At 37.4% G+C, this 144,179-nt stretch overlaps 9 protein-coding genes across 13 annotated transcripts; 5 read left to right on the top strand and 4 right to left on the bottom strand.

The window, feature by feature from the left end:
* The first annotated feature begins 1,175 nt into the window (after positions 1-1,175).
* On the top strand, positions 1,176-7,142 carry LOC116176838 (E3 ubiquitin-protein ligase RNF216-like). The gene is made up of 6 exons (XM_031495648.1): positions 1,176-1,596; positions 1,651-2,275; positions 2,326-2,615; positions 6,541-6,690; positions 6,740-6,959; positions 7,006-7,142. The coding sequence occupies exons 1-6, from the start codon at positions 1,193-1,195 to the stop codon at positions 7,057-7,059; spliced, it is 1,743 nt and encodes a 580-aa protein (XP_031351508.1). The 5' UTR covers positions 1,176-1,192; the 3' UTR covers positions 7,060-7,142.
* A 37,678-nt stretch (positions 7,143-44,820) lies between these two features.
* LOC116176835 (echinoderm microtubule-associated protein-like 2) lies at positions 44,821-73,562 on the top strand. Of its 4 annotated transcripts, none has more exons than XM_031495637.1 (14): positions 44,822-45,415; positions 52,697-52,952; positions 53,004-53,285; positions 53,358-53,426; positions 70,003-70,308; positions 70,356-70,428; positions 70,480-70,686; positions 70,736-71,131; positions 71,181-71,438; positions 71,489-71,743; positions 72,476-72,514; positions 72,577-72,664; positions 72,715-72,941; positions 72,988-73,562. In XM_031495637.1, exons 1-14 carry the CDS (start codon positions 45,265-45,267, stop codon positions 73,111-73,113), a joined length of 2,733 nt encoding a protein of 910 aa, XP_031351497.1. In that variant the 5' UTR covers positions 44,822-45,264; the 3' UTR covers positions 73,114-73,562. The 4 variants fall into 4 exon arrangements, with proteins under 4 accessions (XP_031351499.1, XP_031351497.1, XP_031351498.1 ...); XM_031495640.1 differs by lacking the exon at positions 44,822-45,415 and adding an exon at positions 52,245-52,311; XM_031495639.1 differs by lacking the exon at positions 53,358-53,426 and having other exon boundaries at positions 44,821-45,415.
* A 2,666-nt stretch (positions 73,563-76,228) lies between these two features.
* LOC116176840 (probable protein phosphatase 2C T23F11.1) lies at positions 76,229-77,960 on the bottom strand. Its single transcript, XM_031495650.1, has 2 exons — positions 77,824-77,960; positions 76,229-77,642 (listed from the first exon to the last, which is right to left on the bottom strand). Exon 2 carries the CDS (start codon positions 77,630-77,632, stop codon positions 76,658-76,660), a length of 975 nt encoding a protein of 324 aa, XP_031351510.1. The 5' UTR covers positions 77,633-77,642; positions 77,824-77,960; the 3' UTR covers positions 76,229-76,657.
* Position 77,961: 1 nt separating this feature from the next.
* Positions 77,962-78,788, top strand: LOC116176846 (protein lin-52 homolog). 2 transcript variants are annotated; one of them, XM_031495657.1, is made up of 3 exons: positions 77,962-78,088; positions 78,309-78,398; positions 78,453-78,788. In XM_031495657.1, the coding sequence occupies exons 1-3, from the start codon at positions 78,055-78,057 to the stop codon at positions 78,695-78,697; spliced, it is 369 nt and encodes a 122-aa protein (XP_031351517.1). In that variant the 5' UTR covers positions 77,962-78,054; the 3' UTR covers positions 78,698-78,788. The 2 variants fall into 2 exon arrangements, with proteins under 2 accessions (XP_031351517.1, XP_031351516.1); XM_031495656.1 differs by having other exon boundaries at positions 78,447-78,788.
* A 7,488-nt stretch (positions 78,789-86,276) lies between these two features.
* On the bottom strand, positions 86,277-87,066 carry LOC116176844 (cuticle protein 65-like). The gene is made up of 2 exons (XM_031495653.1): positions 86,940-87,066; positions 86,277-86,884 (listed from the first exon to the last, which is right to left on the bottom strand). The coding sequence occupies exons 1-2, from the start codon at positions 86,949-86,951 to the stop codon at positions 86,420-86,422; spliced, it is 477 nt and encodes a 158-aa protein (XP_031351513.1). The 5' UTR covers positions 86,952-87,066; the 3' UTR covers positions 86,277-86,419.
* Positions 87,067-92,249: 5,183 nt separating this feature from the next.
* Positions 92,250-93,129, top strand: LOC116176843. The gene is made up of 3 exons (XM_031495652.1): positions 92,250-92,484; positions 92,532-92,907; positions 92,958-93,129. The coding sequence occupies exons 1-3, from the start codon at positions 92,393-92,395 to the stop codon at positions 93,084-93,086; spliced, it is 597 nt and encodes a 198-aa protein (XP_031351512.1). The 5' UTR covers positions 92,250-92,392; the 3' UTR covers positions 93,087-93,129.
* Positions 93,077-93,693, bottom strand: LOC116176845. The gene has a single exon (XM_031495655.1). The coding sequence runs from the start codon at positions 93,585-93,587 to the stop codon at positions 93,120-93,122; it is 468 nt and encodes a 155-aa protein (XP_031351515.1). The 5' UTR covers positions 93,588-93,693; the 3' UTR covers positions 93,077-93,119.
* A 22,867-nt stretch (positions 93,694-116,560) lies between these two features.
* Positions 116,561-117,240, bottom strand: LOC116176103. The gene is made up of 2 exons (XM_031494576.1): positions 117,109-117,240; positions 116,561-117,016 (listed from the first exon to the last, which is right to left on the bottom strand). Exons 1-2 carry the CDS (start codon positions 117,238-117,240, stop codon positions 116,561-116,563), a joined length of 588 nt encoding a protein of 195 aa, XP_031350436.1.
* A 4,667-nt stretch (positions 117,241-121,907) lies between these two features.
* Positions 121,908-122,636, top strand: LOC116176847. The gene is made up of 3 exons (XM_031495658.1): positions 121,908-122,027; positions 122,085-122,181; positions 122,237-122,636. The coding sequence occupies exons 1-3, from the start codon at positions 121,953-121,955 to the stop codon at positions 122,425-122,427; spliced, it is 363 nt and encodes a 120-aa protein (XP_031351518.1). The 5' UTR covers positions 121,908-121,952; the 3' UTR covers positions 122,428-122,636.
* Positions 122,637-144,179: the final 21,543 nt, after the last annotated feature.

Below are 144,179 nucleotides of genomic sequence, written 5' to 3'. Positions count from 1 at the left end.
GCGAGTTAAATATTTAAAACTTTACAAGCGCTTATTGGGTCTGATTTTAATACGGCGATGTCTGTGAATATGAATGTAAATAAAGGGAAACTATTAAATCGGACCATCATTTACTGCGCACGAAGATATTCGCACCTTCTCAAGAAGCCACGTCCTCAGAAGTCTGTAGTCGGTCCGTGCATTCCGAATCAGATCCAAGCCGGGGGCGGAACAGAAACGGTCACAAAAGCGCATTTAGAACTCTTGGTGCACAAACGCTAGAGGTATTTATGAACGTTTTGGTTTAATTCCGTCGTCGTACTGCCGCTGCAGTTATGTGGTATTTAAATACGAAACCAGCTACAACCATTTTGCTCAATCGGTATGCAACTGTTTATGGACGCCATTTGCTTCTAAAGTTTAAAGACTTGCTTCTGGAAATTCTTAATAACGTATTGCAGTCCGATTCAATTTATTATACCGGGTGTTTATAAAAATACTAACTATTTTAACGCCTTACGGACATTCTATATGTACATTGAGTTTATTTCAGGTATAAATAAAGTTCAATATTTCCTATCAATGCAAAGTAGGTATATTTTTTCAAATGAATGTGATTTGATCAGTTACTTTACAGGATTGGTTCGCCTCAGCCCCATTTACTAATACATTATTCTATTGCAGCAAAGATAAACTTGAAAGAAAATAAGAACCGTTTCGAATTTTAATAAATACTTTATTTATCCTTTAGCACTTTTCCTTAAGGGCTCAGAAAAGCCTGATAGCTAGCCGGAGCATACGTGTTTATTTAGAAAACTACATAACAAGAACCACGCCCAATTTAATTGAGTTATAAAAAAATTAACCAGACAGAATGAGGACATACTATAAACGTGACCGATTTGAAATCAATTGCCAACTATGGTTGCGTGCAATCGTTCTTACCGCTCACAAAACGGTTTCACCATACCATTTTGATTCTACCTAGTAGTTTTCTGATTGGATGGTTTGTGTAGTCCAAAACCAGTTGCGCACGTGTGAATTCATTACCTACATCAAGATCATACTACATCACCTTTGCCTACAAGAAATAATCGAAGGCGCCTAGGACGAGGTTTCCATGGAGTTGTGCGGTTATTGTTATTTGGCTTCATGTTTGACTTCAAAATTCTAATAATAAAAAAATCTAATAATAAATTCTAAGTCGTAGGAGATGGCCGAAGAACACATTTTAGATCAGTTCCAACAAGAAAATAATGCAGAAGAGGAAGTAGACAATAGATTGGTTCAGCCACTCATGGAAATATTTCCTGAAGCATGTCCACAATTCTTACGGCAAATTTGTAAAGGAAAGCGCCACTCCCCTGACGTACTGAATAGTTTAATGGGAGAAGTCCTGGATGTGGATTACCCCAAGCGAAGAAAAACTGAAAGCGCACCGTACCGTCTGAATGCCTCTGAACAACTGGAGCTAATGAAAAGCATACTTGTGGACGCCGATCCGGAATATTTACAAATGCATTCTGATCGTCTCATCGATAATCCGGACGACCTTAAAGCGTTTGTGTCTCAAGCGATCGAAACACGAAACTATCCAACGTTGAAAAAATATTTGAGGTACCTAAACGTGTATCTTATTCAGTGCACTTAGTCTAACGTATTTGTTTGTAGGAAGAAACAACTATCCGCCCAACAAAACCAGTACACAAGTGAATTCAGTGTTGCCAAATTTCTAGAAGTAATACCCGATCCTTTTCAGTATTTTGCTGATTCAAAGCGGAAAGTTGGTGAATTAGATTATCGCAGTCACAATTACGCTATGTATTACCTACGAAACAAATTTGCAATGGTACAATTGCGATCAATCCGCGAATGCTTTATTAAAAATAAAGAAGGGCTTTTGGCAACTTGTAAGGAATTGGAAAATTACCCTCCTTCCAAAAGAATGGCATCAAAGCGAGGAAAAGTGGCGATGCCTTCCATAATTCAAAATATACCTCTTCTTCAAGAAATTGCCTTCTATGACCATCAGGAGGAAATAACGCAATTTTTAAGTCAAAGAAAGTTACAAGAAGAGATGGAGCGTAAACAAGCCAAAGCCGCCGGATTATTGCAGACGTGTGCTTGTTGCTATGACGATGAAATCATGCCCAATGATATCGCTTCTTGTGAAGCCGGTTGTATGTTTTGTAAATATTGTGTACGGAAAAGTGCGGAGATCGCGTTTGGAGATGGTAAATTGGACTTTCCCTGCCTTGGCGATTGCGAGTCCCATTTTACTTTACCAGTTTTACAGGTATAAACGTAAAAACTGGAGTCGATTTCCAATTAACCATTTTTTCATAGGATGTAATCAACCCAAAAATGTTTTCCGTCATTGCTTCAAAAAAACAAGTCGAGGAAGTAAAAGCGGCTGGAATTGAAGATTTGGAAACTTGTCCCTTCTGTGATTTTGCGGCTATCCCTGCTCGTGATGATAAATTGTTTAGGTGTCTAAATCCTCAGTGTATGAAAGAGTCGTGTCGAATGTGTAAGGAACCTTCGCATGTGCCTTTGCGTTGCGATGAAGTTGAGAAGGATGAGGACGTTAAAGATCGAACATATATAGAAAATAAAATGACTGAAGGACTGCTGAGGTAGCTATGTTTGTTTCCCCATTTTCTTGTCTATTTAATACAGGCCATTTGTGCTCAAACGGGCGTTTAGCGGGAAAGTTGTGGGGTAGTTTTGATTTCTTTGATTCTATATGTTTTTTGGAGTGCTGAATCCGAATCTGAGGTTTGCTAACAAAATTTCATGGCGCAACATTGAAAAAAATACAAAAAACTTGAAAAACATATTATTTTTGGCAGTTTTGTGACTACAACTTGAAAACTTTTCGAAAATAATCTTCCTATTCAAAATGAAAGTACATAAAATTTCCTACAGATTCCATTATTTAGTTTTTTTCCTTGATGAACCGTTCGGGCTCAAGCGCCAGTTGAAAATTGGCGTATTTCGGCTGTATCCGCAAATACTCATCTTTTATTATTATTCTGTGCAAATATAAATCCGTACTTTTCATTGTCTACCGGTCTCCTTAAAAGATTTTAGCACTGTTCCGTCTGGTATAAAATAAAACTCTCCCACTCCTTCACAGATGAGCCAAGGCCCATTACGTCACCGGGTACCTGCGTTTGCAGTCTCGAGGTCCTCCTCCCATACACATACATATACACACTAAGTTACACAGATGGACGGACGGACAGTTCAAAATCATGAACTCGCTTTTTGTCGCTCGTTAACATGTAAACAGAAAAGAAATAAATCGGGTTCAGTTGTTAACAGACAAATTAAAGCTGGGGTAACTCCTCTCCGAGGACTACGTGATGCTTCAGAACACCGGGGCTAGAGGGATTCCCCCCGCAACCTCCCCAAATTTTGAAAAAAAGAAAACATAGTTTCTTTTCCGTTATTTTGTGTATTTCAAAGAAAAACTATCTGGAAATTCGGAAAGTAGACCAAATTTGCGACAAAATGATATTTTGACGCAGGGCGAAAGAGTAGGGCGTTCGCGCTTTGGTGCCGCACGCACGTCAGAACTATAACGCAGACTGTCTCATCCTTAATACAGCAATTGAAATGGCATCAATTCATCCATTGGTGATTATTGTCGGCGAAAATATAGATTTCGATTAACTGTACTTGCTCAATCCGCCAATATTTACTTCATGAAGCCCGACAAAGGTAAAGTTTCACAACAGATCTACTCACCTTTTGGTCTTGAAGAAGACACAGTGGCTACAAATATACTATTTTACACGCTTTCAGCGGCTGTGACTCTACGTCTGTGATTTTTGCCCACGGTCTAGCTTTCCTAGTCCGAGTCCGAAAACACGGAAGATTTGTCAGATTAGTCGTTTCTAAACTTCCTTTTTGGTCTTCCTTCGAACATGCATCAAACAATCTACTTTAAAAACGGGACTTTGAAACAAATTAAATCTTTTTCGCGAATGAACCTAATTTTCAGCAGTGACATAGATAAACCTAGGCCATTAGCTACAGTTAAACGGTAAAGAGTAATTTAAACTTTTTTTTAAATAAATTAATTTAACTTTAGTAATAAAAGTCTATATTTTTTAAGTATATGTGGATGTGTTCTTAATTCTGAACTTTTCTGAAAATATAGGTGGTGAAAAGTTGGAGGTTGAGGGTTCACTTCCAGATACTGAAAAATAAGAGAGATTAAAGGAGAGAGGGGGTTAAAACGAATGGTAAAGTGGGTGGTAAAGCGGGTGGAGCGAGAACGAACATGAACGCCGTGGGTTGTTAAGCGAAGTGTGCTTGAATCGCCAATGAGCAAGCATCTTAGACCATACAGTACATGGACTGCTAATTGTAACGAAAATATGGTCAAGGACATCACCTGGGTATGTGACTTTCAGGGTAAACGAGTCTGTCCGAAGTTTTCCGATGAGACACGATTTGAGACTGTCAACCTATAAATTAACAAACGTCAATTAATGGATCGCCTAGATATCCCAAAAAAAGCAAACATACTTATTTGTGGACGTATAGCAAATAATGAAGAGTATTTAAAGCTTCCCGTACTACGCGGTTACTATAAATCTGCTCTTTACGCGATCCGAGTGGTGTTCATACGACTTTAGTTTACCCTGAGATTCACATACCCTCGACTAAAGTGCCCTCTATCCGTGACCACCCATTTTGTATTGAAAGCATAGGGCGAATAGCAGTCCATGTACTATCTATATGGTCTAAGGCAAGCATACTTCAACGCACGCCAGCGCCCCCTACGTGCGTAGTACGTAAACATGTTTTAAGACGTTTTTGGTTGCATACTATATTATATTTCAAATTTGTAGGTATTTCATTCGTGAAACCACAAAAAAAAACGATTTCTTAACATAATTTTTTCTTATTTTCAAGATTTGGTTGGGTTGCGGAGGGAATTTTTGGTGGGAAGTTACAAATTTGGATTCAGCAACCCAAAAAACATATTTCTAGAACTACCATTCATTTTGCAAGCTAAGGGCCTCGTATGTTCTTTATTGCCTGGACTATTTTGCCATTTGAATTTTTTGAATTTTAATAATGACCACAGCGCCACTTTCCCACATTCAACAATAATTATCCAAACATGTTATGGTAGGGTCTTGTGATTTCTTTATCTGGTTCGGAAGAGAGTGGGAATAGTTTTAGATAGCGCAGATATAAGTATTTATATTATAAATAATATAATAATATGATATACTGTTTTGCATTAGAAATTAACTTTTCATGCAATTCTGGACTACAATAAACACCTTGAACGAATCACCCTTACATATAAAATTCAAATAATAGGTAAATGCAAGGAATTCACTTATTGACAACCCTTAATATTAATTTAGGGTTTTAGTGCGAAAAAACTATGTTTTGTGGAGACAGCCGAAATACGCCAATTTTCAACTGTCGCTTGAGCCCGAACGGTTCATCGAGGAGAAAAACTAAATAGTGGAATTTTTGTTTGCAAACCTCAGATTCGGATTCAGCACTCCAAAAAACATATAGAATCAAAGAAATCAAAACTACCCCACAACTTTCTTAGTAAAAAGGCAATTTAACTGGATTAATTGTACAAAAAAATGAAAACGCGTCATTATAAACGTGGGACTTGCCATATTACCTATTACCTACTTTTCCGCAGTCATATGTTATGATCCGTTGTTGTAGTTGTTATACCTACGGCTTAACTTAAAGTTTAATGGGACAAATTCCGTACATTCTCGTAGGCGTATTACTTTCTTAAGGCCGCTTGACATGGAGCAATACAACGCACAAAAACTTTCAGAACAAGTCAAATAATTGAAAAAAATATGTAACAAAGTTACTAATCTCAAATAAAAATTCAGTTTTGATTTCATTGCTTGAAGAAACATGAAAATTACAAAAATAAATAAGATTAATAAAAAAAAAGTAATCGATGCATCCCTCAGCATCATAGTTGGCGCCGATGTATTTTACTAGCGCGTTCGCACCTCCAGATGCAGTATGGTCCATACAATATAGGATGATAACACAAAAACAACTAGATTTACTGTGGAGACCGAGTTCCGTCTCACCACCGACTAACAAAACTAAACACCTGATTGGTCGACGCAATTACACCACTAGCGACCCACTTGCGCATGCGCGATTCTCCATTTTTCAATATGTGTACAGAATTTGGTCCCAACCGGTTCAGCCGTTTGACCGGAAATCAGAGTACAAACAGATCGACATCATCAAGATTTTGTTTGATTCGGATTCCTGGTGCTACAAAACGTGTATTTCCGTAAAAAAAGTAGACAGTCATTTTTTTACTCCAATGCAATACCTCCCTTGCTAACTTGCGGGTGGCACAAATTGTCCACAAATTATTTGCGCCGGCGCATTGCAACTGTTTTATTTATTAGATATTCATTATTCAAAAAAATTGTAATCAGAGATATTTCAAATTAAAGTAAGATTGATAAAAGGTTACCTACCGTCAACTAGTCAACTGATTTTTGCACCCTGTATCATGGAATACATTTTCAGAACCTGCTACAAATGCGATATGAAGTTCATCAAAGAGGAAGGATGTAATATGATGAAATGCCGTTGCGGAGCTCTCATGTGCTATGTTTGTAATCAACCTGTCAAAAATTACAACCATTTTAACGGCCCCGACGGTAGTAATACAAATCTGTAAGTGCTTAATATACGAGAATTTATTCTCCTTAAAATTCTCTTGTAGCTGCCCTCTATTTAGCGACATCATTCAACTTCACAAAGATGCGGTCTTAAAAAGTGCCGAAGAAGCTAAGAGAGATCTAGGAATTAGCGAAGCTAAAAGATTAAAGATAGATCCCACCGCGGATATCGAACAGCACTATAAGACTGACACTGAAACTGTTGTTCCAGCAGCTCCCGTTAATCCCTTTTTAGCAATGAATCGTGAAGATCGCCTTGCACAGGTAATTCTCATTGTGCTATATTACATTTGAGTAATTTTTGCTTTAGGAGAGAGCGTTGCAAAGGTTTGAACACAACCGCCGTCGTCGTCGCCGACACTAATTTTCAGATTACCTTTATTATCAGTTAATACTGTGTAGTGTGTATATTATGTCTATTTTAAGTTGAACCAAATTTTATTATGAGAGTTATTTTATTGGCGATGCGAAAAAGTTTTTTTGTCTTTTACAGGAAAACAAGAAGCAGTTAATTAGCAAATTCTAGAAAAGGTTCTAGAAAATGTAAAAGTTATCCGATAGGTATTCTGGCACGACTAGAGCGTTGTGCGTGGGTGCACCATCTTGTTGAAACCCACAGTTGCAAACTTTTGTTTTTCGTGTTATACGTTATATACTCTTTGGTTTGACATATGTCGAAACGCGGCGTTCTATTGAAAATCTCTTAATGGTGTCCTGTAGAGCTCATAAAGTGGCAATGAGAAAGTGTTTACAATTTTTTTTGTATCTGTTCAAATAACAGCAGAAAAAAATGAAAACCAAATCGGCAAATTTTGGGTTTTCTGGCCTACTTCGGAAGTAATAGGAATTTTCTCATTTTCTTTAAAGCATGATAAGAACTGTCTATAATTGCGCAACATTTCCCGAATTTGACCATCGTTGTATCTTCTATGGTGTCGGAGATCTCCATGATAGACATCCTTATCTTCGACATAGTGTATATCCACACCCGTTCCTCTTTCCGTTAGGGTTCCGTCTATAAACCACACGAACCCCTTAGGTTTGAGGAACGGGCGATCTGAATTCAGCCACTGCTCCCTGGCCGGACAATAGTGACTTGATAACTCTTTGGCCTTAGTAGAACAGCCCGGATCCCTTGCTGCAAGCAGGCGATCGGATTTGAATGTTTCTTCCCAGATCTGCCCGTGACCAAGGCTGCTTCGTCCCAATTGTTTAACCGTCTTCCAAGCCTCGTCTCAACAGCTAAGTGTAAAGGCTCCATGGCCAAAGTTGCCGTGGTTTTCATTGCTCCAGTGACTCCCAAACGTGGCAGGTCACCACACATGTGCACCGTACAGTATTATTGACCTTATCATTACAGTGACCAGTCCAGGGGTCAAGCCCCACGTACAACCAAAAGCCCTTCTACATGCTCACAGACTGCATGCAGTGAGCTTTTTGATTATTAGCTCAATGTGCCCTTCCTAAGTCTCGCGGGAGTCTATGACGACCCCCATATATTTCACTGACCTAGGTCAGACTGACTGACCTAGTTGACGTCTTCGAAGAGTAAACCCAATGCCCATCAAGGTCCGCTCTCTTTATAATCGTAAATAGAACAACATCGGTCTTTTCCGAGAAGAGGCCTTGGCTACTGCACCACTTATCCACCTGGTCAAGAACCCCCTGCATGAACTCTTTCATGGTGTTTGAAAACTTTCCAGTTATGACGATCGCGAGAACAACGCTCCCTGCGGACATCCTCTAGTAAACGAGGAGGTCATCTCCGTCGTCGATTGAGGATATAATGACTCTGCTCCAGAGCATGGCCCGGATCTATCTTACGATTGACCCATCAATACCAAACCCTTGAGCAGTCTCACTAATGGAATCGAACGTGGTGTTGTTAAACGCACCCTGCCTCGATGTGTAGAAACACTCCTTACAATCCGAGACGCTTGGTCTCTGACGTTGGGATGCCTTCCCGAGCTAGCGGCCCAGACACAGCCTTACGATTTGGCGCAGAGCCCGCTTGACCGGAGGTTTTACCTTTGAGCCTGTGCTTTCTGTGCGTGCGTTGTGTGTTATCCCACCCCTTTTGGGAGTATATTATTATCGTCCATACTATTCCCAGGAATAGTGCGGAAATACGGTCTCACCTGGACAGAGCCGTTTACCCAGGGTTTGGCCGCCAGACCTTTCTCAAAGGAAAGGGATCACCACTCGGAGGTCGCCCAGGATCCGAGGGGCACCATTATCGACACTGCACCCCAGTGCCACACAGTCCTCGGAATGGTCGCTAACGCCTTGACTTGGAGGTTGGTCCGCTGCGATGACGTTCGTCGCTACCAGTCTGGGTTTTGAGTATGGTGTGTATAATCAATGGTTTTAGTCCCGACGAGCTATTTATAATCATCACTATCCACACCGAAACACGAGTCACTTTACGATCATTCAGGGCGTCGATTCCCGAAGATGTGCTTCGTTCACATCGATGTGAACGTGATTGTGACTGCATTCTCGAACCTACCGCGTCGAGCGATAAGTTGATCGAACGCAACGACTGGTCTAGACCACTCGTTGCGTGAAAGTCATGCGCAGTTGCAGCTACAGGACGGAACTTGCACCTGTTTTGCTAAAGGTTATTCAGTGCCCTAACCTATACATTCACACATTTTCTGTGAAATAAAACATGGAATTGTTCGAGGATTTTGTGGTTATTAATAACAGTATCCATAATGCAAAAACAAAACAAAATACAAAACTGACAAATGACAGTTCAATTCTTGTCTGTGATTGGTTAGCTCATAAAGTTTGTCCACGATTCGGGAATGCAGCTAAACTTGAACTTATCCCTATGGTATACGATCATGACGTCATAGCAGCCGGTCCCATCACATGCACATCACGGAGCATATCGACTAACTTCAGGAATCGATGCCCCAGGTGTCTGCGTTGTGGGCGTTCCCCACAGAGTTGTATATAAGTAATACAACTCTGTGGCGTTCCCCTACCTGACACCCGGTGCCGCATCAAGCGGAGTGGCTCCTCCGTACGGGAACGTAAATGGTCACCATTCACCAATATGCCCGAATGAAACGAATGTCAACTTATTTCTATCACTGATCAATACACTAATAATAAAATATGTTGCAATACAACAAATATCGTGTGATGTCTCACCGAACTCTAGGCCCGAAGACGGTCCTGACCACAAATCACGTGGTCCTGACAAAAAGTTGAATGTCTATTTTGGCGACTCACACGCCATCTATGCCACAAGACAACAAGTTCATCGAAGAAACACACCTACCGAAACGTGACAATGAAGTTTATCAGCTGATTTAAAGCAGTTATAACATTACTAAAATACAAAAGAAAAGGATACAAAAAATGTGTTTCCTTCGAATTAACAATACCGATGAGAGACCTTCACATTTATTAGCGATTAGTATACATCTAGTGTAAAGTGTTAGTGCAATCTAACTTGTTTTAAACAGATACAGCATTTATAAGTAAGTACTTGCCTCTTCTAACCTTACTTTTTGTGTATTTACCTACTTAGATGAAAATATTTTCATTCAAATTTATGATATTGCTGTTTATTTTTAACTACAGATACATTATTGCACAACTCGACGCTTTAAAATAAAATTCGACGCGTGACAAATACAAGAGGACAGGAATTATTAATCATAAATTGAAACTAGATAAAAACCTCATTTCTCGACGAGTTTCTCGATTATTATTCATACATACATGAGACGATTTGGTTGTAAATACAAAATACTTGGTTACATGTGTGAAATAATAACGAAAATGATTCAGCCATAGTAAAATAGTCAAAGAGGTATAGACTACAGTGACTTTATAAGGACAGTGGCGACAACTTATCATAATCCGCCATATTGGAGCTAAAAAATTGATTGTAAGATCAATATACCTTGTCATGTCAAATTGTGAGCGTAGAATAATAAATGTCAGTTTCATTTAAGTAAAGATTCTTGTTCAAAACGAACGGCGCAGAAATGATCGTTTAAAGCTTTGCAGAACAACCTATGGGAAAACAAATGCCTCCCAAATTCAAAAAGGTATGGGTATATGGAAAACGGTATAATAAGTATGAAATATGGTGCAATATCCAAAATGTACATATAAATAATCATTAAATTGTGTTTGACATTTCAGTGTCTTCTGTCACTTCTTGTCCCCTGTCGCGTGTTGCTCCTTCCGGACTTAAAAGTATTTCTTTAGTCTCTTAAATGGAAGACAAAACACGTTGATCTAGTCCACGGAGTACAAGAGATCAATATTCCATGTGCTCCAGCAAACATGAAACCAATTCAAACGTATTTACGATCACAATTGAATTTGCTGCTAAATTTCGGATAAGCTGCTTCTCTAACCAGTTTTCTATCTAAACTCATTAGGTATTTAGGGCTTCTGAAAAAAATTTTACATCAATTACCAGTCGTAAGGTTAGGCACAGTTTTACATCTAAAAACACTAAGCGAATTACATACCTTATAATATCGTAATAAATCCAAACTATATGCGTCTTTAAAAATCGAGTTTATATAAAACTGGAGACGGAAAACGTAAAATAAAGCAAATACAAGAAGCAAAGTGTAAACTAGTAACATGAAGCCGTGACAATTACAGGTGACACTGTCAAAACAGTATAATTAATAATTATAGCACGGAGTGCACCGCGTCGTTTTGAAGGTTTTCTATTGGCCAGTTTGGAATTTAGCTCCAATATGGCGACCGGAACCAACGACCAATCAAAAACGAGATACCCTGTTGTCGCCACTGTCTCTATAAAGTCACTGTAGTATAGACAAGGTATAGAGTTCTTTTAATTTTAACAATGCAAATATGCATTCTTGTTTGTTAAGCAAGGCTGGTTATTGAACTAAAATTGTTTTTGATATACATTTCTGGAGACATATTTGAATATCGGTCTGTTTTCTATTCTGAATGGAAACAATAGCATTTTGTCTGAGGCATAAACTGTATGTAACATTGTAGCTATGTATTTCATATGAGGTGTCCCAAATCAAGGATTGCATGGGCCACTTTATATAGTTTTAGTAATTTATAGCATTTGAATGAATGTATTACTATTTTTGCAATTCTTTTTTTAGTGGGTTTTATAAAGACTGCAAAAAGAGTTATTTTTTGTGGCTTGTACAGGTTGCCCCAAATTCGAATGACCATTGAGATCTTGGAAACCATAAGAGATACCAGGTCACTTAAATGAAGGCATAGTTGCGTATTTTGGGGCTGAAAGTGAATTCTGAATATTTTACAAAAGATACATGCATCACACTTGCTCCATGCTTAAACGCCACCACCCTAAAATTGACAATATGGTATAATTTACACAAAAAACACACGCACATATTTATTTGTGAAATGTCAGAATCTGGTCTGCATGTGAAAACTTAGAGGAAAACTTGACTATGCAACTAATTAATAATAAATAGCAAACGAGTTCCTGGGTATGGCTATATAGTAGGAGAGCTGGTAGACATTTTTGGGTAGGTATTTGAGGCTCACTGAAAACTTTTCCAATACTTCTCCAATAATACCCAAATACAGAATTGCAGATCTGGCTGAGGAGTGGCTGGGCTAACCCTATTGATTAATTGATGAAGTATTGGACAAGTTTTCAGCGTGCCTCAAATACCTACCCAAATCCACCAGCTCTCGGTCTAATAGCTCGGTATTGCGTATTATATGGCTAAAGCTATGTTCATTTTGAATCGCATGTAATTCGGTTAACACTTAACGGAGATGTCAAAAGGGCCTTCCTTATTTTTTGGCATACATTGCCAGTTCACGAACTTTTTATAATAAAAAAAAATACAACATTATTATTATTTTAAATGAGTGAGGGAGTGGTTCGCACGCAATCGGTGGGCTTTAAAATTAAACGGTAAGCTTAGTTAAATCCAAAAATGAAATGTTATTAATTACAAACCAAAAAATGTACATTCACAATTAAATATAACTATCTATACAGTGAGTTTTTTTTAAATGCGAACATAGGAGTTTGCATGCAATGTAATTTCCCTATGTTCGATTTTAAAAAAAAACATCAATCTATGAGGTGTGCGCGGTTCACATTTCCAAATCGCGCAACTTGTGTGACTATGAACAACAACTCTAATAGTCTTTATGATGAAGAGCACTCGGTAAGATTTTTTTAAAGAAGCCATGTGAGGCCATAGCAACTTTAGGATACATTTTTCTTAAACTTACGACAACTTGACCTCACAGGCCACGCACTGACACCACAACTCATTGTGAACCAACCTTCAATTATTTGTAGGTCATGTGCACCTGGTATTCTACTAATTTGATCTATTCAATACATAAATGGTGAAAATAAGAAAATAAATAACGAAAACAACTACAATAAATGTTCGAAGTGTCCTCCTTGATATTCTAAGCTGCCACCTAACCGATTTCGAAATTAAATTGTACGTCGGTATTTTTTAAAATGTGACAGCTGTCAATTGTATCTACTACTCATTTGAACTACTCAATAGATTGATGTGTTTTTTTAAAAATCGAACATACGGAAATTACGTTGCATGCAAACTCCTATGTTCGGATTTAAAAAAAATTCACTGTATATACAAGTCAATTCCAACTCAAACGGAAACTGAAGGCACGGGACGGTGGACTCGGGCGCCACCAAGGGAATACGGCCTTGCCTTTGGACAAGAATTTAGAACGGTTGCGAAACGATGGCCACAGATAACACGCCAGAGAAACGGTCTCCAGATCTCTTGCGGGCAGCGGCGGTAGGCTTCTGGCGAATGACCTAAAAACATTACGGCATAAGGCCACCAATTTTTTTTTAAGAGGAACGGAAGCACACATTCGGCTGTTTACATCTAAAAAATTAAAACTTCTTTATTTAATTGTGCGTCCTGCAATAAACATAAAAATTTAGAATTTAGAAGTGCACTTCTAATGCGACCACTGCCGACCTGTTCGGATAACTTTTTGCTGTAATACACCTAATTTAGCAACGGCATTCATTTACGGGGTCTCCGATTTTTCATCAATTTTACCGTCAACACTTTGGGTAAACAAATCAGAGCAACCAACCTTTTAGATAATTGTACGAATTCTGGAGATATCAGTGTTATTCTCGCTGTTTTATTTTAGTGTTCATTAGTGCCGTTTTCTTTAAGCGCGTTGAAAACTCTGATTCTTGTCAGTAAAATAGTAAGGAAACACCGAGGGAAACACCCTTACAGAATCGGTCAGTGCAGTCGAACTGGATTGCTCTGGCAAGTTCGAAGGCAAAACTCGAGGTGTCTGGCAAACTTCTCTTCTGGAGATGTGATTGGTGAAAAGACCTGATTTCTATTGGTAGAACAGATTTTAAGCCATAGTTGGGCGTATTTTGTTAGACGGATTGTGTCTTTAATAAAACTCATTTTCGTACTTATAGTCCACTCGTTATATTTATTTGGATTACAGCTACGTTCACTAAATTGTATAACGAGAGCATTTATTTGCGTTTTTTTTCCATTGAATTATGCGGAAGAAAAAGAGTCAAGGTTTTGAGAACATTCCACCAAACAAATATTACTCATGTTCAGTTCAAGTTTTTATTTTGTCGATTGTAATAGCAGCGAACATCCGTAATCTTCTCCCACGTTTGTCAATGAATTGTTTTTCTAAATTGTGTTTGTCGTCTGGTTGTCTGGCTTTGGTTTTGAATTACACGCTGGAAATCAGTCATGTTAAGTTACTTCTGCAACTTTGAAAATTAAGCACGGCTTAGTAAAAATAAGCTGCAAAAATCAAAAGTTTTACCATTGGAGCGGGTTAAAAAACGAAGTGTCGTTTTGTTCAGTATTCTGTGTAAATGTGCTAATTTCACAAAAATACAGCTTGTTATAAACAATTACTCCATAGGATACTTGTGTATTCCACTGTTAGAGTGCGAAAAGTTGGTAAATGTGCAGTATCTATTCAATCCAAAGACCTATTTCGCTATTGTAACTAAAAGTGTTTGTAAGCGAATTCCTTTGGAAACTTTACCTCGTATTTCTGCAGTTTAATAAAGAAAACTAGTTGTCACTCCTGACTTGGCTTTCCGACTACATTTAATATAATCATTGCATTTATTTTCAATCCAACGCAAAAAACGTATAAGACCTTTTCGTTCGTTTCCTTCTCATCAAGGCACATCTTTTTTTTTAATTAACATTTTTCACTCTGATGCTTACTTTTCGAGAAAAATCCAAATTTCGAAAAAATAAAACTTTTCAATTCAAAACTCAAAAACTAAGAAACCCACATAAAACCTGTAATGAACTTTTTTGTAGAGTTGTTTAAGCCACTTTGACCAGTGGACGCGAAACAAATTTTTGTTCAAGCCGTTATGGCTCTTAAACTTTTGACACCCTCAACAAACATGAAGATGGCTACGAATCAAAACCAAAACAGGACGTTTTCGATTCCCCATATCACCCTATAGGCACTCCAAATTTCGTCCAAATCGGTTCAGGCGTTTTTTTATTTTTCGTGTTCACAAAAAATTATTTTGCTGGACGTGAACAGTGAACAAGAAAAATTTTGTAGTAAACTTTTAGATCAAAGAAAAGGGCTAACCAACGGCATTGGAGTAATCTTTTAATAATACAGTTTTCTTGGAATTTCCCGTAAAAAAATTCACAGATTTCGCAATCCATCGGAGACATTGGAAATGACAACCTGTAAAGCCATATGTAAAACACAAATAACCCTTATTCACACGGGATTACGTAAACTTTCTGAATAATAAGCGTCGTAACATGCTTGTAATACTATCACGGGCGATGTGTGAGAATTTTAGATTCGACTAATTAACAAATCCAAGTACCGTATCGCCAGTATCCGCGACTTTTCCTGAATCTACCGATTGCAGTCGAGTACGGTACAATAATCGCTTGATGCGACACCACTGTCTTCTTTTCTGCTTGACGAAACTGGTAACTTCATACCCATACAAAACATAAGCATTTCCAATGCTAAAAAACGAAAGGAAATTCTCAATCGCTTTAAAATGTAACCCAGTAGTGGGGCTTTACAGTAGGTACAGAAAGTACCACAATCATCCGCCATTTTTGGGCAAATTTGCTGCCAACTTAAAAAAATTGACAAATAAAATCTGAATAGCTGTAATTTTTTATAACCTAACTTCATAGTACTGTCATGTTTTATAAAAATATCATTGAACTATATACTATAGAGTGTTCAATGAAAAATATATACAGATATCTCCAAACAGGTGGAACAATCTCTAACATTAAAGTTACTAGAATCTGGTAACTTCCGCCATTTTTGGGCAAAAATCATGCGTTCTCTCTCTAACACACGAGCGCAATGGATTGCGGTACTTTCTATATTTAGTGACTTTATAGAGGCAGTGGCGACAATCAAGGTTGTTTTATTAAATAAATAACCTTGGGTGACAATAGAGTGTCTAATTTTTGATTGGGCGTTGAGATCGGCCGCCATTTTGCGTCAAATTTCACGTGTTTCCGGTAATAGATATGCTCACGCGCATTCCCGCGCTTCTATAAACGTCACTGGTTGACAAATTTGAAGTACAGGTGCCATAATATTCCTACAAGATGACAGCCTGACATTAGCGACTTCTGAAGTCAAATGCCAGAGGCAGACGATGAAAAATTTGTGTTTCGATGGCCGTGAATTCAGTACCTAATTGGATTTCCGCGTGCAATTAGCATTGGAGGACAAAGGCATCGAAAAATAGCTGAAAACGAATGTGACGGAACGTAATATGTGTGACAATGTGGCAGCAATTGAGGATATTTTTGTGAAACGCGATACCATATTCGACTCGCAGTGCAATAGCCCATCGAACAATTTCCATGAGTTGGATTCAGCGAAGAGATTATGTTGACGAGACAGAGTAAGACGTTCAATTGAAAGGATGGTTTTCAGAAAGCAGTTGATGGAATCTGGACCATCCACTCAGGCGGAGCTGCGGAAGTGTTTTCAATTAGACTTATTCAATGGTAGCGAAAATCATAATTATAAGTACGTCTTTTGCTTGGATTGGAGAGAAATGTTGTTTTATTTAATAAGTGTAATAATCTGGTTCTTCTTGATAATACTGTCTTTTCATTTCCTTCACCTGCAAAGATATACAAAATTTTACATTGAATAAATGTTCTTAATTCTGATATTCAGTCCAATTGTTATAAATTTTCATCTAAAAGGGAAAGATGTTCTCATAATACTTATAGGGTTTTGTTTCTTACTAGAAACAACCAAATTTATATTCATATTTACAGTTTTTATATCGCTAATTGTACTAATAAAACGTTTAGAAAATAGTCGTTCACAATGTGTAACGCAACCACTGCGCGCAGCGCCGGTAATTTGACTGCTCCCTAATATAATATTGCGGTGTACGCCACACATGCCTACGTGTATTGTGTGTTGCCACCTTTTTGACGCAAAATGGCGGCCGAACTCCTATTGCCGCCACTGTCTCTATAAAGTCACTGTACCTACCTCTACCCATCTCTCACAAAAATTCGCCACGGCCCCTGGTAACGGCTGATTACGGGCGATGCCGTTCCAGTTACAGAGTATATAGTTCAATGGGGTCAAGTAAGCAGGTACCAAGATTCTAAGAAAGGGTGAAATACACAGGATGTGATTCATCTTTGGTACAATAAAGTCCTTTTGTTAAAAGCAAGATGGAAAATTACATGGTCTTGTAGGCAAATTTAATTAAAACAAAATATGTGAAAATTACGAATCGTACCTAACTCATTTATCGCACATATGTAGATTCTAAACTGAAGAGCTTTGATTTGATTAGTGTAATCCCGCTTCTGCAAGATAGGTAACCCGCCCCTGGATTACTACCTGCATTAAAAAACACAAAATAACAACAAACATTTTATGGAGTGACGCATTCACGACCGCTATTCAAGACAAGATGCCAAACGTAACCCACATTCGTGCTTTCTCGGGACCGGGCATTAGGCCGCCAGACATTAGGACGCAGACATTCGGACGCGGACATTTGGTCGCAGACATTGGGACGCGGACATTAAGACGCAGACATTGGGCGCGGACATTAGGACGCAGACATTGGGACGCAGACACTGGGACGTAGACATTGGGATGCGGGCATTAGGACCCAGGTACGTAGTTTCATCCCTTGGTGCACTTAAAATAAAGCATGGAGCCATCAAATTCGCGTTCTCCCCCTCCCCCCCTCGACTCCCTTCTTTTTCGCGTTTCAGGAGGGGTCCGCGTTAGTGTCGCGAAGGGAGGGGAAGGCGCGGAGCGACGCGCGCGACGTTGCGATTCCGGACTCGGGAGGGACCGATCCTTCATCTGAGACCGCTGTAAAGTAACCTGCATGATGTTTGCGTCCTAATGTCCGCATCCAAATGTCCGCGTCCCAATGTCTGCGTCCTAAAGTCTTGCGGCCCATTGCCATAGCGCCGTGCTTTCTAGATCACGAACCATCAACGGTTCTAGATGGCGTGTTACCGCCTAGAATTTGCATGGTTGCCAACTCTCAAAAATGTATGTGTATCGTCGTAAGTTGAATATACAGGGTGGAACCTCTCAGACGTATGTTAGTTATGTGTATTGTTGGCTGCCTTTATCAATATGGAAGCGAAACACGTTATGTGGAGTGCACATTTTGGTCATATGGTCATTACGAATAAAGAGTTCAACAATCATTGTAATTATATCTTATGACATACCGTGTGTCCCAGGGAGAATGGGGTTAATGTATTTTTTCGCGAAGGATCCACGAAGCCTTTGATATATATTTGAAGTTATTGCGCTTGCCTGGTACTGGAAAGAGAGTAGTAAGGTGCATGGTGCACACTAATTTCAAAGGCCTCGTGGAGCCTTTGCGAAGTTGAAAGATATGATGCTGAACACACTGATGTGTGACCTGTGGGCTGTGGGATGATCAAAAAGTGTTTTCAATTAGACTTACTCAATGGTAGCGAAAATCATAATTATACGTCTTTTGCTTAGACCAATTAGTTTGTAATAAATTGATTGAGAGGAATTTTGTGTTTTATTTAAACACGTGTAATAATCCGTTCTTGATATTACTGTCTTTTCATTTCCTTCACCTGCAAAGATATTCAAAACTTTATATTGAATAAATGTTCTTAATTCTGATATTCAGTCCAATTGTTATCAATTTTCATCTAAAAAGGAAAGATGTTCTCATAATACTTGTAGGGATTTGTTTCTTACTAGAAACAACCAAATTCATATTCATATTTACAGTTTTTATATCGCTAATTGTACTAATAAAACGTTTAGAAAATAGTCGTTCACAATATGTGTAACGCAACCACCGCGGGGCCGATAATTTGACTGCTCCCTATATGATATTGCGGTGTACGCCACACATGCCTACGTGTATTGTGTGTTGCCACCTTTTTGACGCAAAATGGCGGCCGAACTCCTATTGTCGCCACTGTCTCTATAAAGTCACTGTAGGTGCGTGTAAAGTCACTAAATATAGAAAGTACCGCAAGCCATTGGGCTCGTGAAGAGAACGCATGATTTTTGCCCAAAAATGGCGGAAGTTAGAATGTTAGGGATTGTTCCACCTGTTTGGAGATATCTGTATATATTTTTATAAAACATGACAGTACTGTGAAGTTAAGTTATAAAAAATTACAGCTATTCAGATTTTATTTGTCAATTTTTTTAAGTTGGCAGCAAATTTACCCAAAAATGGCGGATGATTGCGGCCTGCGTTATAGTGACTTTAGGTGCGTGTAAAGTCACTAGATATAGAAAGTACCGCAATCATCCGCCATTTTTGGGCAAATTTGCTGTCAACTTAAAAAAATTGACAAATAAAATCTGAATAGCTGTAATTTTTTATAACCTAACTTCATACTACTGTCATATTTTATAAAAATATATACAGATATCCCCAAACAGGTGGAACAATCCCTAACATTAAAGTTACTAGAATCTGGTAACTTCCGCCATTTTTGGGCAAAAATCATGCGTTCTCTCCCTAACACACGAGCCCAATGGATTGCGGTACTTTCTATATTTAGTGACTTTAAGTGCGTGCTGCCATCTATAGAGACGTAAAAGGTACAGTGACTTTTACTGGAATATAGCTTTTGGCAGGTTATACAAAATTTATCGAAATAGACCCTCCCTTCACCTTCCAGCCGCCCTCCGATCTCGAAAGTAAGTGGGGGAGTGCCGGTATAGTTTGTAAAAACCAATTCCTTTCGATGAGGCCTTCCATTAGAATACCACGAAGTGTTGAATGTGTGTTTACCCCCTCCCTCCCCCTTCTTCAGAAGGTTCACTTTGTCCTAAAAGTAGTTCAATACCAAGTGCGTCCGGACGGATGGACGGAGGAAACGCAATCAAGCCCCTTTTTTTATAATTTAAAAAAAATACGCTAAAAATTCCGTAAGAGAAACAGGTATCTTGTTTCAAATGTTGACTACACCTTTTCAATAAACTTGTAGTCCTTGATTGTTCCACTTGGTCTATTGTAATCTATATATAACATAATATGCAAAACTAGCAAGGTTTATAAGAAATGTGCATTGTTGGTGGCCTAACCATTTGCAATAAAATTGAAGTGGAAATTGACTAATGGTGCTATCTCATCGCTGAAATCTTGTCACTATGTGGAGGAAAAGCAGACCAATCGTAATTCATTTTCATTAAGGATTAAAACATGTCTTGAACGTCACACTTCATAAACAGAATTAACTTTGTGAAAGGGCCCAAGTTTATGGAAAGGCCTTTAGTCAAAATACCGGACAACTTCGTGCATCTCCCCAAGCATGCCAAATTTCGGCATCATATGCATATCTTCACGGATGTTGTACCCATTTGCACTGACGATTGAAGTCCGGTTGCAGGTACTTCCCAAAGGACAGCTAGTAGGATGGGAATTGCCTCACTAATGTTTGTAAACTTTAAATAGTTCCTCTTACATCACCTTTTGACATACATAACGCATTAATTCACCATACATTCTTACGTATATCTATTGTGGAACAGTTTAACTTCTATATCAGTTTAACTTCCCACAATCTCGTGATTAGATAGAGTGTGTATAAAATGGAGTTTAGATATGACTGATTAACGATGTAGAAAAGACAAAATGATTGTTCATTAACCTGAAAGTGATACCTATAGGTGAAAAGCAAAAATATTTACTTCGTTTATTATTATTGTTAGTTAATTATGTATACAGTGCCGTATTTAAACTAGTCAGTTACCTTGAGCCTTGGAGATCATCCGCGAAAAAATGTTCAACAAACAAGTGTCGTTCGTCAAGGATTCCAAATACAAACCCCTATTAAGGGGTGACAGCAAACGGAAGGAGGTAATCAGTATTATTCTTAATGTACCTACAACGTCAATTAGTTGCAATTGAACTATCGATTACGTAAACATTTGTATCGTAGTAATGTTGCCTTGAATATCCGTGGAAAAATCCTATTGTAGAATAACCCATAGCTGCGGTGGTTTGAACTAACGCAAAACCGCAGACATGATGGATCTCCATCCACTTGATCGATAACGCCATTTACGTTCAGATAAAACTTATCTATATAATGAAAATTGAAAGGTTATATTATAAAAATTCAGAAATGTCGTGACTTTTCAGAAAATATGCAACAGCGTCGTTTCAATTTTATATAGATAAGTGTCTATTGTAGGATTCGTAAACAAAGCTTTGATCGCTCGTTTCAAAAGTATCAGTGTAGACTGTAGAGATTAGCAAAATAAATGCTCGTCGTCAATATGTTTATTTTAAAAATGTGCCTCGCCGTGCTGTGAAGATGTCTCTCAGGATTAACAGTAATCAAAGTGGTTCGCGCTCGCCGTCGCCTCGTCCCAGAAGTCCGGACCGGTTACCGTTGATTTTTGGACCTCCACGAAATTATGGGTCGTTTTTACCGTATTATCAGTACGTGAAAGCTACGGCACGTGCGTCACAGGTAAAATAGATTAACTTCTTCCGATTTGGAGCGCCGGAATTGGTGCATTAGTCATATCTTTGATCGTCTGACGTATCACTCGATGGGCCAATACTTCGTCATAAACACATTTCCTAATCTTCCTTGAACTCGTTACTTCCGATTTATGATGTTCTGGTAAATACGCACGAGATTGGCCCATTGCTTTATGCAAAATTTTCAGGTGATCAACCCGTGACAATCAATGAGAATCAATTTTTTTAAAATTAAGATGATTGAATCTGAATTGGAGCAACATTGTAGTTTAGTATGTAGGTGATAAATAATGATAATAAAACCTATAAAATGCTACTTGTTAACAGTAATCGTACTGCGGCTAATTAGTAGGGTCATAGAATAATTGGGAAGGCATACGAAATACGAATTTAGTGAATTTATTGTAAACCTAAACTCAACTAAGGTCCTTCAGGTTCAAAAAATCATGAGTAAATTGTAATTTTTCTGCTTCTATCCTGAAAAATTTGACGCCCGTTCTAGAAATCAACGGCAGTGGCGCCGTCAGGGGATGGGCCGTAATGTTGTTCGTACTCCTCTTGACCCACCCTTTTAAAAAAGTTCAACGCTCCCATGCATTAAGAATTGTGCTGTGAATGCGGGCCGCGGATCGTTTCACTTTTTATCCATATCTCCAAATATTAATTTAAATTCACTTTATTTTGTTAATAATGGGCGACCAAAAAAGGATTGACGTCGAGTCGCCCTTGGAAGTTCAAGTTAAATATGAATTCGCATGTAAACAAAAATTCCAAAGGTGACTCGACAGCAACTATTTTTTGATCGGATAGTATACAAGGTGAGTTTTTTTATTAGTATGGGGTTCACCTAAACGGTTAAGAGATACAGAGTAGCGTAAATGAGCAACGAATTGCGCTTCCAGAGTTTATTGTAGTAGGTGCACAAAGAAGTTCACCCTGTATATTCACCATTCATGAATATGTTGGGATAAAGTTGTAATAATTTATATACAAAAGGCAATTACCCTTGTTAACATTTTTATTGAATATGACGATTACGAATATTACAGCACATTACATTTCTTTACCATGGCATCGCAACTATTTTTTTACAAATACTAAAGACAGTTTTACACTACTCCTTAAGCTAAAACCTAGTTTACACGTTAAACATGTTTTAACGCTATTTTAATAAGGCGCTTTCTTTCGGTGATCCAAACGCGTTTGGATTGTCAAATCACGTTCTTTCGAAGTGTGATCTTATAATCATGATTGCTAAAATCGAGAACAAACTGAACATAAAAGTTTTATGATCACGAATTCCTAACCTATAAATGCAAGGATATTTTTGCTCAAATGTTAGGTTAGTCCATATTTATAACTGAAGAGGAGCATAATCGCGCAAGTACTTCCACTTGAATTTAAATTATTTTCATAATCCAAACAAAAAATACGTAATTCGAATGCAAATGTGTACTACGTAAACTTAACCATACTTTGATTTAAATTCGCGCGTTCTTTCGTAAAACGTGATCCTACGGATCACGATTTTGAAATCATGATTGCAAAGTAGCCGAAAGAAAGCGCCTATAGTTACCAAAAGTAAGATGGGCAACAGTACCTACGCATTTAATTTCCGCATCCGTTATCACTTACCTGCTGTAAGTAGGATGTATTACATTTATCTAAATTAATGAAATATACTAAATAAACAAATGTGTTTACTTGATGAGTTGACAACATTGCGTATACTCCTATCGGTCTGGTATCGGCACGTTGTCTTGGGGCGATGTTATAATAATAATGAATATTATAGTGTGGGTAGTTTTGCACTGTTTAATTCATTTCAAAGACAAACACAAGTATAAATTGTGCACAGGGTTTGTGCAGATAAAGCGCATTTTTTTAAACCGAAATAGCTTTTGTTTTGACATCACCAATGAATATATTTCTTGCAGACGTTTCAATCGCCCTTTGTGAGTACCCTCTTCTGACAATCCGTTCTTGAGGTATAGGGGAATATACCCGATCATGATAATAGGTCGAGGAGAAGGGCTATGGATGGTAGAAATACTTCCTTTCGTTGAGACCTTTCATTAGAGTACCATGAAGGATAAAACTAGTTCCACTCCCCCCCTCCTCCTCCACCTCGTACTTTGATAAGAGGACAAAAAGAAGGGCAGTAGTTGGTAGAAAACGGTTCCTTTCGTTGAGACCTTTCATTAGAGTACCATGAAGACTAAAACTAGTTCCACTTTACCACCACCACCACCATTTAATAAACGCTCGTCTGACCCTGCACTGAACACAGTGTGATTTTTATATTTAAAATTGCACACCCTGTTTAAACAATCTTTGTTGTTTAAAGGAGTGTCGTTTCGCAATAAAATTTTTTGACAATCTAATGCTGAATAATTGAACAAAAAACTTTTGAGTTGTACTTGTAACGGGTTAATTACATGTACAAAGCTCAACATTTTGGCTCTTTATCTCCTCTTAAAATTTAATGCTCTGGTTTGATTGAACTCCAATAATTACTCCAATGAAACAAAATAACCCAAACCGCTTTGTTTGGACTCGATTCTTATCAATAAATTCAATACAAAATCTATTTTTTGCAAATAATTCTCATAGGCCGATTCCTTTAGGAATATTAAAATTACTTCGAACAAAATTTCTTAGTGCAAATTCCTAAAAATAATCGACCACTACTGATTACTTATAGTAATTGATGCGAATGAGATTCCTTTCATGCTACAAAATTGATATTATATCTTCTTGGAAAATGCTGCTCCCTTTAGAAGTATGGAAATAGACCGCTTCAATGGTACAGTTGCCTCCGTGATGAATGCAAAACCAAAATGTCCCTACGTATTGCGAATCCGAGCAAACCGGCTTCAATTTCGTGAAACTAATACTCAAGATCGTAGCTATACAAAGGAACAAAGTACCAATACTCCGCTGTTTTTTGTTACGGGTAAATGTATGTCTGCGAATTCCCAGTTGTATACAAAATTTTATACATCGCGCAAGGCACTGTCGAATGCAGTCACTCAACTTTAAATAACTTGCTTTTAAGTTTTAACCAGCCGTTACGGTTAGCGATCTGAACTTTTTGTTTGTTACTCTACTGCTCTTCGATAATTTTCTTTACCAAAAAGTTGCTTTTCAGACACGTGAACCAATAAAAATCTTGGCACACTGTAACGGGAGGCCCCTACGGGTTAATTTTTAAATTTCTTTAGTTCAGTTATAGTACGAATATGTAAAATTGCCTATGTATCGCTTTATACGAATAGTGGACGCGAGTCGGTTACAAGCAGGCTTGTTTTGAATGTGTGGGTTAGAAGACAGTGAACCGTCCAGCTTCGTTGGTTCCCTTTTGCATAACCGATCGACGAGAAATAGATAAGAATGAGGGCATTCGATTGGCCGACAACGGATGCTCGTCGCGAACTGTGCATTTGTTCCGTTTTAAGCTCGCGCGGAATAAAAGACAAAAGGGAAGTTCCGTTCGAAATTTTTTAATCGCGGAAGGGACTAAGTGGGAAAAAATATGTTGGCGAAAAAACGAAAACTGTCGGTGAGCCCAAATTCGAGAAGATTGTGATTAATCGATTTCCGGAAATGAAATTGAAATGAAGTTCGTGACGGATTATAAAATACAGTTAAAGTGGAATTGTATGGGTCAGTGTTAGCGCGCACGCAATTGCAATTGTGAAATAAACATCGTCAAAAGGAATATTAACGTCGTTAAGCTGCGAACGCATAGTTTCGTGGAAAAACCAATTAACCGGACGTTCGATTCATAAGATGTTATAGTAAAAAGTTGCATGTCATAAACTGGCTTCGTCAAATACACATACACGGAAAAATCGGTTTTGAAAATTGTCTCATACATTTATTCAACTACAAACACACGTGTCTGGTGAATAAATCATAGTTAAAATGGCGTTTCGATTGATGAAAAACTGAAAGCGAAAAATTAACCGTTTCGACCTTGAATTCGTTTGTACCCTTTGAAATGACGTAAGTAGAAAGCCAGATTGAATGCAGTCGGGATAAATAAAAAAGTTCATTTCCCGATTATTTCTAACAACTTTTGTTGTAATCGTACGTGGAGTCAGCTACATTTCCCCCAGAGATTAAATTTTATCATTGCCCAGCTGTAACACACAGCTGAAACACCTTATTTAAGGTAACGTAATTTTTTTTTATTTGTATAAAAAATGATCGGTTCTTTTTGCATTAAATTTCTTATTAAAGTATCACTCGTGATATTTTCCGAAAGAAATTGATAGGTTGCATGGAACGAAGTTGTATCGTATTTAATGATCATTATTTGAACACATCTAAAGGAATTTTGGATTTCATTCTTTTGGAAATTGTACATTCATTGTAAATGAGTTCCGTTTTTTTTTTGCTTAGCTATAAGGTGTATTTTTGTATGAAAGTTGTCATTTTTCTTATTGTTATTGAAGCAAACGTGGTCACCGTATAGTTTGCATTTCGTGTACATAACCAATCTTTTAAACAAGCCAGAATGCAAGAGAAAGTCCATTGTTTTTGTTTCTTTTAAAATAAAAGGTGTTCCCATAAGAAAGCAAGCGTCCAATTTGGACCATCCTGTACCATGTCGGCATTTCTTTTGAAAGTATTACTCGCTTGTGATTGTATGGAATATTCAGCATTATGCGATTGCTGAGTACGATTTGAGAATTTATCTGGTGATTACTAACTAGTCTGGGATAGTATATTTTTTAGCGCATTTTTTTAGAATTAAAAAAAATTTGTTTGTTAATAAATTGTATCTCTAATTGTATTCTAATTAAAGGTCTCAGCGAAAGGAACCGTTTTCTACCAACTACTGTCCTTCTTTCTGTCCTCTTATCAAAGTACGGGATGAAGGGGAGGAACTAGTTTTATCCATCATGGTACTCTAATGAAAGGTCTCAACGAAAGCAATAATTTCTACCAGCCATAGCCCCTCTCGACCTCTTATCGTGATCGGGTATATTCCCTTATACCTCAAGAACGGATTGTCGGAAGAGGGTACTCACAAAGGGCGATTGAGACGTCTGCAAGGAAAATATCCATTGGTGATGTCAAAGCAGAAGCTATTTCGGTTTAAAAAAATGCGCTTTATCTGCACAAGAGTTGTGCACAATTTATACTTGTTTATGACGTCGAGACTTACACCAAGGAAGGAATTTTTGTGCGCCACTTACGAAAAAATGTATAGCAAAAAAACATGGAATTTGGTCAGTTTGGACCGGATAACCCCAAATTTTGATTGGGGTTTAATTTAATTGAGGAAACAGTTAAATGCTATGATATAGACAAAGAAAATTGACTCAGTCGGTAGCCATGGTTATTATTTGGGGTCATTATTTATGAGATAAAAAGGTTTTCTTCCTAAAAGGTGAGTAACTTCAGCGCATTTTCAATGCCTCGATCAGTACTTCCCAAAAGGCCATAGGTATGTGCGCTATATTTTTCTTTACTAGAAGCATCTATACGGTTCAAAGAAATGTGACCATAGATATTCCTTATTTACGGTGCATTGCGCAATCTAAGCATGCGCTCATCTGATTTTAGAATATGCGATAAGCTTGCCTTTGCTAGAAACATCTGTGGTTGAAACTTTAAAAAAATTAAATAAGAAGCACAGCCTGCGCATGCGAATCACGGACACCCCTGCGCACACCTGATTTTTACTATATGCGATTATTACGTTTACTAGAAGCATCTGTGATTAAAATTTCAACAAAATATATTAGTAAATAAGAAAGTTATTATTGAACAGCCTGCGCATGTGCAAATCAATCGTCAAGATTTTTCTTGGCTGAGGTACCAGAGTATAAGCTACCGAAAGCAAAAAGAACGAACTAAATAGTGATAGCGAGACAACATCTATCGGTTCCGAAACTATGCTTGAGTGAATTTTTTCCCCCAAAGAGTTGAAAGTGCAATCGTAGTCCTCCTGGTTCACCACCACATATCATCAACGTAGAGAGGTTGAAAGCAGTCTTTTCCAATAACACACTAGGACTATCTTTAACGCAGTTTCTCTTGTTAGTTGGGCTACAAGGGATAGTCTCATAAAAATCTCCCGTCAGTCGTCCAACAGATGGCTATCTTCATGGAGACGATCTATACGCTTTTACCAGTGATAAGAACACGAAAAGTGGACTTGTTTAGCCAGACCAGGAAATACATCGAAACTCTGATCTAACACCTGCGTATATTCTTAGGATATAAGACGAGTGTTATACCAAATTACTTTACCAATAGCATCTTTTTTGTTTTTAAAGATTCTCTTCTTCAATGACAGCTTTCCAATTCCACTACTTACAGCCTCTGGGAACAACCGAGGTTTCTTCCTTTGATTTTTAGCGTAACACGACGAAGTTGCGGTAACGCTTATATGCTTAATGTTCTGTCGTCTGTCTGTCTGTCTCTCTGTCGTCTGTCTGTCTGTTCCTTCAAGATCTCGGCTCCTGGCTCCTCTTTCGATATCTTTTGTACTGTGTCATTTTCTCTTGGGTTTTTGCATAGCTTCGTATGCAGTTTCTGTTCAGTACCCAGCATTTCATTTATTATCGGTTTTGGGCCACCAGAGGGTGCTGTGCGTGCACTAAGCGTGAAGCCATCAATGAATACACCGCATTCATTCAAGCAGCCGTGTGGGAGTAAAAGAAGTTGAAATCAAAGTTAGCACAATAGCTCCCCGTCAGTATGTAAATAATCGAGTTCGAAAAAGCCGCGCAAATATTCCGTACGGAAGTGTACGTGAAGCATTTTAATAGTTACTTACATAAAAGTCAGGAAAATAACACGAGGAAATACTGAAGTACGAGGCCCCTTTGGAGTCGAGAACTTCAATTTCCGAGTCATGTAATGTCATTTTACTGAGAGCTTTGTATTAAATTTTACCTGAAATCTAGAGCTAAAACTTTTGATTAAGTCAATCTGTCAGTGATGACAGGAGTGATTATATACATTCAGCAATGTGACAGGCGCGGTCGGTAAAGTGACAGTTGTGGCCGGTACAGGGTGGCAATTTGAAAACTTACCACCCCCATGTCTTAGTAAATAAACGAGATATTTAAAAAAATCAAAATCCGTTTCGGTAATTCGGAGGGGGAATCACAGTGACATAGATGCGCCCCAGCCACCCCAACTTTTAAATCTGAAATAGTGACCCCCCCCCCCCCCCCCATGTGTGATACGCCTTTGGAAAGCTCTGAAAAAATGCTTTCCGACCATACCAAATAGCATTACATTTAGGTTAGTAATTATCGTCTTTAACGCAGAAGATAAATTAACCGGGCGTTTCGCGAACCTGTTCAGAAAGGATTATCATGAAAATTTGGTAAAAACTCTTTCGCTCGCTCTTTCGGTAAAACCAGCGTGTGGAAAATTTCGTATCTAGAACTATAGAAAAATTAAAAAGTGGACTTTTCCTGTAAATTTCAATCGTTTAAAAATTTCCTTTGCGACAGCTAAATTTTCAAGAAACAAATTAAATCAGCGAAAGTTTGGCCTTGCAGTGAGCTATCAATATAATATATTGTGAAAGCGGAAAGATTGTTGAAAGCAGTAGGTACACGTAGCAAAAAATCCAAGACAACTTCAGCAGTATTCCTTCCGGAGATGCAGGTTTCATTCTATATTGTCCAGTCGAGAAAGGTCGCATTGTTTTGTACCATAGCGAAACCATTGATTACCGAAAACGCTATAATTAAGGTAACGTAATCCTTTGATTTGTATTCCAAATAACCATCGGTTCCCTTTAATAGATGTTATTGAAAGTAATTAGAAAAATGCTTAATTAATGCAGCAAAATTGTATCGCATAAAGTGTTTGAACCCGTTAAGCAGGATATTTGGTTTTTCTTTTGAAATTGGATTGTGAGAAGGACCAAAGAAGCCACAAGCGATGTAGATAAAATTTGTTACAAATTCACCGACAGTAGAGCTCGGTCTAGGTCGACTCTATACTTTCAGCCATTATGAGGAATTTTTGTCCTTTTTTAGACCACCGTGGTGCAATATCAAAAGCCCTTATTCTACAACAAAGTCATGAGAGGTTGCAGGTGTAGAATAATTACCGTCAATTTAAGACTGGGGAGGTTTTTGTGGGTATTATAATAATTTATTCAAAAACTACGTACAGATTTAAATTTACTTATGATACAGTGGCGTAACTACATAATTTGAGCCCCCTCGTTTCTTGTAATGATCCACCGCAGAACTGATAAGGTGAGAAAAGGTTTAGGTCGTAGCAGTTTAGATTTCAGGGTGTAACGTATAGAATTCTATTTGATGTGATGAGCAAGTAACATGATTTTCAAACAGGTCAAATTTACTTTTTTGCCATATATTCAATGCGTTTTGACTGTTTTCTCAACAAAATCGGGCCATAGATCAAAATCAAAGACACAGTACACCGTGCAAAATTGGAAAATGTGATTTTTAGGAATATCTGCTTTTGAAAAGTTTTGTTTTTGAATAAAATACGATTCTACTGCCAATCCAAAGGAGTCACGAGTTAATTTCAGTATTCCCGATTTGGGAAACAAATAATAACAAAGAGCTGTATTCCTCTCTATAAAATTGAGAAAGAAATAACCTAAACCAGGTTGCCAGAGTTCTTGTTGAGTTGCTTTGAACCCGGAAGTAAGTTATTAATATTTTTATTAGGACCGATTTCTTTGAATAAGTGATTTACGCGTTAGCAAATGATGTATTATTATTTATGATAGCACCGCAATTAAGTCATGATGTAAATAGAATAGAACATATAATTACTTTGATCGCCGAATGAACCAATTTAAAGATACACAATAAGTTTGAGAGGTCAATTAATCTTCGAAACATCTCGGAAAATGAAATGGAAGTAAACAAGACGATGTGATTGACCCTTGACGGAAACACAGAAGGGAAACTTTTCCATCCTTTTTCCCGAAGTAAACAGTTTAGCGAAGCTCTAGAATTTTAGATACGCGAGACACGAATCTGCATTGATTTCCATGGAACTTCACCGTTAAGGTGAATTCGTCTTTGAAAATACTTTCGTTCAGTTTGACAACCTGACTTTCCCACCCCCGTTGTTTTATTTTAATATCTTAGAAACCACATTGAGAAAAATGGGTAGACTACGTTTCGGCGGCTTTGTTAAAACTCGGTCCATTGCAGGGTAAGTCTCCTTTTTAAAAGTCTCTCTAATCTGAAAGTGTTGAAGGGATGTCAAGAAGAATTAAGTATAATCCGATATGGGAAACGGAATTTGAGTGGCTCAAACCCAGTCAAATGTCGGATTTTTATGCACTATGCATTCTATGCAAGCAGTATTTCAAGGTAGAGCATTATGGCAGATCTGAAGTTGTGAAACATTCAAAGTCACAAAAGCACGTGGAGTATAAAAGGCACCGCCGAGTTGGTAGTTCGCAATTGCCGCCTGCACGCAACTTCGCCGCAACAGATGCAAAGCCCTATTCAAAGTTAAGTAAAGAAGAGGAAGTAATTAATGGCGAAATAATTTGGTCATTAAAAACAATTGATTGTAATTATTCGTTTAACGATCCCTGTGGTGATTGCTGTCCCATTTTTAAATTAATGTTTCCTGATTCGACTATCGCTAAGAATATGGACTTGGAGAAGACGAAAGTAAAATATCTGACCCAGTTTGGTGTTATTCCTCATATTGAAAAAATTATCAAAGCCGACCTTGTTGGATCGCCATATTCACTAGTTATTGATGAATGTCGTGTAATGCAAGGAAAAATCCAGTACGACTGCTACGTTCACTACTGGTCCAGCGTGGAGGACAAACTAATTTCCGCAACATACTGCGGGTCAATTCTGATGCAAAATTTCAGATCGGACCACTTGAAGGCTCACATTTTTGATTTGCTCAAGAAGTGGAATTTAGATATTTCCCTCCTGATGCAGGTGTTGTTTACGAGTCCGAACCCCAACACAAAATTCCTTAGGATGCTAGTTAAGGAGGTGGAGGAGTGCTATTTCACTTCCTTGTTAGACCTCAATCTCTACACTGCCCATCCCATTTACACAGCGCTGAAGAAGGGACTTTGCTGCATCTGTTTCACTTACGAAGAGTTTTTAAGCGATCTAATTTATTTTCTTCAGTTGCACCGTAACCGAAAATCGGACGATAAAATTATGTCAATTATCGCCGAAAGCTGTAGCAAATTTTTTACGGGCTTCACCCCGTCTAGATGGCTACTTCTAAAACCGGCCCTTACGAAAATAATAGAGCAATACAAACATCTGAAAGATCACTTTCTACTGTTTTTACCAAAGCAAGAGAACTTTAAGAGGGAAGTTGAATGTACCAATAAGTATAAGTACATCGTTCGCACGCTAAAAGATCGTAGAACTCTGATTTATCTCAACTTTGTTATACACGTGACATCCATCTTCGAACCGGCTCTAACAAATTTCCTCAAAAGTGAACCGCAAACGCACCTGTTGCACGAAACTCTCACCAAACTCTTTTGTGACCTGATGAGTAACTTTTTGAAGCGCAATGTGTTGATGAGAACTGAAAAGAAACTAGATGGGGAGAAGCTGGTTCAGATCGACTGTAGGAATAAGAACTTCCACCTGCACAACGTTGTGCTGAATATCCACACGAAAAAGGAAATAGGGCTATCCTCCCTTAACGCCAAGGCTGTAGCTGATCTTCAAAACGAATTTCTTCAATTCTACATTGAGTGCACGTCTTACTTACAAAACAAATTACCGATGGCTTCGGAATTTTTAAAAGACGCCCGCCACATTCATCCTGCGAAACGAAACGCGGACGCACTGACGCGCCTCGCCAAGACAGTAATAAACGTCATCAAAAACGAAAACGTCCTCAATCGTTTGTTCCACACCCAGGGCAAGGACAAGGCGACGATCTGCGATATAATCGCCAACCAAGCGAAAATGTACGCGGCCGAAAAGGACCTAACCCACGACAATCTCGAAGAACATTGGAAACTCGCGGGTCAGCTCAAGAACAATTTGGGCGAGCGGAAATACTTGCAGTTGTACGCGCTGGCGAAGTGCGTGCTCGTGCTGAGTCACGGGAATTCGTCTTCCGAAAAGGGGTACCAAACGAACTCGCTGATCGCGGAGAATAACAGGTTTGGAATCGAGGAGGAAGATCTCTACGTGATCCGTATGACCAAAAGTTACTTGGGTCGTATCGGTGGAATTCGGCAGTTCAGTATAAATCGGGAGCTTATAAAAAACGTGAAGAACTCTTATAAAAAGTATGGGGAGTATATGGATAAGAAGAGGAAAAGAAAAAGGTGATGAACCCCTTTAGATGCTTCGAGGTTTTAGGAGTACCTATAGTGTGACTAGTGTAGAAAATGGAAACCGAGAAAGGATAAATGAAAATATTGTACTGATTGTTTGATCACCTGGGACTTTTTATGATCCAAATAATTCTGTTTCTAATTAATAACGATTAAATTGTTTAAAACACTTTGAGTTGCATTTGTATTGCTGTCTTTTTAAATGTATTCTGCAATGTTTACTTGTTTTATAAAATTTGACTCATATGAACATTCAGGTGCACAACTCTCGTGCAGATAAAGGGCATTTTTTAAAACCGAAATAGCTTAGTTCATTGGGTTATATTATAACATAGTAGCATGCTATCGACTCGTACTTTCTTGGTAGATTACACATAAACATTAATTTAAGGCCTCCTGACATAGGTACATTCAAACTTCATTGTTAAGGTATTTGCTTCGACTTCACTAATAGATATGTCTCGCCCAGTCGATTCATTTTGCCTTTGAGAGTACTTTCCTCCGACAAACCGTTTTAGAGATATTGGCTCTTAAAGTTTTGATGACCCCCCTCCCCCGGCCCCTCACCCACTGATCACCAAAAAGAGTCGCGCGGGAAAGTTATACTTTGTACAAACCAATTCATTTCGATGAGACCTTTCATTGGAATACCATGAAGGGCCGAACATGTATCCCCCCCACCCCCCCATTTTTAAAAGTTACTTCGCACCACTAAATTCATGCGTATACAAAATCTGAGACTAATTGGTTGTCGTATGTAAAAGCCCACGTTTTACTTTCAAAAACAGCATCTCAGGAAACAATTCATGCCCCCCCCCCCAAGACAACGAATTTGATGGCTGTCTGCCACTCCTTCAAAGACCTATTGGCAAAAATTCCAGGACTCTAGGACCATTCCCCTAGAAGTAGTTCAAAACGGCAGAAGTGGGTCCGTCGGTCCGGACGGACGGACCAACGGACAAAACGCAAACAATAGCTAAAAATTTAAGACTGTTCAGTTTCTGCTCTGTTTTACAACAGATAGCGCGATAGTCGTAAGGTATCGATTCCCGAGTTATCACGAAGGGACAGATTTTTTGCATTTCGCTTATAAAAAATAAATGACGTTTTTCATTTTGTGTAATTAAATACAAATTTTCTACTGATTTCACATGCCCATATTCTCCATAAATGATTATCGCATGCGTCCATTACTTCCATTTGTACAACCTATTGGGAGTTTAGTTTGGACAATGTCGTCGTCCGATGAAGATTTGGTGGTGGATGCCATGTATATAAGGCGAAGAAAAGGCCTAAAGGGTTTTTGGGTTCATTCTGATTTAAGAAAATTACGAGAGTGGTTTTTGTATAATTTTGCAATTATATAATGAACGATATTTCTCTCCTTCCTGCATGCAATATGTGAACTGTGAGGTTTGTTGGTCTGTCGACAGGGCTTTAGGCATTTTTCTGGCCACTATTCAATTGAATTGTGCTGTGTAAACAATGTCGGATTGGGACGTTGAGGTTTAATGTTCTAATTATTAATTAAATGCTAATTATACAATTCATACTAATCAATTTCGTGGGATTATTTACGAATTAATACAACGATTTTGAGAATCTAGCCTGTAGTCGAGGTCTTTTTTGTTTATTTCATTGTGAAAAAAAGAGTACTTCCTAGATTTAACAAGGACAAGAACATTTTTTATCTCAATTTTCGCTATTAATTTATTTAGTTAATGCACCGACTTAATTTATTGGGTATTTCGTTTATTTTAGAAGAGATTATTGTAATTGTCTAGAGATAAGGTGGCTTTTTAATCGTAAAAAAATTGTTTGTTTTTGTAATAAATGTTATATCGAAGAGAAGATAATTCCGAATTACCAAGGGTCGATAATTGGTTATCCAAATATGAATGCAATGCAAGGAGGGAAGTCGTTTAAGTACTGGAATACGCGTTTAGAAAAATTGATAACCAAAAAAGAGATGAAATTTTCCTATCCTTAATAATTCTAGGAACTAATCTTTTTTTACAACGAAACAAATAACCAAATCCCTTGGATACAGGCTACATACGCAAAATTGTTTTGTGTTTAACCGTAAGGAATCCCGCGAGATTATTAAATGAGTTGAATTAAACGACCCGTATTCACTTCAGGTGACTGAACCTAAACCGCAACGTCCAAACCGAGACAGCAATATAATGGAGTTATTATAAATGTAGGCAAAAACTAACTCCCTACAAATTTTTTTCCCACGTTCACGTTACCCTTAAGTTCCTCCATGTTTGTGCCCCCCTGATCAACTTACTTTCACGTTTACTATTCAAGTTGTTCTCCTCAAATTCCATTCATAGTACTCTTTGACTTTTCGCTTGCTCAAGCTCATTTCACTTTCACTTCAAGTTCGTCTCAAATTTCTCTTAAACTTGTAACGTTGAAACAAGTTTTTCTATTTCATGGGGTTGAAACCCCTTTTTGTCTAGTCTTTTCTTACCTCCTCTCGTTTTATTCAATACCTGATTTTTTTATAATGTAGTAAATTGTTAAGTCCCGGCAACGACTAGCATGAAATGAAATTACTTGAATAATTACAAAACTAATGGCCCTTTTCCTTTTTACTTGAATCTTTAAATTTGGTGTGGTTGCAGTTTCCTGGTTCATAAATCATAACAATTCCAACGTGATATTTACGTAAACTCAATCCAACTCCACTCATTTACAAAGTTTTCGCCTAAAGATTACCTTTCCAAATATAATTCCTTTTACCAATTTTGAAATCCGTGATGCAATGTAAGGAGGGAAGTCAGTTTAAATACTGGAGTATGCGTTTAGAAGGAGCATTTTTGCCAGTTTCGAAACCGGTTGTTTCAGAAGAAAGTTTTTTACCAAGTTCGTCGCCGTTTGCCAAAATTAGAGGTCGAGTTGCGGTCCGCTGTAAGAAAAGGAAGTTCGAGGCCGGTTTGCTGACCGATTTATAGAAGAAGTTTTTCGTCGTGTTCCGAGGACAAGTTTGATTCTGAATTTTTTTTTAGACACGTGTCTACGTTCAAGTTGGTGACTAAGATAGTTGCCTGTCATCGCTTTAAGCAAATTCGTCGTTTTATCGAAGTGAATTCAGTGCGTACTGGATATAGAGTAGTTCATTGAAGTATTCGTTTTGGTAATTCGGGCAGCCATTCGAATCATCGGTGGCATATTTTTGCGTTCAACCAGATACTACAATCAATCTGTACAACCTGTATGGGGAATTAAGAACACCAAGTTTTTGTGCGTTACGTATCGTTTAAGTGCATTGTTTCCGGTAGTAATTAGTGTTTATGTGTCCGAATTTTATTGTAACTCGAAAAACTGTAAGTAAGATTGAGACTGTTTGATGGTTGTTTATTCGGACGCTGTGGTCCAAGTTTGTTAAATAGGATTTTATGTTTAATTTCATTTGTGGCCGTAGAAGACATTTTGTTATTGTAATATAGTGCAAGTCGTGTGTTCATTCGATCCCTTTAACGACGAAGAGAGATGTCTCATGTTCAATTTTGTTTATCCGCGCCCTAAGTTCATTTGAGATGCTTTCAACATTTGGTAAATGACCTTTTTGGTATTTAAGGAGTTTAATCTTGACCATTGTTTGCTTGGAATCAGGAATTTAAAGTCAGAATTGAATTATTTTGGTGAGCCGGGGTGCGTTGTCTGTAGTAAAATTGCGCTCGCAACTGGTTTCGTTCGTTTCGTTGCGTGAATGGACGAGCCGCTTTAGTCTCAAATGCAACCACTTTTAATAGCTTAAGATCCGATTCTAATTAAATAGGATGTGACAATAGTTACTGCAATCTACTCAAAATTGGATGGTAGTTGAAAGAATCAGAATTTTTAAGATTCTGTTTGCTAGAGAACCACATCTTGCGTCATACTTCCAAACTTTCCAACTCACTTCTGGGGAAACTCCATCCACATTTGGCTTCACTTTATCTTCGCTTGATTGTGCTCAAAAGTGTTCGTTAACGGGTTTGTTTTGATGATGTTGAGGTGTTTCAATTGTTTTCTTCCCTTACATTCAATTATTCTACGTAGCCCCGACGCCACTATCTTAAACTGTAAAGCACCCAGTGTGAATAGGAAGATCCTATGGAAAAGCGTCGCTGCATGCTTCCTACTGCATGGGAGATGCAGCGCGTCCGTCAGCTGACAAATTAACAATCCCAAATGAGAAGTGACTTTATGTTTCATTCAAGAAGAATGTAAAAACCTCAACACATGATGCATGTCGCCAACAGGTGGGTTACGTGCGGGTTAAAAAGCCTACATCCTTTCGGCACGTGGGTCTGCATGTATAGGTAAATTTGCAATACAAATTTTTTTCTTAAGGAAGTATTTTTCAATGTCAGTTTTGCAATACCGTTACATTAAAATATTCGATCGAATCGATAGTAGAATGGCAGAATGTTGCGTTTTACATTATTGCAATCCGTTAGACTTTCCCACACTACCTATTACGTGCGATTTAATTATTTAAATGGAACCGTTGGAATGTTACCGTCTCGTAGGACCTTGGAATAATATCAATTGAAATTAACTCTTAAGCACCTCCTTCGCAATTCGGATTTATTTAAAAATAGAAATCATTCAAACAATTTTTTTCTTTCTCTTTCTATTCTAGGTGCCGTTAAAATGACTTTCTTACCCTTACTATACCACAGCCGATTGTTCGACTGTTGCCGTTTTGTTTTTTTGTCCAGACTTCCTAAATTCTTATCCACGTTTGTGTTTTCATCAGGTAGAGCAATTCCATCTTGGGGTAGAAGACTGCGTGTCTATTTCGTGGACTAATCACATTTGGAATTGGCTACTTTATACCGCTATTATGCGACTCTGATGTCCTAATTTTCGGATGGGAGTTAAAATTTGACTTTCTAGCATTCGTGAGGACATTACCCGATGCACTTTTATTATATCCGTTAGGATGTGGGGTGCAACTCTGATCATAGTACTTCTAATCCTGAGTTAAGGGTGAATATATTGAGAAATTTATTCTCACTTATTGCACACTATACGCTATGCCCTAATGCAATGAGGGTGATCTCCTACGGCTCATTAGGTACCCAATAATAAGGGTTGCTCTATAGAATACGTAAGTATACTCGTAGTTCAATGATATTTGCAAAGAACATAGAATGCATGACAAATAAAGAATGAATTTGATAACCCAATTTTGAATCTAGACTTTAGAAATTTCTGACCCTAAGACTTGATTGTTGAAAATATCATAGTTTTTCCAGGATAGCATAAGAGTAATAAACGGAGATTAGATTAAATTCGTTTAATTTCTAGGGTTAAAGAATGGTTTTGAGTAGGTACCATTTTTTTATTACGAATAAGATGTACGGCCCACAAAAAACAAAAGTTGGCAACTGTTACTTTCAACAGGATGGTGCACCCACGCACATCGGCCGAATTGTGTTGTAGAATCTAAAAATTACATACTTAACATAGAGGGTGTTCCGTTTAAAATAAGCAGGTCGGCATTAACTCCCGGTATAACCGAAAGTGCCACTACTTCGAAAATATTTTAGATAAATTTTTCTTATTGGTATTAGTATAGTGTCAATTTTTTTTTAATTTCACGTATGCAATCTTAAAGGATGAATGGTAACTTGTTGCTTCTTTGGGGGGGGGGTAATGTTATGGGCGTAGTGTAATCTAACTCAAAATATACTACAGCCTGCACATCCACAGCATACCAGAAAGCTTTTAGTGAAAGCCAGCTCGAATATAGGTGCGTAAAAAACTCGATTCACATCTTCTATCAAAAAGAGCCACCACCAAACAAACGCTCGCTTGACCAACAAAAGGTGTCCTTTAACGTCCGGTTCGCTTATTTGAACCCTATATAATTAAATAATTCTGATGCAACATTGTCCTCGATTTCAACCAGTATGGTAGAATTTGCGTTTACTATAAAAATTACCGACCACATTTATTGATGATTAAGTAGGCCCTTCTCTTAATCTTAATACTCCGTTCCTTATTACCCTCATTCAGAATTTATTCAGGATCCTAGGCGTTTGGCTACGTTACTGCCCCTATCAACTGTATCAACTTCTTGATGCGATGTGGCGTCAAGTCATTAAAAGTAAAAGTCAGTACATTCATTAATAATTAAGATATTCGTAGTCTGGGAACATAATCAATGGTGCCACGAAGTAGATCGGTGAAAATGTACAAATATTTCTTACTATAGCTAAAGTGCGTGACGGGAATTTTCATTCTCACAAAGTTGTGAAAAGCACATCTTATGCGGTGGTTCTATTCCATCATAACAATATCATATTATATAATTTAGTCTATTCAATCCTTATGCCTTTAGCCAATCTCACCGTATGGGTTGGTAAATTTAAGACTTCGCTAGCGTGAGTTTATCTCGCACAAATTCCGCAGAAAATGCGGTACTTTTTTTACATTTGTGTCCTCTTTTTTTTAGCGTATACCCATTTGGTTTTGGACACCAATTTTTTATCATTTATTTACATAAATATGAAAGTGCGTTTTGCGCATGCGCGGTAACAATTTTTTGCGTATGCATTTTTTTTGCTTTCATTAGAAAGACCTAAGATTGACATCACCAATGCAGATATTTCTTGCAGACGTCTCAATCGCCCTTTGTGAGTACCCTCTTCCGACAATCCGTTCTTCAGGTATAAGGGATATACCCGATCACGATAAGAGGTCGAGGAGGAGGACTATGGTTGGTAGAAATTAATTCTTTTCGTTGAGACCTTTCATTAGAGTACCATGAAGGATAAAACTAGTTCCACCCCCCCCCCCCTCCACCCCGTACTTTGATAAGAGGACAGAAACAAGGGCAGTAGTTGGTAGAAAACGGTTTCTTTCGTTGAGACCTTTAATTAGAATACAATGGCATCATAACTTTACTTCTAAGCAGGGGGTGGGGGGGGGGCGAGCATAAAACCGCAAAACGTCCCCCTCGTGTTCTACCTCTACGGCGTCCCAACTTGACTTCTGTGTGTGTGGGAGGAGGGGGGGGGGACGTGACGCGTTGGAAACTCCACGACGTCGCGCGTCCTTCACCTTCTCGCCCCCCCCCCCTTTCTATGGTCACGTTTTCGAGTAATTCGCGAAAAAGTCCGCTACGAACGTATAAAGTCGCGACTTTACCTAAATGGCCTAGCGGGAGCACTTCTGGCCCTCCACCTCCGGGAGAGGTGGAGAAAGGTGAGTCGAACCGGACTGAAAAAATGTCGGGAACTATTTCTCTAGGCTATATCGATTCACGTCTTCCACCAAACAAAACCACCACCAAACAAAGGCTTCTCCAACAGGGTCGTTTAACGTCTGGTCCGCTTATCTAAACCCTTTCTGTTTCCTCACTTCCGTTCCTCCTTGCTTAACAAACTAATGCGCGTCTTCTAAAAAATCAAACCACACATGCACTTTCTAAAGTAAAGCCCGTTTGACATGCTGAAAGTTATCATGAAACTCGAAAGTGAAATAACGGAAATTTGTAAAGTGACAGATGTGCTTTACATGCTGTCTATTTCACTTTCACGTGAAATTTTGCTAATACCGACCTAAAAAAATATAAGTTAGATCGACGCCTTTCATAACTTTTGTAATTATTGAATTTCAGCACCGACAATCGCTCTGAGTTCACGAGAAAATATTTCGCTAAATAATCTGTCTTTATGTACTTCCATCAACACAAATGTCAAATGGCCATCAAATGACAAAAAACAAAACATTAATTTTTCCAATCTTAGAGTTGGCAGCTGAAAGTGAAATATTTCACGTCCGAACCGAAAAGTTGAAAGATATTTCACTTTCCAGAAAAGCAGAAAAGTTCTTATCGTAAACTGGAGATAAACTTTGACAATAACTAATAATTTCCAGATGTTTCTCATTGTACTAAAACAAAATAACTTTACAACAAAATAAACAAATTGAACAAAGCAATTAGGTATTTAAACAAAATTAAGATAATTAATAATTAATTAAATAAAATTAATTAAAAAAAATACGAGGCTACATACCATGCACCTAGGTTCCAAGTAGACAGAGTGTCAACATCGGTGATCCAGTGCTCACTAACACACACCACATCAAAGTTCTTATCAATTAGAAAAGTTTCAAGGACATCCAATTTGTTTTTGAGGCTTTGAATATTAATATGAAAAACAGTTACCGCATTTGGGCCGCCCCAGTTACCCGTTGGCTCACCACTCATTCCTTTGTGTTCACGATCGGTCGTTTGTGAAAAAACCGGTTGATGCAAGCCCCAGAAGGCCATAATGATGGATCCATGATTTTGTCCTTATGGATATCATGCACCGTAACCTTAAAGGACGAGTAGTAGTTAGGTTGCTTTGATTGAAGTTGTTCACAGATCACTTCGGGAAAAGTCTCCTTCAGGTAATCGTGTAGCATTTCAGAACTGGTCTCAGGGTCCAGTTTATATACATGAACGTAAACCCTATTAACCGCCGCTTTGATGCTGCACTGCGCTTCAATTGCTTTGTTCCCCACGACCACATTTTCACGTTTGGATTTTTTCCTACTTACAACTTTCCAATCACTTTCAGATTTCTGACTTACTTTTGCATTGGTACCCTTATACTCGCTTGAGGACTTTTTTACAGCAGCCACGTATGACACAGATTCTGAACATTTATTTCCAGAACCGGTATCTTTTGCTACGACTTCGGTCGCAGAACTACTAGATGGGTGTCGAGCTTTCCTCGAATTTTTTTTATTTACGCTCCCCTGAGATGATCCCCGGGTTTCGTTAACAGAAGCTCATTTCCCTGCAGCCGGTTGGGTTGCATTAGGTACATTTATTTTGGTTATCGAGGTAGAGGTCAAACTATTCAATAACTTATCATCTTCATTCAATAGCGCTGATTGCAGTCTGTTTGCAAGGACGTTTACATTCTGTAGTGCTTCAATTGTTAATTTTTGGTAGTCTATCACCTTATCTTTTTCCACTAGTAAGTCTTTCAAGTACTTAATTTCCACTAAAAGCATCTCCATTGAAACACTGGGGATTTGAAAGTTATCGTCATTAGATTTTTGGTTAACACTTTCACAGCAGTATAATAGCTTATCGTCCACAATTTTTACACCTTGCAGACGTTTAGCGCAGCCTGGATGGTACACAGATCCACAAGAAATACACTCCAAAAATGCTTGAGGTGTTCTGTTACACTTTTTACAAATTTTCTCATGAGATGGTTCAAGTACGTCCGCACCGCTCGCCGGCATCGTCAACTATTCAAGGCTTTGAAAGACGTTTGAACACTGTAGCAACATTTATAGATGTTTCAAAAGCTTTCGATTGTGTCGCGTATGATATTTTAATTAGTAAACTCAGATGCATTTATAATTTTGGTTATAATAGCGCCAACTTGTTAATGTCTTATTTAAGTAATCGTTTTCAGTGTGTATCTTTTAACAATCAACGTTCGGATGTTTTACCGTTAAGAAGAGGAGTACCGCAGGGGTCCATTCTTGGTCCCTTGCTGTTTCTTATATATGTTAACGATTTACCTCTGTGTCTTCCATCTAATGTAACCTGCATCTTATATGCTGATGACGCGACGCTTATTTCCAGCGAGAGTGATGCTAGGTTAGCTTTTGCTAAATCTAATGATAGTTTAAATTTAGTTAAGGATTGGTGCCTAGCAAACAAATTGTCAGTGAACACTACAAAAACAGCCCTCATGAATTTTACTTTAAAAAAATCGGACTCAGGTACTTACGTTACTGTACCGCATGTTAAATTCTTAGGATGTGTTATTGATTCACGTTTAAGTTTCGGTCCTCAGTGTGAGTTGGTTGCTAAGAAACTATGTAAATCAATATTTCTCTTACGTCGACTTGTTAGCAACGTCTCTAGTAATATTGTTAAAGCAGCATATTTTGCTTTAGTACAAAGTACCTTGTGCTATGCAATATTGACCTGGGGACATTGCTGCTCTTGGCATAAGCTGTTTAAATTACAACGAAAAGCTGTTCGAGTCATCGCCGGGCTTGGTTATCGTGATGATTGTCACAAGGCTTTCAAAAACCTTAGAATATTGACGTTTCCTTCATTATTTATATTGGAAGCAGTTTTGTATATTAAGAATAATATATCTATGTTTAATCAGCAATCAGATAAACATGACTATAACACAAGACACAAACTAAATCTGAATACAAAATTCTGCAGATTGTCAGTTACGCAAAATGGAACTTTGTTTCAGGGTCAGTCTCTTTACAACTGTCTCCCTTTAAATGTTAGAAATCTTAGTGTCAAGGAACTTAAGGTGTCTTTAAAAAACTATTTGTCCCGTAATGTATTCTATTCTTTTGAAGAATTTGTTCAGTCCGTTAGAAATGTTAACTGTATTTAGTTAGTCATGTAATTGTTGATACGTTTGTTTTCTTATGTATATTGTTCTACATGTTTTTTGACGCATGTAAGTGCTTTGCACGATAGCATTAAAATATTATTATTATTATTATTATTATTATTATTATTATTATTATTAAATAATTAAAAAATTCTGATACATTGGCCTCGAATTGAACGAATATGATCGGATTTTACTCTAAAAATGACCGACCACATTTACGCTTTAAAATAATTAAAATGCACATACAGTGTGTCCCATCAATATTGCAATTTGCAGGTGTCGATGCCAAATAAAACGCCCGCATGTATATTTTGAAATTAGAATTTTTTGTCTTTATTTGCTACTTATCTAGTCGCGACCTTTTTCAGTCATATGGCAAATGGTCCATTCTTCTTAAAAAAATTGTTTGAAATTTTTGTTGTATTGAGCTACCCGTCGGCATAATTTTACAAGACAGTAACATTTATTTTTTATATGATCTGAAAATTGAATCAGAATTATTAGTACGAGCGGGATTTTCAGTCCTGGTTTTGTAACTACCGGTTACAAATTTGACCTGCACATGTTCACAGGTGATGTGTATCTTAAAATTCCTAAATAACGCACGTGCGTATGCGGCGTAACCCTTTCTCAAAAAAGTATGAGTTCAGGATGCCATCTCCAACGACTAATATTGGAGTGAGTTTACCTCGAGCGCAAAATACGAGGAGTCAGACTGAATGCTACCTTTTGCTACCCCTTACGCGTAAATTATAGGGAGACGTTTATGAAACTTGAGTTTATAGTAGATTTGCCTCATCGTAATAATTGAGATCTGATGATAGATTTAGTTCATTTCCGTAGTTAAAATACCCCGTTCCTTATTACCCTTATTCAGAATTTATTCAAGATCTATATTTCTGGCAACATTAATTAAATATGATATTCGTGTGCTGGTAACATCTAATCAATGGTGCAACGTGCAACGAAGTTTATATGTGAAAATTTACAAATGTTGCTACTAGCTAGTGTGTGAGGTGTGACGGAAATTTTCATTCACACAAAAAGTGAAAATCACATGTTATTATACGATGGTTTTATTCAATCTGAATATTAAATAATTTAGTCCATTCAATCCTTATGCCGCCGCTTAATATGTCAATTAATTCTTTATTATATGTAATTGAAACTAATGATATCTTTCTGCTAGCGTACCAATTTTAAAATTACAAAATGTCAACGTCCTCTTTACAGCCAATTTATTGCAATAAGCACGACGAATCTCTGCTTTCCAAGCTACACTGAGTTGTTGGAATCTGTTTATTGATTGATGATTGCTGAAATTTTAGAGCTTTCAGTGGGAGGTCGATTGTAGCGTAGCGCCGTACACGGCGAGATTATGAACACAATTTTCCGATACGCGGAATACAACACAAACTGTTCCGTATCGCACAAACGCACGTAAAATAATTGCAATAACATGTGATAAATAAATCCAGTGATAGTTCCCGTCGAAAGGCCAATGAATTTGGTAACAGTGAATTTATAATTAATTACCCTGAATTAATTACGGAATAAGTAGGCTGTGTTTTTAATGTTTCTATTAATATTGATTAAGTAAAGGCAAACGTTTGATATCAAACTTATCTCGAGGACTGTTAAGATAAAATTTTGATAAATTCTTTACCTGCACGAGTTTGTTGTGCGGTTTAACTTTGAAGTCAAAATTAGACTACACGTGACTCAAAACGGAACTGCCTTATTATAAAATAGTAAAACATCGTTATTTACGTGGTGGCCACTTTGAAAACTGCTGTGTGACGTTAGTGAATCGACGACGTTTAATAATGTAATTTTCAAAATATGAGCGAAACAAATGGGGTGTCAAAAGAGCAAAACGAAACGGAAACGGAAGCACTCGCTCCTGCTACGTATAAAAGAAGTTTGTTGACGCAAATTTCGGAAGGACCGGAAAGTTTGGACAACTCGCTTAATAATGGATTTAAAGCGTGGAGTAAGTTGCAAAATAATGTTATAATTAGCATCTCTAAACTGTGTTATAATATGCAAGGTCCTCTATAATTAAATCGCCATTAGTCGGACACGTTTTGGGACCGGGGCATACTTTTTTATTTATAGACGTCTTTACTAATTAAAACCGTAGGTATCTAATATGACTTGACGTCCTTTCAGAAGGTCTCACGTTACGTTGTTTACTGAAAAATCGCGAAATTTGAAAGTAAACGAAAGTATGTAAGAGATGTTCCTCTTAAATTCGTGCACTTTCTTTTTCTTGTATTACACGCTCAAGCAGATATTTTATGCCCGAATCCGAAATAAGGAACGATAATTACGGTACACTCGGTATCGTTTACATACTCCGCACTTGAAAAGTGAGAAGGTCGTGTCGCAAGGTCTTTAATATTTCAATTGTTTTGCGATTTCGTAATTGCGTGTAGTCAATTTTCTACGGCTAAAACGATTACGGCACTCGATTGCGCACAATTTATTTATAGGTGCTTATGTGTACCTACACTTGTATTTGATTGTATCCGCAGATAATTCTTATCCTTCCTTTTCCTCCCAAATTGTTCTCAGCAAGATTTGTAGGGCAATGACACATGCAATTCATAGCTGCAATGTTATGAGTTTATGACACGTACTCATTGTGACGTAACTTATAAAACGTGCCAAATCATATAATAAAAGTGCTAATCTGTGTAAAGGTCGCAATTAAACAAGAATGAGCTTACTTAGTAAATCGTAAGTATTATAGTTAAAAGTGGGTTATATTGTGTCCAAATCTTATATTAAGATACCCTCGAAGATACCTATTACTTTTGTTCTGGCCCTCCTTCTAACAATCTCCACCCTTCGGATGCTTCGAAGTTGTTGACCAGGACCATGACCTCTAAGTCATAAGCAACGATCTGCAAAAAAACCTTTTTCCCATTTTAAATCCCTGTTTTGGAATATTCACCCGGTACCTATACAATCATCAATTTTCAAATGAACAATTGAGCCTTTTTGTAAAGAAATGTGGATAGCTATAGACGAGGCTATAGAGGTTTTAAGCACCACTCAAGTTTTTGTCCATCGAGACTGATCGAAACGAGTATCGAGACCATAAGTTTCAGCATGGCAGCTCAGAAGTATCGCGTCTTCCTAACTGCGTTCATAGACGAATATTTTGTACGGTGGAAAATTCTTTTAAAAATTTCAAACCGGTTAAAAACATGAATAGACTGAGTCTTTAAAGGATGTTTATATTCACTGTTGAAACGTCAAAATGTTCACTCGTCAATATCCTTAAAGGAAACGGTCTGTATCGATTAGAAAATTAAACTTTCTCAGCGACAAAAACTATCCATTGAGTCGTCCAACCTTGGAATACCGAATCACCTCCGGCTGATTGGTTTAATTTGGATAACTCGACCCGAATTCCCGTAATAGCGCATTAAAATCTCTCTGGGGGTCGACAATATTGCCAAAAGTTGGTGGTAATATCAAGGCTGGTAAATATAACCTCAATTCGAGTAAAAAATGTTGCGGTATAAGAGGAAATACGAGTTCATACTTAGGAAATATAAACTAAAAAGGAAATATAATTTCTCAATGAGGAAATATTTTTGCAAAATAACAGAGACGGTTTCCTCCGAGCCATTTGCCAATCCCACGCTTAGAAAATCAATTAGCCAGAAACCACGGCATCGGTATTTTTTTGGTGAGTGGTTGTCGTGCTCATTAGGAACGAACACGTACGTATAACCCATTAATTTTTCCTAATCTCCAGCCAGACTGGCGCGATGAACCTTGTCACGCAATTAATCTACTAGTGCTGTACATAAAAAAAACAATAGAGCAACAAAATGGAGAATTACGACTATCAAAAACCTTAAACAGTACACAGTCGCTCGATTTGGATGGACTGGTGTGGGAGAAGTAGTGTTGCCTGAAGAATTAAATTGGAGGAAATAATAAGTTACCTATTCATTGTAGCGATGTATTTTCTTTTTCTCTTGCCATCGTTGACATTATTAAGCGTTAGCGTTTAGTACCTGATAAAATAGTTAAATGAAGGTCCGTATTAAAAAATTCACAGATTTCGCAATCCTTGCAACCATCGGAGACATTGGAAATAATAACCGTATAACCCGAGGTATAACCTATAAAGTCATAAATAACCCTTCACACGGAATAATCTTAAACGTAAACTTTCTGAATAATAAGCGGCGTAAGTACATGCTTGTAGTACTATCACGGGAGATGTGCGAGAATTTTAAATTCGAATTAACAAAACCCCTGCGCACTGTTAAGTAAGTACCGTATCGACAGTGTCCGCGACTTTTCCTGAATCTCCCGATTGCAGTCGAGTACGGTACAATCAATACTAGACGCGACACCACTGTCTTTTTTTCTACTCGGTAAACCTGGTAAATTCATACCCATACAAAACATAACCATTTCCAATGCTAAAAATAAAGTTTCAATGATCCCAAAAAAACGAAACGTCAGACATAAAATCTTATTCATGCTAACTTGTAAGGGAGAAAAATTTGCAATGAGAATTTAATTTTTTTTCGGTTATTTCTGACAGTATGCGGAATTCTTTCACTTTCTAAATAGGGTTATTATTTCTTTTATTATTTACTTAATTCCGAGCTTAATTCATATTTCATTGATTTAAAGTTTGAATAATTTTTTTGTTGCTCAAAATTTAAAAACTTAGATTGAGTTTTAATTTTGAACTGCCATCGAGGCGATGACATAATTATCGGTTGCTATGAGTTCATTTCTTTCAAATCCAACTTGGATGAATATAAATATAGCAAATAAAATATGTGAATGTTCGTATTTTTGCAATATCTCTGCTTAGAAAACAGGTATCAAAATGGTGTTTTACTGATATTCTCACTTTTTCATCTTATTTGATAATATCATATAATAATTATATCGTTCCATTTGAAATTTTCAAAAAACCTGCAAAGTTTATGTTAATGTCACATCGCGCCCTCTACGACTCATGACATTTACTAAAAAGACTCTATTCATGTAAAATCTGATTCCACGAAGAGAGCTCCTTCCAACAAGACCTATTATGTGAAAATCTGTTAACCTAAACCCAATTTACATTCAATTCCTTAAATAGATGATTCCCACCTCCTTATATTTTATGAGTTAGGTTAGAGCAATATCTGTATCAAAATGATGGAAAATTGATACCAGATTGCTATGCATGCTTGTTGGGTATATTTTAGAAAAAAGGCAATTTTTTTACTTAACTATGATTCGAAACTAGAAACTTGAAAATAATTTCCAGCGATTTCTCTTGGCCCCTTTCGTTAACAAAAATTTTTTCCTGAAGCGGTGCAATTAACGGTTCCATAGACCTGAGACCTGTACCTATGCTGTGACTGCACGTTGAGCGCCAAATAAATAATGCTATATTCAATGGTATGCGGTCAACTACACCACCCACAAAACACCTGTCCAGCTAGCTCAAACAAATCAAAATTGAAACAGAATTTTTATAATTTCTCCACGGACACTTCCGGCATATGCTACAAAGAAAAATCCCATTGGCCTAAATTAATAATTTGGGAGACTTAGTAGCCTCGATCCACTCGCGAAAATTCCAAAGGAAGCTACACGATTTTTGGACGCGCAAACAAAAATCTGACATGAAAACTCTATGCGGGTAGTACAAAGGATTCAAATAAACACAGAATTAATTGATTGACAAATCAAACACATGAATGACAAATTAAAGCAACATTCCTGAAATAAATAAAAGCTTACAAAGTTGTTTAGACAACTTACCCCGCACACAGACGTTCGGCGTTTGAAAAATAGAAAATCTAAAAATTACAGGTTTTTTCTTTTTTAATTGTACTAATCTGGTCGTACAAGGGTTTGTTATAACCAAGGCGCACTCCACATACAAACGCTGACAACTTCTGAACTTCACTTTTCGTTAACACACAATGATTTTCGTGATTCTTGGTATTAAACGAATCGATGTTTTTACGAGTAACTTTTAGCATCTTTTATATGAATTGATCAGTACTTCCCGAAAGGTAATGTAATGGACTTTTTATGTGTAGAAAGGAAAATAAGTTATGGCCTCAGTTATGGCATAAATATTCTTACAAATAAGAACCTTCGCATTGCGTACTCTGCGCATGCTCACACCTGATTTTAAAAATATGCTATATGTTTGCCTTTATACTCGTAGAAGAATCTTTGGTTAAAATTTCAACAAAATATCTCTATAAATAAGAAAATTGGCATTGCGCATGCGCACATTAATCGTCAAGATTTTTTCTTAGTTGAGATGCCAGAGCTATAAGCTACCGACGGAATACAAAAAGAACGAACTAAATACTTATCTTGAAAACTGTAGGAATATCTCGAGGAGTACTTAGTTAAGGACGGAGAAAGTGACCATAATAGCGCCTTCCAATTTGAGTTCGAAAATGCGCTAAAAATCAAACAAGAAACGCAAACTTTGGGACATTTGGGGACGTAGCTTCCACACGAAACATCTTGAATCTTCAATTTATATTTAAAAAAATGCTTGTTTTGGTTCTCTCTATCACGCAATAAATAATTAAAATAATAAATAAAGTTAATGCAATACATGAGTATGAGTAGGTACCTAATTAGCAGTTCGATTAGCACTTAATTAAGAGTGTTGTTCCGCTCAGTGTAAGAACATATGTAACTAGCAGAATACGTTGTACACACTTTAAAAATTTCAAATAAAGGAGCCATAAATTTCGAGTTGGGACACTATTTAAGCAAATCTCGAAAAAAATGCCCTTATACAATGCAATTTATTTTTTCAAAATATTTTCCAACAATTTCCAAACAGCCCCAAAGAATACAAAAACTGTTTACCTCAAATTCCCTGAATTCCGTCCGTTCGTCTGTCCAAAGATTTGATATCTCGACAGGCCACGTAAAATGCAGCGGATTTTGCGTATTTAGGTTTTTAAGCTCTAAGCACGGTGGGTCTATACCACCATAGGACCATAAAGGACTTTACCGAAAAACCCAAGTAAAAACCGCTCAGTGTTCGTAGGGGCGTTCTCACTTTCTAATACGTTAGATAATCCTGTAGGTAATCTATAAACCTCGCTATAAACGTAACAGAGTGTTCCTAAATACGATGATCTTTGTATCTCATGCATTTTTTTTATTTACTTAGCTCAAATATGTTTTTTCAGGGGTCATGTTTCATTTTCTACCTCTGAACTTTTTTTGGGGCACCACTGGTAGATTGTAAAATGAGAGTTTGGTTTTCTGTTTTGTTTGGAAACTTTTTGGTCTCCAAATTTTTTGGTATTTGCGAGCGTAATCGAGAAAAAAATAAATGAAAGTAAAATTTTTAAAATGGTCCAGTTCATCATTTAATCACATACAAACTGCATTTTTCTAGGTGGTCCGAGTAAGTATACTGAGATCGAGACTGAGATCTCAAACAGGGAGGACGGCAGATTGACTTCTCGTAGGTTATGTAAGATAAACTGCTTTTAGATGAATATAACAATGAAAATAATGAACTTGATTTGAAACGAATTGCTTGGTATACTGGTTAGAAGGAATTTTTTAATATGATTAAAAATACATACAATGTTTCCCCAATGAGTGATTAAATCAATGATAACGTTTAAAAATAATGACTTTATTGATTTCTGATAAACATCTCGCACTTCTGATGTACCTATTTTAGTACTTGACAATGCACCATCGTGCATTTTTAAATAGGTTTCAATTCAATATTGATCTATACTCACAAACATAGAAATCGAAGGGAAACATACTTGTATAATCTACATGGAAAACCGCAAGGAAATGATTTTTTTATCGTACTACGCTGTAAATTAAAGTTTATTGGCCGATGTTAAGGGCCACAATCACACAAATAAAACTTCGCAAAACATGTAGTCCGGGACTCCTGGTTTGTGCTATAACTGCTAATTTGAAATAAAAATAAGTGTGCTTACCTAGTGTGGTAGAAGCTGTAAATTTGACATTATACTATGCCGCGTACATCTTGTAGAATGTAGTGTTTCAAACCGCAGAAAGCGGTATGGAGGCGTGGGGTTCCGCAAGGGTCAGTTTGTGGCCCTACTTTCTCATCGTCTATACGCACCTAATTAAGTTTTCTGTTTCGACATTGATTCATTTGGACACGCGTTTCCGCTGCATAATTAAGGGTCAAATAAAATTCAATAACAACTGGTATAAAGGATACACTCTCACTTTTTAAATATTGTCTAGCGATGTTGTTTTGATAGCTTAAATTTACGAGTTGTCGTAACTAGATGTATGAATTATTAATACAATCCGTCCACTTGACCCACATAGTACCTATATTTGAAATTATTAAACGATCAATCTTGAATTTATACCATTGTTACGTATTACTTAATTATATCATTAAACCTTTTCTGGCGCGATTTAATTTCGGGACCCCGCGGTTTGCAGACCCAAATTTGGCCGAATCGCCAAACCGATCTTTGTTTATTTATGATGTCAGGTTTTTTTTATTTTTGGTATAAAATCGGCCTATTTCCCCATATTTGTACTAATGATAATTAGTGTTAAAATTAGCCAGATGTCGTGACCCCCAGTATCTTGCTCATTCGATTGCATTACACATTTATCGAACTTTATTCGCTCCTTAGTCCTTATGGATCGGAATTTCTCAAATAATTGTATATGAGATGACGTGTATATACCGTTTACGCCTGGTAATTACGAGAAATGTATCATTTAAGTAATTAGTATGTTTAATGTCTTGTGTTACCGCCTTTACCCATATTGAAGATCGCGTGTGTCACTAAATCGTAATGAGTTTATATAAGACGGCCATACGCAATGTGCATTTTATGAAAGTATACAGTAAGACATACTTCAGGGTTAAAAATTTTTTCGAACCTAAAAGGCGTAGAATGAAAGCGAAAACTTTTCAGACTGAAGACTGAAACTGAAAATATCAGTAACCACACACACCTCATGATTTATATATGTATCTTAATCCATCAATTAATCTGTTTGAAAAACTCGCTTTGACCAATCCAATGCCAAATTTTAAGTCATTGACTTCTGCATAACTAGTTATTGTCTGGCCATTAAAGGATGTCTGAGCGTTTTAAAATTACTATGTACTTATTCCTTTATGTAATTTTTTTCGTGCCATTGGTTTGACGAAAGGAAGTTGAATAATGAGAAACTTCACCTCGTTGTTCTCTACAAGTTTCCGGCTAAAAAGTTATTACTTTTACAGATGAAATGCTGGAGGCGGAAAACCATGGAATGCTCGGGCGAGTGCAGGATTTAGAACGACGCGTCTTGGAGCAAGGGGATGAGTTGGTCTGTCTCAAAGCTACCCTTGCGGAAGCTCTCCGGCGGCTTAGCATCGTGGAGGGAATGCGCACACCCCATAGCCTAACACAGATATCGTCGAGTCCGTCAACGCCTGTACGAAATGGAACGTCCAAAGAACAACTGCGATTAAGACAGCCCGTAATTTCTAGTGCCAAGTGAGTATTTTACCGATGACGCTTGGGAAACTGACCCCAACTTAATTGCAGAATAAATCTCGACGCTCGCGAAATCAATCGAAGAAGCTATGCGGGTTCGTCACTGCCACAAAGACGTGCCGTCCACTATCAGTCAACGGGGTCGCTACATAGTGACAGTCAAAGTTCGAACAGCGTATCTCCCATCCCCTCGCCATCGCCCAGAGCTACACCATTACCTGTACCACCAAAACGCACACCTGTAGCGACTCAACAAAACGGTTCCAATGGGCTACACAAAAGGTGGAGTTCAACGGGAGACTTTAATAATGGCCTCATAAGCCCTCAGTCAAAGTAAGTCAATTTCCCATTTTAATCCCGTTTCCGCTTGCCTGAAGTAGCTGGAATGTTTCTTTTTTTTTCTAGATTTTCCACGAAGTCCTTCTTAAATTTATTTACGAAACCTAGTTCGGCTATGGCGAATGTAAAGCATGGGTATGTGCATTTTTGTTTTTCTTTAATTTTGTTATGTTTGCGTTTGAATAAGTTCACACCCTGCAACTCTTTTCGGTTACACTGTTACAGCTTCATGAAGAATTTGTTACTTTTGTGTAACTTGTGGAAAAGTAGATACGATTCGCAAATTAATAAATATAAAATTTATCGCGGATTAGTAGATTGGGTCCCATCTGGATTTCACGAAGATCCACGGTAGGTATCCCGGAAAGTAACAAAAAGTTTACCTTGGAGAGGTAGCAAATAAAATTCGCCAAAAACCAATTCCAATAAATACGCTGGTTGTTATCTGTCACCCATTCACCTAATTACGGTTAATTACACTTATCCAAATAGTCGGAATGAAATTTCTAAATTCGGCAGTTCAGCAATGCCCTTTTGTTTCTTGGAATGTGAGGTCAAGCGTCGCAATCGGTCATCACGTTGATATTTTCCTTAAAGTGACCCTCGAGGTCGCTGTTTTGGAAATTAGGGCAAAGGGGCTGTAATTTGATGAACAATGTAAAGTTGATGCAGATTTGTTTAACCCCACTTCCGCCGATTGTCGTGAGAATGTCCAAGATGAAAGATGACCACAGCTTGAGAAATTGATGAGAGTAGTACGAAAGAAGAATGCTTTGATCACCAAAAGGTCAATATAGTTTCGAAACCGCCCCAAATGGGTAGATAAAAAAGAGAGGGCCATATTGAGAACCAAAGTTATTGCGACACATGACAAATTATGCATTTCAAATTTACAAAGGAGAAAAAGATGTAAACAAAGCAAAGCGTTCAAACAGAAAAAGGTTCTGTACTTACTTAGGTTATATAGTTATTTTTTTTATTGAGTCATGCACGGTGGTCTCCCTGTTTGCCTGGATTTCCTAACCTTTTTTCGATTTTGTATGTTGGCGAGTGGTTCATGAATACCGTCCTGTATGTTTAAATGCGTGTGAAGGCTTCAGGCGCCGAGAAATCGTAGGAGAAGACAAGCTACTACGGAACGCTTTGGCAAGGGTCACATCCGCCGTCAAGTTTGCTACGTAGCGTGGAGGTGACTCATCAGGAACTTGGTCCACTTGGAATAAATTTATAGGGGTCAAGCCGTCAAATTCATTTCAAAAGATATTTTGCGAATTCGTTAGGATAAAGGCCAACAATAGCCAGCCGACGACAAAATTTGCATTATTTTTATACGATTTGAAAGTAAAACCAAAATTATTAGTTTGAGCGTGGATTTTCAGTCTTGGTTTTGTAAATAAGTAAATAAGTCAAAAGTTTGCGCAGAAGAACACAAAAATCGATTCTTAAAGGCTAATACAGGGTGTCCTAACTAAAATTTGCATCCGTTTCTACATCGACTTTCGGATAAATAAGAAAAAAATCCGATCAAATTACTACATCATTTTGAAAGGTTATTCAATCTGGATCGAACTTATGTTTAGATTTCCATCCGTCTGGTTAAATGAAAAATAGGATTATCACTTAAGCTGCATTCACAACCTCCAATTAATGTTTATAATTAATGAATGAAATTATTTCGTTAACTTTACACAAAGCAATCATTCACAATGCCTGAAATTAATACGTGAAATTAACCGTTCGTCTCGCGACAGTAATCACTTGGCTGCTACGCACATGCGTATTACACCTTCCCATTAATGCACAAAACTTTAAATTTAAATTTAGAAATGTGAATAAAGAAATACCGTTCTGCGCATGTGCGTAGCAGCCAAGTGATTACTGTCGCGAGACGTTCCTGAAATTAATGTCTAAGCAGTGTCGCCACCTATGTACCGGCGAGGCAATTGGTTAATTGTTTATACAACAAGTTTCAACATAACCTTGTAGCGCAAGCACAAGAATCAGTGTTTGTGTTAATAAGTGTCTTTTAACTATAACTAGCCTTATCCTAAAGTGGCAAGATACTTTTTTCTGTTCGCCACATTCATTGTATATGTAAACAAAATCAAAACAAACAAAACAGGGTTATGTCGGCTGTCATATAAAAGCACGCATGCGCACCTCTGTTCATTTCCGTAAAATTAAGCGACAAAGTTTGCAGTTTGCAAACTTCTGCGTTAAGTATTAATTTCGACGATTAATTTTCTATATTGTGAATGTTACCCTTAAAATACATAGCTTTAAACATTTACATTAATTTTCGATTGTTAATTGTAGGTATTAATTTTGAGGTTGTGAATGCTACTTTAGTCTTCAATTTACCCTAATGTTATTACTTTTTAGCTGTTACTTCAGGGATTTGAGAAAAATAGAATTTTTTGTTTCATTGTATTTAGCTCGGTATTTAGTTATTTAATAACGTAATGAAAATAGTAGTTGAATGCAACGGATGCACTTTTTGAAGTGTATGCGCCCCCACCCCCCTCTCTCACTCAACCCCATACTCGGCGCACGCACTTTTCTGAGCATTTCTCCTAGTCACGGTAAACGAAATTAATGTTAGATCTAATTATAGAATGGAATGAGCTTTCAACCAATATATCACAAGACCTATCATACCAATTAATTTATTAAGGAGGTGGCCACCCCGCCTAAGGGCATGAGATGAAAGTTTTGAAAGTGAAGTGATATTTGGGCCCTCTTCCACGTGTTCGAGTATTCGTTGAATTAAATTTTGGAAATTGATTTGAAAGAAGCGCACAAAGAGAGTGCATTTAGTTAGACATTAATTGCATCTAAGGAGTAACCCTGGCGGGGTTGGTTGATACTATGAACAAATAATTAAAACTTTTAGATAAATTGTTTGTTTATTACAGGTATAAATAACGAGGAAGGTATTTCTGAACCAACGTTCTTTTTAATAATCTTTTAACTAATTTAATTCTACCTTTATATACTCATACCACAGACAACATTTACAGATAGCGGAATTCCAACAATTCCACGGAAATTTGTTTGCCTTTCAGTGAAAGCCATTTTCACTCATTTAGATTTTGCTAATTTTATGCGATTACGGGATCAATTGTCTATAAAAATGTATTTCACACAGAGGCAGCCCACTTTGCACGATAGCGTGCAGTGTGTGCTGCATATCCAACCGAAAACTTGACATGCTTGCAGCGTATAGGCATTGAATGAACTACTTTAGAAACAACTAATTTCGTCTTTAAAAAAAATGTGATTTTCCTTTCTAGTGAGGAAAGTGAAAAACAATTTCTGCGTTAATTTTAATGACATTTAAAATTGAAACATACCGGAATTTACATTGCTTTGTCAAACTTCATTATTGTGTACTATAATTTTTCAATTTTGATTGTAGTTTCAGAAAATATCATTGTGTAAAACTTGGGAAGTAAGTGTTTTTCAACTCTCGTTCAATTGGCGCACTCGCTAGGCTCATGTGTCAAACCTTGAATTCGAGTTGAAAAACACTTTCTTCTCTAGTTGCACAAAAGGGTTTCTTTTATAATTCTTGTTACAAAAAACATATGAATGTCCGGTTTTGAAGAGAACTGATTGGTAAACGTGAGATTCTAGAGCAACTTGAGCCGAAGAATTTCATTGGAACAGAATTTATGAAAAATGTGAGTAACTAGTGAACGCGAAAGGGAAAAATTTGGTAAGAACGTGATGGAAGCAATAATTTCAAAATAGTTTCAGTAGTAAACGTAAAAGTAACTTGATAAGAGCTCTAAAGGAACTTCGTTAATAATTAGAGTGGTAAATGTGGGATGAGCTTGAGAAAAATTTGTTGGTAACTTGAAGGAGGCACGAGCTGTCGAATGACGAACTCCATCCTCAATCAATCAAATCGTACGGACAGTCCTTTTCCAACCGTCGCGAACCAGCTAGCCAGCCTCGTTTTTTCGTTGTCTGCAGTATTTAACGGAACACCACCTCCACCATCAATAAAGTCCTTCCAGTATTTTTTTACATTACAATTAGATTAGAAAAGTCCGGCGGAAAACGCGCTTGAACTCCCCACTTCTTTCGCTCGAGCCGCGCACACGTGCATTAATTAATCTGCACCAGATGTGCATTTTCGTTGACTTTGGCTTGATGTCAATAATTGTTATCGCAAATGACCAGATGTTTCTACATTTTATGACGCAATTTCACATTTTATAATTAAATAAACAAATTGAAATAAACAATACGCAATTACAAACAAATCTAAAAGGAAAACTAGCACTACAGAATACAAAGTCAAATGAAATAAACCAACCCTGTGCTTATTCGTAAATAATCCTCCGATTTATTTTAATAGAGTAACATGTTGCTTATATACAGTTCCCGTCATTATTTTCGGTGTTTAGATCTAAATATCGTCGACATAGCAATATACTTATAGTTTATAGTTGGCAACTCTGGGGAAAAATTACAAGCAGTGCCATCTAAATTTGATGCCAAAATGCCAGACGATTTGTACCACTGGGTCGAATAGGATTGCTGGGTTGTAGCACAACGTCGATTCTTTTATCTGTTGATGCGTGAGACAATCGGGAATGGAAAAGAAAAGACACTACAAAAATGAAATATATTACCTACTAACAAAAAGCCAGCAAAAAAAGCCATCATTGGACAAATAAACTTGGCATAATACAAACAAATACAAAAAATAAATCAAACTACTACAACGTGCAAAAGAGAAATACACAAATCAAACAACTAAAGTTGTAGAATAAAAATCAGGTAATCGATTCATCAATCCCAGTTATAATAAAACGAAACACAAGAGACATCATAAATACAATTGCAAGACGTGTTAAATTAGTACAAAAACACATCTACAATCAATTTAGATAAAATAACTCGTAAAATGATAAACTGCATGTACATACGAAACATCAAAATGGCATGACTGCTTCTGTGGCAGCCGTATTCATGTTAAAGTCTACTATAACAAACAGAGACACATTTTAAACAGAAATTTAATTAGAGGGTCTTCCTTCTAGTATTGCTAAGATAGCGGCAGTCCGCACGAGATGAGGAAGAAACAACGAAGAATCGTAACTGTATGAGATACTTCCTCCACTGTATAAATGGTTACTAGAATCATACAGGGCAATATCATACTGGCAATCTCTCATGAATACAAAAATAAATACTTACCTCTACAATCTACTTTATAAACAAAAGACACGGTTCAGTTAGTGGTATATACAGGGTGACAATTTGAAAACTTACCACCCCCCATATCTTAGTAAATAAACGAGATATTTAAAAAAATCAAAATCCGTTTCGGTAATTCGGAGGGGGAATCACAATGACATAGTTGGCGACGCACCCCCTCACACCCCCTGCGCCCCAGCCACCCCAACTTTTAAATCTTAAATAGTGACCCCCCATGTGTGATACGTCGTTGGAAAGCTCTGAAAAAATGCTTTCCAACCATACCAAATAGCATTACATTTAGGTTAGTAATTATCGTGCAAATCAAAAAATAAACATGGAAAATCGTATTTAACTTGAACTTCCAAAGCCGACTCGACAGCAACTCATTTTTGATCGCCAGTTATAATCTATTCTCAAACTCTTGTCGAACCTTTTCAAATGTTGGTTTTGCAATATTTCGACATTCTTGAATTATTCTCTGTCTTAGTTCGTCTAATGTTCGCCGGTTGCGTTTTAAATACGACAGATTTCAAATGTATCAGATTAGTTTATTTTTTGATTTGCACGATAATTACTAACCTAAATGTAATGCTATTTGGTATGGTTGGAAAGCATTTTTTCAGAGCTTTCCAACGACATATCACACATGGGGGGTCACTATTTAAGATTTAAAAGTTGGGGTGGCTGGGGCGCAGGGGGTTGGAGGGGGTGCGTCGCCAACTATGTCATTGTGATTCCCCCTCCGAATTACCGAAACGGATTTTTATTTTTTTAAATATCTCGTTTATTTACTAAGATATGGGGGGTGGTAAGTTTTCAAATTGTCGCCCTGTATAAAACAAAACAAAGCTTGAGTACACCTACAAAGTGCTATTCTTGCTTATGTAAGGTGTGTTACCTAACCGTAGGCATATGTAGTCAAAATCTTGAGAAGAATTTTAAGGCAATTTGAGGGAAAATTTGTGGAATTTGAAATGAACTTAGTTTCTAGAAAAATGAAAGTACTTATTTGCGGAGAACTTAAAATGAACTTCGGAAGGATGAATGTAAACTTCAGGGAAGATGAGGAACCTGGAAGCAACTTGTGAAATAGTTTGAGAGATACTGATTTTGTGAGTGCGGTCATCTTCAAGGTTTAAAATTAGCATCCAAAAATCCAAAAAATATGCACATACGTCGAAATACCTTGAGATACTTGCGCCCATCGGTCTGCAATTTTGGTCCCAAACGACCATTCTTACATAACAAAATGGTTATTTATACAACACATTTATATCAAATGATTGCATGAGATTTTGACCATAAAAAATGCAAAACTCGATATTTATGCGCCAATTTTGAGGTGAAAACGCCCTAACGCATTGCATAATTATGTAATCTTATGCACCATTTTGCTCACCAGGAACGTCTGTACGTTTTCCGCCTTAAGTTACCTTAGGATATTAACTTTGCACCTTCCGTTTTGATCCCTCTTTGATAAACTCAGTTTATTTTTTGCAACATTTTTAGGGTTTTTCGATTTATACGTGCACTCATTACATTTTTATTAATCGATTTCTTGATTCGGTGTCAAAATTGTCAATATACGTTCTGTTGGATGATTATATTACTTACTTAACGTCTTAATCATATAGATTAGGTACGTCCCACATTCTCAGTTATTACTATTAGTGTAGGCGACACTAATTTAATATTACATAATTTAATCGATTAATAAAGGAAGAAATACAAGTGCCAAACTTATTTAACCTTATTTACATTTTAGTGGGAAACTACTGACATTAAAAGATTCTATAATGAAACTAGAAAAAAAACCACGGTTCACCTTAATGTGTCTCTCTTTCTCTATGTAAACGACAGTATGTTTGTCTGATATAGGTGTCACACCTTTGGATCAATCAATCCAGACCAAATTTGGCACATGAGAGAGTCTGAGCGGAGATTTGTACCTATCAAAAAATGGACCTCCAGTGACTCCATTTTCTTATGTATATAGGAAAAGGAGAGCACCTCTCGCCCACGCCTCTCTCCTGTGTCTTGGAAATGAACTTAGGTACAAATAACATTAAAAACGATTTCTGATCAAAAAGTTAATTGGCAATAAGCTACTGTCTAATGTTGGTTGACACCAGTCTTTTTTTAAATTGACCGGTGAGGGAAAGCCAAAATCATGTATGCGTTAAGCAATGCTCAAAATCGCCTCAAGGGGAGGTCGGGGGTGGGCGAATCTTGGTAAGGTATACATCCCGATCTCCCTAATAAATTTCTTGCTCCGACTTTAAAACCCTAGCGATGACCATACTGTCATTTTGGGCCGTTGCCGCTTTTGCCACTAAAGAACAGGTATAGTTTATGTTGAAATCAAATGACACTTGACTACCTCCCAAAAACTGCTAAGTCCTACTGCATGTTGACGCTGTTGAACATTTTTCCAGAGAATTTTCCGTTACAAAGCGGTCGGTGACCTCACCTCTTGCTTCGTTGCCATAACGTATCCAGCTTTATTTTTGGAGTTCTTCCACGACCAAAATCAATCAAAAAATCCATTGAAGGCCATCAATTTTTTGGGAAAACGACAAAACGTACCTACTGTGACTTCGGTGACCAAGAACTAACGAGTTCCCACAATTCAACTGCTCTAGAACTAAATCTGATGGTTCCAAATTCCCAAAATCTAAATAAATGTCCAGAAAATTTGTTTGAACTTTAAAAGGACAGTCATCGTTAACTCGTTACGTATAATGCAGTAAAGTTAACGAGTTTGTTTTTCAAATTGAAGGCCAGAGGTTCTTTATGTTAAAATTGGTAAGCATGTAAAAAGGTAGCACGGTGTAATTATTTTCGTTACTCTTTTTTAATTAAATTTTTGTAGTCGCGTTTCAATATTGCGTGCCTTATATTGTGCTGCTGTAATGTAATGGTTCAGTTTTATTAATATTATAGCGCGCTTTTTGCAACATTTAATCACAAAATCAATACGGGGAGGTGTCGCCCGTGAAAAATACAGAAAGTGCATATAATCGGGTAGAGGTAATCGTGGAATAATCTCCCCGGCGATTATCTAGGTCTGTGTTTCATGCTTCGTCGCAATAGTGGTTCGAATTGTAGCAGTTTTGCGGTATTTCCTCAGTAATTCACGAACAGTTCGGTTGTTAGTTGTAAATTACGAGCAGTTGCGAATTAAACGTTAATAATTCAATTTTGAATTGTACCAAAGTAGTTTAGTTGGGTGCGAAAAATTCCACGTCATACTGATACTGACTCAACTTTAAATTATGGGAAGGTAATTTCTTTTTTGTAATCATTTTGTTTATTTTGTGATTGTAATATTGTTTACTTTTTATCAGCCAACGCTGTAAATTAAATATGAACCGGTAGAATCTTTTTGTGCCTATTTTTAGCAGAGATGATTATAATTCGGCGGCGCGGTTGCAAGGACAACTTTCGCAGAACGAGGATCAAGGTGAAGGTTGCAAAAATTGCATTTCATGAGACACCTCGAATCGAAATCAATTTGCGAAAGCCAAACCTTGAAAATTATCTCTACGTGTCCAACTCTTGCGATTTTTGACTTTTTTTTTGAAAATTGATACCTCCACAACAGACCAACAATATAAAAATGATAATACATAAACTAGTACCTCGACTAGTACTGTCCTCCCCCTTAAGAATTTTAAAATGATTACCAATTTCCGTTTTAATCTTTTAATTTCTAAGGCGCGGTGGGGATTTTGAGAATATTTTAGTTTGGTTTTGCCCACAATGTAATGCGTAGAGCGAGGTGTATGGATTACTCTTTAAATTGTGAAACAATATCTTAGTCGATACATTGTAAGGAAGTTATCACACTTCCACCAGTGGATTCGTATGGTGTTTTATTACGAAAATTGCGATTGCACGCATTTATTTCCAAACGCGACGAAATCTAAATAGGTAGATAGAGGATAAATTGTTTGTACAAAAAAAGTTTTTGTATGGTTCGTGTCATTCTAGTTTTTTTTGTGGAAAATTTTGTTCGCGACAATATCTTAATTCATTTTTAGCGCATTTTTTAAGAATTAAAAAAAGTGCTATTGTTTGCGTTTTGTCCGTCCGTCCGGACCCACTTCTGCCGTTTCTAACTACTTCTAGGGGATGGTCCTAGAGTCCTGGAATTTTTTGCAGTAGGTAGCCTATACCTCGAAGGTGTACCCAAATTTCGTTGTCTAAAAGGGGGCCCCCTCCCCACGATTTATTTCCTGAGATGCTTTTTTTTGAAAGTAAAACGTGCATAGCTTTTACATACGACAACCAATTAGTCCCAGATTTTGCATACGCATGTCAAGTTAAATTTTAGAAAATTTGGGGGGGGGTGGGGTTAAACAAACACATGTTCTACTCGTCATGGTATTCTAATGAAAGGTCTCATCCAAATAAACTGGTTTGTACAAAGTATAATTTTCTCATGCGACTCTTTTTCGAGATCAGTAAGCGACGGGACCTGGGGGGGGGGGGGGGCTAGTTAAAAATTAATTGTATCTCTCATTGTATTCTAATTAAAGGTCTCATCGAAAGGAACCGTTTTCTACCTACTACTGCTCTTCTTTCTGTCCTCTTATCAAAGTGCGATGGGGGGGGGGGGGTGGAACTAATTTTATCCTTCATGGAACTCTAATGAAAGGTCTCAACGGAAGGAATTCATTTCTACCAACCATAGCCCCCCTCTTCGACTTCTTATCGTGATCGGGTATATTCCCTTATACCTCAAGAACGGATTGTCGGAAGAGGGTACTCACAAAGGACGATTGAGACGTCTGCAAGAAATATATCCATTGGTGATGTCAAAACAAAAGTTATTTCGGTTAAAAAAATGCGCTTTATCTGCACAAGAGTTGTGCACAATTTATACTTGTTTAACCCCAGCCACGATTTGTGAACTTCCGGAAAAATTTTTCAAATCACCAATTTTTACCACCACCTCTGATGAGGTATTGCATTGAGGTAAAAAATAACACCCTCCTTTTTTGACGGAAATACTTGTTTTGAATCACCATGAATCCGAATTAAACAACAAAATCTCGATGATGTCGGTCCGTCTGTACTCTTATTACTGACCTCGTTTCCAGCTAAACGGCTGAACCGATTGGAATCAAATTTAGTACACATACAATACAGTCATAAAAGGGTAGCATCGCGCATGTGCAGGTGTGCAGGTGTGCTGGTGGTATCTGTGCTAGCCACAGCAATTTTTTTAAAATGTTTTATTCCAAATAGGTTCTGCGTATTGAACATGAAACACGAATGCCTAATAATCTCGCCTATTAACTCTACAGTCCATCCGAATTATAATAGGGGAGTCCGCGATGCTAAATGGGGATTTACTCGAGCGTCGTAGGGACCTATTGAACTTTATAGATTAGATGGTAGAAAGAAAAAGTTATATGATATACATCCTTCCACCAGGGGGGGGGGGGGCGCGAGTCTACACTTTTTGCATAATGTATAAAAGAATAGTCACATCAAAATACTCGAACGCGTCAGATATTGATAGTGTATATGTCCCACGTGTCTGATATTGGAGGAGGTATGTTAATCCGCTGGTTTGCAGGGTGGGGGAGGAGGGCAAAAAAACGGGATTTGTCCGAGCGCGTTCGATATTTAGAGGGATGTTAAGTGAACCCCAAAGAAGCTCCCATCCAAAAGAGTCACGATTTAAACATGACGCAATCCCGGGCGCAGCTTTTTGAAAATGCAAAAAAATCGTCATTTTGAAATAATCGTGCCGGCCCATAATCTGACGATTATTTAGAGGGATTCTCTTTATCTGCCGGTTTGAAAAAACCTTTTTTAAGTGAGGCTTTTTTACCTACAAAATACAAAATGTACAGTATTATCACTCATTGTCGTAGTAGATATTAAACTCACAAAATTTGATTTCTAAAACACAAAATGTGAAATTTATAACTCAAAAACGGCTGGATCTATTTCACAATCTTAGATTTGTAGGATTCGTCTTCGACCCGAGTATCAGAATTACTATTAAAATATCGAAGAAAACACACTGCCGTTTCGCAACAATCTTCATCGTGTTCTGAAACTACTCTTAGCACACAAATCTTCAAAGGATTAAAAATGTGCACAGTGTGATTACACAACGAACTACTGTACCCGGCACGTAAGAAGGTGAAAGATCCCATTCCTATTGCGCCACGAAACCAGACTCTAAATTAGTCACGGTAGCAGTATAAAGCGAAGTAAAGTAGGCATATGTTAACTCACTTTCGAATATTTAAAATGTACAATTTTAAATGGTTTAAAACTTACTGGGGAGTTATTTTAGTCAAAATTTTTAAATTGCAACCCTTGTTAAGTTTAAAGGTTGAATACACCCCGTTTTTTAGAAACCCCCAAAAGAAAAAATCGAGTAGTGTAAGATCCGAAATGTGTTTCTTTTAAAATAAAGCGAATCTCGACAGGGGTTGCAATTTAAAAATAAAAAACCTCCCCACAGTGTATGAAAGCTTTAAACCATATAAAATGTAGTTTTTATGATGTGACTAGAAATTTTCAGATTTTTTCTTCACTCGTTAGAAACTTGTTGTAGGGTAACTGCGCATTGTTTTAAGAAAAGAACGCTAAAAATGGAAGTATATGTCATTGCAGGAGCGCACTCATGTAGGGGGGGGGGGGTTACAACCTCCTCCGAAATTGTATATGGGCAATATAATGTTTGTCGAGCCAAGCACGCATACGGAATTAAAAAATCCAGAAAAAATTGGAACTATCCTATTATCCCCCCCCCCCCCCCCTACTTTCTGGGTGCGCCCCTGGTACATTGATTATGTTTCGGTTTAATATTCCGTAGTGGTAAATGAGTCCTATTGGTTTTGCTGCTAGCGATCTATTATAAAACGAACAAAAGAATTACGGAATTGTTTTTGAAAACGACACGGGTACTTTCTGATATTCCCCATATTGATTTGTATAAAAGCGGGTCAAGATAACTACGCGTGACAGGGGTTAGTATTCATAAACTCATAATGAAAACGATAACATCTCCATCGCCTATCGCAATTGGAGTAGTTTCAAATGTAGGTATATAAGGTTGCTCCGGAAATTAATTAATCCGCAGGGACCCATTATCAGTGAGAATTTAATTATTAAAATGCTAAAACTCACCTTCACCCAAGTTTCTGACAAAATTGGTGCACCTATTGTACTGCGGGGATTATCCCATAAAATAATGCCTGAAAAGACATAAAATCGGGAGCTAGCAACCGCCATCTAAAGAATTGAAATTCTTCTTTTTGGATCGGGAAGCCTGGGGAACCAGGGGGGAAATGCGCTATGGTCATTCGTATAATTAAATCAAGCTTTACGTAATTTTACCCGTAGTCAACTAATTAAGTATTAACAATAGATATTGCCTTAATAATTCAGATTGTACTATAATTGTATGAAGTTAATTACAAGCTAGCGTGCACTTTTATAGAAACTTACTATACCTATCGTCGAAATGGATTTTAGATCTTGTGAGTATCTATATGTATAACAAAACGCTTTAATTACATCCTTTTAAGATTAATATAATATGCCCGTACTAATTGGGTATAGGTACAGTAGCGTAAGCACGGCGATTTGCATTTAGTTAGTGTAAATTGGTGCGTTGGTGTGAAGTTGGAAATGGGTAAAAAGCGGTATGTACATATGTGTTTATCAAACACGAAAGTGCGATTATTAAGCACCATTAAATATGAAGAACAACTGAATAATTAACATGCATGACAAAGGAGTTTCTAACAACAGAAGGCTCTTCCTTTCATTAGCTTATCCATTGAACTAACATCTTGTACGTACCTGTACCCATCTATTAACATAGCATATTGAGGGTTCAAAAAGTTCACATTCTGTAAGTACTTGCAATTGTCTCGAGTGATTGACGATATTTCTATTGAAAAAGCAGATGTACCGATATTTCCCAACGAACTATTGAAATTCCGTAGTTTGCACAATACCAAAGAAATTGGAAGTAGTTGTTAGCGGAAGGACAGAAATAAGTAATGTCATGGGTGTATTCAGAAGCATTACAGCACCTGCTTCACATCCTGATGGCCATCATTACACGGTCGTTGAATAACATAAGTAGGTACCTTAGTGTATGATTGGCATTAAATGGTATGGAATAATGGAGGAACACTCTACCACTTTTAGTCCATTAGGCATAGAGACCACGAAAATATCATATTGGTCATTTGTATTGGTTCGTTAGAGTTTCAACTAAATCGAGCTTGTTTGTTAATTGTACTTGTGAAGGCTACATGTTTTTATGTAAATAAACGCTTCGTTGAATCGTTATGGTTTAGCGTTTTATTGTGTTCTTTGTTGTGAAGTTCTGAGTCAATTTTTAACACTACAGTGGTGACGTGAATAAACTTCGGTTCGAGTACCTACTTTGACCATATCGACAACTTTTTAAAATTGATTGTATCACGACCAATTGCAACTAAATGTATCCCTTGATTCAAATACTGTGGGTACCCGAGAGGGAGTCGCAGATTAAAGTCAAAATATCCATGGAGATCCACCAGACATCTTTGTACGGCCTCGGAAATCCACTGGATATCCTTGAACATCTTAGGATTTCCCTGGACATCTTCAATGATTCAAATCTTGAGAGGAACGCAATGAAGTCTAATGTATGTTAATGCAAGAAACATGTAGCTTGTTCTTTTTCATGTTTCATTGCTTGTAAATATCTTCGTCACGAATTTCGTTAAGAAAACGACAAAACATGTCGTGATAGTTAAGGAGGAAGGTCTTAAATACTTTCTATCCATCTCAGATATACTGTACAGGGTGTCCCGATTTCAATGCCCGGATAGGAAAAACTTTTCCGTAGCGGTTTTGATATATATGAAATAGTAACGCGGCAACCTCGTAATTAAAACCATGGTTCAATTCTTTTTTGCAAGGTATCTCCCTGCCATTTTTTAAAATATAGAAAAAAACACAACCAATAGACCATGGTAAGTATAATAAACAATAGATTTTATTTATAGTCGAATCTTACATTATATTACTTTTTTTCTATATTTTTCGGTTCAGAATTTTTTGTAAAGAAGACAGTGCAACAATTGTTATATATTGAAAAAGCACAACGCGCAACTCATAAAGAACGTGCAAAATAGGAACAAGATAAAAACACAATCTAATGTAAAATTCAATTTTAAATAACATCGATATCTTTTAAGAAACGAATTGGGCAATTTTTTAAATTGCGATTTCTGCAAAATTAGGCGGAGTCAAAACCTAACCAAATAGGTTAATTCATCCTATTACGCCATTTTTTTAGATTAAAATCTACAAATTATTCAATTTAAAAAAATGAGGTTAGGTCCGGTAGGTAACTTTTTTACCTGGTTCTGAAAACGGCAGATTATTCAACAATCATTATACCGAAATTTTTGTAAAAAAAATTTTTGTGTACCTCTTTTTACCAAGGAAATATAGTCATTCTGAAATTTTTTAATTTTACCCCGTATATTTTGTCAAGGAAATCCGCGAAAATAGAAAAATTACTTTTTGAACCACATGTCGCAACCTTTTTGAGCTCAGAAAGGGCGCTTTTCTACCTTATTTGTAACAGATAACAACAAACAAACAAGAAGAATAGTGACATTGTTTAAATACACAATGATAGTGAATAGCGTGGCATAAAATATTTGGGTAGCAATGTCTAACGTCTGGCACTAGGGTAAATCGAATGCTAAAACCGCAATTAATACTCGACAAGAATCCATAATTCGATTTACGTTAACTAAACAAAAGCAAAATTTTGATCGATGAATATAATGTCCCTACAAATCGGATATATGTAAAAGCATAAACGTGACGTTAACTCGAGGAAACTACTTGACGATCTAATTAATTCAAAATGAAAATAAACTAAGGTGAACAAATTGTTCGTAATGAGTTAAGTAACATAACTAAAAATCGTAGATATCTATTTCGAACTAGTTTCGGTAATATAAAAAACTACAATTCAAAAGCAATTCACTAAATTGGTAAACAGACTAATATAAAGGATATGAAACGTAGGTAGTAGAATCACGTGACTGATTTGACACAAGGTCGCGGTGGAAGTTTCCAATTAATCTTCCTTGTGCAATATTGAAAAATTCAACTCCTGCGTTTCCACCAAGGAATATCGATGTAGATCACAATAATCCTAGATCCTAACCCAGAAGTAAGAAGCGTAAAAATTATTATTGAAAGTCAAAGGTAATGCACAATATTGTTGGTACATAGTACATACCGTAAACGGCCTTAGAATCCATGTCCGCAAAAAAAGCGTATTCTATGAAGCGAAGCAAATATTCAAGAACGAAACTTCACAGACCACCAACAAATCCCTTTTTATAGGTTATGGCGAAATTGGCGACGTGTATGTTCTTACCAGTAATGATCGAAACTGTTCTTATACAAGGAATGCGTACGCAGAAAAGAATTAAGGAAACATTTGCACGACCTCTAGCGGCGAAAATAAAAAACTATTGTAAATGAAACCTATAACACTCGGATGGCCTCTAGCGGCGAGAATAAACTATTGGAATATCAAATCTGACCATAGAAATAACTTGCACCTTAACTAAACGGATTTCCGCAGGAAATCATAGATGGGGTGAAAATATTGAATATAAATTAGAGTAAAAATCGAAGTTCCTTAAATGGAATATAAATTTGGAATTTAAAGTGTCAAGGAAAAAAGAATATTACAACGTAATACCCCGCACTCAGGCGGTCGATAATTTTTACAATAGAAAATGGGTTTATTTTATCCACATAATTTAAAATACAAAATAGAAAATGACATTTCGTACTTTGAATACGAATTCCAAATAAATTCATTCAAAGTAACCTCCCATCTCGGCCCTTTGCAATCACTGAGACAATATATCGATTGCTATGTACAATGGTAAACGGTCATTCAGCCAACCACATACCACACATACTACCACAATTTTTTATGTGAAAATTTTGATTGTCAAATTTCTCAAACCACGTCCTAATCATTTACAGACCACACAAATTTATTCGACAAAAATCAATTAATAAAGCTGTAAGGAAGAAAGGCACAGGGTCGCATCGCATACTACGCAAATGCGATCGATTGTAATAAAATCAATTTATAAGAAAAATAATTCCAACGTCCAGTCATATATAGTCATCTTCAATTTAACGAACTTCTTATCGCAAGACCAGATTTAAATGAGATAAACTTTTAAAAACACTACGCAATTACTTTCAGATGTCCCTAATCTCTCCTAATGTAGTCTAACTTTACAATAAATCAAAACAAAACACAAGACGATTATTTAAACACGTTAGCGTTTCGTATCGTATTTTTCTTTTGCGGTTCGTTGCATTTATATGTGCTACTTTATACGTGTATACTGTTTTTTAGCACTAAATATTCTCCATCTATAATTTTTTATACTGATTGCCAATTTTTTCCTAGTACCAAGGAAGCAAATTACAATGACGAAGATCACAGCGTACGGATGTACTTAAGAGGTAGGCCAATTATTTTATACACACCGAGCGATGTCGCCGAAAATTACGACATAACAAAGGTCGCGACGGCCCCTTCTCAGAAACTCAAATTGGATTGGGTTTATGGATACCGAGGCCGAGATTGTAGATCTAACTTGTATATACTACCAACGGGTGAGATGGTATATTTCGTTGCCGCAGTTGTGGTGCTTTACAATGCCGAGGAGCAAAGCCAAAGACACTATTTGGGCCATACGGATGATGTCAAAAGGTACTAAATGCGGAAATTGCTCTCTCGATTAATCTAGAATATTTCAGTTTGGCAATTCATCCCAATAAATTAGTAGTTGCCACCGGTCAATGTGCTGGACATGATAAGAGAGAAGCAAGGGTAATTTCGACGAATATAATTCGCAAAGTAATTTAACCACTAGTATTTCAGCCCCATATTCGAGTGTGGAATTCGGTGTCCTTACATACGATGGCAGTGATTGGAGTGAATGAATTTGATGTGTCTGTGTGCTGTATTTCGTTTAGTAAAGCTGACGGTGGGGCGATGTTGGTGGCCGTTGACGAAGCATCCGACCATACAATATCTGTTTGGGATTGGCAGAAGGGAGAGAATGGTTACAAAATAACAGAGACAAAAGTAAGAGCATTAACAATTTGGGGTTTGTTGATCAAACGACATTTTTCAGTGCTCGGTAGATACAATTGTGGCCGCCGAGTTTCATCCATTAGACAAAAATTGTATTGTTACCTGCGGAAAGTCGCATATAGGATTTTGGTCTTTGGATGCCGGTGGTACTTTGTATAAGCGAATGGGAATTTTCGAAAGCAGAGACAAGCCCAAATTTATTTTGTGTGTGTCATTTCTCCAATCTGGTGACGTGATCACAGGCGATTCCAATGGTAACATAGTCGTTTGGGGACGAGGAACAAATACTATCGTGAAGATGGTCAAGAATGTTCACGAAGGTTCTATTTTCTCTATATGCGTTCTCAAGGATGGTGCTGTTGTTTCGGGCGGTGGCAAAGATGGCCGAATGGTTCAATTTGATGCAAATCTAGAAAGAACAGGCGAAGAGAGTCAGGTATATAATATCTCTCTCTTATCCATAATCTCTTATCCAAGCTTTTCAGATTGAAGGACACTATGGTGGTATTAGAGTAATTTCGGAGGGCCGAGGATCTCAACTGCTAGTGGGAACGACGCGCAATTGCATTTTAACTGGTAATGGAAGTTTGGGATTTCAACCTGTTGTTTTGGGCCATATAGACGAGCTGTGGGGCCTGGCTGCTCATCCTACCGTTCCTCAATTTGCCACAGCAGGCTATGACAAACTCCTGCAAATGTGGGACTCAATGTCGCATAGTATTCTTTGGAGTAAAGATATTGGGGTACGTCGAAAGTGGAGCAAATCTTCTTGCAATTATTGGATCTATTCCAGGTGCACGCCCAAAGCTTAGCATTTTCGCCAGATGGTAATATTATAGTAGTCGGTTGTGTTCCTAACGGAAATTGGATGGTTTTCGATTCGCAAACGCGAGAATTAATGAGCCAGCATTCGGATGGTCCGGAGCCGATTCAAATAATGCAGTTCTCGCCAGATGGCAGTATGCTTGCTTTAGGATCTCGAGATAACTATATCTACATGTATCAAGTGTCGGAAACTCACAAATTTAGTAGAGTTGGAAAATGCATGGTAAGACATTATTTCTTTACTCATATGGTGAATGCATTTATAAGGGGAACCTTTCGCACGCTTGTAAGGGTTACATTTTCGAATTCAAAAAAAAAAATTCAAAAGTTCACTTACTTTTGACAATTTTTAAATAATAATAATAGTAATAATACCTACTATTTATTGATAGCTCAGGCTAACAATTGGAAAGGGTTCGCCAAATAGGCGGTTTACCACCCCTCTTGTAACTATAACAACCACATAATCATCAAGATATTTGGATCTTGTTTTCTATTTTTTGGTGTCTGCATAAATAAAGGACTTGGGATTCTTGTTTTTGACTAGCACGTTCTATATAATCAATTTCTTGAGGTCTACGTCAGCTTTCTAATAAATCTCTTTCGTTCCTTTTTTCTCCGATGCCGTTTGACCCCGCACACTATATTGGAGTTGCATGTACCTGTAATAGAGTAGTATAATAATAATAAATAATAGAAATGCTTAATCACCTGTCCAAAACGATCGGAACTAATGGTAAAGGGTATGCGTCCTGTAGATAGTTACCTGTATTTTTCTAAATTACGTACTATGGCATTGTTTTACACGAGTATATAATGCTTTTAGCATTGTAAATCTTGTTTTGTTGATAACTGCACCCAAAGATTCATTCATTGCACGCTTTTCCTTCTATAGCAAAATCTTGTATCTTCTTCTTGCCTAAACTGAATAACTGTGTTTTTTGCTTGCTGCAAGAGTGTGGCAACTTCTTCGCATGGAACTAAACTGACAGTGGTAATTTACTTTTCGTCATAATACTTTTAATCGCTATCCTTTGTAAAATTCTTATTTTTTAGGGTCATTCCAGTTTTGTTACTCACATTGATTGGTCAGCAGATGGAGAAATACTCAGGAGTAATTCCGGAGATTACGAGTTATTATATTGTGAGTATCAATACTTTGCTGGCGAGTAACACACCTTAATTTTTGAATAGGGAATGCGGCTACTTGTCGCCAAATTCCGCAGAGTAGTGCCTTTAGAGATACAGAATGGGCATCGAATAATTGTACAATCACGTTTTCGACCATCGGCATATGGCCTGAGAATGCCGATGGTACGGATGTAAACTACTGTGATCGCAGTCACGACATGAAGCTAATGGCTACGGCCGATGATTTTGGAAAAGTCAAGCTCTATTCTTATCCAGTGATGCAACCAAAGGTACGAGCTATTTTACTTAGGTTCCACGCTGATTCACAATTTGTAGAGTTTAAACCACTCGTATGGCGGACATAGTAGTCATGTGACCAGTGTCGCCTTTCTGCACGATGACTCCCGCTTGGTTTCGATTGGAGGAAAAGACACGAGCGTAATGCAGTGGGTTGTTTCGTGAAATATGAATTAGAATTCGTCCTGTCCTCTCAGGAATTTTGATATGCCTTAATGTTTTATGAATTTATATTTCATACTAGATGTGCCGTATTTAGTAAACATCGTCGTAAAGTTAATAATGGAAAAGTCTATTAGAAATAATGTGTTTTATCGATGCAATTGTTGTTACATAAGTTTCAAGTAGGTATGTATGTAATGTCTTTTTTTGTAATGTTTAATTACAAACAAATTTCACCTTGTTCTACATTCCACCAACACTTTGAATAAAATTATTTTTGTACAGTAGCTTTAGGCTGACACTATTTATTTTTATTGTTAAGAATTGTTCACACTGCAGAAAATTCTCTTGTACATTTTGTGTGATTGTACCATAAATTACATAGATTTGGTTCTTAGGTATAAAAAAAACATTATTAACGTGTGATAAATAAAAAAACTGAAAACTGTTAAGGGTGCGTATTTGTATGCACAATGGATAATTTTTGCTTCCTTGCGCTGTAATTTTGTTTTAGATTTTGATCCTTGGAGTTTTCCGTTTCTCTATATGATTACATGTGGCTTCCGAAACTCATCTCGCCGACCTTGACAGGGAATGAGGAAAGTAACTTCTGGTGGCGTTCGAGAATAACCGTACGTACCGTTCCGCCGATTACCGCAGTGAAATCTAATATGATTGTAATTAATTTAAGTTACTAAATAAACTTCTTTTGATTCCACTAATCTTGCATATTAATTTAAATTACAAGTAACTGTTATGTGCGGAGACCTCATAGCAATATTTGTCGCAGTAGTTCTTTACCAGCATGCGTGTTCTCAACATTTCTAAACAGGTTACGGCACCGTTTTCGGTAAGTACAGAAAATACAGGCTGCATTTTTCAAAAAGAACTACATGCTCATTTCATGCTAACAATTGTAGTGTTCTTAGAGCGGCGAATAATGGTATAAAATAATCAAAAACCATTAACAAGTCGTTCCTACAATCCTACGCACCAGGCGGCGTTTGGTGTATTAAACTTCCACCTTATTTGTTCGATAGTAAATTTCATTCCAAACTAAGTTCCGTAAAACATTACATGCAGTAAAGTTTGTGCTACTATCAGTATATATTTTATTTCTAGAATTACCTTTCCCCCTGCACTCATGCAAACCGTAATGAATCACATCCCAAATGTAAATCAGTGCCTCGTGCACCACGCCACCACACCTCGCTTATAAATATGCGCCCTCAACTTCTTGAATCGTTACAATTTCAATGATGTCATCCTGCAGAAATTCTTGAAAAACTTTATGACAGTCTGCACAATATCCCCGTGCTGTAACTTTGTTATATACAACATTCAAGTCGCCATATTTGGCTGTGTATAGTTTTTGTCCTTAATCCATGGAAGTCTTACTGTTTACACATCGTGTCTTCTATTTCCTTCTTAGCTGTTAATTTCTATAACTTTTCTACTGTTCGTGATTGTACCGAAGTCCAAGTCCTGTGGCGGCCATATTTTCGGAGCCAAAGTTTGTTTACTTTTTGCATTTTCGTGTTTATGCGATCCTTAAGTCAATTATAGGTTGGGTTTCGGTGAAACAACAAAGTAATTTGGGCTTCATTTTAGGACCATTATATTATCAGTCCTCACTCTTTCCTTCTCTAATAAGGAATGATCTTTAGGGATTCCCCAAGCCGGGGAAGGGGAAAACTACGAGCAGAGTCATCTAACTTTCAAGTCGAAATGACGGACGTTTCGCGTGTCCTTTGAATTTCGGTAGCAGGCGACTCATATGGATGGCACCTTTGATTATTAATCAAAGGATGGCACGAATGAACTCCTACGTTGTATATACAGTGGCGTAGCTAGGAACTTGGTTTGGGAGGGGCTGATGTGCGTACGTTGTCGAAGGCGGTGATAAAAAATCACCTACCTACGTACGATTCAGCTCCATTTCGCAAAAATTGATTTAATTGTACACAAATATGACATGTCCGGGGGGGTCTATAGTCCCCCACCCTGGCTATGCCCCTGGTTGTATACTCAATTCTGTTATGTGTTGGGACGTGCGAGACATAATCGGAAAGGGAATTGAATAAAATGCAGAATATTTGTACGTGAGAAAAGACAAGAACAAGTATAAATATATTTGCGCACACAACAAAGGCCATACCAGAAGAAAAACCTTCTTCGGGACAAAAACCCTAGGGAAAAAACGAGACACCAACTGCTCGTTGAATTTAACTTGCGTTTTAATTGTGTGAATCGGGTTCGACGAAAACTATGAGTGTTAATTATTATATTTACGTCATGTACCGCACCCATTTTTCGTCAAGCCCAATTGACACGATTAAAACGCAAACGCAACGAACAATATTGGTGTCTCGTTTTTCCCTACGTCCTGCAGTGTTCATAAAAAAACCATCAAAATGGCGTGGCTCTCCTCCATTCTCGATTTCAATTAATTTAATAGGAAAAGTACATGAGAATGCCAATAGTAAGTATTCAGGTTAAAGTCAAATATTGTCCAAGTAAAGCCAAAGTCGAAATCGAAAACAGCACGGTTGGTATATAACACCCAAGCATATCGTATTTTTGTTAAGATGTAAAGGTGTGTTGCCTAACCGTAGGGGTAGGTTATCACAAAACTAAGTACATTACCTTTTGTTGCGGCACAAAACTTACACGAAACTGGAATTTGAAAATTAAAGCAAATACAACTGTATACTGGCTGAAGGCATAAAGCAAAGTGAGGCTACTTTTACAATGAACTTCAAACTGCACCATAAGCAAATCTAATTCATACTTCAACATGGTACCATTGTATATAAGATGTATACAATGATGGTACTCACTTTTGATTCGCTTTTAACGGTTTTTAAGATTCGCAATAAATAATTAACATTTATATTTTTATTTAAACAGCACCAACCTGTGGTACACGTCATTACCGAATTTCACTCTCGAGCTCTCGGACTATTAATTGCATACATACTCACATGTATCATGCAATAATCATTCGAAGAGTTTTTTGAAAGGAGGGGGTACTATAACAGCAGTATTTTCTTTTATAATATATTAAATGAATCTACACAATCAACAAATATAAATACAGAACAAAGAAAAAGTGTGATTCATGTCCAGATAATATATTTTTGAATAATCATAAATATAAGATCAATATGTGCATTCAAAAATTGCCAACTTGTCTTCAAAATGCCCATTTCACAAGGATAATATTGGTCAGGTATTTTATTTACATTGTTAAAGGCAAATTCTTCGTGAAATACTACCATTCCAATATTTTGAGGAAATTCCAGAGAAAACAAAAAATGTTCTAAAAATAACTTCTATAACAATTGGTCTACCTTGGTGTTAATTACAAAGGAACCTACACTTTTGGCTTGAAACACTCTTACAGGCTAACTTTCTTAGTACTATTATTTACATCACCTATTTATTTACACAATTTTTATTTCAGGAAACTCAAATTTGAGTTTTACTAGAAACTTTTATGAAAAATATATTTATCGATTTACACTGCTAGAATATACCACAGATGTTATACAGCTTCTGAGTCGTTAATATTTTCTGTTTCACTACATTTTAATGCCGAATCTTCCGTCACCGCAGGAATAGCACATTTGACCATTAAATCCTCATAGGACTTCCCTTGTAATAAACAAACTATAACAACAGTCATATTATCACATCCCAGCCCGGCCATTTGACAATCCGGCGCTAGGCACTGCATCATTATCGATTCACAGATCTCCTCAGGTTCAACACCGGCGGCGATATTCTGTCGTACAAACGAAATCACCTCCTCATTTGTCATCACATCCCATATTCCATCGCATGCTAACACAATGAACTCCCAATCGGGCGTAATAGTACGAACTAGTACATCTGGATACGCAGTAACCATTTGCTCTTCCGGCTTCATTTTATCGTTTCGCTTAAAAATAAAATCACCCAGTGCTCTCGAGAGTGCCAAATTCCCATTAACCCGATTGCAATCGACCCAACCGCCTGCGGCAGTGATTCGATCGAACTCTTCTTGCAAGTACGGTTTGTGGTCATTCGAGAGGGGTTCGGCGACACCTTTTATGCTCGCAACCGCTCTGGAATCGCCGACATTTGCGCAAAATAAACGACTCTCCCGTATTACCATCGCGATTGCCGTGGTGCCGGCCTGTTCGTGCTTTAGAGTCTCCTCATTTTGCATCACCTCGTCCATTTCCAAAAACGCCTGTTTCATCGCATCAATAATGTTGCCCTCTTTGTATTCATTTCTTTGCGTTATGTACTTATGCAGATGCTTTCCGGCGTAATCTGATATTTTGGGCCCACCGTGACCGTCGTAGACTGCAAAGAATGCGCTACCGGGGTCATCGGGTAGAGATAGAATGTGTGTGTGAGCGTCTTCCATTGTTACTCGCCATCCTTGCATGCAGCTAGAACCGACACGGAACTCAGAGTTTTGGCAGCAAGCTGTGTCTTTCGCTGTGACCGGTTCCGATAGCGTCTGCCCCATAATTACTAAACTGGAAACCGAAAACAAACATTAGGGGGGGGGGCATTGATTGAATGCAGGGGAAGAACTACCGATTCACAGGACGTTTAAAACTGGGCACAAACATCTTTGGGTAATTTCATTTCAAGAAACATCAATTTTGAGAGTAATGTCAACATTTCCCAAATTTATCTTGACACAGCCGTACTTACCAAAACCGATAAAGTTTTTAAATATTTCTTTTGAGAGCCTTCCAATTATAAGTCGAAATAATAATGTGCCTTGGTCATATTTTTGTAAATTACTTAATTAATTAGTCATTTTTACTAATAAACGTCACAAAATTACAGGAATAGGTTAACAAAGTCACCAACCCAAAGCTAAAAATAATACCAGATAATTAAGATGAGATTTCTTTTTTAAAGGTTGGTCAAATTGAAAAGATGGCTTCAGAGAAACCCGGGAGCATTGAACAAGGTAGAAATTTTTAAATTTTTCTTTAAATCTTTGATTTTTGCCAACAAACTTCGTATTCTATGCGTAAATTGAAATTGAATTATTTCAATTGCTTAATGAACTGTGCTATGTAATTCTCGTAAAATTCTAAATTTAATAAATATAGTCAGTATGTCAAAGTTGTGCTCAAAGCGGCGCTGTCAAAATATTTATTGACTTGTTTGTTTGGCTTGCATTGCAGCAAACGAGTCGGGATTTTCTTCGGTTGAAGAAAGTTTGCTTAGTATGGAAAATTTGGATCGATCTTCGCCTGAATTATGGCCTGAGAAATGTAAGCAACTATTTGTAATCTGTTGCAATAATTTAGCATAAATTTTAGTTCCAGGTATGTCTGATTTCATAAACAGTTTCTCTCCACCTCACTGCTCAACAAAACCACCATATTCGAAGGTGTTTACACCTGAGGATACAAGCCATCTTCATCAACTATCTGCCTTATCTACAGCTGCATTGATAGCAAAAGTTAAGGATTTGCACGATATCGCATATCAATTAGGAGTGGAAGAATCTAAAGAAATGACGAGAGGAAAATATCTAAATTTGTTTAATAAACCGAGAAAGGTAATTTAATGTAAATATATAGTGCGGTTGTAAATAATGTAAAGGTGTGTTGTAAAGAGAAATTGTGTTTGTTAAAATATAAGTACTGTTTTTCCATAAAGTCTAGTTTGTGTAGGTATAGTCCCTTGAACTAATCAATATACATTCTAAACTAAAGCTGATGGTTAAGAATGTACCTACCATATATATCGATAATTTTTCTAGAAGTTTTCCGGGCTACTTAACTTTGACTTTAGTACAGTGTTGGCAGATAATAAATTGCTTGCGGTAAACTGAAGAGAAAAACAGACTAACAACATAGTTCAAAAAAGTAATAGCGTATACCAAGAGACTAAAGTTGTGCGTTTTAATCCCTAAGGGCTAGGGCACCCTTAGTTCTTTGGTATACTATTTTTTGATTTTTGTACTCCTGTAATCAGCTACCACCATTTTAATATTAAAGTACAATTTGAAAGAAACAATTTTGCATGTTTTTAAAATCAGGATATCTTGGAATGATGTTGCAATAATGATAATAATAAATGTTAGAGTTAGTCCCTCGGTTAGTCCCCTATAAAATAACTATACACACCTGATTATTCAAAATGCTGCAGCAGAAGGTATGAGACAATTATTCTGGTTCCCAAATACAAAAAGATACATAGAAAACGGAAAATGACTTTAATAAAGTAGTGCAAGAACTATAATACTATCACTTTTCGTCTTTCATGTAACTTTAATTAAAGTGACACTAGTAGTTCAAATTTAATAGAGGTTTAAAAGAAAGATTTAAAAGAGAAAGTACATATGGGAAAGTTCATCGATAGCTTTAAAGCAAAGAGCATATGATTGTCCCCTGCACAAAGTACCCACAATAGTGCCATTCTGTATCTTAGAAAATGCCCTGACTTCTTCAAATGCAAATTGTCAATTCGAGGTCGTGGTAAAGTATTCTAACACTTTTCTTAATGAAGTCAGGTGGTAAACCTGATAATAAAAAGATGGGGATTTTCACCAAAGGCATACTTGGGGTTATTTTTGGTCAAATTTTTGAGTTCTGATTATACTTCCGGAATCCGGATAGCCTTTAGGCAGTTCTGAAATTGTCTCTAACTCTAATAATTTTGTCTGGTGACTAATATAAGTATATTCAGGAGTTCCACCCTGTATACAGGGTCATTCTTGACGAGCGTCAGTTAGAAAGATATGGAAAACCTTTGAAAATGAAAATCTAACTCTAATAATTTTGTCTGGTGACTAATATAAGTATATTCAGGAGTTCCACCCTGTATACAGGGTCATTCTTGACGAGCGTCAGTTAGAAAGATATGGAAAACCTTTGAAAATGAAAATAAACTGATAAATTTTTTAAGGGTCATGGCACCTGATGAATTGAACTAAAATATTTTGAAGATGGCGCCACTTCCGGAAATACCGAAAGTAGCCATCAACTTTTGTTATTTTAAATAGGGACCCCCTATTTTTTTCTACATTTTCGGTTTCTACGTCGGATTTGGAGTACAACGATACCCCATAGTTGACCCTTTGCTCCAAGGGCTTCGTTGATATTCAAGTTTCTATGTCAAAAATTGAATTTGCAGGGGTCACTTTAAAAACTTATTATTCGAAAACGGTGAGAGATATTGCAAAACAGTTTTCAATGCTTTATTAAGGAAAGATCGAATTTTCTTATGGTATACGAAACCGTCTAAAAAAGTGAGACTACGTCACTTTTTTAAAGCTCTCAACTTTTACATTTTTAAATATGCATAACCCCATTTTTTTAAATGGCACCCCTCATTTTGTTCTTCGCCATTGTTTTCCTTTTTCCCAGACATTTAATTTGATGCAAAATGTCAAAAGCTGCTTCAAACGGCTTCCGAGATATTTCATGTTTTAGTTATTTCTTGTGGCAAATTGATAAAAAAATTAAGTCGCTTGATGTTTTTCTTTTGTTTTTATTTTAATTTTGATAATGTTTAAACGTCAAATTTGCAGGAATAACGGTATGGTTCAAACAAAAATACATTCAGTGTCTTCGTCTCGTGACTGGATTTGAACGTGCAACTGTGTCGCGGGTTAATGTGATTCCGTCCCGCTGCTCAGTAGCGCGACTAAGCAGCGCTGCTAAGTCGCCCAGTGTGAAGCGGGGCACTCACTAACAAGATAAAATAATAAATATAGAATACGCGTGCACCCCTCTTCTAATGTCATTGGTTCGCAATATGAAATAAGGAATAAAAATTGGACGGAACGAAATTATTATTTCTTATTTCCTAGGCTTATTTCATATTTTAATGTTGCGTGCAAATCCATAAAAATCAGTAGATTGAAAATTGTTATTCCTTATTTCTTATTCCTTATTTGTTATTTCATATTTCTTATTCCTTATTTGTTATTTCATATTTCTTATTCCTTATTTTTTTCATTGTGTGATGAGCTTAAAGTCAATTCCACAACGTTTAAAAATGGCTATTCCCTCCAAACCAGTTACCAGAGCCCGCACGTGATCACACATCTAAGGCAGGGTTCCCGTACGTTAGTCGTAAGCTACGAGTAAAAAATAAAAGGAGAGAATCTTGAATTAAAAGGGGCGAGACGGAAATTGACAAAAAGGAAGTTATAAGAGTGGGGGAAATTTTTTACTCGTAGGTTGTAAACAACGCGCTATGACTGAAGTACAGTAGGGAAGGCGCATAAAATAAATCACTGAAATTGAAATTGATCGTTATTATTAAGATGGTGGAAGCTCGAAAATTTAGCCAAAATAATATTACATTGCAAGAATAAACTTTAGAAATGGTAGTTCGCCGTGTAAAAACAGGGTGGAAAAAAGAACTTATACAAAAAAACCAGCCCTCAATTTAATATTGAATGGTGTAGCAAAATTAATATGTAGTTTGTAGTGATGTGAATGCATAACATAAAATTATAACAACAGTATGGACAAAATATGTAGCATATAGGCTTGGAGAGGTGACAAATAGGTTAAAAACAAGTTTTGAGAACAATGGGTCAGGTTCTGAGGTAAAATATACAGGATGTGACTCATATTTGGTGCAATAAAATCCTTTTGTTAAGAGCAAGATGGAATAAATTACATGGTCTTGTAGGCAAATTCAATGCTACGACAAAATATGTGAAAATCATTGAATCGCAACTCGTATATCACACACAGATTCTAAACTGAAGAGTTTTTATTAGCATAATCTTGCCCCCAACATATGTAACTCGCCCCTCGTTCGGCGTTTCGAGCCTAAAATTGACTGTCGAACACAACCACGGAATTAGGTGTCGTGACTCATTTGATTACAGTTTTTGCCACCCCCGTGACTGCTTCATTCACGGAGAAAATGTTAGATTACAAACAACAAGTCAGTACATACATCGATAATGTCCACATATTAAAAGAATGGTCAAAATTAATATGAATATATCAAGACCATAAATTGATCATAAATGCGTTTGATGTGTTTTTGTACAAATTTGATTTGTCTTGTTTTCCATGTGCATTCATGATGTGTCTTGTTTTTCGTTTTATCAACGTGTTTAACTGCATTTGATTCGATTATCTGATTTTTATTGTAAGATTTGAGATGTTTGTGTCTTGCATTTTGTCGTTGTTCTTGATTTATTTCTTGTACTTCTGTGTGTTATGCCAGGTTTTTTGTTTCTAGTTTTTTTCCCCGCTTTTCGGTTTGGATTTGCTCCGCCGAACCAAGCCTTGTACATAATAGGTAAATCTCATTTTAATTCTCATCTTTTGAGAAGCCTCCAAAATCCACGTTTTTATTCAGTTCCCTTCCGATTGTGTCCCAACATACAAAGAGAACCGCTATAGTGTATATACCTACTGTAACGTAAGAGCTTGTTCGTACCAGCCGGTCGTAGCCGATTTTTACTGAGACGTGAAAATGATGCGAAACATCCGATATGCGACATGAAAGCTTTGGGTGAAGGATAATCACCTGTAAATATAGGGTTGGTAAAAATTGCAGTGGTAGATCCTAATGGGGGACTTCTAATCTAAGATCACTTCAAAACTAAAAATGATAATAACACTTTTACAATTATTCAGAAACTTTCCATTAACTTGCCATTAAATAGCTAAGAGGATTTTTCATATTTCAAAAGCCAAGGAAAATATCCAACATTTTTCTTACAAATGTTGAGCTTCTCTTGTCAAAATATAGGTGATCTCAAACAAATAATTTAACATGCCCATGCACATTTGACATTAAGATAATGCGTTTGAAAGCTTTCCCAACTCCAAATTGTATAAATAACAATTTAAGGTACAATTGCTCGTCCCATGTTTGGATGAAGATGATAACAGTGAAGAGAGCTTTGAAACCTTTCCAGAAATGTATCTCAAGGTGAGTTGCTAGGGGCAGTCCCCACTGGCGAAACGGTTTTAGCCATTTGACTATTTATTTACCAATTAAATAGAATTATTTATTTTTATTTATTAAATTACGACTTAAGTATATGTATGGTATATATGGTATAAAGAAAAAGGCAAAAAATAACATAAAAGGCGTTTTCCCTCTTATTTTCCAGTCTGATAATTTTCTAGTTTTTGCCTACCCTGATTTTTGATATTAAGCGCATTAAATTAAGTATAGGTACGTAATGTGTTGACCTTATTCGTAGGTAAATGTATGCGAACCCGTGTTAAGGTCAAGTACAATGTCTACCACTTAAGAAGTCATAAATCAACTGAAAAGAGATATGCAAATGATTTTTGACCAGTAAGCGAGGGAAGAGTGGTATTCATTATCGGCTCTACCCGTTCGTGGATTAAAACATTTTTTAACCTGGGTGGTGCCCGCACAAAAAAGAAATTTAAATAATGGCTTTTTCTGTTAATCAGGAAGTTGATATGTCACGATAAAACGTGCAGTTCGCTCAATTATCGGCATATGTGGCATTGCGGCGATAAGGTTAAAGATGGAAAGGTGCTGATACAAGTAGGTATGTGGATGTGGATTACGTGATTGGGCTTATTAATTATTTCGTTCCCCTGACTGTATTGCAAGGCAAGTTGAGGTATAGGTAATATTATAAGTATAGGTACCTACCTACCATTTCTGAAGTTTGCGTTTTTAGGAGTTAAAATTGAAACAATATGGAAATTTCTCTTCCTGTTTCCTATTAACTTTGCATTTCTGTACATTCGTATGTGTATTTTCGTAATGTAAACAATTTTGTAGAGAGGTAGAGACGTAGACAATAAAGTAGGTACCTCGTGTTTAAGAAATTTCCACAAATATATAGTAGCTTGACATTGCATCCAAATGATTGAACACAAGTATAAGAATCGAGTCCAACTATTGGGAAAATAAATATTTGGGGATTGCATGACCTATTGTCTATTTTTCCTTTTTGGAATTGTTTGTAATTGCGTAGGTAATATTTTTCTGTTTAAATTTTATCGCTTTGATAATTTATTCAATTTAGATAAGGTGTTCGAACTGAGACACATCTGGGCGTTTGCGATAAGAAATTTTATTATCGGGCGAAATTTAATTAACGCGCGTCTTCTTCTCGATGCTAAGAGATAAAGAGTTCCTTCGAAGCTGGGGTTGTTAAACCTAATTGTGAACGCGGTGTTTTTGAAAATCCTGTAGGAGTGTACCTTATGGCGGAGTGGTGTTTCATTAAATACTGGAATTAACGTAAAATCGATGCTGCAAATTCCGCGACGAAAGAGTATGTAAATTTGTTTACACTAAATATCGGTCAGTTAATTTCGAAATAAAGTGTGCAGAAGATCAGTAATATCAATAAAAAGTTTAAGTTATCGTCAAATGAAGTACCTAGTAAAAGTTTGTGGAATGTTTGTCTGTATTCAGAAAAAGTTAGTTCGAATGTGAGTTAGTCTGCTCATCAATGAAACTTTTCTAAAAGGTTTGTGTTTCATTAAAAGTTCAAGGTTTTTACCGTCCGAGCAGCCACCGAAAATTTGTTCATCTTACTCATCAAACCAAATTTTGTCATCAAGAACAAGTGAAATTCAGATGCTCTTAGCGTTTGTGTGAGTTTAGTCCGCCTATATCGCAAATCTTGTACGACCAGATTATTTTTTATTTGGATTATTTAAAAAATTGTAGATAATTTCATATTTCTAATTATCGGCCGTCTGTGTGCGGGGTTTTATGTCTAAACAAGCAAGCTTTTTCCGGTCAGGAATTTTGTTTTAATTTTTTTTCATTGGTTTACGGAATACATTTTTGTCATTGTCAATTAATTGTGTGTTTATTCGTGCGACCCAGATTTTTTTATTCGTGTCCAGGTTTGCTTAACAAATTCTTTGGAATTGCCAGAAGTTGATCGAGGTCCCCGAGTCTTTTGATTTGATAAATTTTAAGTCAATATTAGGATTTTTGTTCTAGCAGGTGCCAGATGTGTACGAGGACACATTATAAAATTCAAAGTTGCAATTTTGGACAGGTGTTTTGTAAGTGACGTAGTGGCCGCATGCCATTGCACACAGCAATATATGAAGTTTGTAGTTGTGCGAATGTCTTTAAATTTAAAATTGGAACTTTTTTTCAAAATTTGAAAATTTTCAAGAACTTTATTTGATTTTAGGTTTGATGGTTTCAAATCAAAATGGGAAACCACGATCTTTCTACCTTTAGGTAACATTTCCCTACAAAGCTTGTTTATGCACTTCTCCACTCTTATTGGACAAAATGTGACAAATGTTGAAGGTCAGGTGCGATTGGGCCACACTCACAATACCACCCAACACGCGCTTTGGTTATTTCTCAATGTACCTCAATAAGCAAAAATATTGCCCTAATGTAACTTTTTCAAATATCATCCTTTAGCATCAGGGGGGAAATGCTGATGACTTATGATTTTCTGTGATATTAAAGGATAGTACACACTAAATTAAGGGCTGGTTTGTGTTTTTTATTTTTGGAAAGTATTAAATCCTATTGCGCAACGATGTCATTAAATGGGAACAGACGTGTGGAGTCCTGATCGCCGGATCAGCAAGAGCCCCTCGTTTGCGTTTTCCGTTTTAAACAGCAGCGGAGTTGATGGAATTAGCGCTCTAAAGAAGGGCGGGTTGAAGTACTTCGGACGATGGACACGTATGCTCATCAGTTCAGTTTCAAAAAAGAATTTAAAAGTTACAAAATTGTTACGCATCCGGCAGCGTACGAACGAAAAAATCTTATACTTAAATTGCATAAAAACATAAGTGATTGCAGAAAATTGGTCTTATGACAGATTGAGCTAGCCCAGCTAAGAACCCATTTGATGGGGATGCAGACGTATATTTTGATTAACAGATATCAAAATTGTTATATATTCGATGATTTCATTTGGGTCACATGGAACTGATTTACCTTGATGGTCAAAAAGTTAAAATCCGTATTTTTGAATCTACTTTGTAGGGAAAACGCTTTTGGAAATTTCTTTTATCCACAAATATGGTCTATAATTTAAATAAGTACGGAATAGTATCTGCGTTATGCGTAAATCGTTTTCGATTACATTTGATTAGTTTTTGTTCTTCCTTTGCCAAGGTGATTAAAATCGCTTAGAAGCTTTGTTCGAATTCGAACATTCAAGTAAAACAAGAAAGTTATTGAGATAAAATTTATTTGGAGTGAAAAATACTTTAAATAAATATGTACAGCGATTTATGAAGTAACGGCATAGATTCTACACAGCTACGTTCCATGAATGCGGTAGGTACAAAAATGAGCATTTGGTTCCCCGTTTAGATCCGTATTACCAGTGACCATGTCCGTAGGCGAGACCAAGACCATGTCCATATCCAAGACCATGTCCATATCCAAGTCCGTGTCCGTATCCAAGACCAGCAAGTCCAAGACCATGGGCTCCTACGAATCCTGGGGAAACGACGGCATGAGCCGAGGGCGCAACAATGGCGGCGTGTGGGGCTACAACAGCGGCTGCGTGTCCAACAATGGCGGGTGCTGCTACAACGGCGGGTGCCGCAACAATAGCACCGTGATGAGCAGGGGCGTTATGTTCACCATTGGGCCCGATAGCACCATGACCGTTGACTACTCCGGAGGGGCCAGCTGCACCATGAGGTCCTACTACTCCCGAAGCACCAATAAGGGTGGTAGGTCCGGCTGGTACTACATTGTAGGCGACCGCGTGATGTCCGATAATTCCGCTCGGTTTGGCAGCGGCGAAGATGGCCAAGCAGGCGAAGACGGCTACAGTCTGCAATAATATCTACCATAAACAACTACCTTCAGACGTTAAGCTGCGAACTTACCAAAGCGTTCATGGTGGTTGTATCTTGAGAGATCTGAGAGTACAATGCTGGTGAAAGACAAACCCTTGCATTTATACTAAGATTTCGACCTTCGTGGTTAACAACAAATTCTTTATTTTCCTAATATAATAATAAATAGACAGATACCATTAGTAATCATGGAGACCACACCTTCACGTTAGTTCCTTACTCTAATTCTTACTATTACTTAAATTGAAGGTAATACGGACATGGTGTAATTATATGCGCATATAAAATAAGTCCACCCATACAATTAACGTATTTGTTCCTATTCATATTCATTCCGATGTGGACAATTGATAGAAATCGAGTATTGTAACTGAGATAAATCTTCAGCCGCTATAATTTCTTTACCTTTTCACTTTTGTGTTAAATCCGCATAATATAGGATCGTGAGCTCTGTGGATGTGCATTACCAACGACTTTCCATAATTAGGGAAATGCTAGGAGAATGTCCGTCTTAGTCACAATAAAGGAACTTGGGAAATACTTTAATTTTTATTACACAATACCTACCATAGTCACCACAAGTTGATGCGGTTATGGACAAAGATCGTTTACCCTAATTAATTTTTCATGCTCCACTTGTTTGATGGATGCTATTTGGCGAAGTACAATCGCACTTTATGCCATTTAAATTATTATGCAATAATAATAACTATTTACAGTAGGTAACCTATATTTTAACGCCCTGCCTTCGAGTAGGTAAGTACATATTTTTTTTCAAATTTTAATTACGTACATTAGGTCAGCAAGTTTAGGTATTACATAAGTCGTAGGTATATTTCTGGAAAAAAATTGAAATGTGGGTAAGGCCATTGAAGTGTTCTGCTGCTGTTCACTCAACCGTGTGGCACAATGCTTACAATAATTATTGAACTCGTAGGCATTACCTATAAAGGTATGCGTTCCGGCGTTTATAATTTCATTGCCACTTCAGGTTTTTTGTGTTTGCGTGAAGTAAGACTCTTTATGAAATTTAGAGACATCCTTGACCAAAGCTTTGAATGGTATCGGATTCTTTTGAAATATTTTTCAATCATTTATTACGTTATTGTAAACAAACTGACGGAAATAATTAAATATATATCAGATTCAATGCAGCGGAAATTAATAGATTTGTTTTATAGGTTTATGATTAAAAATTACCTATAAGTTGGCGTTGCAACGCAAACGCACACCGTGTCGTGTGCAAAAAAAACCCAATTTTTTGAAGATTTTTAGTTCTCAGCTATCAAAGAAAAAAAACTAGCCATTTGAACATCACTCAATTTTCTGACAATTTTTTGATAGTATAATTCATCTTATAGTCTAAGAGCTGGCTACGGAAAAAAGTGACATCGCTATATGGCTGATTTTTTGTATAAAGTATCCTGATACATAGTGAAGTAGAAAACGTCATGTCTGCCAGAGAAATCCGGTTGGGACGGGTAGTCCCTAGGATGGTCCAATATGTCAAATTTTAATACAACTGCCGATCTTCCGACTATATTTACCTCTGGCGTCTTTATTTTCAATCTGACGCAAAAAATGGATGAGACTTTTCTGTACAGCTCATCCAGAGTTGCCAACTTTTCGTTCACACATATCGCCAAAAATGATCTCTGGATATCGCCCAAAATCGCAAAAGTTGGGATTTCTTAAAATCGCCCAAAATCGCAAGGTTTTCCAAATAAATTTCACAATAAAACGACAAAATAAAATTGAATTTATTTCATATTAAAAAATCCCATATTCACAGATAGTAGCTAAAGGTAATACAACAGATAACAATAAAACAACAGATATGCGCGCATGTAAATACTACGTCTTAATGAGACTAATGAGAATGAGAGAAATTAAATGTAATAAGTTCCCGTAAGCGTTTTCGAAGTCGCCCAATTTGCGATATATCGCAAATGTTAAAAAATGGGAGCTTTTTTGGATTTTGTATCGCCCATTTTGCGATAAATCGCCCAAGTTGGCAACCCTGATGCTCATCAAGGCACATCTTTTTTTATATTTAATATTTTTCGCTATGAAGCTTACTTTCTGAAAAAAGTGCAAATTTTGAAAAATTATAAAATGAAGAGTTTAACCTGTTCAATTTAAAATTTCTCAAAAACTAAGAAACTCACAAAAAAATCGTTATGGACTTTTTTGTAGAGCTTCTTGTACCACATTAGCTAGTGTATGCGAAAACAATTACAATCATTTTTAAGCCCTTATAACCCCTTTAAACTTTTAACACCATCAAAAACCCTGAAGATGGTAACGGACGGAAACCAAAATAGGTCGTTTGCGATTCCCTATACAATCCTATACACATTCCAAATTTCATCAAAATCGGTTGAGGTTGAGGCGTTTTTGAGTTATCATGTTCACAAGAAACGAACCAATCCTGGAACCAATGCATACAGTTTAAAAAGGTCATAACAAAAAATTTTTGTAATCATTTTTGCAAACACTAGCAAATGTGGCATACAAAACTCTACAAAAAAGTCCATTACAGTTTTTTTGTGAGTTTCTTAGTTTTTGAGAAATTCTCAATTGAAAAGTTAAACTATTTATTTTATTTTTTTTTAAATTTGCATCTTTCTTGAAAAGTAGGCACCATAGCGAAAAATGTTAAATAGAAAAAAGATGCACCTTGATAAGCTGTACAAAAGGTTTCATTCATTTTTTGCATCGGATTCAAAATAAAGCCGCCAGAGGTATATTTACCTCGTTGGAAAATCGGCAGTTTTATTAAAATTTGACATATTTCACCACCCCTCCCAACCTAAAGCCACGGGATCTCGCTGGCAGACATGACTTTTTCTACTTTACTATGTATCAGCATACTTTACACAAAAAATCAGCCATGTAGCGATAACTCACTTTTTTCCGTAGCCAGCTCTCCGTCTATTAGTAGGATACTATCGCAGAGGGTTCTGCGTGTCGTGAGAAGCGACCATGAACAACTGCAGATCAACGCAACCCTCGGTGATTGGAATATGTGACAGTTGTTGTACCTACCTAGCACTGTGGAAGGTGAATAATTTTTCTTGATTTTGTAAAATCAAAAACTGTAGGTATTTATGATATAGCAGAGTGAAACAGGAAAAGTTACGAATTTACTGGCAAAACTCTTCGACTGTTTATACGTTAGAAGCATAAGCAGGGCCGTAGCCAGATTAGTTACTAAAAGCGGGCAAATAAATCTACAGAGCGGACAGGCGAAATATTAATAATTTGCTGTGTTCTGCTGAACGAATTCGTTTTTAGCACAATCCACGAAAGTTACGACTTCACATTTCCGTCCCTCTGCGTGTCGTTCCGTACTATAGCTGTCCCTAAACCTCGTATCGACTATCAAAAATTAACTTTGGCATTCATCACGTGTTATAGCTCTAATTTGGTCAAAATTATTTTTTTATTCACCAATTTTGTTGGCAAAACGATCACACTCGATTGCTCGATAACCAAGAAATGATACATGTCTATTTTTGGCGATATTTTTATTCAAAGGATGTCAAAATCGTTATTTATGCATCTATTCTCTTGGGAAATTCAATTGCGCAATGCCCAAGAGGTGGTCCATGTGTATTTTTGTTCACAAAAAATGTCGAAATCGTTATTTATGTACCGATTTTCTTGGGAAGAAGATCTTGTATCGACTTCTGGTTTCAGATGGACAACTATCAAGAATTAATTTTAGTATCCATCACTTTATTGCCCAATATCGATCTAAATCCTTATTTATGCACCAATTTTTTGGGATAAAGACCAAACTCGATGCCCAAGAAACTAACTCCAGATTCGTGATTTTTATGTTCAAAAACCCCCAGATACCAAATTTCGTAGAAATCAGAATTATTTTTCGCACCCTTACCGCTCCTTCGTGGTAAGAATTTTGAAAATTTCAAAATCGGATAGGGCATACCCGAAAACCTATTCAAAGACCATCCATTTTTATAACTCTTATAGTTGCTGAAAAAAAAATTAAAGAAGAAATCAAATTTCACCACTTCTTTAGGGGCGGCTCCCAAACTAAACACGTACTTGGATTCTCGGTTTATTTAGAAAAAGTGCTTGTCTTGATCCCCTCTATCACCCAATTTTGCTACATGCGGTCATGTAACACCCTGTATTATATAAAAGTATCAAAATAATGAAAAATATAGTACAAATTAGTGTATTAAAATATAGGTATACCTAATAGCATAGACCAAATACAATTGGTCTATTGAGGGCTCAAAACTAAGAGAGGGATAATAAATAAATAAAATAAATAGTGAAAGGGTATAGTATAAACTGATTTTTTTATCATGAAATGAACGTTTTTAAATAATATAAATAATATACCTACCTAAAGGTAGGTACAAACGAAACTATGAGAATACGATACGTTTTAGAAGGTTCTTCCAGGAAAGAGTTTTGATAAAAGCTGGTAACATGTTATATGTTTTACGATATGAAAGAAAAACACCCTTCCAAAGAATGATATTTCATAGGTACAGTGGTACAGTCATTGACAAAAGTATAATGATCGCCTAATATGTCAAGCAGCATTATTACACAACCAACATTTGAATATATTGTGCAACTTGGAAATGCGAACCTACAAATTAAGGTATTTCCCTCTTGAAGAATAACCGACGGAGCCCGGTATATGATATGCATGTTTCGTAGTAAGCAATACAATTTAAATAAAGTGCTCCAATATAGACATCGAGCAACAAGATCAATTTCGGTATTGACCAAAAATGAATCAGCTAGTCCCTTGACCATTGGTCTACTAATTACTGGACACAGAATTGGAGAATTCGAAACCATTCGCGAGTTATCATGTACACAGACAGACTGACCGATATAGAAAGTCCAAAATCATAAACTCGCTGTTTGAAATTATCAAGCTGAAGGCATCAGCTGTCGACTCCTTACTGTGCATTTCGGCGGAAAAGTGGTACGACGCGGGTACGACAAGGCTTTCGGAGCGACTACAAAAGTGCATTAATCGTGACGGTGAACTACGTTGGAAAATAGCTAAATGGCAAAACCTCTGTAATTGGTTTTTGCAAAGTTTACTGTGTGAAAAAGAATTGTAGACCATAATTTACGGAGAACCCTCGTACATAAGATATTCTTGGAAAAGTCCCACTACACCACTGGTCCTTTGGTTAAGATGGTGTACCTACGTCTGTACGAAAAGTAATTTAATTATCAAGATACGGCGGTTTAGAGACTTAACACATACCTCTTCACAAAGTGAAAAGAACGGCGAATGGCGATTTCTCGCAATCTATTACAGAAGTAGATCAAACTTTAGTAATTGCCGGCAACTGTGAAACGAGTAGTAGTTGCATTACGTTCAAAGTAGTTAAGCTGCTCCATAGGAGTAGGTCAAGTAAACGCTAAACAACACGTAAACATAACCCAACTTATCAAAATGTTATGCTTGAAATGAAGCTATGACGAATGAATACAGATTAAATCTTTCTAAAAAAAACCTGCCAGAATTAAGAGAGCTGTACGACAGGCAAAAAGCCATAATTGAAAATAAGTAAGATAGATTTTCTTTTCCTGTTTCTAAGTCTACTTCCTTTTAAGATCGCTTGTAGCAAAATTGAAAGATAAAGGAGAAAGTGTAAGGGCATTATGTGACAAAATTGAAAAAGAAATACAACACCGAAATGATGTAGAAAGTCTCGATCTGTCCCTGTCCAACTTAAAAATTGCTGATGCAAGAACGGAGTTAGACAAACATGCTAAATATGTATGTAGTAAAGATTCACAAGTCGAAGACAGTAGGTATCGGCCACATAGAACCTTAATACCCAATGAAAGAAAGTCATTAGATCATTCTCCAAAGAAACCGATTGAAGTAAGTTCCGCTTTTGAACCGTATCTATGTCATAAACCAACACAATGTGTTTCTTTGCCAGAATCTCTGGAAATACAGCAACAACATTCACGTAAAATAACAGTAAGTTTATTTGTAACTAGTACCTAGCATTGCATAGTTTCATATTGTAGGAGGAGCGCACGAAAAAGTTCTTAGAACGCTTACGTGTATATGAAGACAGCGACAGTGAAAGCGAGGGCGAACCTCAAGTTGAAGATGAAGATGATGGTGACAATTTGATCGGTGTAAATACATTTTAAGTGATATAAATACTTTATTTTAAAAATAAACAGTTAAATTGTACTCTTCTGTAAACCTTGCAACCGTTTGTACAGGTGTTCCTTCCATTGATCCTCTGGAATGTTATTAGCCCACTCTGGTATAGACGATGACGGCAGTAATACATTCGCCATTACTTGCTTGACTTCGTCAACTTTTTCGCTGTCCATTTTGATGTCAACTGTCGAAGGTGAGGGTGTCGCCCACACCTCTCTAACTAATGCACTCGCTGCAGCTGAAATCGGTGGTAAATTCTCGTTGGTTGGTGTCTGATTATCACTGTCAACTCCACTGTCCTGTTCGTTATCACTACTCTCGTTGTCGTATTCGGGTGCTTCAAGAGGAAGGGGCTCGTAGCCATCTAGCACAACTTCGTCTTCGCTGTCGGAGTCGGTGGCCATGAAGACATTTTCGTTATTGCTTGGAAGGGTTTCTTCTACGTGGTTTGGAATGTCTGGTAAAACTTTGTCATCATTAACCATTGTGGAAAAATAGAAACTTTATTTTAATAACATAAATATTGGTTTTTTAACCTTAATTACCTACGTATATTCCATAATTATAGAGTTCAGTTTGATTGGATAATAGAAACCATTTCGTGTGGCCTTATTTGGAGGTTTTGTCAACAGAGGGAAATGGTTAACCAAACTACTACCTAAATTTATATATTCAAAAATCGAACGGAAGGTTAGTACTTGCATTGTTTTTAGTTTTTTTCCAGTTAAATGGACCGAACAGGCAGTAGTTTATTTATTTAATTTTTATTTATTTTTTATTTTTGCCTTTATGTTTTGGGGGGGTTCAGACTGGCTTCGTGGTCCAGTTTATAAAAGTGTTACGTTGATTTAAAATTTTTGCAAGTACCCGTTCAGCCAAATCTCAATCACAATTTCGTCGGACGATATTGCAAGATTTAAGTACAAGTGTCAAATAAGAATGTGAATTTTTTTAAGCTCTAAGTTTTTAGCGCATTTCCACAAAAATAAAAAAAAAATGCGCTATTGGGGCCACTTTGTCCGTCCGTCCGTCCGTCCGCTCGTTTTGCGACGCTACTAGTTCTTTATCTTAAGAGCTATTGTTCTACTTTTTTCGCTATTTGGTTCGTTATGGTGTCGAGTCTTGTACCAAGGAAGGAATTTTTTCTGTACCGCTTACAAAAAAAGTTATTGTAAAAAAAACAAAAAACCGTTTTTTACATGTTCCATAATTTTACACTTTTGCCGTTTATTAACGATCCTAGAGATCGTTTATAATTTTGCATTGCTATCTGTCGTCTGCCTGTTGGTCTGTCCGTCTGTTCCTTTGTCTGTCTGTCCATCTATCTGTCCGTGTGAACGATAACTTTGTTTAGAAATGTTCGATCGCTTTTACATCTCCGTTAGTTATGAACTAAATTGCATGAAATTCAATATGGGCATAGCCTTAGCCATATAATACGCAATGCCAAAAGTTGAATAGAATCGATTCAAAATTCACAGTGCCCTTTTCGCATCTCGACCATTTATAAACCGAATTGCAAACTGTTTTACTTATAAAAGTATTTGAATGAAATTTGATACATAGGCACTTGCAATAAAGGAAAATCAAACGCCAGTTTCAAAATTTGGTTTTGCGCATGCGCAGTGCCAACTTTTTTATTTATGGAAGAATTTAAACGAAATTTGATACATAAGCACATGGAATAAAGGAAAATCAAACGCCAATTTCAAAATTTGGTTTTGCGCATGCGCAGTGCCAACTTTTTTATTTATGGAAGAATTTAAACGAAATTTGATACATAGGCACTTGGGATAAAGGAAAATCAAACGCCAATTTCAAAATTTGGTTTTGCGCATGCGCAGTGCCAACTTTTTTATTTATGGAAGAATTTAAACGAAATTTGATACATAAGCACTTCGAATAAAGGAAAATCAAACGCCAATTTCAAAATTTGGTTTTGCGCATGCGCAGTGCCAACTTTTTTATTTATGGAAGAATTTAAACGAAATTTGATACATAGGCACTTGGAATAAAGGAAAATCAAACGCCAATTTCAAAATTTGGTTTTGCGCATGCGCAGTGCCAACTTTTTTATTTATGGAAGAATTTAAACGAAATTTGATACATAGGCACTTGGGATAAAGGAAAATCAAACGCCAATTTCAAAATTTGGTTTTGCGCATGCGCAGTGCCAACTTTTTTATTTATGGAAGAATTTAAATGAAATTTGATACATAGGCACTTGGGATAAAGGAAAATCTAGCGCCAGTTTCAAAATTTTATTTTGCGCATGCGCAGTGCCAACTTTTTTATCTATGGAACTATTTAAGTGAAATTTGATACTTAGGCGCTTGGAACAAAGGAAAATCTAACATTAGTTTTAAAATTTAGGTTTGCGCATGCGCAGTTCCAACTTTCTTATTTAGAAAAGCATTGATATGAAATTCTTCTCATAAACTGAAATTGAAGTAGCACGTCAACAATGGATTGCCCATGTGCAACGCTATCTTTCATATTTGTGGCGGGATTTTTACGATTTTAACAGAAGTTGCATCTTACAAATGGGAAATGAATGCAAGTGGAAATGCGCTTTATGTAAATCGTTTACGATTACTTTTTAACTTGTTCAGTTTTGATCGCTTCAAAAACGTGGTGTGCAGAATTTTACTAAAGGTATATGTGGTAATATCTATAACTCTGTTTTTTAACTAGGAAGACGGATTTAAAAACCTGATTTACACTGAAAATGTCACTAGAATCTAGTAACAAAAATAATAGACTCATTTTATACAGACATGTATTGTGTGTTGCGTGATGTGTTTTTCTTTCACATTTGGATAGATTTCATTATTTATGCTTTTGGGTTATTATTTGATATGAACTACTTTATATTATGCATACATCACACTTTTAAAAGCGAATTATAATAAATAGGTAATACATTGATAATAGGTAATAATGCTGCATACATTTTTTGACCTTTGAAACATTGTTTTGAATTGTAGTTTTAAATGTTTTATCACTTGTAATACTACACAATCCACATTACAATTTACAACAAATGTTAAGTTATTGAACAAATTCAGAGCAATGGAATTATATTCATATTATTAAACAGCACAGTTCACTGTTTTATGTATAAGCGATTAAGACACTGTCTTCCGAAAGTTCACTAAAACTGTCACTGTCCTCCGATCCGAGTGAAATAATTAATGGTTCTATAAGTGTATCCATTAGGCCATCCAATCTACACATCTTATTTTCTTCCTTAATAACGTGTTGCACACAATTCCGCCAATCGTCAGAGCTCACATTTGCAACAGCCTTATGACCACCGGAACGTTCCGAAGGGGTAACAATCCCAGTACTTCGATCTTCTTTAATTATATTAATTTATTATTAATTATAATAACCAAATATATACCTACATCATTATTTACGTTACCTGTGGTAGATGTAATCTTCAACACAAGCGTAGCAAAATTCATATCCGGAGTATCAGATAACATTTGTTTATAAGTGTTTATAATAAACTGCTTTTCGGAGACTGATAAAATGACCTAAGTTTAAGCGACAACTTTTTTTCAAAGGAGACAAGCTTGCTTTACTGGTACTTGGAGTTGAATCCATCACCAATGCCAGTACACTTAGGACGCGAAATATCAACTTTAGTTCATAAACGAACTGTTTTACTTTGTTAAAATTTATGCAAAAGGACTCGGAACACACGAAAACTCAAAAATAAGTATAACAGTTAAGGATGAGAATCGCGATTAAATTTGACAGTTAAATCATGTCAATAGTAATTTTACCTGGGTGTAAAACGGGCGCAGCGCGAGCCAATAGAAACTAAGATTTTTTGCGGGAACTTTTAAATCCGTCTTCCTAGTTAAAAAAACAGAATATACATACTTATGTAAGTATACTTTGAATAATATTGCGTTTATATCGCGCACCCAGTTTCCGAAACGATCAAAGTCGAGTCGTATGTTTACGTTTATCGCGTTTTTTGTCTCTCTATTCAAATAAGAACCCAATATTATGTTATGTCCGACAACTGTACACACAGGTTAATCGTACCATGATGGCAGTATAAATAAATTGTAATTTCCTAATGTAATACCCGAGCGAGCGCCACTGGTGGTGGCAGTATGATTGCAATTTGCTTCACGCGCGCGCTCTCTATTACGGGTCCCCTCTCTTTCATAGGGGTACACCGCATATACTTCTCTTATATACAGGGTGGTGACTTGCGTAACGCATCATAGGGATTTCAATGTAAAATTCATAACATGCGATTATTGGCTCCCCAAATTATTTTAGAGCAAAAATGTTTGTAGGAAAAAATTTTTTTACGTCAATCAACCCTATTAGTTTTCAATTTTTTGCATAATAAAGACGGAAAATTGGAAAATAAAACCCGCATCTTTTTCAATAATCTGCGATGCCATGGAATTTTCTAAAACAAAAAGATATCCAGTTATCAATTAGCAGCAGTTCGAAATGGCTTTTATGATCGACTTGGTTACTGTATTGCAGTTAATGGTGACTTATTCGAACATTTATTGTAAATTGTTATATTAGGAAACCGTTTTTAGTAATTTGGTCTTTCTTTATGTTGAATTCGCTGTTCTAAATATAATACTTTTTGATAGAATTTGATTTGTTTAATAGCAGACATTCCATGGCATGACGGATATTGACGTAGTTTTTGTATGATAAAATTCCATGGCATCATCGATTATTGAAAAAGATGGGGGTTTTATTTTCCAATTTTCCGTCTTTATTATGCAAAAATTGAAAACTAATAGGGTTGATTGACGTAAAAATTTTTTCCTACAAAAAACCTTAATACATTTTTGCTCTAAAATAATTTGGGGAGCCAATAATCACATGTTATGAATTTTACATTGAAATCCCTATGATGCGTTACGCAAGTCACCACCCTGTATATGGTATTACAAAATTATGTTACCAACCAAACATTATTGTGTTACCAACTCATGATTTAAAAAAAACTAATTTACAATACTTTATTAATTTTGACCTTTTCTACGCAATTCGTTACAAAAAATATTGTATCTAACTCTTTCGGAATAGTTATTTACCTAACAAGTTCGGTAAGTTAATTTTCCCGCATGAGCACTTTGTTTGCAGCACGACCGTAGGGAGTGCTGCATTTAGTGCGAATGCGGGAAAATTCTTTCCGAAAGAGTTAGGTACAATATTTTTTGTAACGAATTGCGTAAAAAAGGTCAAAATTAATAAAGTTTTGTAAATTAGCTTTTTTTTAATCATGAGTTGGTAACACAATCATATGTTTGGTTGGTAACATAATTTTGTAACTACCCACTTTTAATAATGCACTGGTCACATTTAAAACTTCCACATCTTTGGTTAATACATATTTTGCCTTTGCAATGAGTGCTACTGGTCACGGCATTGCATCGTTTGCACTGAGTATCTTGAGTTGCGTAAATACACTCGTTACATTTAAAATCCTTGGAAGCTTTGTGTGTGTTAATATGTGCTTTCTTAAACTGCATATGCGAATAGTTGCAGAATATCACTGGTCACATTTTAAGACGTTTTAACAATAAATTTTACTTTTTCTTGAGTTCCAATTCTGAAAAATAATTTGATTGCGTTATAAGTTCTTGTTTATACATTTGCGTAAAACTTAGTGTACGTCTGTTTCCGATTAATCGCACTAAATACCCTCAACCCACGGTTTAATTGATTTTACAGCAGATGACAGTTAACCATGACATGACGTTCGTTGACTTCAATAAGTACTACCAACCGAAGAACGCGCATAACCCCTTCTCTCCAGCGGAAACTAAAAAACAACGCGATGCGGGAAAGTCGTTTTCCCGTGCATCGAGGATGCTTGGAAACATTATCTTTCCATTCAATGAGTACAAAAAGAATTTTTTCTATTTCGGTGTCACAATGATGATTTTGTACAACTGTTTTCGGCCGAAAACAGTTGTACAAAGACAGTGATTATAGTCGTTTTTTTTTTGGTAACTCATCTCTTAAGTTGGCAGTTACTAGTTAGTACAAGTAGGTACTTCGTTGGGTACTTCCATGTTTGAACTTCAAAATGTCAGTCTTACTACGCTACCAACCTAAAACTTAACGGCATAAGAAGTGTTCCCAACATAAAACATGTTAGTTCTAATGTTCCCTATAGTTTCTGATAATGATTTTTTTAATTAAATTAAAGCACCGAAATAGAAAAAATAGTATGAAAAACGCGTGTTACAATGCTTTATTGTAATACTCCTATCTTGCGGACACTCGTGGCTACGCTTCGCGTCGCCACTCGTGCCACAAGATAGTCGTATTACAATAGGTCGCATTGTAACACTTGTCTTTCAATATACTATTCCCACATTCGCACTAAATGCAGCACTCCCCAGCCCTTCCTACGGTCGTGCTGCAAACAAAGTGCTCATGCGGAAAAATTAACTTACCGAACTTGTTTGTTGTTGAGGGAGTAATTTTAAATGTAGTATAGGATACACCGCTTCGCCTCGCCTGGCGATATCTTCCTTCGCCCCGGAAAACAACCACTTTCCCGCCTTGGTGTACAAAGTACTATATTATACAGTGTGTAAAGCGATGGGATATACAAGAGGGAATTTTTTCTGTAAATATTGATTTATGAAAAAAATTTATTCTTCATAATATGTTTTGCTTGCTTTGAAAGTACTAATAACGCGAGTAATAACGTTTCGATTGTTTGTGGTTTGATAGCAATACTCTATCTTAATTATAATGTAGAATGATAACTTTCAATTAAAAAAATTAATTTTATTATTTTTCCAGATTTCTATAAATAAATTTTAGATTATCGAAACGTTATTGGTACTTTCAAAGCAAGCAAAAAATATCATGAAGAATAAATTTTTTTCATAAATCAATATTTAAAAAAAATTCCCTCTTGTATACCCCATCGCTTTACACACTGTACATTGGAAGAACTATCTTGACCTTAGTTCCTCTTTGAATTCACCCTGCACCCTTCTTTTCTGTTTAAGAACCTTTGGACCTAATTCCCTAGGAAGCGTATGCGTAGTCCTCTTAGTCATTCTCTAATAGAAATGTTTCTAAGGTTTTTGGCACCACCCAAAGAGACGTTTCGGACAGAACTTCGACTTCTTTAAATGGTATCCTCTTACAACACATTGCCATGAAAACTCAAACTGCAATCAACTCCTACGGGTATAAGAGTATAATGTTTGAATATAAAGGAATAATAGCTTATTGAGTGCGTTCACCAGAACCAACTGTTTGCAAACCGTTTGCGCTTTTTACATAAGCATTGCTAATTGCTAATTGTCAAACTGTTTGCAAGCGGTCGCCATTTTTTTAATCATAATTTCAGAGACTTGTTATAACTAGACCGCGCGTAACGTAGATTTTACTATAAACGCCTGTTGTCAAGATAGGATAGGCAACCAACTGTTCATCGCGGGGCAGACGTACGTTCTGCAGCTTGCTTTAGCCAAAGAGTACAACGAACACTCTTTGCTTTAGCCATGTTTATTCTAAATTTAAAATTTTAGTAGCAAAAAAAGATAACATATAGCTGTTAACTGTTTTAATCGAATTTATTGGTATTTTATTTGAACTAAATTGGTATATAACTGCCTAACTCTAGTCCTAATTTGATTTATATGTGTATTTTGGTGGTGAACGCGTATGGGAAAATATACTCTTAAAACTAAAGATGCAAGTAGTAAGATATGATTATTTAGCGGATTTTGATTCAATATATGCCTATCCAAAAACCCAAATGGGCTGTAACTGTTATTTATTTTTCTTAGACTGCTGATAACCATTTTGTTTACAACGCGGTGTGGTGTGGATTGAATGAAAAACCTGAACACATTTTCAGCAATTTGGCAAATTTTTAATGCATCGCTTGATACGTGCAACAATCCTCCACGATTTTTTCTAGTTAAAAGCTTTGAATGACTCTCTGATGCGAATATCGCATCTGCACATATGGAATATTTAACAGACTTAGCTATTTTTCTTGTAACAAAACCTGAAATATACTTAATATTTTAAGTGAATGGGAAAGTCGAAAACGCTCGGTATTGCATTATTGTTTAACACCTTCGTAGGTACCTTTCTAAAATCGGCTTCATTCCCCGCAAATGCACTATGGTGGAGTAAATTTTTCTCTTCGAATGGCTCTGATCCATTGGCCCTTTAAACTTTTATCCGTTGAAAATCAGCATATTATTTAAAAATTTATCGACAGAGTACATGTTGATAGGCATAAGCTAACCTAAGTTTATTGGTTTATTCTCAATAGAAATTTATCTGTTCACTAATTCGAGCTAATCACGAGGATGATTAATGAACGGAACATCCAAAATAACAGCTTATTTCATTATATTGCATATCATCTCAGCGGTTTTTGCCCCGCGGTGCATTGTGTGTTGCATACTGTGTCGACAACACCTTAGATACGTTAAGCCATTGAATAAATTATAAAAACACTATAAGAAGCCTATAACGCTTATGGAAGAAAGCGCGACAAATCCCCTTGCACCCGCATTGGTTGTGATCACCGAACTATCTTTGCGGTAAATAGGAGGAAAGCAAATTCTCATTCTTCTCAGTTCAAGAATCGACACTATTGACAGTGTTTCCATTATATTCTCAGTTCAATCTCTGTCGCGCTTTATTTCCACGGGCTTAGGCTTCTTATAGTGTTTTTATTCAATGGTTAAGCGCAGTCTAGTTATAGCAAGTCTCTGCATAATTTAAACTCGCTGAAAATCACAAACATTTTGATCGGGCATGCGCATTTGTCCTAAGCGCGCAATTTGCCTGGAAACCACACATGTCAAATTTAATTTGAGTGAATTCTGAAAAAAACCGTTTTGTATTCTTTTTGTACATTTCAATAAAAATATGGCAACCTTTCTACAGCTTAAATACATCCTACTATACGAGATGAATTGAATTGTCATATATAGAAAATCAAGATGGGAGTATTAACTGCACATTCACTGGATCCTTGAGTAAATATTTTTATCCATAAATTGTACCAGCTTTGTGAGAAGTTTTTATTTTCAGATTGTTACATTTAATAAATTTAATAAACTCACCACATAAGTATACTTAGTCATTTTAAGGAAAGATCGAGAGAAAGATTTAAGATTTGTATAGGTGAAAAACGGATAGTTAGTGTTGCAAGGCAGGGTTTGATGGACAGCAATCTACTAGGGCACGAGCAAATCGTTTGTGCCGTTTTGGAGCCTTCATAAACCGCATATGAAGGGGTCAGTACAAGTCCCACTGAAATCGAGAGCACTCAGCCAGTATCTGATATAGGTTGTAGAGATACTTGTGTTAATCATTAGTAAAGAGAGAAGAGAAGTTTGGTGTGGAAAAATTTCACTACAAAGTTATTACTCGCCAAGGATTGAAAATTTGACTTTTGAGATTCAAAAAGGAAAAGAAAAAATTATTGGTCAGAAATATAAGACATGTTTCAAGGAAAAGGGCATGATGTGTCACATCAAGACTTGGATCGGAAATTTCGGGATAATTATGAAACCCTTGTCGACAATAAAAAGAAAACTGGTCGTGGTAGGCTGAAGTAATGTTAAAATATCTTATTTTTTGTCTGGCAACTTTGTCGTGGGCTGTATACGTTCGCAGTTTCTTGCGTTTTTACGGATTAACAGTGCCATTTATTAATAGGAAAAAGCTCTATAAAATGACACAAAAAGTAAAAATGACTTCCATAAGAAAAAACAAAGCTGATGATGGTTAATTGGAGACGAAACGTCAGACCTAAACTTTAAAACTATAAGCATCTTGTATACGGAAAAAGGTGGTCACAATGACGTGACGTTTATTTTGAAATGTCTTTTTAAATAACTTAGTTAACAAATAAAAACGATTTTGTAAAATGTCATTTTTTTCTGGATATCTCCGGAATTTTTTCAGTTTCAAAACGACATTTTGTTAAGTATCAAAATACTCAACTTTGCCAAATTTAAACTACCTACTTCTATTTCTTACAATTCCCGAGATCCCCATGGTGGCCCTCGAATTTGAATCAGCCTGTACACATGGAATGCTCCCATCTTCATTCATAATTCAATTATTCGATTTATCTCTTACAACTTTAAAGCGCATTGTGTGCAATGTGCAATTATACAATTTACTCCAATTTTGCGCATAAACCTATATGCCGATGGTTTAATCAAATATATATTCCTTACAAAATTACAAACATGTTTGTGACTTTCAGCGAGTTTAAAATGCGATTCAAAAAATGGCGTCCGCTTGCAAACAGTTTAACAACTAGCAACGCGTTCAGTAAACGTACTTATGTAAAAAGCGCAAACGGTTTGCAAACATTTCGTTCTGGCAAACGCACCCTATCGTTCACCAGCACCTAAACAGTTTGTGTTTGCAAACGTAATCAAAGCGCAAACACGTTTGGTTCTGGTGAACGCACCCAATATCGCCACAAATAACATAATATACTATGTTGTCTGTGATATCGTATAGGAAATGAAAATATATGCAGTTTTAGACTATCCATTTATTTCATGGTAATAGATTAAAACGGTAAGCTTTTAAATTTTTTAATAACTACTACTCATCTCTTTTCCCCAAACGGGGAACATAATAATAACCTGCGTTCGCTTTGATCTGCCTAGTCAAGGCTCCGCCTTCAATTCATCATCACCAAACCAATTTTCAATGGCTTGATTACCTAATTCTCTACCAAGGCGAGGTATAAAGGTCACACCACTCTTCATTCCACCTATACACGATTCATAGACACCTTAAGTATGTAATACTATCTTAGATAACTACCAAAAGTAAAAACTATCCAGGGCGGTACCTCAGTAGCACGAACTTGTAAACTAAGATGGATTGCTGATCAAACAGTTGCATAGAGGTAGAAATGGCCCAAGCATGGGCTCCGCCATGATGTGCACGTTTTAGTTATTTTCTAAGGAATTTTTCCTAGTGCTCAAGTTTTGAGACTATTGCAGCCTTGGAAAATGACATATGTTACAGTAATTTATTTAGAAAACGTGAGGTTAATGCTTGTTTATTAGTTGATTTGAATTTTGCGCCAAGTAAGTGCACATCATGGCTGCCCCCATGCACGGTCCGTATACTAAACGGTTGCCTCCTTAGACCATATAGTACATGGACTGCTATTAGTCCTATGCTTTCAATACAAGATGGGTGGTGACGTGGTCACGGATAGAGGGCACTGTAGTCGTGGGTATGTTAAAGTCACTAGATATAGAAAGTACCGCAATCATCCGCCATTTTTGGGCAAATTTGCTGCCAACTTAAAAAAATTGACAAATAAAATTTGAATAGCTGTCATTTTTTATAACCTCACTTCATAGTACTGTCATGTTTTATAAAAATATATACAGATATCTCCAAACAGGTGGAACAATCCCTAACATTAAAGTTACTAGAATCTGGTAACTTCCGCCATTTTTGGGCAAAAATCATGCGTTCTCTCTCTAACACACGAGCCCAATGGATTGCGGTACTTTCTATATTTAGTGACTTTAGGGTATGTGAATCTCAGGGTAAACTAAAGTCGTGTAAACACTACTAGGATCGCGTAAAGAGTGGCTTTTATATTAACTGCGTAGTACGGCCGTATGGGAAGCTTTAAATACTATTGATTATCGTCTATCCGTCCACAAGTAAGAATAGGTTTGCTTTTTGGCATATCTAGGCGATTAATTCATTGACGTTTGTTAATTTATAGGTTGACAGTCTCAAATCGTGTCTAATCGAACATTCGGAAAGACTCGTTTACCCTGCAACTCACATACCCAGGCGATGTCCTTGACCATATTTTCGTTACAATTAGCAATCCATGTACTATATGGTCTAAGGTTGCCTCACTTCCATACAACCAATAAAACGCTCTGCCGTTGTGACGTACTTGAGCCCGCAATAAGCCCCTCCCACACACAATCCGCATGTACGAGTACTACATGCATTTGGTAATCATTCTAAAGGCAAAAAAACTTTATTTGGACGTTACCACAGTGGCCAGTGCATAATATCGTCGACGTTTGGTACATGTTTATTTACTAATAAAACCACCGTTTTACTTATGGAATGAAAGGATTTATATGCATACCTACTTAATTATCTTTGTATATAAAATTCTTCTGTACGCGTGTTTGTGACTGAACTCCTCCTATGTGTACCTATTCTTGAGTCGTGCACTTACCAAAAGAAACAGCAAAAGCACCTTTCAAGTAATATTTGGATCATGAACAGTCTAAAATGAAGCACATGATTCGTGGGTACACACATACACGGTACGCTACCAGGTTAATTTATACTTATAGATAACCAATAATCAAATATCTTGAAAGAAAATTAACACAATAATAAAAAAAACGTTGCAAATGAGGGTGAGCGACGCATACAATACACCTGTGCAGTGTGCACGATGGCAATTGTACAAACGTCAAGCTTACAGAAACGTTAGAAACTCTACGACAGGCGGCTAGAGTACGTCACAAGCGGTAAGTTCCCCTCTCCCTCCGCGCCTACAAACTGCACCGAGTGACGCAACCGTTTAGTATACGGACCGTGGCCCCCATGTATAGTCAATAAAATGAGTAAGTTCGCATATCGGATTAGCGCTTATATTCACAGCGCGCATGAGGTTATACATCTTTCCTTATTTAAAACATGACATTTGAGGTAGAGGGCAAGTGCGTATCAAGTTTTACGAACCGCGGGCGGTGAACTAAGAATTACACTGGACGTTACAGACGTTTAAAATGGAGGTTGTTGCAGCAAAAAGAGAAAGCAATAGTTAAGGTATGTTGGTCTCGGAATGGGAAACACCCACTTAAAAGCGTCAAGCCAGTGACACTCAAACGTGTTTTAAGTGGGTGTTATGGTTACTCTTTGCTATAAGCATGGATGCGCCTACAACTAGGCACCTACTCCATCAGAATAAAATTCGTAAAAGTATTTAAAACCTCATCTGATTTCACGTTAATGGTTTTCCATATCTATCAGCCCCAATGTGAGGTATAAACAAGTAAGTAGTGCGAAAATGTTTATTATCTAATTTTATTGTCCGTACTCGTACACGACTTGCAGTACCGATTTCTAATGCTACGTTTACACGCTTTCGTTCAAAGCGACATTCAACGGGCACGATCACGAGCACGAGCATGTAAATGGGTTGCTCGCCTCTGCTCACCGTTTTTTCCAATAAAAGTAGGTACATATGTCAAATCGAACGGAACAGCTGCAATAACATCTACGTCCGCCATGTTTGGTTGTGAGCTTGTTCTGAGTTGTGCTCAGACGCGTGTGAACAGTTTGCTTTGTACGCGGGGATTCGCCAAGCAGCTTACTGAGATGCTTGCCAGGCTGCTTGCCGCGCGTGTAAACGTAGCATTATACGCAGTAAACTTCTCCATACACAAAAATAAAAGATGAAAGAAAGTTTAATATGAATGATGAATATAGTTTCTCATTTTGATAGGACTAAGTCAAAAAGGGTAGCAAAATAAAATTCAAGATGGCGGTCCCTGATATGTCCCCAATTAATAAACAAAGGTTGAGGCAGTATTGAACTTTTAAGGTATGAAGTTGTTCTATACTGCTCCTGTATTTACCTTACGAATTAGGAAAACTGCTGGAAAACCTAATTCGGAGTAGCCGGCAGATTGCTCGAAGCTGATCTAAGGAAATGTCAATCTCTGAAAAATGTTTACATCAGTCCAGGTTCGAAAACCCGACCTTCGGCTTTATAGCCCAACGCTCTACCATTGAACCACAAAGTCGGTATCAAATGCGCTAGCGTAGCCACTTTGTCCGTTCGTCGGTCTTTTGATTTTTAAAACCTGTAATTTCAGATTCGTGATTTTCATGTTCAAAAACCCCCAGGTACCAAATTTCGTCGAAATCAGATTTTTTCCCCAATTAGGGGTGCGTCCTCTATGGGTAGGAATTTTGGAAAAAATGTTTCAAACTCGGAAAGGGGATACCTCAAAATCAGGCTCAAAATCCTACAAAGACGTGCCAGCAGTCGTTGTAACTCTTCTGGTTGAAAAAAGTTAAAGAAGAAATGCAAGTTTCACCACTTCTTTGAGGGTGCTTCCCAAACGAAACACGTTAGACCCTCGATTTATTTGGAAAAAATGTTTGTTTTATCCCCTCACCCAATTTTTTTTACATACTCATATGTAACATCCTGTATACTGGAGTGTGTAATGTGTATAAGAGCAAACATTGAAATTTTTGAGGTACACTCTACGCGCCATTAAATTTTAGTCTACATCGTCCGCGCCGTATGATTCACTACAAATGCGAAAAGAAATGTCATATTTGATCCATCCCCGGCAACTATTTTAGAATTCAGTCACGATGAATGTATGCCATAATGGTCCGTCTCACCTGGCGTGGTTGTTGATCAAAATGATCATCCGAGCCTGTACTTTAAAGTCAAGGTGAAACAGACTATAGTGGCAAGGATACCCTACTCGCACTCGGGCGTCTCGGGTTCGCTTCTTTGTAAAAAAAATTATTTTTTTTCAAAAATGTATACCTACCTACTCAATTCAGCAGAGTTGGACATTAGGTTATTTGTAGGTTTAAAATGTTCATCTTTTAAGGCGCGTCCAGACTTGAGCACGCACGCGAATGAGGCAGCCCGAGGACACATGAGCACGTGAGTGTGGACGCCGAATTAAGGCTGATTCTCACTATACATAACGTTTCCATACCATATCCATTCCATAACCATTCCGTAAATTATTATAGGCTACGAAATTGACCTTTAAGTGATATGAGCGTAAGACATTCAGTCGCGCGCTAATACACATTCGCCTTCCATATGTGAACGGAAAGTAGAATGTGTATTAGCGCGCGGCTAAATGTCTTACGCACATATCACTTAAAGGTCAATTTCGTAGGTATAATAATTTACGGAATGGTTATGGAAAGGATATGGTATGGAAACGTTATGTTAAGTGAGAATCAACCTTTAAGGCGAGGCACATGCCTCAGATCGTCCTCGGTATGTCCATCGTCGGTCGGTACATCAAAGAGATTCGTCCTCGGTGCGTGCGCGGTACGTGCTCAATGTGGACGTGTTTTCTACCAACACAAATAACAAATTTACAACGAGAAAACTCGCACTAGCATACGCAACATCGTCAGCCATTGCAGTGCCCGAGGACGACTGGAACAGTTTCAAACATGTGGCTCGCTTTGCCTCGTTCGTTTGCTATTTTGCATCTCCCAAAGGCACCTCGAGGCAATCTATACATACCGTGCGTCCTCGGGCTGCCTCATTCGCGTGCGTGCTCAAGTCTGGACGCGCCTTAACATTTTTCTTAAAAACAAACCTATACGAAAGTGTTTCAGACATGCGCAGTGTATGTTACCGCGAGGAAGGCTTAGACAAACACGTGTCATAACTATCAGACCGTATAGGGAAAACGCAAGGATGCTATATACTTGGATGAAAAAATAACTGGATTGCTAGCAAAGTCAAATTCATGAAGCTCTACAGCGCCATCACAGAGCAGTTGTGCGTTTTGTGAAACGAAATTTGACCCACGTCAATGTTACGAGATTTAATTTGGGTGTTTTATAGTGATTTTATGTAACTTTGTGTTAGTTAGTTGTGTTACTTTTATATAATTAAATAAAAATGAGACGCTGAAGTTGTTTTGTAAAAAAATTCACAGATTTCGCAATCCTTGCAACATTGGAAAAATGGAAATGATAACCGTATAACCAATACAGCCATAAATAACCCTTATTCACACGGAATAATCTTGCTCAACTCCCTCACAAGCTCGCTCGTGTCGCAAACGTAAACTTTCTGAATAATAAGCGGTGTAGCATACTTGTAATCCTATCACGGGCGATGTGCGAGAATTTTAAATTCGAATTAACAAAACCCCTGCGCACTGTTAAGTAAGTACCGTATCGACAGTATCCGCGACTCTTCCTGAATCTACCGATTGCAGTCGAGTACGGTACCATCAACACTAAGACGCGACACCACTGTCTTTTTTCTGCTTCACAAATCTGGTAACTTCATACCCATACAAAACATAAACATTTCCAATGCTAAAATGTTATGAATGTGATGCAGTCTATACCTAACCTTAAAAACAACGACATTAAAACAGAAACGTTTTTCGCGTAGGTAAAAGGCTAATTCTTCCTTCAATTTTCCCAAATACATCAAATGAAAATGTTGATAGTTTCTCCGAGCGAGACCAAGTTGAAGAAATTTCCCAATAACCCTATCTTTTTTCGAAGAAAATTAACACTGCAGTGTTTCAAAAACGCATTGTGATAAGGAGCTCATTAACATAATTTAAAATACAAATGAAAGTGGTGCACAAATCGAAAAATCAAAGCATGCGGTGCGTCTGGGTCTAAATACGTTTCTTTTAGAGAAAAAAATACTATATCTGTTCATACTATTACTTATAATGTTCCGTTTTTCGAAACCGTCGAAATCGACAAAATAAAAAGGTTCATTTTACAATAAATCAGATACTTATGCCTTGGAATTACCTAAAAAACAGCGATCACGTTTCATTATTTACCTTTGACGTATATTTAATTTAATTTATGTGGCGAAAATGTATTTTCCCATGTTTTTTCCCTTTCCCGCCGTTAACTTGCCACACTGTATTTGGTAAACTATATCACTAATTAATCTGTGACTATATTAACGTGAAATGTGTAGTCGCGGTTTTAATTGTTTTTCCAAATTTGTTATATTAAATTGTGATGAAATTGGAACAAAGGTATTTCAGGAAAAAATCATTTATGGAGACCCACCTCAAGGAACGAAAGAAAACGTTCTATTAAACAACCAATTTTGTAAAAACAGACATGTTTGGTAAGTAATCAGTGGAGTGTAATGCGAACAATATTAATCTACTAAATTAGACTTTGGAGGATTTAAAAGTGATAGATCGTCGATTTATGCAAATTGTAAGGGTGAGGGATACCGTTGCAAAGACATTTTGATATATAAAAGCAGTTCACAACATATAGAGTCTATCAGACACAATGAAGCAGTTTTACGCAACGTGTGCTATCCTGCTAACAGTAGTATCTATGGCGATTGCAGACGAACGCAACGAGGTGAGCATGCAACGAATAGTAGGTACGGTAAGTGTACAAAGTCCAAAAATTTGTAGGTCTCCCATAAATTGATGAGTTTTCCTGATTATAATGAGCAAGTGAAAGGTATAATTGAAGCTGCGGATGTATCTCCATGGACAGTCCTCACTTTTGGTAGATATCTATAGCAGTATTTTACTTAATGCGGCTAATGTATTTTTTATAGGAGGAAAGAAGAGGGGTGTGAGTTTTATACCTCGCCTTGGTAGAGAATTAGGTGACGACAACGCAGAAAATTGGTTTGGTGATGTTGAATTGAGAGCAGGCAGAGCAAAAGAAAATCAAGGTTATTACTTTGTTCCCCGTTTAGGTAAAAGAGCTGTCTAATAAGTACCTATTTAAAATTTCAACAAAATTTCTGTTTAATCTATTACGAAAATATAAATGAATAGTCTAGAACTTGTTTTTAGTACCTACGATATTCCTAGGGGGGGGGGGGGGGTCTAAAGTGTTCCTACCCTTAATGGTACTCCAGTGAGTGGTCTTGGCCAAGAAAATCGCTCCTCCCCATCCTTCCACCGAACCCTTTGTAAGCGAGATCGGTTACAGATTCTCAAATCTCGAGAACCCAGTATCGGAAAAGGTACTCATAAGTCAAAAGTGGAAGTTCTGGCCCAGACGCACCCATTTTTGGCATATAGTTTCAATTTGCTTCTACATGAACAGCGTATTGTTATAATTTGAGATATGCTTTATTAAGGATCCACAGGTTCGCCCGTCCGTCCGTCTGTCCGTCCGTCCGTCTGTCCGTCCGTCCGTGTGTGCTCTAACACTTTTTCAAAGTGGACGATTGTGTTGAAGGTGTACGGGTACTTTGGATATTAAGGACAGACGCTATTGATTTTCAGGAAGCTGGTTCAACAGGTACAAAAGTTATAGGACTTCGAGTAAATCCGGAACAGGAAAAACTGCGGGCTCAATATAATAGAAATCAACATATTTCATTCCCTAGGTCATGTATCGAGTTCGGACTTTCCCTACATTATTCTCTATCACTCTTAGATGTGTAATAATTTAATATAGCTCTTCTCTGTGGTATAGGTCGAAAGTTTTAGAGCAAAATGTAGCCAAAATTATACTTTATACATGAATTTAGAGTTTTAAAAGGTTTCAAACGCATTATCTTGATGCTGAAAGAATACATCACGTGCACATTTGATAACCGCATGTGTGTAATTTAAAGATGTTAAATTATTTTTCTGAGGCCACATGGATTTTGATCAAAATATGCCAAAATCGTTATTTATGCACCAAGATCGTTGGGAAAAAGACCAAGAGCATCATCTCAATGACCAAAACATGAATTTGATCTATTTCTGGCGACTACATGGATTTTGATCAAAACATGTCAGACTCGTTATTTATGCACCAATCTCGTTGGGAAAAAAGAGCATTATCTCAATGACCAAAATTTGGATGCATTTTTGGCGACCACGTGGATTTTGACCAAAACGTGTCAAAATCGTTACTTATCCACCAAGATCGTTGGGAAAGGACCAAGAGGAATATCTCAATGACCAAAACCTGAATTTGATGCATTTTTGTTAACTATAATGTGTATTGTGTAAGTTTTCAAGTGTATTTCAGAAACCGTAAGATATAGTTCATAAGACATTAATTGTATTTCAGATTAGTAAATTAGATTTCAGAAAGTGTTAAGTGTGATTCATGATAGCAAATTGAATTTGAGAAATCATCACATGTAATTCGGATTAGTCAACTTAACTTCAGAAAGCGTCAATTGTAATGCAGATTAGTGACAGTTGTATGTCAGATAGTGTAAATTGATATTTAAGGCCCATTGTCACATAAAGGCCGATTCTCACATAAGCGACGCGTAGTAGCGCGTAGCAAGGCGTCACTGCAAGGTTCAATTCTCACATTAGCAGCGCGGCGCGGCGCGGCAAATTATCCTTTTGATGAGAGAACAAATGGCCCGGTTTAGTCCAGTTTTAATTTTTAAAGCATGGCTTAATCGAGTAGTTCACCTAGTGATCATCAAATGATTGCTTTGGCAATGTTGATGGAAGTTGAACGAGAAACTAAAGAAAGAGAAAAGAGGAAATACTAGGTGCAAAAAACTTATAAAGCGCGTTTTTCTGAAGGCGAATTGCATTTATTGAGAGTCTATTAGAATACTATAAAAGTCCGAATAGTCTTTCATAGCAACAATTATTTCTTTTAATGTACACTGAACTTTTTCTACAATTATTGTCAATAAAACGTTTTTGTGCGCATGTATGCATCACCACAGCAGCAGCAAATGCTGCTTTTCAATTCTCACATAGCAGCGCCGCCGTAGCGACGCGGCCAATGAAAGGATTCATTAGACGCGGCATACAACGCTCATGCATCGCTCTGCCGACAGTTAGATTTTGACGCGCCCCGCTGCTGCTGCAACGCGCTGCTATAGTGAGAATTATTATTATTATTCGCCATTTACAAGCACGCAAACTGCTGGAAGCAGCAAATGCTGCGCTGCGACGCGCTGCTACACGTCGCTTAAGGCCCATTCTCAAATAAGCGACGCGTATAGTCCGGGAGCCAGCTGCCATTTTTCATGACCAATAATAAGAAAGCTGAAATTTTGTAGTATGGTTCATTTAGTATTGCTAATAAACGTAGTGAACGTCAGCTGGCCCAGTAGCGGTGGGTGTAGTCGCGGCAGTCATCCGAAGATGTATAATTATGATGAACAAAAGAAAGCTGAGATTTGGTTTGTAGGTTGATTACTATCTAAATTAACGGAAAAAAGTAGTCAGCTGACTGTTTGGTGGTGGGTTGTACATCAGCTTCACGTCTTAACATGCGAAAAATGTTTAGGTAGGTATTTTATTTTATTTTCTAAGTTTTTTATTTACCAAACGTTACAAAATTCTCTTATTTATTATTCTCCTTGGTTACCTCATCACTCTGGTTACGTCGTTATTTCGTTACCGCCACAGGAGCCCCCCGCGGAAACCGGAGGTTAGGGTTGACGGAATCGTACAGAACGACCAGAACGAGTCACATAACTAGGTCGTTGGTTTTCGACATTTGGAGAAGCTGAGAGCTGTGCAGGTAAAGGAGACTCGGTATCAAGGAGATAAGCAGGTTTTACTCGATCGATGCTCACACGGATGTCCTTGTTGTTGTAAGAGATGGTGACGGTCTTAGCATCTCTGCAAACGACTGCATATGGACCACTGTACGGGGTTTGCAAGGGCCGCTTAACGGTGTCGTCACGTAAAAATACGTGTGTACAAGTCGCTAGATCTTGGAAAACGAAGGTTTTTGGATTCGCATGACGAGATGCAGGTACAGGCCGTAAATCAGCCATACGTTGTCGCAGGCGAACGACGTAGCTTGCGGCATCTTCTTGACGCTCGGGAAAATCGGAATAAACCAAAAATTCGCCGGGCAATCGAAGTGTTTGTCCGTAAACAAGCTCGGCTGGGGAAACTCGGAGGCCCTCTTTGACAACGCTAAGGATTCCAAGTAAAACAATGGGTAGCGCCTCAAGCCAGGAAGCTCCGCGGTGGCACATGAGCGCTGCTTTCAATTGTCTATGAAATCTTTCAACTAGGCCATTTGATGCTGGGTGGTAACTGCAGATGCGTGATCGTTCTGTACCAAAAACAATGTTGAGGGCACGAAAGAGGGCAGATTCAAATTGTCTTCCCTGATCCGTGGTGATCCTCGTAGGGGAACCAAAACGAGATATCCAACAGTTCACAAAAGCTTCAGCGACTTCTTCAGCGGTAATAGACTTGAGAGGGTACACTTCAGGCCATTTTGTATACCTATCTACAGCTGTCAAGCAATAGCGATAGGGTCCTGCAGGTGGAAGAGGGCCTATTATATCAATGTGTACATGCATAAATCGATTAGAAGGCAGGTCGAAGTTCCCAAGTGGTGCATGGTTGTGCCTTGATATTTTGGCGCGTTGACATTTTTGGCAAGCTCGAGCCCAGGTACGGCAATCTTTCTGGACTAGAGGCCATACGAAACGTTGGGAAACCAGCTTCGCCGATGTTCTGGCACCAGGATGGCTGAGGTTGTGTAGAGAATCGAACACTGAATGTCGCAGTGACACTGGAATGTAAGGTCTATGAATCCGCGTTGATGTGTCGCAATAAAGTTGAATATCTGAACCGGGAACTTTAATCAACTGGAGTCTGATGGATGTGTTACTTGCCAGAAGCTCTTGAAGTTCATTGTCTTCTTTTTGATGACGAGCAAGTGTACTCAAATCAACTGCAGGAGCTCCAACGGCAGATAAAGAGTCAACGCGAAATAGCGCATCAGCGACAATGTTGGCGGAGCCATCAATGTGTCGTATATCTGTGGTAAATTGGGCGATGAAAGTTAGTTAATTCTGTTGTACTGGAGGTAACTTTTCTCTGCGTTGATTCATGGCGTAGATCAGCGGTTTATGATCGGTGAAAATCGTACAATTCTGGGCTTCAAGAATGTGACGAAAGTGTCGTACGGCGGCGTAAACAGCGAAAAGTTCTCGATAGTAAACTGGCCACTGATTGACGTTTTGTAAGCTTTTGGAAAAAGAAAGCTAACAGTTGCCAGGAATCGTTGACACGCTGCTGAAAAGCAGCTCCAATAGAAGTGCTAGAGGCGTCACAGAAGAGAGCGAGTTGAGCATCGTGATTGGGGTGTGCAAGAAGCGTAGCATGCTCAAGATTTTCCTTGCAAGCTTTGAATGCGTTGTCCATGTCCGTTATCCAGTTCACGATCTGATTACCGCGAAGTGTAGACAAGGCAGCGTGGATTGGAGCTTGATGCTTTGCCGCAGAAGGAAGAAATTGTCGATAAAAATTAATCATACCTAAGAAACGACGTAATGCTTTTGCGTTGTTTGGCCGGGTAAAATTTCGAAGAGCTTCAATGCGGTCCGGGTGAGGTTTGATGCCAGCCACAGATACTTCATAACCCAAAAACGTTACGGTCGACGAGTTGCCAACAGTCTTTGAAGCGTTTACCAGCAGACCATAGTCGGAGAGGCGTTTAAAAATAGTGCGAAGGTGATCTTCATGTTCCGCGGCATCTTGGGAGAAAACTAATATGTCGTCTATGTATGGAAAACAAAATTCCAGGCCACAGAGAACTTCGTCTATAAATCGTTGAAACTTCTGTCCGGCGTTACGCAAACCAAAATGGAAATTCATATAAGCCAAATGGTGTTGTTATAGCAGTGTTTGGAATGTCGTCGGGGTTTACAGGAATTTGGGTATATGCCTTCACTAAATCAATGACGGAGAATGTTGTGCTTCCACGAAGACGATACGTAAAGTCGTGGATGTGACGTACGGGATAGCTGTCTGGTACAGTCCTAGCATTAAGAGCGCGGTAGTCACCGTAGGGTCTCCAACCATCCGTCTTCTTTGGAACCATGTGAAGGGGAGAAGACCAGGGTCCTCCGGAACGACGAGCAGTCCCTTCGCGTATCATGTTTTCGAATTCATTCTTGGCAATCACCAATCGATCAGGAGCAAGACGTCGAGGACGACAGACGACAGGAGGTCCAGGGGTGGTTTTAATAAAATGCACTGTAGAGTGTCGGACTTCTCTGAGTGTACCAGCTACAGCTGGTCGAACAAGCGTAGGGAATTCGGCTAATATAGAGTGACTATGCGAATCAGAAATAATTGTCTTGACACTAAGCTGGATAATATTTGACCACTTACACGAAATTGAGAAATTAGTAATGCTGTCGATAAGGCGCTGATGGCGACAATCTGGTAGAAGTCCAAAATGTGCTAGGATGTCTGATCCAATTATAGGGGTGTTGACGTCGGCGATTACGAAATTCCATATAAATGCACGTCGAAGTCCAAGATCAAGATTGAGAGAAATTATTCCATATGTGTGAATTGTGGAGTTGTTGGCAGCGCGTAGTTCGTAACTGACTCGACAACGACGATCCGGTAGTAATTTTCGCGGAAAACAACATATATCTGATCCAGTGTCCAGCAGAAATTTAATTCCTAACTTACGATCAACAACTAGAAAGCGGCTTCCTCCAGTTGAACAGCCGGCTGCCGCCATTACTGACTGCCGGTGGAGTTTGTTGAATTGAAATAACAGGGTTTCGTGCACTTGTTGGCTTGGTCACCGAATCGTCGATGGTACCAGCAAATAATTGTTGATGAATTTGTGGCTGACGGAGAACGATGTCGATTTTGACGGTTAGTTGAGGGGGTATTACTCCGAGATCGCATAACTGAGATCTGTCGGAAAAGTTCGTCCAAACGCTGAGAAATTAGGTACCAGGTGTAATGGAAGCAGCGTGCACTTCTGCGGAATTAGAAGCAGTGTTAAAGGTCGTACCAGGCTGAATCTCTATGATCTTGTCCGCTGTAACGGCGAGCGTGTCGGTAGTAAGACCGGTTTGACCGATTTGAGGTTGTAACATGGCTTGAACGTGCGCAGGAAGGCGTTGCATCCAAATGGTGCGGAGAAGGTTGTCTTGACCAGTGGTACTGCCGACTAGAGATCGCAAATGACGGAGAAATTGAGAAGGAGTACGGTCACAGAGTTCTTCTTCGACAAGGAGTTGTCGTACACGACGCTCTTCTGAGACGGACAGACGACGTATTATTTCAGTCTTGAGGGTGGTGTATGGATTATCAGCAGGAGGAGTGGTGATCAAATCCTCGACTTCATTTGCGTACCGCTCATCCAAATGCGATATCACATAGGAGTATTTAGTAGACTCCTGAGTGGCACGTGCAAGCGTAAATTGTGCTTCAACTTGGGCAAACCAGAGGTTCGGTTTTCCTTCCAAAAAGGAGGTAATTTTACACTCACCCGGTTAACTTCCAATGGCAACGCCGGTTGTTCATTCTGATGATGTTGCTGTTCCTGCATTTGACGAAGTTGTTGCTGCAGTGCTTCATTTTGGTGCTGGAGTTGTACCAATTGTGTCTGTAGAAACTCCATGGTTCGTGAAATATATCCGTAAGGAAAATCTTTCACCAAATACGACAGGTAAAAGTCACCGTGACACGCACAAATATAAAAAAAATATAAATTAACAATTTAAACGCAGAACTACACAAACATAATGCGGATCACGTCGGAGTCACCAATGTGGGTTTTAGCGAAACTGAAGAAATATTCGTAGACAAATGTTAAAAGTAGCTAAGTTTTTTATTTACCAAACGTTACAAAATTCTCTTATTTATTATTCTCCTTGGTTACCTCATCACTCTGGTTACGTCGTTATTTCGTTAAGCGCGGTTTAGACGCTACGATCTTGGCTTCGATAAATCGTAACGATCTGATTGTCCAATTTATCGTTCAATAAATCGAAAGAGTGCGTATACTGTTTACATGTAACGATTTCTTGTTCCAATCTCATTGTCGATCACGGTTTAATACAGTTTTTATTTTTTTACTTTTCAACTTGTCTTTTGGTTCTAATATAAATTACACTCGCATTTTATTGCTTACATTGCTTGCTTACAATAGACTCTTAATCTCGATTATGATTTATGAGTAGCCATGTGTCGCTAAATATTTTTTTTGGGTGCCCAAACTTGATCGCAACTCGCCAAATGTAAAACGTGTACGCTAGAGACAGTCTAAGTAGCCCAAATGGATACAAAAATGGTTCACGTCGGCAACATTAATCACAAATCGTAGCGATAAATCGCTGTTATTGTTTACACGTTCCAATTTATCGCTACGATTCGCAAAAATTGAAGCCGGCCGCCATCAACCTTCCAATACAATTCCAATTCCGATACATCGCTACAATCCTCTGTTCACACGCAACGATAAATCGTAACGATTCGATCGTTACGATAAATTGTTACAAATTATCGTAGCGTCTAAACCGCGCTTTACCGCCACATACCTAAACATTTTTCGCATGTTAAGACGTGGTGAAGCTGATGTACAACCCACCACCAAACAGTCAGCTGACTACTTTTTTCCGTTTATTTAGATAGTAATTAACCTACAAACGTTCACTACGTTTATTAGCAATACTAAATGAACCATACTACAAAATTTCAGCTTTCTTATTATTGGTCATGAAAAATGGCAGCTGGCTCCCGGACTATACGCGTCGCTTATGTGAGAATGGGCCTTAAGCGACGTGTAGCAGCGCGTCGCAGCGCAGCATTTGCTGCTTCCAGAAGTTTGCGTGCTTGTAAATGGCGTATAATAATAATTCTCACTATAGCAGCGCGTTGCAGCAGCAGCGGGGCGCTGCTATGTGAGAATTGAAAAGCAGCATTTGCTGCTGCCGTGGTGATGCATACATGCTTTTCATTACTAGCGTCTGATGACATGATTATTAACCTTTTTTCCACTTGTAAAGTAGGCTTTCTCGGCATTTGTTCAAAGTGGTTAATAATGTGGACATTATTAACTAGTAGTCAATAATGAGAACTGTCACGCTGTCACTGTTAGAAAACACAACCCGAAATTTCGCTCAATAAACGTTTGGACAAGGTCTCTAAAATGAATACTTGCCACCATCCGCCATTTCCAGAGAAATTACATACCTAAAATTAACACATTTTGAAAAAAATCGAACGAAATTTCTCTTTAAAAACATCTCAATGACAGAACAAAATACGGCCTGTTTGACTTGTACTTCTACGTACTTGATTGACATGTTAAATTAAGAAACAAAAAATTCTGTCCAACCGTTCACTTTCTTATCAATATAATATGTTAATTTAGAGTATTTCAAGTGTTAGTAGTGAAAAAAATAGTATATATACTGAGATGTCTATATCCCTTTAAATACCCTGTACATTTCAACGTCGGATGCAACCGGTCAAGTAGTTGGAGATTCTGGGGACATGAGCCACCGCCATCACCACCTGTCGATATTTTTTTGGTAGCTTCCGGAGGATGTTTGGGGTTTTTTTTTTGGTGGGCTTGGCGTCACATGATCACTTGTTGTTTGTTAAAGCTTGTTGGTGGTGGGCTTATTGTATTTTAAGTTGTATAAATAGTTTAGCTTTGTTTTTGGTGTTTGTGAGTACAATCACTTTGGTGTCGGGTAAAGTATTTTATGTAGTTTACTCTTATGTACTTATATGAATTGTGCCATTTGTTAAATCAGATATTTTCCAACCACCATTGTGCTAATACGTAATTTACAACATGCAAGGTGTTAACTATATCCATGTGCTTGTGGAAGTCTACAATATCTCAGGTTTAGGCCACGTTTACTCAGTTACACGGTGCAGGGGGGCGTACCTATGTCGAACCTCGACTTCCGTGAAGTAGGGCATGCAATGCTAGTTGTATTTATAGTTTAGGGTGACTCGTAACATTCGCGAATGTGTGTGCCTTGTTGTATGTAACTAATACCTTTCTACCGTGAGAGGGAGCTCGGACGCTAGAATAGAAAGGTGTTCTAGAGCTAAGGCATAAAGGGTCCGAGGGCCCTCGAACCTCCAACTCTAGGGATGATGTGCTGTAACAAAGACCATCCTACACATGGGCGGCGCCCCATCTCTTAACCACCTTCAGTTTTGTGTCGTTACGAGACCGATGTCCGGGGAGTGTTACGAAGCACATGTAGTAGTTCCGGAAGTCTGGGTTTTATACCAATGTCATTGTGTGGAAACTGAGCATAATTGAGGGCCCCACAGGCACACTGAGTATGGTCATAACTGCCTATTGTTAAGTCACAACATGAATAATAGATCAGACGTGTTCTTACAAACTTCACACCATCCTATTCGATATACAATGATACGAATAACTAGTAAGGTGACTTATATCAATAAATGCGTGAGTGTGTTGCCCCTAACAATCTTAACTGCGCTACGGGCTGATAGGCAAATATGCCGGCCCAATTCCTAACAATATAACCGTGAAACAGGAGGGCAATCAAGCTGAGACGCTGGCCCTAACCTAACAAATAACCAGGTTCACTGTCCAATGACTAACTAAAAGTGAGTTACCTTCTAGCCGCGATTAAAGAAAAGTACATGACATGTTGTGACGAATACTCTACACATACTGTTCAAACGTACCCTGCTACTCGAATTCATTAATTAATTAAGGTAGTGTTACATGTTCTGCTTAGGTGGTTGGTGTTTTAATTTGCTTGTGATTAACATAGTTTGGGTTTTATTCACGGCCAAGGTTTTTCTCAAGTCGCACTCTTTTTCGCCTTGGTAGTCTGCTTTTGCGAGAGTGCGGCACCTTTAGGTTTTGCTTGCTTTGCTTTTAATGTACCACATCCAAATTCCGGGTTTTTCAGAATAAGTTTATAATAAATAAACTCGCAGACATTACAGTGTTTTATTTGAGTGTTCCTGCCCGACTGGGTCCCGAGTCACTGTATTGGCTTCGTGTAACGTAAGGGGGCCCTACCGTAGGCGATCCAATCACGTGCCATCCTTTTGTTTGACTTTTAGGCGGGAACCGTGCTTTGATACTGGGATTGCAACGTTGCCACTTTTCCGTGAAATCTGTCATTTCCATTTCGAGCCTGGGGTGGGTTAAGATCAGTACAATACCACGGTAGAGAAGTCTATTATTGCCTTCGCACCTTACACCCCTCGGCGCAAGCGCCTCGGGATGTAATCTTGGAGCTCAGGCAATAATACTGTACTTCTCTACCTTGATATATAATGTACTATTATTGACAAATGACAATAATTGTAGAAAAAGTCCAGTGTAAATTAAAAGAAATAATTGTTGCTATGAAAGACCATTCGGACTTTTATGGTAATTTAATAGACTCTGAATAAATGGAATTCGCACCCAGTATTTCCTCTTTTTTCTTTTTTTAGTTTCTCGTTCAACTTCCATCGCCATTGCAAAGCAATCATATGATGATCACTAGGTGATCCACTTGATGAAGCCATGCTTTAAAACTGAACTGAATCGGGCCGTTTGTTCTCTCACCAAAAGGATAATTTGTCGCGCTGCGCCGCGCTGATTATGTGAGAATTGATCCTTGCAGTGACGCGCTGCGACGCGCCGCTACGCGCTGCTACGCGTCGCTTATGTGAGAATCGGCCTTTAGAGTCCATTTTTGTAATTGAGAATTGATTAATATTGTAATTCAGTTTTCGTTATTTTCCTTTAAAAATTAAATTATCAGAATCCTCTGGATGTAATTTTATTGACGTCAAGGTATGTACATCTGTACCTACAAGTACGAGTAAGTGATTTGATCTGATCTGAATTACAATCGATATTTTCTGAATTACATTTTACATTTCCCGAAATTGAAATAACAGTTCTGAATTACATGCCATGACTTCTGAAATACACTTTAAAAAGGTGTAGTTGTCGAAATTTACTCAAACCTCGTAAAAAAAGTTTATAGTGCAATACTTTTCTTCATTGTATCATTTTGTAATTTAATTTACTCTTGAACTCAAATATGACAACGGGCAAATGCTGAAGTACTCACATCGAAAGATTGTACAAAACGTCGCGAACAATTTTAATTAATTGGTAAAACACTAAGAAACGACATTTACTCATTAGAATTTGGCAATGTACAATAAAAATATCATTAATCTACTAAATTAGACTTTAGTAGAGGATTTGTAAGTGATAGATCGCCGAATTATGCAAACCGTTGGGGTAGGAGATGTCCTTAAGACGTAAACACATTCTTAGCTATAAAAAGGAATCAGAAGATTTAAAGTGTATCAGAAACAATGAAGCAGCCTTGTGCAACATGTACCGTCTTAGTGGCTATAGTAATTATGGCGGTTTCACAAGTACATACCGAGGTGAGCATAGAGCGACTTAGTATAGTAAATGTTAAGTATAGGTATATACTTACATAGGTCTCCCAGAAATTGATGAATTTTCCTGCGGATAATGAACAAGTAGAAACTATGATTGAAGCTACTCAAGAACACCCATGGGCGATTTTCACTTTTGGTAGTAATTAATATAAATATAGTGTAATGTAGCGTCACTAATGAAAGTTTTATAGGAGGAAAGAAGAGAAGTGTGAGTTTTATACCTCGCCTTGGCAGAGAATTAGGTGACGAGAACATGGAAAAATGGTTTAGAGATGGTGAAATGAAAACAGAGCGATCATCGCCATTTGTTCCTCGTCTAGGCAGAGAAAGTTTAATTCAAAAACCTTACTTTGTTCCTCGTTTAGGCAAAAGAGAAGAGTAACAGAAATTCAAAATTTTAAAAATGTGCTGTTTTACTGTAGAGTTATAAAATTAATGATAAGGTACATACAGCTGTAGATATTTTTTAGTTTCCAGTATGTATTATGATACCACATGTTTCAGAATCAATTTGAAATCTATGTTTAAATATTTTCCACGTGTCCAAACCGAGTTTATTCTGTATTTTTAGCGCATTTTTTAAGAATTAAAAAAAATGTGAGTAGGGAGCCTATACCTTGAAGGTGTGCCAGACGGCCATCAAATCTCGCTCTCCAAAAGGCCCCCCCCCCCACGAATTATTTCCTGAGATGCTGTTTTTGAAAGTAAAACGTGCATAGCTTTTACATACGACAACCAACTGGTCTCAGATTTTGCATAATAAAATGCGCTTTATCTGCACAAGAGTTGTGCACAATTTATACTTGTTTGTCATTTCGATTGATTGTCCTGAGTAAATATACCAATGCTTTAGCGTAAGAATTTAAATATTTACTGACTACTTAGTCATAACTCATAATCTACATAGAAACTAAATAGCCAACTTTATATCCACCCATCTACCTTACAGAGTATTACTACCTACAAAAGTCAATATATCAAGACCTCGCGATCCCCAGTAACCAGATGTATGGCTGCAATGTCTCAACGAAGACATTTCAATAAATAAAATTTTCTATAATTCTATTATTTCTCTTCTTGCTATATCGGCCAAGTAAATCGCTGCCATTCCGCGAGTGCAATAAATTGCAATTTAACTGGCTTGCATTTAGGAGCAACGGTAACTCTTCTTTCCCAAAAAGACATTTTCATATTCATGAAATGATTATTATATTTCAATAAAGAACGTAAGATTCTTGGAACTGTCCGAGACTTAGCCATTGAATAAAACTTAGCTGAGCTAAATTAATTGGCCGAATGGTGAACTCTTACTTTTACTCATTTCTCAAATGTACGCAGACCATATGCCTAAACCGATCGGATGGTTAGTTATTTAACTTTCTTTGAAATTGTTACAAAATATACTGTTTCGCATAATACTAGGGACTAGGATCAGGAATTAGCCACACACTCGGTTACCTATTGCATAATAATTTAATTAAACATTCAAATTGAACTTCAGCACGACCACGCTTTTCGAGACGAGACCAAGGTTCAGTCTCGTCTCGTCTCGTCTCGACGAGACTAACCATTAGTCTCGGCGAGAGTCTCTCGTTTGGTCTCGAAGTTTCTTTTTGTATTTATTTGTACTGTTTTTTAAATTTTATCCATTGAAGTAGCACGAATTCCAATTGTTTACATAAACCGTTCCTGACCTTCCTGATTTAGGACTTAATTACCATAGGTCTTATACAACAGTTCCAGGAAGCTGTAGCGGAACACCCTTATGGGTGCAGGGCTGGTTTCGGTTCGTCGGCAATGGGAGGGAAAATAAAACCCACGTATGCTGGTTGTAGTTTATGTCGAGAAACGCTTAACGAATAAACACAAAAATAATTAGGCGAAACTACAATAATTATAAAATTGTTCGTGCAGCGAAATCAACACTTAGGAATACAATGGCCCCATAATCGATAGGTGAACGAAAGTAAGGGGTTATCTTACACATAGATTTCGAGTTTGAACGTTTAGTTTTGCGCAACGACCTCTCTAGGTTAAGTTACGTACAATTGGTGTAATGTTGAAAAGAATTCTTTAAATTTGGCGCGTTCCACTATAAAGCCTTCGACAGCTTTATTTTATTTTATTGGCGGGCGGACAATTGATCTATAAAACCTGTACCCTCATCAATAGGGCAGTATACCTGACTGAAATAATGGTAATTGTCATTGTCTATGCGGGAAAAACAAGATTCTCGCGGATTCCTTTATATTAAAAGCCCTTAATGCATTGTCACAGTTTATGGCATTAAATCCAATCGTTTCTAGGTAGGTATAGGTGCAGTGACTCAATTTAGAAACAACCGGGTATCTTATTTTTGATTGGTAGTTCCTTCTGATCGCCATATTGAGCCTCAAATGCTATAGGTACTTTAGGTATGAGCATTGAATAATAAATCTGATTTATTATTCAATGGTATGAGTTTACACTTTTCCTTGTGTTCTTGCGAAATTCTGTGAATAAAGGCACTGCTTAAGGTAAAATGTATATTGTGAACATATGACATAAATCCAAATACAGTTACTGTATGTATAGGTACCTACTTACATATTTACCGCGTAGCCAAGACCATTAAAGTAAGATGTTACAAAATAAATGGGACAGATTATCTTTAAGTATTTAGAATTCAGTGAGACTTTCCTACCTAGTTACATTACCAGATACATTTTATGAAAGCTAATATTTTTTAGCTGCAGAATGGAAAGGAAAATCCTTAAAATACGCATAATTATGTTTCGAATAAGAAGATAAGGAAGGTCATTATTATTTGTCATGCCTTCGTGGTGCCTTTTATACAGTGAATTTTTTTTAAATGCGAACATAGGAGTTTGAATGCAATGTAATTTCCCTATGTTCGATTTAAAAAAAAACACATCAATCTATTGAGTAGTTCAAATGAGTAGTAGATACAATTGACAGCTGTCACATTTTTTAAAATACCGCCGTCCAATTTAATTACGAAATCGGTTAGGTTATTGCTTAGAATGTCAAGGAGGACACTTCGAACATTTTATTGTAATTGTTTTCGGTATTTATTTTCTTATTTTCTTCATTTATGTATTGAATAGATCAAATTAGTAGAATATCAGGTGCACATGACCTACAAATAATTGAAGGTTGGTTCACAATGAGTTGTGGTGTCAGTACGTGGCCTGTGAGGCCAAGTTATCGTAAGTTTAAGAAAAATGTATCCTAAAGTTGCTATGGGCTCACATGGCTTCTTTAAAAAAATCTTACCGAGTGCTCTTCATCATAAAAACTATTAAGAGTTGGTGTTCATAGTCACAGAAGTTGCGCGATTTGGGAATGTGAACCGCGCACACCTCATAGATTGATGTGTTTTTTTTAAAATCGAACATAGGGAAATTACATTGCATGCAAACTCCTATGTTCGCATTTAAAAAAAACTCACTGTATGTTCTACACCATTTTTGGACAGTATGGCGAGACCACGCGAGACCAAACGAGACTAGACGAGACGAGACGAGACTGAACCAGGGCGAGACGAGACCTACGAAAGTCTCGTCTCGTCTCGCGGCAACACTACCACACGCCACCATTTCTCAGTCGCATTGAACTGTAGAGTATACTGGAAGGGCATCGATAACCAAAATCGTGTGTCCCCTTACGCCCGGTGCACATGACCTGCGAGGCAATCGGGACACTGAGATCAGAAATACGTTGGGAGTAACGGAGCAGGATAGGTATCGGCGGCCAATATGCATTGCCCCATTACTCCCAACGGATTTCTGACTATACTTATCATGATAGATCCAGATTACTTTGCAGCTCATATGCACCGGGCCTAACGTAGGCTGTGGTAGGTAACCTCATCCTTGTCTGGCACGCTGTTTGTATAATCATCCTTGTCTGGCGCAGTTTTGTAAAACGCATAAACGGCACACATGAGTGAAAGATGCTTTCTCCTTCGTCAGCTGACTTACCTGGGCTGTTGTCGTGAATCGATCGCCACTACCCGCGATGGTGCTCAACCCGCAAATGTTACTTGGAAGAACCTCCGTAATAACCAAGGGTTCTCTATACTTTGCTTGGGTTTTGGTACTCTCTTCAGTAGACATTTTAACTCTTCCCAACATTATAAAATCGCCTACACTACATCATAGTTCACTCCCCAAAATTTCTTGCCATCCTAACGTGTTTTGTATTTTGCATGCCCGCAAACTATGGTCTTACGTACTTCACGCTGTTGACGCTTAAAGACTCGGGTGGTATGCACTCGATATCTTCAACTTCCAAGTAGGCTGCCAGTCATATAATTTTGGGAGGTAGCCATGCAGTACTTCAAATGGTGACCTTCCGGTAGTTTTACTTTGGTTCCATGTACCTGCATAAGTTTTTGTACTTGGTAGCGCAAATAATTTAATGAATTTGGTTAATCCGTCGATTACCACCAATAGATACCTAAATTACCACGTTCACTGTTAATAAAAAATCTAATAGGCGGGAATTTTACTCATCAAACACTCCGCACAAATGTTAATATGCTGTGCGTATCGTTTCATTTTGGGATACCAATAGAGTCCCCTTATACTTGTACAGATACGATCGACTCCGCCAGGTCTCAATAGGTCATGACTTCACAACGATGCTTTTTCGCAAAGAGCGCGGTATCACTTATAGTAATTTATCCCGTCGATTTCCCCTGCACTCACGGTATAGCGTTAAGTTTTTAAATTTGATTTTTATGCCAATACAGAGTAAATACCACATAATGTGGTTTGTCTGTGGTTTATTGTCTGTACATTCCACTTGCTGTGTTTTGGGATAGTATTTTGAATTATGTTGCTGCAGATAGGTACTGGGTTTTGACAAAAATTATTTCCGTAATGGTAATAGATAGAGCTATCTTGGTTAGCTAAAAACATGCAGAATTAATACAGTATCTACATGGAAGTGATAACTCATTTTCGAAAAAAATGTTGGTTACTGTGTTTTGGAATGGGACAGCCGCGCTGCCTTCCGCCATTTTGCTTGACGTTTCATGAATTACACTTTAATTTCGTCCTGACGTTCTATATCCTACTTCTGAATATTGTTAGCTTCCTTTTCGAGAAACAAGAATCAGGAATTAGCGACAAACTCGGTTATTTCATAAAGATTTAACATTCAGATTGAACTTCAGCATGACCACTCCACCATTACACAGTCGTAACCTACGACTAAAAAATAAAAGGAGAGAACCTTGCATTAAAAGGGGACGAGACGGAAATGGACAAAAAGGAAGTTATAAGAGTGCGAGAAGAGTGGGGAGAAACGCGTCATTATTGGCAGTGGTGTAATAAAACAAAACTGACATCGTCTCTTCTGTTTTATGATAAGTCAAGTCGACATAACTGACCAGCGAAAAGGAAGTGATATGATGACGACTTCCGTCGCGTGTTATGCTATTTCCCACCATCGTTATATTCTCTCCTGTTATTTTTTACTCGTAGGTCGTAACTCTCTTGCCAACGTAAAATCTGAACAGAACCACAATACAAGAGAACTAGAATTCTAACTAAAATAAACCATAGATCCTATCAAAGACAAAGACAGACTTTACTTATATATTATTTTCTGGATTTGGATATATTATTTATGCAAATCCTGTTCTTGTTTGTTTGTACATGTGGTAGGTAATAGATTTTAAGTTGAATACTTGTCTGAATTTGTAGCCGATGCTGGAAAAGAAGCCTTACTGTTTATTAATGTTAGGTTGCATGCTCTATTTCAAGCAAACGTTTAATTAATTCTGAATTACGATAAGAGAAAAATTCGTACCTTTCCGGTATATTAGTTGTACCACAGACATAGTATATGTTGTCTGTGGTTGTACAAACGCTTATTACATTATTATGCAACATTATGGTACCTATTATGTTTTAGTGTAATTTAAATTCCTAGAGAATTAATTACTTTTACGACTGAGCAGTAACAGATATATTGTACCTACTACATAACAGAATGCGTACCTATACCATTGACTAATACGCTCCCTATTAGTCAATGCCTATACGTAACGTCATAAATTAGCCTCGTTAAAAATTTACTAGAGCTTGTTAGGGTTCTCGGATTAATTATAATTACTAATTGGGTGTGATTATATTACATTCATATTTGAAGGTATAAATAAAAACACAAATTCTATTAAACCTACATATTAATTACCTCTGGGTCATTAGTTGGCATGTACACTACGTGATGATGAAGCAGTATTATGACCTTTATTTATTAATTAAGCTGGCAAATTGGGTAGGACGGTCAAAGGTAGAGACAACACACCAACATGTGTAAATATTACTGTTCTGTGGTAACGGTTGGTGTAATCATGTAATGTCCACAAAATCTGGAATAATTGGGTTTTCAAGTTTATAAGAGTACATCAAAGGGCACGCTGCAAATGGAAATTCTTTCAAGATTTGTGGCGTTGCCCCCGATTTTACTATATGTAATTTAGATGTTATTAATTCCACTTTTGTTTTACGTTCAACGAGCGTTGAGTGATTACGCAACCCTGACACTAAGTCTGTTCCCTCACTTTCCGTAAAGAAGGAAACGATGCTTTAAAATTTAAATAAACTAAACAAATATAGAAAACGAGCTCCTAGGTGTGGCTATAGCATGTGCAAAACCAAATTTTGAAACTGGTGTTAAATTTGCTTTTATTCCATGAGGCTATGTATCAAATTTCATTTAAATACCTTCATAAATAAAAAAGTTTGCAATTCGGTTTATAAATGATCGAGATGCCAAAAGGGCACTGTGAATGCTGATCGATTAGGCTCAATTTTTGGAATTGCGTTTTATATGGCTAAAGCTGTACTCATATTGAATTTCATGCAATTCGGTTCATAACTCACGGAGATGTCAAAAGGGCCTTCCTTATTTTTTGGGTTACGTTGCCAATTCACGAACTCCGATCTACAAATTTGATAAATAATCCATCTACTAAATTTTATCGTAATCGGTCCATTCGTTATCGAGATATCGTGCTAACGGACGGACAGGCGGACAGACACAGTAAAATTATCAACTCGCTAGGAGCTCGTTAATAAATCGATACAAATACAGAATATCAAAGGATCGTCGATATTACCATCACTTTTTAACCCCCCCCCCCCCCCGGCCCCGTCGCTCCCTGATCGCGAAAAAGGGTCGCACGGGAAAGTTATAGTTTGTACAAACCAATTTATTTCGATAAGACCTTTCATTAGAATACCATGAAGGGTAGAACATGTATTTACCCCCCCCCCCCCACAATTTTCTAAAGTTTTAACTTGGCACCACTAAAGGCATGCGTATGCAAAATCTAAGACCAATTGGTTGTCTTATGTAAAAGGACCATTCCCCTAGAAGTAGTTCGAAACAGTAGAAGTGGGTCTACATAATTGTCGGAAATGTCATTCGACCACTCGCATCGAACTGCCACAACGAAAGATCTTTAGAAGGGTAATTCATTACCGGCGTGCTATATGACTATGACAGCAATGCTATGCCAATGAATAATAGCCAATCGAGTTTCAGGAATTATCGCAAACTTTAATCGGCCTTGTAAGTTTGGTTTCAGGTTACTAGGTATTTATGCCGACAATATTTAAAGGGTAACAGTGAATTAATGGGCGTAATGAATTCATTGATGCATAAACAGCTATCGATCGTTAACATATAAGTTCGCTGTTGACACCGAGTTTCGGTCATATCTTTAATCACGGCGGAAGGCGACCCCTCACATCATTCTTTGAGAACTCCTTTTTAATCCCTGCATTTACCGTGGCAGAAACTCAGAAAGTCAATTGGAATTTGGAGTAATCATTTTTCAATTTACTTCACTCTTTGGTATTCGATATACGCGATCCAGTGCGAAAATGCTTACAAACAAAACCCTCAAGTAAATTGCCAACTTCGGGAATATATAACTGGAACGGTACATAATTTAAATTTCGCCGTAGGCTACACAGATTAATTGAAATTTGACTTCGAAATTACCTGTGGCAGTTAATATTACAAAAAAGACGGAAATAGCAATAGAGGGTAGATATTGAGGATCGTATAGGTGAAGAAAAGAGCGCACACGCTTAATAGGAGCTGAATGCGTAATATCTAGGTTGTCCACAGGCAAGCTCCTGAATTATACATGAGGTTACTACGTTTTCGCATAAAAGAGGTAATTTACGTTAATCATTCCCTAAAATTACTTGCGAATTTCAGCGTGAACTAATAAAGTGAATTTTTTGTTAAATTCAGTCCATATACCGGTGGAACGACAGGTTATTCATTCTACACCATCCCCTCGTTTTTAGAAGAGCTGCAGATTAAAAACTTCGTGGGAGTTGTTTATAAGGAATAATAATATTTATTCACGATCATATTGTAATCAGTCTCATAATTGTCATTTTGAAGGATGAGGAAGTTGTATTTTACAACACTTATTTTTCCAGGAGGGAGGAAAGTAGATTCTGGAGGTTAGTAATAATCGATTCGAGATTAGTATTCATTACTTACCTCGATTTAGTTGTTAATATCCAAATGGATGGCGCTTTCATCGTAACTATCTTAAAGTCCTTAAGGGTCCCATTCACATGCGGCTGTGTACGGCGAATCTGTACGACGGACAGATCCGCCTTGAGCTACAAACAGTCGTTCTGTCGCTATTTCAGTTCTGTAGTACTAGCCCTGGGTTGTGCTCTTTTGAGTGCTGTGGTAATTGGTATGGATCATAAGGAGAAACCAGGGGAGAAACTGACAATATTATTATTTGAAGATACGAAAAAAAAGAGACTGTGGTCAAAGCAGTGGTTCCTGAAACGAAAAAAGTACTCTCATATGAGTTTACTTAGAGAATTGGAAACGAGAGAGTTTCATGATTTGCACAATTTTTTGCGCATGGACAATGAGACATTTAAATCTTTATTAAAATATTCGCCCAGCTATTGAGAGGAATGATACCCACATGAGGCAGTTACCAGTAGAGAGCGATTAATTGCCACGCTACATTACTTAGCAACTTGAAGGAATTTTGAAGACCTAAAATTCAGTTGTGCAATCTAACAGTTTCTCGGAAAAATTATACCTGAAACTTTCAAATAAGCCTTGGCACATTGGCAGAATATGCTCGGAAATGGCATAAAATTATTTCATTAATAGGTGTGCTTGATTGGTGGAGTAAGCCCTACAATCTGTACCAGTATTTAAATTGTTCCCCAAAAATGCGCATTTTGTTCTGGAATGTTAATATCACCGTAGGCTTCAAATTTAACTTTTAAAATATCACCAAAAGGTAACTGATCGGATTGTATTTGACTAACAGTTTCACCATCAGTTGGGTGTTGTTTCGCAATTTTGCTTGTAAAGTTACCCAAAAGATCATTCAAATCTTTAGCACAATTTGCTCCTGAATTATATTCAGAGTAATTTAAACAAAATATTTTTTTCAAAGACTGTTTAATTGGAGTAGGATTAGTCGCATTTCCATTTTGATTTCTTAAATTTCCAAACATATTTTCAAGAACTTCCTATTTTTTGATTCTATGTCCGGCAAACAAATCCGTGAAACGACTACACACGTGCGTATTTGTAGGGCTCGCTGTCCGTGCTCGTCGTCCTGATCGACGGATGGCGAGCAAGATATGTACGCCGAACATGCGGATACACACATACGAATTGATACGGATCTGTCCCACGTACATGTCCGCCGTACAGATCCGCCGTACATATCCGCATGTGAATGGCACCTTTTAGATTACTAAAATAACGCGATTCATTAGGCCAGTGTATTAGACAAAAACAAACTGCTAATTGAGCCAAAATGGCCGTTTGACACCTAGTGTCAGGTTTGACATTTGTTGTTTTGTAGGTATTATAGTAGTTAGTTGTCCGTACATTCGGGAGAGTAGGTACTGATGTAACCATTAACTCATTAAAGAAGCGCATCAGGGCACTTTGGCAAGAAAACAGAAACCGAAAAAGAAATTACTCAGAATGAAGACAATTTTTCGAAAACTTTTAATGAAGATCAATTAAAATATTAGAATTGGGTACACACAAGGGTTGTTTATGCGGAGTGGTGAAACGATTGAAAAAGCGATGCAACTATATTTTTCTTGTGATGTTAAAGGCTATTAAACGATACGCTCACAAAACTTGCCCTCCCTATCCAAAAGTATCTGCACAATCCAAGAGCGACTACAAAATACCTACATGCTTTTCAACTGTTGTTCAATTTCAAATTTCGCGGTTCCCAAACTGAGCCAAAATGGCTGCTATTCGCGTTACTTTTGTAATCAAGGGACTTTAAACTGTTTAACACAGATGACAGCTGATTTAGATGCAAATTATTCAAAACCGCATTTTAATAGTACATTAGATATCAAGGTAGAGAAGTCCACTATTATTGCCTGAGCACCAAGATTACATCTCGAGGCGCTTGCGCCGAGGGGTGTAAGGTGCGAAGGGCAATAATAGACTTCTCTACCGTGGTATATATACTATTTTTTTCACTACTAGCACTTGAAATCCTCTAAATTAACATATTATATTGATAAGAGAGTTAACGGTTGGACAGAATTGTTTGTTTCTTAATTTAACATGTCAATCAAGTACGTGGAAGTACAAATCAAACAGGCCATATTTTGTTCTGTCATTGAGATTTTTCAAAGAGTAATTTCGTTCGACTTTTTTCAAAATGTGATAATTTTAGGTATGTAATTTCTCTGGAAATTGCGAATGGTGGCAATTATTCGTTTTAGAGGACTTGTCTAAACGTTCATTGAGCGAAATTTCGGGTTGTGTTTTCTAAAAGTGACAGCGTGACAGTTCTCATTATTGACTACTAGTTAATAATAAAAAATTATTAACCACTTTGAACAAATGCCGAGAAAGCCTACTTTACAAGTGGAAAAAAGGTTAATACTCATGTCATCAGACGCTAGTAGTGAAAAAAAAACAATTGTTATTCTTACTATGAGTAATATGGATTTTTTAAGTTATGTGCTTTTTTGTAAATTGCAAATGAAGGACCAAACGGGAAAAAGTGAAATAAGTAAATGTAGACCGAAGCATTGAATGACCGAAGCAAACACGTAGGAGTTGTGATTAACTTTAACCATACTGCGGGAGATAGTGTTTAGTTTCACGTAACCTAAAACTAAACGAGCGAGGTGCTAAATGGTTAAGTAAGAACAAAAGCAAAAAGAAACCATTAATTATTAAAGGATCGGTAAGTATATAAAACTCGAACTTGAGTTTAATGAAATTGATTGGTACTTTAGAGGGACCATTACTGTTTAGATTTCTAGGTGGAAAAGTTCAATTCTCTTTTCTAGACATGGAAACATTAGGTTGCGATTCATAAGAAGAGCAAGGGATGGGAATATGGCATCATAATCTTGCATATCGGAGACGTCGTAGCACTACCTGAAGAGGATACTTTGTTATTTTCGCGTGCCCGTAAAGCGAATGAACCACAGAATGGGCGACGAAACCTCCTGCTAGCTACTGCAGCCGATCTACAGCCACCGAACTGTTTTATGTTGAAGAACTCCACTAGCACTTGCTAATATTGTAGCGATCATACTTATGCCAAAAACAATGTCCGGTAATTAATTGTAATTTGTCACATTTTAGAAATAGATAATGCTATTTTTTAGGGCTATCGTATTGGACCTAACAGCTGATTAGTGACTATCTGATTGGCTTTAGAGAATAAATCTCTCATTATTGACATCGTTACGCAGATTATAATACTAATATTGTAACCCAGTCTAAATCTGTAATCACAAAAGATCGCTATACATTTTAGAATAATAAAACTGACATGGTCATTAGGCATTAGGTTTGAATATGGATCACAACATTATGTAGGTCGTTCATAGTGTGGATGATTTCTTTACCTTTACCTCATTAAAATAAGCAAGTAAAACATGAAGTTTTACGATTATAGAAAAAAAGCTAATGAAGAATTAGGCAGCTCTCAAGCCAATGTCCATGTTACCAAAATGCCAGTAAAATGAATTCTAGTGTGTGGGTAGTCAAACAGACTGCCTCATTTTGGGCACTTGGGAAGTATTGTCTTGAAAAAGAATGATTCGTTTATTTAATGACTATACAGGGTGATTCCTATAGTACCTGCCACCGTTTGGGAGCGTGTAAGTGGTGCGTAGGGGAGTATTTTGATATAGGACACTTGGGGTCGGAAATCTAAAATAAGGGTGCCAGAGCCAAATTTACCTTCTGGAATTTCGCGCCTGTAGGTAGGCAACCCAACCGGCCGGCGGTGCACACGGAGCGATCTCAGGCGGCGATGTGTGGCTGACACTTGATCAGAATTTTGTTTAAACCCACGAAATCCCGTCTGCAACGACGCGTATCAAGTGAATAAACACTATGGCACGTTTTACTAACACGGAATACGCGGACATGCACTTCATGTACGGATTGGCAAATGGTAACGCACGAGCTGCACGACGAGCGTACGCTGAGCGGTATCCAAACCGTCAGTTACCCTGCAGACAGGTCTTTCAAGAAGTTCACTTCCGACTGTGCGAGACAGGGCAATTGCAGGTAAGCTGACGGAGGCTTAACTTTACACACAGATTCGTGATGCACATCGATACTTGGGTCATTTAAGCACCCATTTCGAAAAGTTTGTTTGTTTACACCGACCTCCTCCTATTTCGCAGCCCACTAGCGCCCGTGATCGCGATCGCCCGTTGGTAAATGCCTTAGAGGAGGATGTGTTGGAACGTTTCGAGGCAAACCCGCGTACTAGCATTCCGTGTTAGTAAAACGTGCCATAGTGTTTATTCACTTGATACGCGTCGTTGCAGACGGGATTTCGTGGGTTTAAACAAAATTCTGATCAAGTGTCAGCCACACATCGCCGCCTGAGATCGCTCCGTGTGCACCGCCGGCCGGTTGGGTTGCCTACCTACAGGCGCGAAATTCCAGAAGGTAAATTTGGCTCTGGCACCCTTATTTTAGATTTCCGACCCCAAGTGTCCTATATCAAAATACTCCCCTACGCACCACCTACACGCTCCCAAACGGTGACAGGTACTATAGGAATCACCCTGTATACGTCATGTAATACTAAATAGTGGGGAGTAGTATTTGGGGAAGATTTTGATTAATTCGTTTTGGGGCAAGCAAAGCGACCAGTACGTGGGTCCATATACAAAATGTATTTGCGATAGAGAACTGCGTAGTGATCCCTAGCAAAAAATGGCGTCTGGGACGTTATGAGAAGTGCGTGGCCCCTAGTAAAATTTGAGTTTTGCGTTTGTAAAACCGTTGTTCTTAGTGCCAGAACTTGGATAAAGTTTGGACCATATTCGATTCAGATATCCGGCGCGATCACGTATTCGTGTTTGGAAATTTGCTGTAATTAGTTATTAGATTCGAAATCAAATTTAAATAATTTTCAAAAAGTATGTGGCCACAACATTGATTATATAGGTTGAAGTGCCTAATCCTAAATAACAAAACCTGTAAAAGGTATAATGTAAATTGGAATCTTTCCACCATTTCCCCTTTCATTAGTAGATATATTCGAAACGTTAAAGGTACGTAAACGGTAATTTTTGTGTTTAAATTTGCAAGCAAACCTATACAAGATACGAAGAATCGCATATAGTTACGATTATCAGTAAGGGGTCACTCAGCTCCCATTTGGAATCACGACTTTTGCTCCGGCTCATATTCAATAACGATCCTTGAACTAGTAGAAATCGATTGGCGCAGGTTTGACACCGCTGTCTCTTTTCTGTTTCTTTCAGCATTTCATTTATATAATATATTTATATTAATATGTAAATCTTTATTACTATTTCCTTACAGAGTGTTACTCATCGACGGGCGTGTTGTGTAGGTCAAGATTGTTAAATAATTGGATGGAACCTCATTTCGATGGTCTTTTTATCCACCTGTTCATTGTCTAATACTAAATAAAATTACTTGAGGTATGTCGTGGCCATACATTTTAATTTTTAGTTGTAAGCACCTGTTTTTATATCGTTATTGACCCACACCAAAAATATGAAATTCCGCCCAATTCGTTAACTATTGTTAGTGTTACCTGCACATTAAGAGCGTACGCAAACCTATGCAAAGTAATATTTATTCGAATGTGAACCTTTTATAGAAGGGGTTGTGAGAGGCATAAGAGGATCTCATTTAATTCACCTGTGAGATGTATGCCTTGCGTATTGATTAGCACTATTACGGTTTTTTAAATTGTGGAAAAATTAAATATCGCAAAAGTGTAGGGGTAAGTGGTGTTAATCCAGGAACAGCAATAACAATAAACAAGATTATTCTCTAATCTAATCCCATTTGGGAAAGATAGATTTCTTAAATGTTACAAAAGTTGTTAAACTCGTTCTTTATAGTTTTCCTTTTATAGCTTACCTGAATCCAGTAAGGTAAATAAAATCCAGTACAACATAAAATAGCAGCCATTAGGGAAAGTGTTGCCCATACAAATCCTGCAGCAGTTAATGAGGTCCCCATATCGTCTCCTTTTATATCAGACGCTACCTGAAGTTAGGCACTGAACTCACCTCCGTACGCCAATGGAGTTTCCTGAAAGAAACACAAAAAGACTTACTTTAAATGGAAATATAGCATGTAAATGAAACGTAGCAACCCCAATGTTTTTATTACTATTCTATGCAATATGTTTTTCTTTACTAGAAGTGCCTGTTTTTAAAATTTCAACAAAATATATTTATAAAAAGAAAGTTGATATGCGCACATTATTCGTCAAGATTTTTCTTGGCTCAGGTGCCAGAGCCAAAAGTTACCGAATTCAAAAAGAACGAACTAATATATTGAAAACTGTAGGAGCATTTAATGCCTCGGACGGAAGGAAAGACAGACGGACGAACGGACAGAGAAACTGGTTGCAATAGCGCACCCAACTTCGTTGGGAAAATTTTGATCGATCGGCCAAACTTTACCATGAGTTGTAACTCCCAAATAGGAATATTCACACCTACTACCACGATATAACCAATTTATACCAACACCATTTTATAGGTACCTATAGCTAAACGTACTTTCGCGAATCTTGATGTACCTAAATGATAAATTCTGTTGTTTTTAGCGCATTTTTGCAAATTTATTTGTAAAAAGTAGCTTTTAATCTCACTTTGGCTGGCTGGCTGGCAGTAAATGTGGGCGCGCAGAAGAAAGGCAACGGGTGTAGGTACGTGTATCTACAAGGCCGTGTAGTTTGTCAACTACACCCCACATGATGTGGGGTTGGCGACATCTTGGCGTCATCCTCGAGTGTAGTTTACTAACGTGAAGGTTTTTAAGTTTTTTCCTATCTTCTACTACAATTTTGGTCCGATTCTTTTCAAATTGGTGTCGTCGGAAAGATGTTGTAAATGCGCACAACCCCTGCGTGGCGGAATTTTGTTTTTTGTCATAGGGGCGAAATTAACGCCCTTTTGCAAGGCACGCGCGCGCGTCTTCGAGAGATAGGTAGTCAACTTCGGGCGCCTTTTACCTTCCATTGCGAATTTTGTCACGCGGTTTAACGTTTCGTAAATCTCGAATCGCTGTCTCTCTTTCTCGTGTCGCCAATAGAAGCTCGAGCAATGAGAAGTGCCCCAAAAATTAAGTACTATCTTGTGGAAGGTTTTTAGCGAAATCCACCAAAATGTGGGTGTAATGTAAGTATGCACCGAAAAAAGAAATGTGGTAGCCTCCGACAAGATCTAACTGATGGCGGAGTGAATACTTCAAACGCGAATTTTGGGTGAACGGGGCGTCGGAAGTGGGTACCAACAAAGGGAATGGAGTAGCCCGCGAAACGATCTTACTGATGGTGGAGTCAACAGTCAACACTGGCTATTAAAACACTGATCTGCCACACAAAAATGTGCTGAAGTCCCTTCGATCTCACACGAGGACTTTGATAATTTTTATTTATATTCATATTGTAACGTGATTTATAAATTCGGGTTCGATTTATATCAATATTTATTAAACAAAACTAAAACACTATAAAAACCGTACAATTTATATCGACTATTTATATCACACACTTCGCAATTTATATTTCCGCGCTCGATGTTTCATACGTACTCGATCTCGTTTGGTAGTAAAACTGCCGCGATGTTCGGTCCGCAACCATTTATACACGCAAGCAATGTAAGTCCAGAACATTCGCGTAATTACCAGATAGTCACGAATATTCCTATACAAATCCCACTATCGCGCGCGTAGAAAATTCCAGAGCGCCAAAGGCGACGTCATGTCTGGAGCGTTTCCGTTACAATATAACTTATGAGGTTTTACTTTAAAAGCGAAAAGATCACATTTAGCGTATAGGTACCATTTTGTGTCAACCTGCCGGGTTCACATAGGTACTTAGGCCCAAAAGAAACACAAAAAATATATTCCCACGTGTTCACTAATTAACACAATAATGTCAGAAGCCGAAGGCGCGAAAAAATCAAATTTATAATTATTATAACTTATAAGAGAAAAGGCACAATGTACCTAATCTATACTTTCATGGATGAAACTATTTTCCTGCATGTTCCCTTTGTAACATATTATTAATATGGCATTTTTCGAATCCCATGTCCTGATAAGTGCCTTTGAGGACATGAGATCTTAACATGTTAATTTTCTTATCCTTTCCTTTTGTTTTTTTACTAAATTCGCATTTTACTAGTAGCTTATAATCAAAACAAAACCTTGTAACCGTATTGCTTCAATTGCTTGTTCAATTTTCAGTTCACCTTCCGTATTCATGCGTGTATTTATAATTTTACCTAATCGCATTTCGTAAGGTACTCTTTGTATTGAAATGTCTACATCAATATTTTTATCGTACTTCGTTTGTCCCTTTCTTGCCTACGAATCTCTCGAGAGTCGTAAATAATATACACCCATGTAATTTCCGTAAAAATGTAACACAGTTGACTCTAGGGGAACATATTTTACGTTCACATTCAATAGGCTTCTAAAAAAAATCCCAAATTTCCACATAAATGTCATCCTACAACTGCATTCTACATTTGGTACACTTCCAGGGCATCTAAACTTCTATAACATCTTATGTCTTACAACAAGCGAGTTTAATATTTTCATGCTTTGTCGGGAATATTGCTCTCTATTCAGATATTTTATTTATAAACCACAATTTAGAATTTTAGACCATGTATTGTATCAAATTTCGTTGCATGCAACCATTTTCTCTCTATCGGACGTCGGTAAGTTATTATTATTTTATTAAAACGTTGTGTCTACTACAAATAAAACCAACGAGGGGTTGAACCTAACCTAAAAATTTTTTTTCCCTACATACAGAACGTTACTATTTACGTGTTTACAAATCCAACACTCCGCCCCACTTTAACTCTCCGCCCCGATTAACACTGCAAAGCACTTCGCCAATGCACCACTGATCTTTAAAACTGTCCATTTTATTCATGCCTTTATGCCACGAGAAAGTTATTAAGATTTTGCTTTTAATGCCCTTTAGGTAGCCATCCCGAAGGGACGTTGGATGCGTGTCGTTTTTCATGGCGGTGATTAATTGAACATATATATAAAACTTTGCAGAATTAGTCAGAAAATTGATTAAAATATCACTGCGGTTGTTCTCTTTTACTCCACATAACGCGTCAACTAGTGATAGTCTTCTACCTTGCCAGATGTTACTTGCCCATGCGATAACAAGGCCCCAAATTTCTTTGGCTAACAAGCCAAATTCTATTATCATATGCCAAGCGTTAGCTGTGATCTTTTCGCAAACCTGGCAGTTCTCAGTAACCCTGATGTTTGCTTTGAGCAGATAGGTCGGATCTGCTAATCTGTTTTTCGCAAACCGCCAGCTAATTTCTGCCATTGAACCAGATGTACAGCAGTTGAAAAATGATGACCAGTTAGTATCGTTCTCGGTCCAGTGATTACTTAAGCATTTGTCGGAAGTCTTTTGAAAGTACTCAGCCATGATTAGGTTTTGTAGCTTTCTTCTGTTGCTTTTATTCAGAGTTAATGTGGTGCCTCCAAAGTACTTAAATTTTAGTACAATTTCATGAGTATTTCTGCGGTTTACATCGCGCTCGGTATACAGTGCCTGGAAAAAAACTCTAATCCTTCTGTAGTGGGCTATAAGTTGGTTCCTGACATTCATAGTGGCATTTTCAGGCAAAAGTAAGTCCTCTTCGTCCACCCATCTATCCCCAATCCTGAAGTCGCCTATCGTTTTGTAACCCCACTTAGCCCAGTTGGCACTAAATAAAGGCGGTACGGCATGTGATATTAAGGTTGACGTTGTGGTTGGGGTTTTAAGAAAGTCGAAGTGCTCCAATGTAAAATTTATTGCTTGCATGTTAGAGATAAGCTCTTGTACATAGGTTGAGACTAAGGGACTGCTAGGTCTTTTCCCATCCAAAAAAAACCATTGCCACGACAGTCCCAGATCATCCGCCATTTGCATACTCTCCTCTATTATCGACCTCCAACTTGAATCTTCAGCTACCGTGATGAGACGTTTTCCCAGCCACGCCCGCATTAAGTTAATTTTGGAAGGGATATGCACAAGTCCCAAACCACCTTTCCGAACTGGAAAACACAGATCTTCATGCGAAGTCCAGTGTTTCCCTTTCCAAATAATGTCAACTAACTTTTGCTGTAAAGATTTTTGTTGCTTAGTCGAAAGAGTGATACACTGCAGGATGTGGTATAGCTTCGGAGCGATGTATGTATTAATGACGATTTTTCTGCCGATTAGGGATAAAGATGGCAGTCTTCTTTTCCATCTTTCGGATGAAAAGTTGATTGTTTCACAGAGCACGTTGAAGGCTTGTATCGAATCCTGTTCAGCACTATTGGTTAAAGGAACCCCTAATATTTTGATACCGTCTGATGACCACTTGAAGTTTAGAGGAGGTCTTGCCTTCCTTTCCACGAACCAGCCCAAACTCCGCGACACTTTAAAAGGTTTAGTTGTGCACCAGATTGTTCCTCATAGATACTGTAACATTGTTCTAGTTTTGCGAAGTCAGTTTCATTACAAATGAACACAGAAACATCATCGGCGTATGCGCTAACTGTTATTTTAATTTCTTTATGCATCATGTGAATCAAACACCCATCCAGGACTTTACGTGATAGGGCAAGGAGAGGTTCGATTGCAATGGAAAAAAGGGAACCTGACAACGGACAACCTTGTCTTATACCACTATTGAACTCTATGGCTCTTGTAAGCAGCGAGGACGTCGGTAAGTACACTGTATGAAGTATGTAGCTGGAACCAGTCGTCTCTGGACTAATTGAATTATTCTCTTAATTTTCATACCACCTTATTTCTACTAGAACAGTGGTTCCCAAAGTCGACTGAGCCTCTATCAATGTAACAAAAATGTTCAATCTTGGGACCCACGTCTTAGCTTTTTTTCCGTCACATAAGTTTATTTAAATTTTTAAGCATCACAAATAGCTGAATAAAGAATCAAACTTTTATTACTTCCTAGTTCTTTTATTCATGTCTTATGCAGTGGCAAAATGTCCATTAGAGCCCATTCAATATTCCCATAATTTGGGATATACTATACTAGAATAAACTGACCCTTCGGCACTAGAGCGAGTTTTGTGAACCAGAGGTTGTTTAACGACGATTTTCTAGTAGAGCAAAATTTTGATAAACACAGATGAGGGACACTTTTATTAAAAAAATTTAATACTTTGAAAATTTAAGGGCAGTAAGGAAACGCTACCCACGGTCTGTATTTAGTAGGCGCTTTTTTTCGGCTGCTTAGCAATCATGATTTCAAAATCGTGATTCGTAGGATCATTTTTTTTAAATGGCGATTCTGCTTATGTCAGATGTTCTTTTCTGATACAAGCTCTCAATTGTTTCAACTTCAACGCCTACTAAATCGAGTTTTCTCTGGAAATACTGATCAGATTTGAAAAATAAAAACAGTTCTAAAAACATAATGAACATTCCTTTCGACCTATCTAACATTTACTACCCCTTCCCATTTAAAATTTTTGGGGTGCAATTCACCCCCTTCTCAGGGTTAAAGTTATGTAAGTAGTATTACTTAATTTAGGTGTCCTCCTCAAAACTAAAATTGACGTGTTCGAGCGTTTCTGCAAAACTTTCGTTAAGTTGGCAAAATTGGAATTGACTGTTTTCAGTGAGCCATCATGTATAAATATATATATAAAATGTTGTGTTATTTTGTTTTAGTTGTAACTTGAAAGAAATTATAGAGCGTCTGGATGTGACAATTTTGTTTAGTTCAATTAATTAACCGGGGGGGTTATTAATAATTTGAGACACAGGATTGCGTAAATTTCATGTTATAGTTTTGGTTCAATTTCTTAGAAGTGTTCTGTTTTTATTTTATTCCTAGAATTTTTTTCGATGTAAATTTCTTTTTAAATTTTATTTGCCGTTAACGAGGTATAGCGCGAAGTAGAGATAAGGTTGTCTTCGCAGAATTGCCGGGCGTACGTGCCGTTTAGCAAGAAGTTGAAAAATCGACGCTTCGCGTGATTGGCGGACGGGGTGTGGAAGAAAGGAGAAGGGCTTTTGGCTTAAATAGAAAATTTTTGAAGAGAGCGGGGCTTTTTGGTCGTGACAAAGCCAACCGGCGCTTCTTCGGTTACGTTATTTTTTGAATTTTGTGGAAGTTTCTTGCGTAGTGGATCCAGGTTTAGTTAGAATTTTTGTCTGCCGTTTAAGAAGAATTTTTGAGAAGTTTAAGAAGTTTGTCGTCGTCCTGTTTTTTTTTTTTATTTTGCGGAAACACGGAAGTTTTGAATTTGTGGGTACCCGAAGAGAGAAGACGTCGGTGTTTGAGTGTTTGGTTTGCGTGATTGTGTACGGATACCTCTTTTTATCGGAGTACGTTATTCGGACTAATTTTAAAAGTAAGTAGTAGTTAGTGGTTTGTTTTGTCTTGTTTTTTTTGTAATGTTTGAGTAATTTGTTTTTTTTTGTGTGTGTCATTTATCTGTTTAAAATTGTAACAATTTGTAAAACAGAAATTTACGCAATTTTTTTTGTCTGAAATTAAACCAGTCATTGCAATCCAGGTTTTGTTTATTAGAGTCAAAGAGAGGTAATTGTCGGCGTCTCTTACTTTGTTTCAAGTTTATTAAATCTGGGGGTAAAGTTTCATATTGGAATTTAAGGGAGGTATTAGCCACCGACCTGGCGAGGTTGCTACCCCTTGGCCGGACGAAGAAAAGGGGTGGTCGGACTCATTTTACGGGCCCTGAGATTTGTGTTTTTAAGAGTTTGTGTGGGATTGAGCTAGTAAGGGTAAGTTGTGTGGGTATCTTTCAGGCTTAGGAAGTTTACACAACAATATATGTAACAAGCCAATTGAAAATGGGTCAAATCCATTATCCAATGACCCCGTAGGGTCACACCGAGGTGCTCTGTGGCTTTTTTAGACCCACTTTAGGAGTTTATTTAAACTTGGGTTGAGTATTGTTTTGGCTCAGCGCCAACCGCCAGCGTGTCCGACTCTGACACGCCGCCGTGTCGTCAATTCTGTTACGTCAATACAATTTTACTCATTTATTAGAGGAGTGTTTCGTGAAGTTTCTAAAAAATGAGCGGATAAAAAGGAGGTGCATTTTGGAAACTACAAAAGTTAGTAAAATAACAAAAATTAAATAAAGTCCTAATACAAAAAACCGAAGATTCAGCTTTTTTTCCCTACCTACTGGCGGTATCTAGGGCGGTATAGTATGACTTATCCCACGGCGGTCCATGAACTAAATCCGACGCTGGTTCCACTTGCCCTTTATGAGTACCCTCTCAATAGCACATTTTTGTTTCTTAAAAAAATGCGCTAAAAATAACAAACTGCATTACCATTTCAATGGAATGACTGGTGTAAATTATATTGATGGTTTTAATAAGTAAACCGATTTACGCTTCCAAAACCGCTCACGATGCTCGCCACATTACATCGTACTAGGCGAACGCAAACGTTTGCGATGTGTACAAGTTTCCTTGTCAAATTAAAGCTTGCCAAGTGGGTCATACACATTATATGTCGAACTTCCCTATACTTCATACAGTATCATGGCGAATGTCCTTTGAAGTGGGTC

This window comes from Photinus pyralis, unplaced genomic scaffold, assembly GCF_008802855.1.
Source record: "Photinus pyralis isolate 1611_PpyrPB1 unplaced genomic scaffold, Ppyr1.3 Ppyr1.4_LG7, whole genome shotgun sequence".
NCBI lineage: Eukaryota > Metazoa > Arthropoda > Insecta > Coleoptera > Lampyridae > Photinus > Photinus pyralis.
This window is presented reverse-complemented; position numbering and strand designations above follow the sequence as displayed.

Coding starts and splice junctions, on each gene's coding strand:
- LOC116176103 (XM_031494576.1), bottom strand. CDS start 117,240: ATGGAGTTTCTACAGACACAATTGGTACAACTCCAGCACCAAAATGAA. Junction 117,017..117,108: donor TGCCATTGGAAGTTAACCGG/GTGAGTGTAAAA, acceptor CGTGCCACTCAG/GAGTCTACTAAATACTCCTA.
- LOC116176843 (XM_031495652.1), top strand. CDS start 92,393: ATGACGAATGAATACAGATTAAATCTTTCTAAAAAAAACCTGCCAGAA. Junction 92,485..92,531: donor AAAGCCATAATTGAAAATAA/GTAAGATAGATT, acceptor CTTCCTTTTAAG/ATCGCTTGTAGCAAAATTGA. Junction 92,908..92,957: donor AACATTCACGTAAAATAACA/GTAAGTTTATTT, acceptor TTCATATTGTAG/GAGGAGCGCACGAAAAAGTT.
- LOC116176846 (XM_031495656.1), top strand. CDS start 78,055: ATGGCTTCAGAGAAACCCGGGAGCATTGAACAAG. Junction 78,089..78,308: donor ACCCGGGAGCATTGAACAAG/GTAGAAATTTTT, acceptor CTTGCATTGCAG/CAAACGAGTCGGGATTTTCT. Junction 78,399..78,446: donor TGAATTATGGCCTGAGAAAT/GTAAGCAACTAT, acceptor CATAAATTTTAG/TTCCAGGTATGTCTGATTTC.
- LOC116176845 (XM_031495655.1), bottom strand. CDS start 93,587: ATGGTTAATGATGACAAAGTTTTACCAGACATTCCAAACCACGTAGAA.
- LOC116176840 (XM_031495650.1), bottom strand. CDS start 77,632: ATGGGGCAGACGCTATCGGAACCGGTCACAGCGAAAGACACAGCTTGC.
- LOC116176847 (XM_031495658.1), top strand. CDS start 121,953: ATGAAGCAGCCTTGTGCAACATGTACCGTCTTAGTGGCTATAGTAATT. Junction 122,028..122,084: donor TTTCACAAGTACATACCGAG/GTGAGCATAGAG, acceptor ATACTTACATAG/GTCTCCCAGAAATTGATGAA. Junction 122,182..122,236: donor ATGGGCGATTTTCACTTTTG/GTAGTAATTAAT, acceptor AAAGTTTTATAG/GAGGAAAGAAGAGAAGTGTG.
- LOC116176838 (XM_031495648.1), top strand. CDS start 1,193: ATGGCCGAAGAACACATTTTAGATCAGTTCCAACAAGAAAATAATGCA. Junction 2,276..2,325: donor TTACTTTACCAGTTTTACAG/GTATAAACGTAA, acceptor ATTTTTTCATAG/GATGTAATCAACCCAAAAAT. Junction 6,691..6,739: donor GACGGTAGTAATACAAATCT/GTAAGTGCTTAA, acceptor ATTCTCTTGTAG/CTGCCCTCTATTTAGCGACA.
- LOC116176835 (XM_031495637.1), top strand. CDS start 45,265: ATGAGCGAAACAAATGGGGTGTCAAAAGAGCAAAACGAAACGGAAACG. Junction 70,429..70,479: donor ATGATAAGAGAGAAGCAAGG/GTAATTTCGACG, acceptor CTAGTATTTCAG/CCCCATATTCGAGTGTGGAA. Junction 72,665..72,714: donor AGATTACGAGTTATTATATT/GTGAGTATCAAT, acceptor ATTTTTGAATAG/GGAATGCGGCTACTTGTCGC.